Genomic DNA, 144,179 nt, shown 5'->3' with positions numbered 1-144,179 from the left:
AAGGTTTTCACAAAATTACTTGAGATCCCTCAGGAGATTGCTGCCAAAATCCCCCTCATAAATTCTCATCGTTTGCCATTCAAGAGTAACAACGAGGAAGCATCGAGAAACGTTCCAAACCCAGTGAGTGTCCACTTCGCTTGGATGCCGGACTGTGTACGAGTTCTTCGTGCTTTTGAACAGCCACAGCATGGGCAAGACCCTGGTATTGATAGGCCGGTATCTGAGCAAATATCTGTCCGCACCGATCTCTCTCGCAGAGTGAAGAAACAAAGGGGACGTCTTGCAGCAATCACCTACGGTCTTCATAAGAAACATCTCTCAACTAGAATTAAGGTTCATGAGACAAAAGCTTTCCTTCAAACAAGAAAGCATGGCGATCCTCCTGTGAACTGGTCAATCTGGAATAATTGATTGAATGTTTTACAATCAAAATGTAATGAAACTGTACATCAGTTTAAAACTCGAGGAGTGCTCCTTGCATTACATGCACCTCAAGCAGATTATCAAATGTTATACTTTTTCACTATTTTGTTCTTGCAATTGGATCTTTGAAGCCTGGTGTTGGCTTAATGGTTAGGGTGGTGGGCTTTGGATCCTTGGGTCCTGAGTTCAAATCCTGCTCAGCTGTTGAATTAATACCATGTGGTGTTAACTCGGCCTGTCATCCTTCCGAGGTCGGCAAAATAAGTGCCAGCATGCTGGTATAATGTGTCGGAGTGGCGACCCGTCCAGGATTGTGCCCAATAGCCAAGGAGACTGCTTAGGCAGCACCAACGCTCTGCACAGAGTATGGTCCCAATCTCCTCCAATTGTATCTTTACTCCACTAGTTTTGAATGTTCATAAAATTTAGTTTCGGTTGATTAGTGTTAAATCAATAACTAGTATTAAATAGATAATAGCAAATATTTCAGAGCAAATACTTGGACAAGATGTATAATTAGGTTCTGTTTTTTTTCTTTCTTTCTTCAGAATACAATGATTTTGAGTGCAAACTTCTTTTAAGAGCAATGATAAGCTGTGATTCTTGCATTTTTTTTTCTTGCCAACTCCACATGCTTTTCTGCATGATCATCATGTTTCTCTGCATCTTGTATTGTTCGATGTTTTTTTCCCCTTACCGTGTTATTTCTCTTCTTTCATTTTTTTCTTCCCTTCTTACCTTATCTTATCTTTGGGAGCTTCAAATACTGAAAATATTCATCACAATTTAAATATATTTCTTATTTATAAATGATTAGGTCAATTATTGATATCTCCCCTTTCAGTTCCTTGGAATCTGATGAGCTTCAAATTTGATACAAAATACAGCCTTGGATAAAATTAATATCCATTGAAAATCGTAAATTTAATGATGAGATCACTTCATCTTTTAAGAATAAAAATCAGGTTGAATTTGATTATAATTTTGATATCAATGATGCATTATCAAACTGATAATATTTTGACTGTTTATCCACTTCCTGAAGCAGGAATTGTCCTATCAGACATTACGGAACATTTTCCAGTCTTTTCCCAAATACCTGGTTTCAACTCTCGCCATAAGTCCACTATTAGTAAACTAACTCACAAGTTGACTTCCAAAAAAGTTAATAAACATATATATATATATATATATATATATATATATATATATATATATATATATATATATATATATATATATATATTTAAATCGAAGTATAATTGATTGGTTTGAGGTCTTAGTCCTACAAGAAAGTAATAAATCTTTTGATAAGTTTATGCAAATGTCATATTTATGATGAAACAATCCCTTTACAGACATTGAAATCATCAAATTATAGGAAAGTTCCAAGATCTCCTCGATCACAAAATCCTCATTGGAGATCAATAAATAGAAAACAGTTATATTAAAAGTACTAGAAGCACCCGCTCCCGATGGAGCCGTCAAGGGGGTCATGTTTTTATATTTATGCCTATTTTACTCCAAGGCGTCCCAGGATTACACACCCAAAATGGTTGCGATCGGTTCAGCCGTTTTTGCGGTACCTGGGAAGACAGACAGACAGACGGTGAATTATAGTGAGACATTAAACCCCAAACAAACAAACACAGCATAAATACACCAATTATAAAAATGTACTTACAAACTTTTAAGAAACATAAAAAGAGATTGATTATTTCTCTAAGCAGGTACATGAGAATAAAAATGATATTAAGGGCACTTGGAAAATTATAAAGAGATGAATAAAAGTCAGATACTTCAGTTAAACAACTTAAGACAAATAATGTTCAAATTGAGGGCAAAAGTGTTATTGTCGAACATTTTAATGATTATTTTGTAGATATTGGACAAAATTTAGCAAGTATTCCTGTTCCAGCTGGAAATTTTACTGATTTTTTGGATCAGCATCCCAATACAAATTTATTATTTTTTTTATTCCAACCCATGCAGCTGAAATTAAGGATGTTGTAAGTCATTTCAAAAACAAAGAGTACAGGTCGTGACAGAACGAACAAGTAAAAAAGACAAAATGTCATATCCCCCGTTATTTTAGTAATTTTCCTGTTTGGAGTTAAAGGGCCAGCCCATATACACTGATGAGCCAAAACATTATGACCACTGACAGGTGAAGTGAATTATGATTATGACCATTATGACCACTGTCCACCGTCAAAAGCACCTACAATGGGCACGTGAGCGTTGGAACTGGACCTTGGAGCAGCGGATGGTCGCCTGGTCCGATGAGTCCCGTTTTCTTTTAGATCACATGGATGGCCGTGTACGTGTGTGCCATTTACCTGGGGAAGTGATGGCACCAGGATGCACTGTGGGAAGACAACAAACCGGTGGAGGGAGTGTGATGCTCGAGGCAATGTTCTGCTGGGAAACCCTGGGTCCGGCCATTCATGTGGACGTCAATTTGACACGTGTCACCTAAACCTCGTTGCAGACCAGGTACACCCCTTCATGGCAATGGTATTCTCTGATGGCAGTGGCCTCTTTCAGCAGGATAATGCACTCTGCCCACACTGCACACATTGTTCGGGGATGGTTGAGGAACATGATGAAGTGTTCACGGTGTTTCCCTGGCCTCCAAATTCTCCAGATCTCAATCTGATTGAGCATCTGTGGGATGTGCTGGACCGACAAGTCCGATCCATGGTGGCACCCCCTCGCAACTTACAGGACTTGAAGGATCTGCTAATGTTTTCGTGCCAGATACCACAGGACACCTTCAGGGGTCTTGTAGAGTCCATGCCTTGGTGGGTTGGCACTGTTTTGGTGGCACACGGAGGACCAACAGCATATTAGGCAGGTGGTCACAATGTTTTGGCTCATCGGTGTACATGTACAAGTAAAATGAGCACCAGTCAGCCATCTTTGATCAGATCGCAAAATGAAGTGAGGGGCACATGTACGCCATCATGTACTGTGCTTGTGCCAAGTTTGAACAAAATCAGACCATGCATGTCTAAGAAATGGTTGGAGACTCATTTAAGTAACAAAATGGCCACCAGTCGGCCATCTTGGATCTGATCTCGAAAAAGAATGACTTGCTTATGTAAGCCGTCATTCCTTATCTGTGTGCCAAGTTTGAACATTGGTAAATGCTTGTGTGAGAAACGGTTGAGGATGTGTTCAACATCAGATCTTTACAACTAAAATGGCTACCAGTCGGCCATCTTGGATCTGATCTCGAAAAGAAAATGACAGACATATGTAAGCCATCATTTATCATCTGTGTACCAAGTTGAAACAACCTTGGTAGATGCATGTCCGAGAAATGGTTGAGGATGAGTTCGACACTGGGTTTTTTTTAATATAACTAAAATGGCCACTAGTCAGCCATCATGGATCTGATGTCTACAAAAAAAGAGATGCATATATCTACCATCATGTGTTGTCTTTGTGTCAAGTACGGATAAAATCGATCCATACATATCCGAGATATGGTTGCGGACGCACACACCCACACGAAAATTGAGACCAAATCCATAAGCCCCCATTTTGGATTAAGTCCAATGGGGGCTAATAATGTCCTGGTTAAACATATACTTCCTGAAATACATATACTTCCTGAAATTGTAGTTCCTTTCACACATATATTTAATTTGTCTCTCACCTCTGGAGTTGTACCTGACAAAATTAAAATCGCCAAAATTGTTCCATTTTTAAAAAGGGTGATGCTCAAGAGGTTTGCAATTACCGCCCAATTTCATTATTAACAATTTTCTCTAAAATTCTTGAAAAAATTACATATATTTGAGTGATTAATTTTCTGAATGTATCTCATGCTCTGCTTAATTCACAATTTTGTTTCCGTAAGAAACACTGCATACGCTTTACTAGCATTCATTGACAAGGTTGTGAATGCCATTGACAATCATTCTCATACCATCAGTATTTTCCTTGACGTCTCCAAGAATTTTGATGCCATCGATCATAATATTCTTCTGCATAAATTATCATACTATGGAATTGGAAGCCAGGACTTGGAGTGGTTTGGGAACTACCTTACAAAGAGAAAACAGTTTGTTGTGATAAATAACTGTGAATTGAGTCATAAACTAGTCACATGTGGTGTCCCGCAGGGCTCTATATTAGGGCCTCTGTTGTTCATTATTTATATTAATGATTTCTTTAAATCCTCCAATGTGTTGTCATTCATATTGTTTGTTGACAAATCAAATCTCTTTTTTGTTTTCTCATCTCGATCCACACATTCTAGTGAAAACGGCCAATATTCAAGTAAAAGGTGTTTTTGATTGGATAACGGCGAATAAGCTCTCATTGAGTTAAAATAAAACCAACTACATGGTTTTTAGATCCTCGTGGAGGATCTCTCAGTCTTACTCATGTTGTTGTTCTTCATCTTCTTCTTGTGGACTTTTTTGTTTCACAGCCTACAGTTTTCATCGAAACGTCCTGAAACTTGGCATATATATATATATTGTTGAGGTTGAGGAAATTCGCAAACCACCATTCAGGTCCCGTAGGTGAGATATCTCTGTAAGTACACGTGTAGTTAGCCCAAACCCGATGTTTAGAGGGAATAAATGCGATTAATTCGGGCTGCGACCCTTTAAGATAGCCGTTTTTCTGTTCTATCTTTATTTTGAACCAACCACGTCTCAACCGCCATCACACAACAACCACCAACCGCAACGCCGCTTCACACCAACAACGCCAACAGCCACGACCTTTACCTTCGCAACTCGCTCTCGCAACCATCGCATCACCGCCATTCCAAGTGTCACCGTGGCCAGGGACCGCCACTTTAGACCCTCCACCACCTTCACCTCTCCTCCTTCTACCGCCATTCCCGCACCGCTTGTGGGCACCGAGCGTCAGGCTGTCACGCCCACTTCCGATCCGTCCAATCATTAAGCCTACAGTGATGTATCATATGTGCGGTAATTAATCTCTGCTAATGTCCTGTTCGATTCCCGCAAACAGAATTCAAAAAGCTTGCATAGTTTGAGATAATTTTTTAGGCGATTTCCATTGGAGGAGATATTTTGACATCATAACTTTTTTCTCGGAGGAATTTTCAAAATCGGAGATGGTTACTGTCTGCGCAGGGTATTTTTACATATATATGCCAAGTTTCAGGAAGTTTCGATGAAAACTGTAGGCTGTGAAACAAAAAAGTCCACAAGAAGAAGATGAAGAACAACAATGTGAGTAAGACTTCGAGATCTCCACGAGGATCTAAAAATTCTCAAAAGAAATACTTCTTTCATTACATTTTACTCTGATCTTGTCCAGACTGAATTATTGTTCACTTGCTTGGGGAAATTCTTAAAAGTTGCAGAAAGATAATATTTTAATGATTCAAAAAAGTGAGATTTATTTGCAACAAAGGTTATGATTGATCTCATACAAACAGATTTATTTCTTGAAAACATAATTTTAAAGATGAATGAATTGTACTTGTTTCGGTTGGGAAACCTTATGTTCCAGCTAGATAGACAAGAATTACAAAACAACTGTGCAATTGTTTACCAAAAATTATCAAGTACATGGTAACATTACAAGACAAACTCGGATTGGGGAGAGGGCTGCCACAAGACAAACCTGCCACAAGTTAGAACAAATTCTGCAAAGAAAACCCAAATTGTGGAAATTCATTAGACTTGAACCTGAAATCAACTCCTGGCCTTTTTCATTCAAACGTAAATTGAAATTAGTACTAGTGAATAAATATAGAACTGACACAGATAATCTGATTCTGTTCACCAGCATTCCAAGTAGGATAATTTCAAGATAATGGTGAAAATTATGTTCGTATTTACTGGAGCCCTCTCCCCGTTCCTCATCTTTCTCCCTCTTCTGTTTCCTGTATTCCTTGTTCTTCTTTCACTCTAAATCTGTGTTGCTCAAATAAATCCAAGTGTATGTATGAAATGAGGATCTATATAATGCAAGCCTGGCTTTCAACATAGACTCCTCCACATCACTTCGTTTGATTTTGTCTTAATTACTCATTTTGTATTTTAATAATGAATGTGAAAATAAAGTTGAACTTGATAAAGCTCATCTACTCTTTGCGAAAGACAGCCCGTGGAGTCGGCGACGAAACCGTCTCCCCCACCAAGTTTCTTGGTGAGGAGGGTGCATCATAAGGACACCCAGCAGGATGAAGAACAAAACCTGTCACAGGGCGGAGGAACTCCTTGTGGGCCAACGGCCATCCATATCTAGTGCCCACTGTGTCTGTGGACGTCCTCCTGCAGTTGAATTACTTTTTATTAGGAGGTTGGAGGCAGGATTTGCACTCTGGCCACCGAAAAACCCTTCATTCCTCAAAACATGAAAAGCACAAAAAAAAAATCTGAAAACCCACTCCGTGGGAGTACCTCCTGTGTGGCTGCCCTTCGCAGAGCAGCTCACCAGATGACAGGATTGGGGCAAAGCCTTCGGGATCCCGTCTTTGATGATGGGAGGAAAACCACAAGGTAACCTTCCCATGTCAGATTGCGTTCGTGTGTGTCGGGCTGTTGCTGAGGTGTCGTCCACCAGACGCCGGTCGCCTTGGGTTAACCTGAGGTTGTCCATTTGGGTGGGGGCCTGGAATGTCTGATCCCGAAAAGAGGATGATCACCTGTCTCTGATATCATCTGAGCTCAAGCGTTTGGACATCAGTATTGCAGCACTCTTTGAGGTTCGGAGACCGCATTGCAGTGAGATCGTGGCAGGTAGTTACACCTACTATTGGTCTTGTCACTCTGATGGTTACAATGCCCAAGTAGTTGGTGTAGCTGTGTCTAATAAGCTGATTCCAATGATAATTGAAGTAACACCGGTCAACAAGCGTATGAGATGAAGGATTCGTCACTCCTTGGGTGTCATTTCACTAGTCTCTGTATTTGCTCCAAGTGAGAAGAGTTATCTCACTGTGAAGGACGCATCCTATGCCATAATCGAGTCTGTGGTTGACTGGTGCCCCAGGCGAGATACTCTTCTCGTCTTGGGGGATTTCAATGCATCGACTGTAGCTGATAGAGTTCGTTATGAGACGTATTGGTCCCCATGGGTCTTAGTGTAGCAGCATAGCAAACCTGTTGTGCATTTTGTGATACAAGCACCAAATTTGGCACAAATGTACATTAATATGTTGCGAACATTTTCAGATATTGGGCCACTTGAAATTCTCTTTATGTCCGCCATATTGGATTTCAAAATGGCCGCCACATTGGATTTCAAAATGGCCGCCACTTGAAATCTACATTTGCTATTATCTCTGGACGTAATGCAGCTATTGACTTGATTCTGGTATCTAAATGTATGTTTTTTGGGGCAAGGAATCCAATGGTACCATTTTCAACTTAATATTATCTATCACAGTCTGTTATATAATTTTATTTGGAAATTATCTCAGCAAATATTGGATTCAACACAATACTTTGAAAAGAATGTCTTAGTTCTGTAAATGTCTTAGGTATAAAACTGACAAGCTACATGGTCTAGTATTTGAGGCTAGGTGTATTGGTATCTGAGGCTAGGTATATACCGGTCCTGAAGATACGTGTACATAAAGTGTCATGTTAACAAGTTCAGCATTGCCACAAGTACATGTATGTTGTTGACTCATCGTCATGTGCAGTCCCCTTCACACACACAGAGGGCTGTGCACTGAAGGGCAGCCTTTTTGCACTTGCAGCGCCTCACACACCCTTTCTTGCACTTGCAAGAAACCAGCTCAATGCAGCTGTGAGCTGCCTCAATTAGCCTGGTTCAGTAAGGTGTGTACTGTCCTTCTCCAGTCCTTGACCAACCCCAGTTGGTTGGTGGAGGGAGCTCTGGTGCTGGCAGCAGTATCTGACCCCACACATGTCCACCTTGATACACTGCCCTCTTGACATGTTCCTCCAGAGCTGCCTTCGTTGGAGGGATGAGCTGCACATTGTTCTTCCTTGCGAAGAGTTTCCTCCTGGCCTTGTAAATGTCTGTGCATTTGCTGGTTCGATCATACAACAGGATCACGAACCTCTCGATGATGCGCATTGCATCGTCTGGTATGTCACGAGGTGCAGAGGACAGCAGCAGCAGCCCATCAATGAGTTCTGGCAGTACCGTCCAGACTGCCCACGCAGTCTTCTTGCCATGTCTATGAAAACTAGACACAGTGTCGCATCCAGTTAGAGCGTGGAACATTGGCAGTGCACGAGCCTTCTCTCGTCCCAATCCAGCTGCTATTTCGTGTGCTGCTAGGTATCGGAAACTCTGGTCTGTTCCGAATGCCAGCCACAGTTTGTCTTCTGGTTGCAACTCCTGTGCCAGGGACACTGCCAGCACCACAACATCGGTGTCTACAGTCCGGATGAGTATTGCATGGTGTCCATGCTGGACTGTGTGAGATGCATGCAGCAACATCCGACTGTCAGCTTCTTTATGGTTACATGGGGCGAGTGAGGTCAGATCTGGCAGTAGTGGCTTGCTGAGCACTGCCTATCCATCAGTAATGACGAGTTGCTTGTCCTCCTGGTCAAACCATTCCATGAGAGCTGCTGAGAGGAACCTGAACAGCTCGGTCTTGTTGCTCTCCACTCGTAGGAAGTTCTGCCAGTCTCCTGGTATGGCTGCAGCAGCCACCACACGTCTCCGCACACCTTATCCCCGCTTTGCACGTGTACTACCTTTCAGTGAATCAGCAAGGTAAGTATCCCAGACCAGATCCAGGCGTGACACTGTTTGCAGCTTCGTGGACATATATATATATATATATATATATATATATATATATATATATATATATATATATATATATATATATATATATATATATATATATATATATATATATATATATATATAGATAGATGAAGATCTGTTGTGCATACTCTTCAAAGGACATTTGATGCAGCCGGCTTCAGCATCTGGACGATGGCTGCTCCATCAAGCACAATACAGGTAGTGACAGGAGTCTCTGTCTTTGCGTCGGAGACCTCTTCCAAGCATGTGAGGAGATCACTCTTGGTACCAGTGCAGAGGCTTCCACCATCAGACAATGCAGGAGGACATGCCTGGTTTTCATGACAAAAGAACTCCTCAAGGTTTCCATCCCTCGTCTGGCAGTCAATGTGCAGGCGTGCGAAGAGTTCACGGTCATTCTTGATGGAGGCAAGCTGTTGCTGACCTATGCTCTGGCTTCTTGGAGTGGAAGTGCTGAACACCTTCAGCTTGTTACGAGAAATGGGTGCGTCCACTGCCTTTGTTCTGTCCAACAGACACTCTCTAGTGAAAGCCTCAATCTGCTCTTGGCCAATCCTCTTGGCATTCATCACGGTCTCCACAGCAGCAGGATCTGCGATCTCCTTTGTGTCCAGTTTGATTACATCCTGACTCTCCTCCTCGAATGGGTTGCCCATCTCCTCTACGACACCGACGAGAGAGCGAACATCTTTCACAAATGAGGCCTGTACACTTGGCGTCTGATCATGATGACTTGTGTCTGCTGTTTGCAGTCTCCAGTGTTGGTTCCCATCCTGGAATTCTTCGATCATCCTGGCAACTTCTGGTCCCACAACCATCCAGCGACGTAGGGCACTAGGGTTGTCAGTGAGCCCAACTGCTCCACAGTCTCCTTTGATGCAGGCATTATTCTGCTCATGTGCCTGGTCAATCGGGATGGAAGAGAACACCCTCTGTGTTTTCTGAATGGTGAAGTGGCTTTCCCTGAATTTCCTGGCTACATCTGGGTGTTTGATGGTGAGTTCGGCCATGTCCTTCAGGTGCACTGGTATCCACCTAGCATAGTGGGTGTGATCCAGTGCATGGAACCAGGGGACCAGCTCTGTCAGAGCATCGAGGTACATCATTAATGATCCCTGCCTGAGAGAACGCACATACACTAGAACCAACAGTTCTAGTTCCAGCACGGTTGCCCAGTAGTGAAACTGGGGGATGTCTTTTCCTCTATGGCAACACCAGTCTTCAAACTCCAGAAGGTCCTCTGCATCCCTGGTTTCTCCCAGACAGTAGTGGTTGTAGGCATGGTGTTGCAGGATGTACAGTGCTGCTGCAGTCACTTGATGTGCTCTTCTTGTGCGCAAGACATGGGATGCAAATGATATACAAATTATATAACAGAATGTGATAGATAATATCAAGTTGAAAATGGTACCATTGGATTCCTTGCCCCCAAAAACATACATTTAGATACCAGAATCAAGTCAATAGCTGCATTACGTCCAGAGATAATAGCAAATGTAGATTTCAAGTGGCGGCCATTTTGAAATCCAATATGGCAGACATAGAGAGAATTTCAAGTGGCCCAATATCTGAAAATGTTCGCAACATATTAATGTACATTTGTGCCAAATTTGGTGCTTGTATCACAAAATGCACAATTCTTTTGAATATTTGGGCTCAGCCGCCCCACTATCTGGAACTGTGAACCAGAATAACATGAAGTTCCTTGATTTTGCAAGAAGTCATGGACTTAGGGTGGCTGCTTAATGGTTTCAGCACCCACAAGCTCATTGCTGGACTTGGTATTCCAACGCTGGCAGTGTGGCAAGGGAGATTGACCATGTGCTCGTTGATGGTCGCTGGAGGATGATCCAGAACTGCAGGGTCGACCAGAGTGCTCAGTTCCTCAATACTGAGCACAGGCTTGTTGTAGCAACTCTGAAGTTGCAGCTCAAATCCAGGAGAATGGTACCATCCCAGCCGAGGCTGGATGTTGGCAAGTTCAAGGATGAGAGGGTATCTGGGGGGTTTGTGAAAACAGGCTGAGTGGAGATTTGGTGGGTCTGGGTGCTTTGGAGGATCCTGAATATTTGTGGAATGCCTTCAAGACCACCGTCCTTAATGTTGCAGTGGATGTCTTGGAACTCACCGTAGGGCGAAGAAGAATTTTGTCTCTCAAGGGACACTGGATACCATTGACCAGAGTCGCAGGGCCAGGCTGAAGAGCAGAGCCGAGCTGTTCAGGGAGCTGAGGCGTGAAACTGTAAGTGTGCTGAGGGTGGACAAGGAGGCCGATGTACGAGGAATCTGAGGGGGTAGAGCATCACCTGTGGTCAAGTGATTCTCGTCCTGCTTCCAGGGGAATTCGCGCATTGTGTTCCTCCAAGCCCGTCCCTCGGTGTACTGCAGTTAGAGCAGAGGGCAGTGGGCTCTTGACAGAAGAGTCCAAAGTGAAGGCCCACTGGGCTGGTTACTTTGAGCGGCTGTACCAGGCTGATCCACCAGCTGTCAAATCGAATGTCAGGGGTATTACTATCCCTATTGCAAACCCTCCAATCAACTGTGGTCCACCTTTGTTTGTGGAAACACAGACTGTGGTGAATCGGTTGAAATGGGGTAAAGCTCCAGGGATCTGTGGCATCCATGATGAACTTCTCAAGGCTGGTGGAAATGCTGCACTCGTGTCGTTGCATGCAGTTCTGTGCTCTGCCGAGAACACAGGCATCATCCCAACTGACTGGAAGAGGGGCCTTGTTGTCCCTCTCTGGAAAGGGAAGGGTGATCGCAAAGACTGCAACAACTACAACAACTACCGAGGGGTGACGCTGCTCTCAGTGCCGAGCAAGGTCTTTTCTCGGAAAATTATTGATAGGATTTGCCACCATCTGCTTGAGCACCAGCGTCCAGAGCAGTCAGGCTTTACACCAAAGAGGTCAACAATTTACCATATCCTTGCTCTTCAGGTCCTCACCGAATGCAGTCCAGAGTTTTGGCAGGGGCTGCTTGCAGCTTATGTTGATCTCTGTAAATCGTTTTGATTCAGTGAATCAGGATGCCTTCTGGAGGATTCTTGGTCTTCGTAGGGTGCCACCAAAATGATCAATCTGATGTCTGAACTCTACTCTGGTACTGAGAGTGCTTTGAGATGTGGTGATACCATCTCTGACTTATTTCCAGTTGTTACTGGAGTTAGTCAGGGGTGTGTACTGGCCCCCACACTTTTTAATGCCTGCATGGACTGGATTCTGGGGAGGATGTCGGAGGGATCAAGCTGCAGCGCATTGTTTGGGAATGTCAAGATCTCTGACCTTGATTTTGCAGATGATGCAGCCATTTTTGCAGAGAGTTAAGATGTCCTTTTGGGGGCCCTCGAGGTGCTGAATGAGGAGTCGGAGTCGCTGGGATTACTGGTTTCCTGGGTCAAAACTAAGATCCAGGCTTTCATTGACATCTTGAATGCTCCTATCTTTTTCTTGAACTATCAACTTGATCGTTTATTTTCTTGAACGATCATGTTGAACTTTCCATGGCAGCAATATTCATGTCTCTGCTGGGTGTGAGCCAGAGGTCTATAGACATCTGGGTCGGGCCTGGGGAGTCATGGATTCACTGGATCATGGCGTGTGGCGCTGCCGGTATTTGTGCGGGAGGACGAAAGTCCGAATCTTCAGGTCCTTGGTGCTTCCAGTCTTGCTCTACGGATGTGAGACTTGGACTCTGACCAGGGATCTGAGACGGAGACTTAATTCCTTTGGTACCAGGTCTCTTCAGAGAATCCTTGGCTATCGCTGGTCAGACTTTGTGGCCAACGAGCGGTTGCCGAGAAAAACTCAAATGAGATTTGTTACCTGCATAGTCCGTGAGTGTCAGCTGTGGCTGTATGGACGTGGCTCATTTTCCTGATGCTGATCCTACTCAACATATTCTCTCAGCGAGGGAGCCTCGTGAGTGGAGGAGGCCAATGGGCCGACCACGTCCCTCATGGTTGCAGCAGGTTGATCAGTATCTCAAGGAGATGGGGATGGGCCAGGAATATGCCTGGGGGGTGGCCAAACAGAGGCCCCGGGAGTACCAGCAGAAAGTCAACGCAGTGCCACGCTGCTCCGGCCCATGCTCCCATTCCTGACCTGACCTGGGGGGAGTGAGCGGAGATGGTCTCTTTCTGCTGACATTAGTACAGACTTAAATGAAATGGAGAACATTAAAACAGCATGTTGAAACGGGTCATGCTGAACAACGCCCGGACACTGCCCAGAGCCGTCCGTGGGGGTGGACGGGGAGGGGCCTTGGGAAGAGGTTAGCATGAGGGAACGGAAGTAGGGGCGCTTTCCCTCAATTGTCAAAAAATCCGCACCAGTGATTGTGCCTTTAATTTCTACACACTAGTGCGGGCCCGTAGGTGCGTGCCCGTACGTGCAGCTTCGTTCCTTCGCTCTCGTAAACGACTGCATTGGGGCATTGTTTCAATTAGATCGGACCAGCCGTATCATAAATGGCCACAACTTGGGAAACACCTGGAAAACAGCTGAAACTGATGAAGAAGAACGATATCAAAACTTGAAACAGCACATACTCAGGTCCCCAGTGTCAATTGTGACGTCATATCAAACGAAGAAGAATTGTGACGTCAATCGTGCAAAAAAAAGAGGATTTGTGACGTCATTCATGATGTCATAGCACCGTATCCTGTCATTGGTTGGCAAATAAATGACCGTAACTTGGGAACCACTTGTCCGATTAATATCAAACCTTGAAAAGGCACATACTCAGGCCCCCAGCGTCAATTGTGACGTCATATCAAACGAAGAAGAAGAAGAATTGTGACGCCTCTTCTCTCGCCCCTCCTCTCTTGAATTGTGACGTCCCCCTCTCTCCCCCCTTCTCTCTCGCCCCTCTCTCTGTAAATGTATTCACAAATGTCTACCAAGCACAACAATTCAAACGTTGGGAAAAAACAGCTTTCAAACCCTTGGGAAAAAGCTGTTTCCCTTGGGAAAATTCAAACCTTGGGATTAATTAATAATTTGAACAATTAATTCAAACCTTGGGGAAAAAAAATTCAAACCCTTGGGAAACAACTGTTTCCCTTGGGAAAATTCAAACCTTGGGATTAATTAATAATTTGAACAATTAATTCAAACCTTGGGGAAAAAAAATTTCAAACCCTTGGGAAACGGCTGTTTCCCTTGGGAAAATTCAAACCTTGGGATTAATTAATAATTTGAAAAATTAATTCAAACCTTGGGAAAAAACAGCTTTCAAACCTTGGGAAACACTTGGGAAACAGCTGAAACGGATGAAGAAGAACGATATCAAATCTTGAAAAGGCACATACTCAGGTCCCCAGCATTAATTGTGACGTCATATCAAACGAAGAAGAAGAATTGTGACGTCAATCGTGCAAAAAAAAAAAATGTAAAAAAAAATTATTAAGTGTGCCATCATAGCACCGTGTCTTGTCATTGGTTGACAGATAAATGGCCGTAACTTGGGAACCGCTTGTCCGATTAATATCAAACCTTGAAAAGGCACATCCGCTGGTCCCCAGCAATATTCCTGGCAAGTTTCAATCAAATTGGACTGGTGGTTGGTGAGAAACGGCGGTCTCTCTCTCTCTCTCTCACACACACACACACACACACACACACACACACACACACACACACACACACACACACACACACACACACACACACACACACACACACACACACACACACACACACACACACACACACACACACACACACACACACACACACACACACACACACACACACACACACACACACACACACACACACACACACACACACACACACACACACACACACACACACACACACACACACACACACACACACACACACACACACACACACACACACACACACACACACCTGGAATTATAGATAGATGCAATCAGCTCCAGATTCTAGAATCTCTTAACCTGAGCCAAATTGTGGAATTGATTCTCGCAGCAGTTCTGACTGCTAAAATGTGTTCATTTGTCCAATTCACACAATCTTTGACACACCTTCCTCTCCTCAACCTCTGGAGAGTTGTATGGTGGTGGTGGAGAGGGTTTGCGAGGAACATAGAGTGTGGGGAGGGGTTAGGAGGGAAGGCAGAGTACCAGGACGTTACCAGGGCGATAAAACACGCTCAAAGAGCAACGTTTTCTTTTTACCTTTGTTCGATATAATACCAGGTGGAAACATTTAAAACTAGAACCACTGGACTTGTAGCGTATATCGTAAGATTTTTAAAGATGATTTATGAGATTTTCAAAGGAATTAATGTGATTTTTCCCAAAAGTTGACTATCGGCCATTTTGACACACTTCCGGTCAAGTGATTGGCATGACCGCAATTTAACGTCAAAGGCGATGCCACGCTTCGCCACGGTCGCTGTCCCCCAAGGCGATGCCACGCTTCGCCACGGTCGCTCTCCCCCAAGGCGATGCCACGCTTCGCCACGGTCGCTCTCCCCCAAGGCGATGCCACGCTTCGCCACGGTCGCTCTCCCCCAAGGCGATGCCACGCTTCGCCACGGTCGCTCTCCCCCAAGGCGATGCCACGCTTCGCCACGGTCGCTCTCCCCCAAGGCGATGCCACGCTTCGCCACGGTCGCTCTCCCCCAAGGCGATGCCACGCTTCGCCACGGTCGCTCTCCCCCAAGGCGATGCCACGCTTCGCCACGGTCGCTCTCCCCCAAGGCGACGCCACGCTTCGCCCCGGTCGCTCTCCCCCAAGGCGACGCCACGCTTCGCCCCGGTCGCTCTCCCGAAAGGCGACGCCACGCTTCGCCCCGGTCGCTCTCCCGAAAGGCGACGCCACGCTTCGCCCCGGTCGCTCTCCTGCAAGGCCACGCCACGCTTCGCCCCGGTCGCTCTCCCGAAAGGCGACGCCACGCTTCGCCCTGGTCACCCCCTCCCCCCCCCAAGGTGATGCCACGCTTCGCCCTGGTCACCCCCTCCCCCCCAATGTGATGCCACGCTTCGCTCTGGTCACCCCCTCCCCCCCAAGGCGACGCCACGCTTCACCCCGGTCGCTCTCCCTCTCAGTGATGCTAACAGACAGACAAAAAAAAAGACAGAGGGGTGAAAACAACCTCCATCCTATTTGTGGCGATGGAGATAACAGGCACGATGAGATTTGTGTTATCTTAAGTAAATTGCAAGGCCATTTGGTAGATAATGGACAAACACAGCATGAGGATTTGAATCAATAAGATTTCAAACGATCAATTTTGCCACCCGAACTGTACATCTGAACATGCAACCCCACTTCTTTGACACTTATAGCATTAAAAATAATGATTCAAAATCAAAGGTGGGCAATAACCACGAGATGTTGATTCGCTGCCACGCCATAACTTCAATAAAACATTTCTCAAAAACAGTTGCCATGATGCGCAATGGCATTGTTGGTACTTTAAGGTTAAACTTGTATTCAAATGATGCTGTTCAGTGTTCCATTTGAGCACTTGCCTCATGATGCTGTGATCCCAGGTTCGAATCCTACGTACTGAGTCGCTTTCTTAATTGCCTGCTAAAGTCCCTACAATACAATTTCTTTTCTTTTTTGTGAAATCATCCTGTTTTCTGCACATAACCTTTTGGGATAAATAATTCCAGGAATGGTGGATGGTTTGAGCTATAAGATTTGTACAAAATGTCTCTAACAGTACCTTTTGTGTGAAAAAGCAAACGAGGCAATACAGTTGACTTTCACATTTGCACCACATTCATAAGCCTGAGATGTCCACATAAAGGCTCGTTTTATCTGCAATGCCTCTCCTCTGTACTCCTTGTTCTCTCAAAGGTTCAGGACAAGTGAGGTGTTTGATCACAATCTCCCTACAGGGGGATAAAGTGGAATGGAATTGCCATTACCCGGCTTGAAAAATCAGGACATTGTGTTCCTTTCAGGACAGCAAGTCCTCACACCATCCCAACTTTGCCCGTGGAGCAGTCGTTGCATGTGGATTACAAAGCCCAGAAAGTTCTGTGAGTGGTGCTGTATGACCACACAATCACACAAGGTGTGAACAGTCTCGCCTGCAATTTGTCACGGTGATAGCAAGTTTATTTGGTGGCTATTCTGAGGATAAAATAATATTTGGATATGGGGCAAGATATACAGCTCCCTGCCAGAATAATTGATTTTGTTGCAACTTTTGTGTATTACTTGGTAGAGGTCAGCTTTTCCCAGCTCCCGATCCATGCTCCCAGACACTTTTGATGGTGTTCCTGTAAAGACATTGTCGTGTCCACGTAAGAAGCTGTAGCCCACTCCATCTCTTCAAGGTAGAAGTGGTTCAGGACATAGGGTGTCATCCAACAGTAAATGTGTTCCATATGGCAAAACGGCTTTCTGGTAAAAAGGGTTTCTTTGATGGTAGCAGGATAGCCAAGATGTGCGCACACTCGCCTCTGAGCCAACGAGCCTGGGTCCGATTCTCGGCCCAACTACAAACTATCATCCTGGTGTTTCTCAGGCTGGATAATATAGGACTTTCAAAATGATGTATGAATGCTAAGTGAGGGAAAGTACCATGTCCAATGTCTGGTGGTGCTGTACAAGAGACCGAGACAGACCAAGAACATCACAATGCGGATACGGCATGAAAAATACCCACAACACTGCATTTGCTGAACTTATTTCTTATACATAAGCAATGTTAGAGGATGAAGATGTCATCCTTGTTTTTCAATTATCTGAACAGAAGAAACTCTACACTGCTCGAGTTGAACAGCTTGGGGAAGATCCCTCTGGAATTCATTCCACTAAGTTAAAGAACAAAATCCTCAGCTATTTTCTTGAGCTGGAAGCTCACAGTGAGGATAGACGTGTGCCACTCGTGACTCCTGCAAATGTTGGAAAATCTCTGAGAAGAGCACGTCAGCTGGATGATGATGGCAAAGCTGTGGTTCTGTCACTTGCTGTGAACACCATACGCAGATATATGTCAGACTAAACCCTCACGTTTTAATGGCTCTTTCACAGAGGACTGTCAGGAGAAATCTGTGGCTCACTCACTATTTACACTCATTACTACGATCTTGTGCAGAACAAACATCAAAAATCAAGCTACTTACTTGTCTCGGGAAAGCTTATCGCTGTCACAGTTACTGACGTATAACAGTTGGGTGAGGCACCATCAAACATCTTCTGACACCAGACACAAAAAACAGGACGAAACTCCACTGCCACTTTTTCTTGGAGTGTTGGTACACTCAAAGACACGATATAAATATCTAGTGAACACACTCTACAGGCTAGGACTAGTCATATCCTATGATCGTGTGCTAGGCGTGTCTGCGGACCGAGATAACGCTGCTATCAACCACTTTGAGAGTGTTGAAACTGTGTGTCCGCCGACACTCAACATTGACATATTCACGAAATCAGCTGTCGATAGCATTGACCATTATCCCATAGCACCGAGTGCACATTGATCATTTCATGGGACTGGTATATCACCGTTTTGAACAACCTGATGCTGGGAACCTGGGGACTGAACAAACGTGTATGGCTTTCAGTAGATCAAGTAAAAATTGGCAAACTGCCGAACAGTTACACACATGTACCCCCAGCTGCAGCTGTCAAGGACTTCCCGTCCCAGAAGTACTGCTCTGCTTCAGTCATCCTGTAGTCTGATATAATCAATGCAGCTGCAGAAGAAAATAGGTGGTGTGATTAGGATGGACACACGGTTGATGAGGACACAAGCAGACAAGCACGTATCCTGAGCAGCTTATGCCAACAAAAAGTAACCAAAAGAGAACACGCAGCACAGTCCCACTGCTGTCACTGTGCTACTACCTCTATTCCCATGACAAATTTTTCATTGTTTTGATCCCCAAAAGTACCACTGTCGGTCACAGATTGGTTCTCTCTTGCAAGAAACTAGCTTGTGTACATATTCATAATTTATTTCATGGCGTTTGACAGCACCAAATTCTGAGGAATATGTAAACATTTTTTTCTGAATTGAGGTCTTCCGATTATGAGATTTTTTAATGAACGATGGCTGGTACATGAATGTTAGACTTGAAGAGGTTATCAAATTCAGCGCTGAGGTCACTTCTGCAATACTCTGGGTTAATTGGGAGCCAGAGGTCAAATTTGAGTCACAAAAGCTTTTGTTGAAGATCACTTCAAGAAAAGCATTGATTGTGCAATCATAACAGGAAAGCTTGATGGCAGCCATTTTAGAAAAATGGCTGCCAAGGCTGACACGTGAAATTTTGTATGTCTCTAATCTTCAAAATAATCCAAAAGACGTCTCATATAATTGGGCCAAGTTTTGTACTTGTCTCATAAAGTGCATAACAGTTTCACATATCCAGTGGACTAAAACCAATGCCAGAAGTTTAAATAATAAGATGGAAGAGCTTGAGATCAAAGTAGATAGCGAGGAGTACGATATAGTTGCAGTAAGCGAGACATGGTTTAAGGAGGAGAGTAACTGGAGGACAAGATTGGAAGGCTACAAGGTGCATCGGTGTGATAGGAAGGAGAGAATAGGAGGAGGAGTAGCAATCTGGGTAAAGGACAGCATTGCATCAAGAGAAAGGGGTGACATTAAGGAGGGAATTAATGGAGAGGATTCTGTATGGGTAGAGATTAGAGATTGTAAAAACAGCAAGATACTGGTGGGATGCCGGGTGTGAAGGAAGAAGAGAAAGGAGGAGTACATGAACAATTCAAAAGGGCATGTGGTCAGGGAAGAGTATTAATTACACTGGTTTACAAAAAAAAAAAAAAATTCTGAGGCAAGCAAGTGAATCGGTGTTTGACTAATTTTGATATGCTGAATTCAAATTTCTAAACAGTTTTGCTCCATCACCTCTAGTTTTTTTGCTTTCACATATCCCATTTTTTTTTTTATTATAATGCATATATTTATAATATGTGTTTATTTCATATATTCAAATGGCATATTACAGAACGAAACAAAACATACACACAACACTGACAGAACTAAATATTACTATTACTCAGATATAAGCATATATACACATCATAGTACTACAGACAGTCAGAAGTGAATTTTTTTGGAGGATCTGGTGTACTTTGCCTTCAGGATGTCACGCAGGAGCATCCAGCAGAAGTCCCCCATCATGCTGGGGTTCCACTTGCCTTGGTAGTTGCTCTCCATCTTAGTAATATCTTGGTGGAACCTTTCCCCATGTTCGTCACTTACTGCTCCGAGGTTCGGGGGGAAGAAGTTGAGGTGGGAGTGGAGAAAGTGAATCTTGAGACATTCGGCACCCCATATCCTGATAAGCTTGCAACAACTTCTCGACACGCATTTGGTAATCTTGTGCCCGTGTGTTACCAAGGAAGCCATGGCAGACTGACTTAAATGCTTCCCATGCTCTCAGTTCCTTCAAGGTGAGCTTCTCCTCGAATACCTCATCCTTCAGCACCTTCCTGATCTGAGTTCTGACGAGATGCCCTCCTTGAGCTTAGCAGAACTGAGACCTGGGAACAGAGTGCACAGGTGTTGGAAGGCAGTGCCATCCTTGTCCATGGCCTTCACAAAATTCTTCATGAGGCCAAGCTTGATATGAAGAGGGGGAAGAAGCACCTTGTTCATGTCCACCAGAGGATTTTCTTGGACACCGTGTTCCCCAGGCATGAAAGTGCTCCTAGACCCCCAGCCCTTCTGCGTGTAGTGTTTGGACACAACCCGACTGTCCCAGAGACAGAGAAAGCAGCAGTACTTCGTGAATCCCACCTGCATACCCATAAGGAGCCCAATGACCTTGAGGTCCCCACTGGTGCTGCTGGGACTTTACAGCTTCCAGAAGGAGCTTCATATTGTCATGACTCCTTCAAATGAACTGAGTGGCCAATGGGAATAAATACACCAGCATTCCCAGGAAAAGATTCTTCTACAGTATAAAATAAAAATTAAAAACCCAGCTACTTTATATAAAAGTATCATCCTACCAGATAATTGTAGAGCAGCACTAACCACCCTCTCTCACCACCAGTAAGCTACTGGCGTTCCCAGCCGCACAATGCACATGTTTGACCTACAGAGTTTTTTGGATGACGCAAATAGCGTCATCGGCTTGCCAAAGTGTTAATTTGAGTTCAGCATCCATAAATTAGTCTAAAACACCTATTTATGCAGTGTATTACTGAAATATTTAGATATTTTTGGGTCTAGGGCTATATGTATACATGTACGTACATGTATACATGTATATCTCAAAAACTAGAGATGAGTGAAAATGGATTTCGTATCTGAAATCAGCACCCCAAAATTAGGTTAGAACACCTATTTTCATGCGTGCCTAAATTTCTTTGTAAACCAGTGTTATGGGGGATTTTAACCTGCCAGGGATAGATTGGGTCCAGGAACAGAGAAAGGGCAGAGCAGATGAGGATTTCTGAGGTTTAGTCCAGGATTGCTTTTGAACTCATTAGGCCCATTGAGGAATAGCATAGGGAGTGGATAGTGAGAAAAGTGAGATGGCATGCTTATTAAACATGTATTTTGCTTCAACTTCACACTAAAACAGTCAGGGGAATTGCCAATAGCCGAGAGTATCGATCAAGGAGGTGAAGAAGGGCTTTTACAGAAGATCCAGGTTGGAGTGGAGGAAGTGAAGGAATAGGAAAACATAAGGCTCTGGGGCCAGATAATAGGCACCCGAGAGTAGAGGGAGGTAGCTGAGTAGGTAAGCGAGACGTTAATGGATGTTTTCAAAAGCTCACTAGTCAGGACAGGTACCAGAGGATTGGAGAGTTGCAAAGGTAACACCATTATTTAAGGATCCAGAAAATAATTTGGGAACTATAGACCTGTTAGTTTGACTTCAGTTGTGGGGAAGGTGTTGGAGACATCAATTAGGGACCAGATGAGGAACCATCTTATATATTATTTCCGAGTTTGTGGTTTCGTGTCGCGCTATCTTCGACTTTGTTCTGCGCTCGAGTAACGTGATATTCCGCTTACATTATCTCAAAAGACCATATGAGGTGCATGGTACAAAAAAAGTAAATAAAATGGTTCTGAAACAGTGAAATCGTATTCCACTTACTGCATTAAAGTAAAATTACTACTGATACTCTGCATCAGTTCCTTTCTCAAACACACCCACCCCAACATGTCGCGCAAAGCGGGTTATGCTAGTGTAAATAAATACAAAGTAATTGAAGTCAGCCAGCATGGGTTTACCAAAGGTAGGTATTGTCCAACAAATCTTTTAGAATCCTATGAAGTAATTTCTGATTGGTTGGATGAGTGAGTGGCAATGAACATGCAGTAGTTAAGACTTTAATAAGGCATTTGACAAAGTACCACATTGCTGGTGTGGAAGAAAATAATTATAATAATGTACTCCAATTTGTAATCGTTGCTGGTGTTTTATAAATGTAATTTTTATGCTACATGTCGAATTGGCTGTCAGTGATGTTTTTCCTTTAGCCAAGAGTCTTTGACCGAAATGTTGATAAAAGGAATGCCTTGCTATGGAACAAAGTGACCTGGTTGATAACAGTAACTTTTGTTATGATTACATCATTTGCTTTTCACCTAGAAGACACGTATTGCAGTTAGAGTTCTTTGTTTAAGGTTTAACAGCCCCTCCCACTCTCCCATGAAAGCATTATAAATACCAGAAATTGTAATCTTATTTTAGTGCAAGCACGTGTGGATGTATACCACCAGAGTGGGTTGTACTCCTTGGCTTCCAAGTAAAAATAAAAGTCTCTGATATAATGTACTTTCACGTTATGGCAAGCGAATTGATCGGTGTCTGTCATTTGAATAACAGAATTTGCATCGAGTCGGTTAAACGGTAGATTAAAAGTAATAGAACAAATAAAACGTTAAGAAATAAATTCCACAACACTGGACTTGGTACTCCAACACTGGTGGTGTGGCAAAGGAGACTTACCATGTACTAGTCGATAGTTTCTGGAGGATGATTCAGAACTGCAGGGTTCAGAGTGCCCATTTCCTCAATATCGACCACAGGCTTGTAGCATCTCTTCTGTTCTTGAGTGTGGCTGTTTGGCTGCTGGGTCGCTATAATTTATTGGAAGCGTGGCTGTGCTGTCGATGTTGTGGCCTTCTACCAGTACACTGGTACTCATTTTGCTGACCTTGGAAGGATGATAGGCTGAGTCAACCCCACCTTGTGTAATTTCAGCGGCAAACAAGGCTCAAACTCAGGACCCGAGGATTGTTAGCCAGCCAGCCACCCTAACCGCTAAGCCAACACAAGGCTTGTAGCATCTCTGAAGTTTCAGCTTTAGATCTAGGAGAATGGTACCATCCCAGCCAAGGGTGGATGTTAACAAGCTCAGGGATAAGAAGGTAGCTGAGGAGTTTGCGAACAAGCTGAGTGGGGATTTCAGGAGTCTGGGTACTGTGGGGAATCCTGAAGAGTTGTGGAGTGCCTAAAAGACTACCATCCTTGATGTTGCTGGCAGATATTTTGGAACCCACCATCAAGCAAAGAGGAACTTTGTCTCCGAAGAGACACAAAATACCATTGACCAGTCTTAATGGCAGAAGCGAGCCGTTCAGGGAGCTTAGGCATAAAACTGTACGTGCACTTTGGGTGGACAAGGAGGCCTATGTGTGAAGAATCTGTGAAGGGGTAGATCATCACCTATGGACGAGATTATCATCCTGTTTACAGAGGAATTTGTGCGTTCCTCCAAGCCTTCCTCGGTATGTTGTGCGTTCCTCGGTGTGCTCTAGTTAGAGCAGAGGGTGGTGGGCTCTTGACAAAGGAATCAAAATTACTTTGAGCGGTTGTACCAGGCTGACCGACCAGCTTTTGAGTTTGACGTCAGGGGTGTTACTCTCCATATTGCTGACCCTCAAATCAACTGTGATCCACCTTCATTTGTGGAAACACAGGCTGCGTTGAACCACTTGAAATGGGGTAAAGCTCCTGGGATCTGTGGTATCCATACTGAACTTCTCAAGGTTGGTGGAAATGCTGTTCTCGTGTCATTGTATGCAATTCTGTGCTCTGCCTGGAACACAGGCATCATCCCAACTGACTGGAAGAGGGGTCCCTCTCTTGTTATCCCTCTCTGGAAAGGGAAGGGTGATCGCCAGGATTGCAACAACCAAGGGGTGACACACCTCTCAGTGCCAGGCAAGATCTTTGCTTGGATAATTCTTCAAAGGATTCACCGCCGTCTGCCTGAACACCAGACGTCAACGAATGACCATATCCTTGCTCTCCGGATCCTCACCAAATGCAGACAAGAGTTTTGGCAGAGTCTGCTCGCAGCCTGTTGATCTCTGCAAAGCATTTGATTCTGTAAATCGGGATGCCCTCTGGTGTAGTTTTGTGAGGTGTTTCCAGGTTACTGGAGTTCATCAGGGATGTGTATTGGCCCACACACTCAATGCTTGCATGGACTGGATTCTGGGGAAGATATCTGAGAGATCAAGCTGTGGTGCATTGTTTGGTAATGTCACGATCTCTGATCTTGATTTCGCAGATGATGCAGTCATCTTTGGAGACTTTAGATATCCTTTTGGGGGCCCTCGAGGTGCTGAATGAGGAGTCGGAGCCGCTGGGATTACTGGTTTCCTGGGTCAAAACTAAGATCGAGGTTTTCAATGGCATCTTGGATGTTGCCCTCTTGTTTGTACCTGTGTGTGATGAGGATGTTATCGTCACAGAAAAATTCACTTGCCTTAGCAGTGATATTCATGTCTCCGCATGCTGTGAACAAGAGGTCAATAGACATCTGGGGAGTCATGGATTCACGGATCATGGGGTGTGGTGCTGTCGGTACTTATGAAGGAGTACGAAGGTCCAAGTCTTCAAGTTCTTGGTGCTTCCATTCTTGCTCTATGGATATGATACTTGGACTTTGACCAAGGATCTGAAATGAAGACGCAACTCCTTCAGTAACAGGTCTCTTCGTAGAATATTTGGCTATCCCTGGTCAGACTTTGTGTGCAACGAGCAATTGCTGAGAGTCTCAAATGAAATTTACCTGTATAGTCCTTGAGCGCCAGCTGTGGCTGTATCTAATTCTTGAGAGCTGTGGACACGTGGCTCGATTTCCTGACATTGATCCTGCTCACCATATTCTCTCAGTGAGGGAGCCTTGTGACTGGAGAAGGCCAATGGGACGACCACATGTCTTGTGGTTGCCACAAGTTGATGAGCATCTCGAGGAGATGGGGATGGGCCAGGCATCTGCCTGGGGCCAGTGGGAGGCCCCTGCAGTACCAATGGAAAGTGAACGCAGCGACACTGCTCTGACGCATGCTCCCATACCTAACCTAACATAGGAGGTTGTTACCCCAAGGTGAGGGCTTGTGGAATGGCTAGTGACGAAGGTAATTGGATTGCAAACTGGCTTAATGAAAGGAAGCAAAGAGTGGCTGTGAGTGCGAGGATGCAAGTTGTGGGATACTTCAAGAGTCAGTAGGACCATTATTATTCATAATATACATCAACAATTTGGATAGTGGGGTGAAGAGTGGGCTTTCAAAATTTGCAGATAACACAAAGCTTGGAAGTAAGACAGATAGCAGAGGTGGTGATGATCAGATTCAGGAAAGTATTGATACTTGTATTAATTGGGCAAAAGATTGGCAGATGTAATTTAACCTGAGCAAGTGCAAGGTGTTGTGGATGGGGAAGGATGATGAAAATAGAGATTACAGGATGCAAGGGGCAATTTTGGAGCATGTCACACAGGAGAAGGATCTGGGGGTCATAATAGATATGGGAGGTAAGCTAACAGCATAATGCCAGGCAGCTATAGGTCAAGCAAATGGGGTTTTAGGTTGTATTCAGAGGGGATCATTTATAAATCAAGAGGTGGTTTTCACATTGTATAGGAATTTAGTGACGTCACATCTAGAATATTGTGTGCAGTTTTGGTCAGCACAATTTAAGGATATAGCTGCCATAGAGAGGGTTCAGCGCAGGGCTACTCGATCGATTCTGGGCCTAGCTCGACTCAGCTATGAGGAGTGGCTGAAGGAGATGGGGCTTTATACATTTAAAAGGAGGTGGTTACGAGGGGATATGATAATGAAGGATACGGACAAAAGTGCAGAAGAATTATTCAGCAAAGTAGACAGTGATAGGACCAAGGGCCATAGCCTGAGAGGAAAGAGGATAGTAAAGACGGCAGTAAAGGCCCGGTCACACCTTGACGTTTTAGCCAGCGATGGCAACGTATTAAAATTTACGTAAAACGCTGGCTTACGTTGAACTTTTGATGTTTTTTTTTTAAGATTTGGACGTATTCATAGAGACTTGGTCTTATGTATAACGCATTGATAATGGACACGTTTCGTTGTGTTATAGATAACTTATACCAACGAATGCTGAACCTGTTGGCGGCCGACACAACCGATGCCCAACGATAGTCTAACTTAGGCATAGCGCGTTGCACGCATCGCCGACGATGTCGTGACGTAGCCTATTAAAAGGCTGACGCACAACGATTCGAATCATAACTGCCGTAGAAATGGAAGTGTCAACATCGCGGTCACACCTTGGCGATCTTGCTAGCGTATGCCGACCTAAGAAAAATGTGTCTAAAACGTTGGGGCACGTCAAATACGGTATGAGTAAGTTTGGTATACGTGAGTACAACGCTAAAGTACGCTATCATACGTCGTAGTAAGTAGAGTACGTAAAGTAATTTTAAACATGTTCAAAATTTTACGACGTACTCGGCGTATGACACACGTTCCGCATGCGATGGGGATAAGTTTTACACACGATATGTGGACGCTTACACACGTCCACAAAGGCTACTTATAAGCTACTCATAAGTCGAAACACGTCGCGGTAATGTCTTTTTTACGCGAAACTTATTTCTAACTTATGTTTGACGTGCTTTGAACCAATTCTTTACGTAGTCCCAACACACATCGACGTATGTAGACGTATTCCAATGACGTCTTCCGGTCGACAAAAAAAAAAAAATTAACGTGTTTCTAGCTTACAACTGCCATATCAAGAAGTGTTCCCAGCGGTTTTGGGAATTGGTATATAAAAATGCTGCTCATAAAAGGGGAACCCAACAGTGTTTGAGTCCTTTTTGAGTCGATGTCCATGTCAGCAGTAACAGTATCAGTATCAGTATTAGTATTAGTAGTAGTTTGTTCATGTTGGCAGTAGTAGGTGAGTGTGAGGGGGTGGGTGTGGGTTATGATGGATCGTCCTTGCGTTTTACGATTTAAATGATAAACTCAACGATTTAAATGGCTGCAACTCCACTATTGAAAGTAGACGCTTGCGCTCAACAATTGGATTTTTTTTTTTTACACTCAACGACTTTTAAACGGTACCACTCAGCTATTTTCATTGTTTACAATGAACGATTTAAATTGCTGTCACTCGCCTTTGTTTTTTGACGCTGGGGTTTGGAAATTTGAAGCGTTTCTTCTGAACGTGTTAAAACGCTCAAACTCGACTATTTTAAATAGACGCTGCCGATGGACAATTGGAATCATAGCCAAGCTAGACATCGAAGTGTGAACATCCTCGTCATGCCGAAGAAAAGTTTGAAGAATGCTGCAAATAAGTGTCCTGGCCGTGGCCGTGGACACTGACGCAAGGACGATCCATTATACCGACGTCTTTCAGCCTATGAGTAACTTAAAAGTAACGTCTGTCGATGTGTGGCAACGATCGCGTAACGTGCCAACAACACGTTAATCATAGGTTAGAAATAAGTTTCGGGTACGCTAAACATTACCTCGGCGTGTCTCAACTTATGATTAACTTACAAGTAGCATGTGTTGACGTCTGTCAACGATCGCAGACCGTGCATACAACTTGTGGCCAGCGGACCGGAACGTGTGAGTCATACGCCGGCATACGTCGTGAAATTTCAAACATGAAAAAATTTGAGGACAACCAAAAAGTACAACGTTTAAAGCCAACGTACAACGACGTATGGCAGTGTTTTTCAGCGTGCTCTCAATGTTATCAAAACTTACCCATAACGTATTCAACGTGTGCCAGCGTTTTAGAAAAAAAAAATCAAAAATCGGCATATGTTGGCGAAAACGTCAAGTGTGACCGGGCCTTAAGGCAGGGGACTTTTACTCAAAGTGTAGCTAATGTATGGAATGAATGGCCTCCCTGGAAAGGTAGTGGCAGCAGAAACAGTACAGAAGTTTAAATTAGAGTTTGATACATAGGGACCTGGAAGTATTGGAGATAGAGGGGTATAGGAATGTTGGCAGGGCTTTTAGGTAGCTTGAGTATGGATAGGTGATTGTCTGTGGGGGTCTCATCAAGGGGTGCTGTTTTAGGTTGTATTCGTTGGGGGATCAATTATAAATCGACCCGTTCAGGATTGTGGTTGATAGGTGAGAAACACACAAGAAATCGCATTCACTCACTCCCTCTACCCCACCATGTCAAATAAAAGTTAAAATATACCATCAGAGATGGGGAATCCCCCGCCATTGAATGAAAAAGGTCATACATATTCCAGATAATGAGGGAGGTGAATTGGAAACAAGACACCATTTGGTCATCATCTCGAAAAAGATCCCCAGGGGTGAGGAACGTAGTAACCAAAAATAATTGAAATCAGATAAGCGGTTTTCCATTGATTACAAAATACATTTTTTTAAGATGGCCGCCCCAGTCGGCCATCCTGGATACGGCCACGCCATAAATCAATAGGGTTCTTCCTTTTCAGGTGGTACATGTGTGACTCAAATTTCAAATCGATATGGCAAACAGTTTATGAGTTATCACACTCACAGCTATAAATGTTGAAGCCGCCCCAGTCGGCCATCTTGGATCCGGCCACGCCCAAAATCGATAGGGTTCTTCCTTTTCAGGTGGTACATGTGTGAACCAAATTTCAAATCGATATGGCGAACAGTTTATGAGTTATCGCACTCACAGCTATAAATGTTGACGCCCGGATGGTCGGACGGACAGCCGGACGCCCTGGGTGACAACAATATCCCCCTTCCGCCACGCGGCGGGGGATAATAAAAACTACAAACATTTTTTTTTTAAAGAAATATTGGCTGCTATTGATGTGGCGCAGGCAGGATGGGCCGAATGGTCTCCGCCTGCATAAAATTTCCTTGTATATCCTGGTCCAGTTCCAAATTCTTGCTCTGACCTAACAGGGGCACAGCCCTTTCAAGTACTTTTCCACCAAATCTTTCCAAGAATCCTCCAACAAATTATGCTCCTCAGGGAGCTAAGGGTTGCATACAAAAGAAGAAGACGAAAGATTTATTGTACACAAGCAAGCCCGACAGATCTTCTCCTGCCCCTATTTCCCCCCACACACATTGTCCAAGTCTGCCTCTTTCTTGGCCTTCAACTCTGGTGGTGTTTCTTCCCTCTCTCTGATGTTCCTTTTGTCCTGATCAGTTCAGTGTACTAGTACTAGCTCTCCCATGAGCCTAGACTATGTATACCAAAAAAATTACCCCCGGTTGGGGGTGACGGTCATCTCTGATCGGCTTAGAACGGCTTCGATGTCGTCTTGTCTTTTAGTTCAACGTACAGACGAAAGCCCGGGAGTAAAAAGGATAGAAAACCTCAGAAATTAAACTACATTTCTGAGTTATCCGGAGCTAGATTTTGAAAATGGTTGATTTGGAACATTTATGATCACAATGTCTTCAAAAGGATAGAAACTGGACCTCAGAAATCAAACCGCATTTCTGAGTCATAAATGGTGGATGATATTTTGACAATGGATGATTTCACAAGTTTACAGCATCGGTGACCTTGACATTGACCTTCAATCAGGTCTAAGGTCATACCGTCGTGCATCACTCATCAACCACTACCGACATACCAAGCTTCATCAAGATGGGGAAAATTTTTTTTTGACCGTATCACATCGACGATTTTTCCAACTTTGAAGACACGAGACTCGATAACCAGGACGAATTTTAAAAAACCGGCCCGACCAAATTTAGATATTGTTCCATATCAGAATCCGAAGAAATTTCGAAGATCGGATCACAAATGGCAGAGGAGATAGATTTTGAAAAGAACGATTTCGCAACTTTAGAGTGGCCTTGACCTTCAATAGTGTCAAAAGTCATACCGTCGTGCACCACTCATCGACCTCTACCTCCATATCAAGTTTCATCAAGATCGGGCGAATTTTTTATAACCGTATCACATCGCCGATTTTTCCAACTTTGAAGACACGTGACTCGATAACCACAACGAATTTCAAAAAACCGGCCCGACCAAATTTAGATATTCTTCCATATTATCAGAATCCGAAGGAATTTCGAAGATCGGATCATAAACAGCGGAGATAGATTTTGAAAATGGACGATTTCACAACTTTGGAGTGACCTTGACGTTGAATCGGGTCAAAGGTCATACCGTCGTGCATCCCTCATCGACATCTACCCACATACCAAATATCAAGAAAATCGTAAGAAAAAAATGGGGACGTACGTACGGACATCGAGACTGGTTTTATTAGGTCATCTCGTTCGAGATGACCTAAAAAGGCCATTTTGCATGTTTGTCGTATGCCAAAGGACATTACCAGATACCAAAACTGTATGTGCAAGAATGTTTTGCGTATCAGATTCTTAAGCTAAAGTTTGTTTACAATCCCGGGTGTTCATTTATGCCTGGTGTTGACTTAATAGGTTAGGGTGACTGGCTTTGACTCCGAGGGTCCCGAGTTCAAATCCCGCTCAGCTGTTGAATGAATACCAGGTGGGGTTAACTCGGCCTGTCAACAATTTTTATGAACATGTTGGAAGGATTCACCTTCCCACAGATTAAAGACCTGCACCCCGATATCATTTTTTAACAGGACGGCACTCTCCCTCATTGGGTCTGAGTTGTTCGAGCTGTTCTGAATGAAAATTTTAAAGGTCGCTGGATTCCAGGTGCATATATATGTTTTCATAACATCGCCCATAGTTTTCTTATCATGTGAAAAATTACTTCTGATATTAAAATTAATATATAAATGAACAAAAATGCACTCCACTGAGAAATGCCCCTCAGCCGTCTGCGTTCCACATCTTAAAGTCCGGACGGCCCAAGTTCTCCCCATCCCCTCCCACAACCCGGTGTTTGTATGCCTGGTGTTTGCTTAATGGTTAGGGGCCGTGGGCTTTGGATCCTCGGGATCTGAGTTCAAATCCCGCTCAGCTGTTGAATTAATACCAGGTGGGGTTAATTCGGCCCGTCATCCTTCCGTGGTCGGCAAAATGAGTGCCAGCATGGCGACCCATCCAGGATTGTGCCCAATAGCCAAGGAGACTGCTTTGGCAGCACCAACGCTCTGCACAGAGTCTGGTCCCAATCTCCTCCTCCTCCTCATTTCATTCTGGCAGAGAGGGCACTTTAACGTTACATTAAATATCAAAATGGAGAACGTACCAAAACTCGACTGTATGCAAATGTTAACTTTGCGGCAACACAAGTGCTCAATTCTGTCAGTTACTTTAACCTCAATATTATCATTGGCAATGTCATTGAGATAAGTATAAAGCTCTTATTTTAATATTTGCAACACTGACATTGTTCTGATGTGTTTCATTAGAATGACCGCATGCTTATTGGTGGAGGAAACAAATCCACTGTTCAGGTTGGTTCATTGGATAGCCGCAGTCATTGAATGTGATGTTCCCCAAACTTGTTTGCCGTATCGACGATCTTATTTCACTTTAGTTTATCGAACAGATTCGTATCTCTCATTTCCATTGTTGCTGTTAGACTACAATGCATAAATGAAAGTAGAGGAGGCCAGCATGATGTTTCACAGGTGGGGTGATATATCAGTGTGGCGTTCTTTGGATGGACGCTAAACTGGGCATCCCGAATGCTGGGATTAGTTAGTGGAGGTTAAAGATCCCACAGTGTTCTTCACGAAGAGTAGATGAGCTATTGCTGGCACCTTGAACTACGACAGGGGACATTGCATCAGCAACACCACCACTCCCTCAGCTAATGACGCTACCCAGCAGCTTGGTGCTGCATACAAAACAATCACAGCATAGTTATCTGCGCAATGCCCTGCAAACAGGTACCTCTTTTGCCCATGGCACACATACATGATCTTGCTGGGAGATAAATTGGCAAATGCAGATTGGATTTTGAGTGGTTAAACACACTGGACTGGCATCCCAGAGCTTGCAAGTTTGAATCCCAGTGAAGGCAAGCACTAAGGATTTTGATTTCTGGAACATGAGCCAATCTTTGGATACTTACTAAGTCAATATTTGATTACTGATTTTAAAATAACCCAGCTGGTTCAATAACCCACAGGAAGTTAGTTTGGCTGGTCTGGTCTTTCTTGTGCCAGTTGACATTTTGTGGGTGATTCTCAGTCAAGGTGTTGGGTTGCTCACAGGCACCCAGGGCGGTACCACCACCGATCCCTTAGGACCCTTCAGCAGAACATTAGTTTTGTCGCAATCTTATGAGTAAACTGCTGGATGGAGGGTTATAGGTATTTTGTGGGTTCCTTCTGCTTTGCAGGTTGTGTTCCTGGTTCTGCAATGCCTACTTAAGGGTACCGTTACAATTAGTGTTCCCACAAGTTTGCCATGAGAACACCAGAGGCCTGAACCCAAGGTATAGTGTCCTGGGAGGCTGCCTCATCAACTAGCACATAACCTCTGGTCCCCTTCAATGGCAGTTCATGACGAGCTGCAATAAATATGGGATTCTGGGAAGCCCTTGCAATGCCATGAGTTTGCACTGTTGGTGCCATCATGAACACTCCTCGTTTGTCTACAAGGTTCCCTAAAGCCCCTCACCCCTCTTACATTTTACTGTGGACCAATAATCTGCAACACCCCAATCATGATTACATGTTCCCCATCTTTCTTTGCTTTACCACCCAGGGCCACCCTCTTGGTTTTTGGGCTCACTGGTGATGTTAATAATTAAAAAAATAAATAAACTTATGAGCATAAAAATGTTGCCTATTTAAAAAAAATAAAAAAATAAAAAATAAAAAAACCTGACTGTCAAGTCATGACACCAAATGCCACTATTTTGCATACCCTCTTGCTGCATGACTCCAAATTTCCATTGTCAAGGGCAGTTCCCCTCTCCCTAACCCGCAAGATCACCCGAAGAAAGGGCTGAACACAATAACTGTGATGACAAATGGGATGAATCTGGTCCCCAGCAGCAGAGTTTTCACAGTGTCACACTTGAAGGAACAACCAGTTGGCTATCCTGTGGCCAGGAAGAAGAATGCCAGAAACCATGAGCTATCTCACTATTCTCTTTTGCCAGCCACCCAAAGCTTGCCGATTATGTACCTTAGACCATCCATTTAATCTTGGAGAGCGACCTAAAAGGAACTCTCAACATCATTATTCATGTTATATGTTAAAATGCCTATATTTATATGCATTCCTGTGTCATTCCACAATTTGTGCTCGTTAAGTTGTAAAAGCCAACTAAGTTACAATTGTGGAGAGATAACAGGAACTATTAGAGTATACAGTAGTAGTGGCTGTGCTTTTTGTCTGTTAACATGTATGGTGTAAATATGAACTTAAAGTAAATAAAGGATCAGAAATGCAAAGACTACAATCACTTGACAAATCCTTCCAAATGAATCAGTGAGGTCGTTTCGACCATCAGAGCTACGGAAACAGCATTCCTTGGGGAAAGTCAGTTTGACCTCTGGGACCCTGTAGTGACCGCATCTCAACTTTTGGACTATCGTATTGTGTTCATTGAACCTTTGAAATGCCCCACGTTGGGCAATTTAAATCATTAACACAGAGTTGAACAACATGCAAGCAAACTTCACTGTAGCATTTATTCCATATCAGCACTAAATAGTTCTTTTTTGGTTTTGTACTTTATATTGCACAAGGATTAAATTTGAGATGGATTTATAAAAGGAATTGACCTTGAAAATTTTGAATCAATTCACGTTTTAACTTCCACTTTAATACAAATACCATACTTCAGGATTTATGTAACTACTGTCCCCCATCTAAAAAAAAAATTAAAAACAACAATTGCAAAAGCTCCTTGATAAATTGTAAATCCAGTTCACCATATATTTTGTTGAAGATATTGAATTTGAAAAAAAAAATGCTTATAGAATGAATTTCAAAACCCAGAATTTGTTGACAAACTACTGCCAATGAAACAACATCAGAGAGCAATTTATGGTAATACTCAAAGAAAACTACTTACTTCTGATATGTGCAGCCATCAACAAGATGTATAAAATCCAGATTTTTTTTAATTTTTTTTTTTTTACCTCTGCCACCGTAGGTGGGCATGGGATATGTATTCATCCGTTTGGCTTTATGAGCAGGATATCTCAAAAAGTTGACGGATTCAGATGAAACTTGGTGGAGGTTGGGTGTGTGCCTTTTGGCACAATTAATTTTGTCCATCGTTACGTTTGGGCACCATTATTAATGGTTATTATTGTCATGTGTCCACGAGAATGTGTAGATCTAGTACAACAGGATCTCGGTACGTCATCTCCTTTTCAATGACGATTCATTATTTAAATTAAAAGCTTTGTTCCCATATGCTGGTCTGATTACTGCAATTAATGGTGCGTGAGAAACAAGGCTTAAAATGGATGGGAGGTAATCGTACATGCGGACACAAACAATGACTGAGCTCAGCTCAAAAACCGCAATTGAAATACTGTGATAAATAAATCTGTACACAATAGGTTGCCCATGGTTGGTTGAAACCCATGATATTAAAGGGTTTACTGTATAGCACTATGTCTCAAAAAGTTGTGGATCAGTTCGGTGACAAGAAGCCACCGATTCGATTTTGGTTCAGGTCTGGATGCAGATCCGGCCCATCAGTGGGATAAAAAAAAAACGTAAACTGGTCAGCCTGGTGGATATATGAGCTCTATCAAGTGCCGCTCTAGTTCCTGCTTGGACCTGAGAAAAGAAATAAATGCTTAAAATCATACTCTTACTCTATGCAATTCAAGAAGTGTGCTTGTTTGTTTGAATTCTATGCATTCCTCAACCACTGGATGGATGGAACGAGTTGAAAACCAATAGTTGTTCTCAGGGTGTGCATGGCTAGGTTTTCGGTGTGTAAAAAAAAAAAACAAAACAAAGAAGATTAATAATAATTTCAGGGTGAGGGGAGGACCACAATACTCTGTACGGCATAGCATTGCTCCTGGTTGGTGGTGGTATTACAAGTCAAAATAAATGTCCTAATTATCTGCATGAAAGCCAGACATCAAAGAAGTGGGGGCATTATCATACCGTGTGTTTGTTTTAATTATATGTACCCCTGAACTGCTGGAGGAAATGAATTGAAAACTCGTATTTATATTTTATGGGGTTGGGGGAAGAAAAAGTCCCAGTGGTTCAGGCCCCCAACTCTCTATATACAGCAAATGATTCGTACAGCACCGCCTGGTGGAAGCTGTTATAAGAAGTCATAATAGACGTAAAAGTGGGGGGAATCAACCATTCCATAAGGACAGGTTCTTTGCTAGTTAAAAAAAATAAATTCACTAACTTGTCATAAGAGATATCTTGATGGTGAAAAATATCAGATAGTCTTTGGAAAAAAAAAAAGTATCTCAATGAACTATGGAAAATAAGAAGCAAAGTTTGCATCAAAGTTAATGAAAATAAGGTGTGTGCTGTGTTTAAAACACATATGATTAAAGATTCATAAACCTTCCTCTAACCAAGCAGGTCTGTTAGAGATGAAAGCAGTCACACAAAATAAAATGGGGAGGGGGGGTGGAAAGCTATTACATGTATTCTTTTTAGTGGTAGATACTCGATACACATAAAATATGTGAAAGCAATGGTTCAAAATTTATAACCTCAAAAAAACAAAAACATAAAAACAATACGACATCCCTGTAGCAATAGGTCATCACTTCATTAAAATGGTTTGGGTGCACCGAGCAACACGAAGCATCTTTGGAATACCACAGCAAGCCATAGTTGATGGCAAATCCAAAAGATAGCGATGGTGATTTTTTTTTCAACAGGCAATGCGAGCAAAAGAAAAAAAAAAAAGTGTCCGGCATTCGAACGATCTGCAAGATTTTGTTGCGATCGCCCAAAGATTGTACGATACACTGCGACAGTTGGCAGCATTTCCAACCGATCACGCTCAAAATGGATTGGTAACCTTTTGAATGAGAGTTTGACATTGGATAAGTTATGCAAGCAACGAGGCTAATAAGCAATAGTGCAAGCGATTGTGCATGTAAATTGGCTGGCAAGCCGAAGCGGAAGCACGACGCGAGTGGAGAGATCGCTCCGTGCTTCAGCGCATTGTCCCACGTATTCAATGGTGCTTTCAATTGAGATTTCTTCGAGCGCGAGCATCAGGCTCATCTAACGGATTATCTTTCGCACCCTCATGTCCCCCTATTTGGCAAAGATAATATGAACAGAAATAAAAATAGCATTTTACATTTTTTTGCAAGAACAATAAAATTACTGAAAAATTTCCACATGTCAATGTAGGGTGGAAGTGGGGAAAAAAATGTCAGAATAACAAAGCAAACATCGTGCAGATATTCTTACGCTCCGGAGGTGGATGCAAATGCCGGCAGGCATTTTACAAGGACATGTAACAAAAAGATAAAACATGATTCGGGATCGAACTTTGCAAGTTTTTGGGGGGTATGTTAACAGAAGTGAGATTTTTGGTTTTGAAAGTTGAGGTCCACCTGGAAACAAAACATGTAAACAAGACAAATTGTGAAAATGATTTTAGCAAACCTGAAGAATGATGCTGTTCTGCCCTTGGTAGGGTCATTTCAACCTGCATCGTAGTTTGCACTGCCACAAGAACATTCTTAATGCGATCACATATATAACACTTCCCTGTTTAAAGTCAAAGCTATTCTTGTACCCATGGCTAGATGTGCAGGAAGTAGATGAAACAAGCCATGACTGCGGCACTGAACAGCCCTGCAATTGGGATTGTCACAAACCACGCCATAAAGATGTTCCTGAAAAGCCTCCAGTCCACAGCCTTGTGTGAGCGTAGCCAGCCGACAGAGACCACAGAACCCACCTGAAGGGCACACAGGAGATATTCTCAGGAGAGCCCCATCGCCGAATGTGATCAGGTAAAATACCAATAGGCCAGGGAAAGGGGTGGGGGGGGGCGAACGTTGGGTGTTGAGTTTGTCCTGAAATCCTTTAGTATCACAGTATATATATGAAGAAAACAATTATCACCACTCCCACTCTCTTCTTACCACCCCATACAATCAATCACCCTTCCCTCGCCTATAAACCTTTTTTCTTCTTCTTCTTGCATATGTCGACAGCCTATTTTGGGATTTCCATACCAATAGCTCAAGATAATTATAAAAATAGTAAATCTGTCAAACGCCTGTGGGAACCAAGAATAATAATAAAAAAAAAAGGGAGGCGAATGACATTGACAGACAAAGTAAGGAAAATGAACTTTACAATAATTGAGTACAAGCAGAGATGATCAGATTATTTTTGGCCCATCCAACATTGTCGACATGTTCACTGTTGTACAAGAACAGGAAGGGGGGAGGGGGTTTGCTATGCATGTATGACTACATGCTTTTTGAAAAATGATGATTTTTAAACCTGCAATTGACTTTAAAAAATATTTTAAAAATGGAAAAAAGGAGAAAAGAAAAACACACAGCTCAATAAAATGAAGAAAAACAAAAGATTTTGCATTCAACATGTACAAAATATATAATTAAAATAAAATAAAATAAAACCAAAAAAAATTAAAATAAATTCAGGCATTAAAAAAATCCCACAGCTTGATCAAAAGCACCACACGTATTACACCGACATGGCAAGCCTCGCTTCGTATGACAGGCACGCTGCAATAATTTACATGTGTGTACGCATATAGTGTTCAATGAGTGCATGCACTCTTGACAAAACTACTAATTTGGGGGGAAGCGAGAAGGGGGGCCTTGAAAAGAGCTACTCTTCGTAGTACAGTACTGCGAACATGTTGATAATTTTGGACAGCCCCTAAATAGATACAGAAAGATGAGGTTTGCAAAAATTGGAACCAATCACATATAATGGGCTCCTCATTTTGAAGGACAAAGGTTGATCGGTTCAGTTAGATGCTGGTGTGACAACAACCCCCATCAAATCACTCACCTTGCAGTGTGTGGTGCTAACTGGGATGCCAAAGTTTGAAGCAAGCAAAACAGTCAGAGCAGATGCCAATTCGATGCTGAATCCACTGCAGTTGAATAGAATGGAAAAGAAATAAAAATAAAAATGTCAAAACATGAAAGCCATCAAAACACTCAAAACTCACCTTCAATATCCTTCACGGGGATATTTTGAGTACTGGAAAGCATTTTGAGCCATTCACACTGGCATAACATTTGGATTATCGCACATTGGAATGATGTATAAAACCAGCGCAGCTGAGCACTGTGGTTGACAACGGCTGGGAAACCATGAATGATCGAAGATGAGGTTAATAAAAAAATAGCCACTTGACCGGAGGTGGGGGACCCGAACCATTCAAACCTATACTTGAGCATCAATCAGCAAGTCGAATGTTGATCGAGGTATTATATTGTTGCGAATTCACGCCCGCCGGCGTGTGGAGGGCCACGTAACTCGGATCGCGGCACGTCGCCCACCGGACGGACAATTCAGTCGTGACCCTCCGGGAACTATCGCCCAGAGCCAGTCACGGGTGGGCCTTTCGACCTCACCACAATCGTACCAATCAGCCACCAGCGTAGGATAGGGTTGTTCACCAAACTCGACCTACCTAACTAAGTACCCACGCGGATGGTAAACCGGGCGATCGTACCTCGCCGCAAGTCGACTCCGGACACGAGCCGCTTGGGTGGCCCATTCCGTACTATCAGGATAACCGAGCGGTGTCATCGTCGACCTCGACGGTTCAGATTATTTACCGGGCGTTTTGCACCCGCTACGAACCCTTTACGTGAAGCAGGATGGAGGGTCAATAAAGAAAAGTCGAAGCGAAACGGGAAAAACAGTTCACACAATGCACATTTATTTCCCGGCACACGGAAAACACGTATATACAGCCATACAGTCAAAATGCACATAAAGCAATTAAAAATAAAAATAAAAAAACAACAACGACGCAGAGTTACTACCAACTACGCGCACACACGGCAACACTTATACAGTTCTACTTTACAGACTGCGCCAACACACATTTACACAAAAGCAAAGAAAAGATGCCACCCTCATAGACAAGGAGGCAGACAGGCCTGTAGGCCAAATGTGCGCGTGACCTGGAGGAGCGGCCAGGTCCACGAGACCGGGGGGGGGGGTCCTACCCGCGTCCTCGTGACTCGTTGGCGGGCGAGCCGCAAATGTGGCCGCGCGGCTGTGCCCCGACTCCGTGCTGCTCTTGGCGTGTTTCGTTGGCACGACGTTTGGGATGGGGTGGGAACGGGGCCCCCTTTTGCACGATCTCAGAGTGTGGGAAAGGGGGAATTGTTGATGCCCTGGGGGAGGGAGATGGCTGGCTGGCTGGCTTGGGTCCTGCGATGAGACGAGCGATTCCCCACTCCGTAACCTCGTCGCCGACCGCCGTCCTTCTCGCCTCGGACCCGAGCTCCCTTGCTTGCAGTTCCACCGCGACTCTTCTCCGTTCCGCACTCTCCTCACCCGACCGACCCGACTCTCTTTTCCAAAACTCTCTCGGCGACTCCAGAACCCAACTCTCCTCATTTGCCTTGTGCTCGCCTGCTTATAGGCTGGCAGGAGCAGCTAATATGCAAATATTCGGATCAGAATGACCTCGGGGCGGAGCCACGCTCACCCATTGGTCGGAGGAAACGGGGGCGTGAATCTCCCCTGATCCTAGAATTTGCAGATATCAACTTCTCACACACGCGCCTGGAGGCGGGGCCAAGCCGCCTCACGCTCGCTAATTGGACGGAGGAAAAGTGGGCGTGTAGCGTTTTTGATCCGAATTTTCCCTCAGAAAGGCCGCTATTCACGCTCGCGGCTCGGTGCGCTCGGCACCAAACGCCGAACGGGCCCGAGACAGCCCAACGTTCAGTGTTCACAGGTGGTGCGGGAATGGCCGAAGAAGGAGAGAGGTGAAGGTGGTGGAGGGTTTTCGGTGGTGGTTTGATGGTTATGGTGCCGTTTGGGAATGGCGGTGATGTGATGATGTGGGAGCGAGTTGTGAAGGTAAAGGTCGTGGCTGTTGGCGTTGTTGTTGTTGTTGTCCGAGGGTTGGAGCGTGGTTGCAGTTGGTGACGATGGCTGGCGTGGTGGTTGTTGTGTGATGGCGGTTGAGACGTGGTTGGTTCAAAATAAAGATAGAACAGAAAAACTGCTATCTCAAAGCGTCGCAGCCCGAATGAATCACATAAATTCCCTCTATACAACGGGTTTGGGGCCAACTACACATGTACTTAGAGATATCTTACCTCCGGGCCCTGAATGGTGGTTTGCGAATTTCCACAGCCATAACAATATTTTATATCCAAAAAAAAAGAAAAGCTCATTCGCACCCACTTTTAACATAAAATAAAAATACACCATCAGAGATGGGGTATCCCCCGCCATTGAATGAAAAAGGTCATACATATTCCAGATAATGAGGTGAATTGGAAACAAGACACCATTTGGTCATCATCTGGAAAAAGTTCCCCAGGGGTGAGGAACGTAGTAACCAAAAATAATTGAAATCAGATAAGCGGTTTTCCATTTATTACAAAATACATTTTTTTTCAACATGGCCGCCCCAGTCGGCCATCTTGGATCCGGCCACATCCAAAATCAATAGGTTTCTTCCTTTTCAGGTGGTACATGTGCGACCTAAATTTCAAATTGATATGGCGAAAAAGCATTTTTTTCAAGATGGCCGTCCCAGTCGGCCATCTTGGATCCGGCCACGCCCAAAATCAATAAGGTTCTTCCTTTTCAGGTGGTGCATGTGTGACCCAAATTTCTAATCGATACGGCGAACAGTTTATGAGTTATCGCACTCACAGCTACAAATGCTGACGCCTGGACAGACGGACGACCTGGGTGACAACAATATCCCCTTCCGCCATGCGGCGGGGGATAATAAAAACAAACAAGAATAACTCTGACAATTTGTGTGTCAATCTGACTAACCATTTAGAACCTGAGACCAAACGAGAGGGGGAGCACTCTGTCGAGTGCAAAACCTCCGCCGCAAATACTGCTGGGTCACTTAAGTGAACCTGATATCCTATTCATTGCAGGTCAAAATGGATCAGACTCTACTGAACCACGATTGAATAAACTAAACTATATCAACGCCATGTCTTCTTCTTCTTTCGGCTGCTCCGGTTAGGGGTCGCCACAGCGGATCATCCGTATGATCCGCATAGTGATTTGGCACATGTTTTACGCCGGCTGCCCTTCCTGACACAACCCTGGTCGCCTCTTACGACACAGGGATATGGTACACCTATTTTAACCGGGGTATACACCGGCCCAGTACACTGGTACTCATTTCGCCGACCTCGGAAAGATGACAGGCTGAGTCAACCCCCTGGTGTATTAATTCAGTGGCCCAACGGGGCTTGAACTCAGGACCTTTTGGATCCCAAGCCGCTGCCCTAACCACTGCGCCAACACCAGGCTCTATATCGACGCGATGTAGAAATGCCAAAAAAATAAAATCTAAATTTTTTTGAAAAAAAGTTGCAAAATTTCTAAGTTTTTTTTTTTCTCACAAATTTTTTTGGGGGGGTTGGAAATCACTTAAAACATGTAGAAATGCAAAAAAATTCAAATATTTTTCAAATAAAATCGAAATGTATTTTTTGGACCAAGTCCAAAATCTAATGGCATGATCCTTGGACCATACCCAATCCCCCCACCAAGTTTCGTCGAAATCCGTCCAGGAGTTTTTCTGTAATACTGTTCGCAAACAAACAGACAGGGGTGAAAACAGTAACCTCCATCCATCTTCGATGGCGGAGGTTAACAAATCTGTTATCTCCAAAGTTGATTACATGAGCTACGAAGTTTGAGATTTGCGAGTTTCATGCAATGATAGGCAGAATCATATGAATCGAGCCTTTTGAAAAACAAACAATTTAGACATGCAATATGGATTGTAACCGCAATGCGTTGAGAACCAAGTGGGTTATCCATGCAGATTACATTCTCCCCCACCCAACCCTAAACAACTTGCCCTGGACACACGAAGAGGGAACTGCTTAAGCACGATGATACGGCAGACCTGCAATAAGACTCCCAACCCATTCGTACCGCATGAACAATTGAGCCATCTGTCATAGTGGGTGGGGTGGGAAACGGTGGGGGAGGGAGAATGTCAAGACGAAGGTGGAGGGTTCTTTTACAAGCTGGCAGTGGCCAACAGCCCGACACGTGACTGCCGTATCAGTTCATGTATAAACTTAATTTGTACAACTAAGTCACCTGTGCTGCTCACGGGTGAAAACGGCATCTCAAATGATGTTCATTGGGTTACAGGAATGTTGCCTTTAATTATCCTGCACCTGAAGGAAAACTCGACAGTTGTTTCTCTGCGAGGTTTCAGGCATCTGGGGCTCACAGGTAGACTCGAAGAATTTGCTCAAATGTGTTTTTTTTACATATCGTGGTCCAATACTAAAAGCCACTTCTGTACTGGGTTTCACCAACCAGTCTGAAACTGACATCTAAACTCGTCTGAGCCATCCAGTCTGGGTTTGAATCTCATCTCAGCATTAATTATATATAAAATGTAAGAACATTACATGGGCTAACAGGATGGATAGAGGTATGCACACTCACGTCAAAGTCATCAAGCATGGTTTGAATCCAAAACCTGCTATAAACCGTAATCCCAATGTTTCATAGGCTGGGTGATTCATCAATGTGTGCCATCCCTCAAGAGGACGTTGAACTCGGCGCCCAGTCTGCCAGTATTAGTTGGTGGACAGCCTGATGTTGGTTTAGCGCTGAGGGTGGCCGGCTTGGGATCTTAGGGTCCCGAATTCGAACCCCGTTTTCCGCTGAATTAACACCAGGTGGGATTGACTCAGCCAGTCATCCTTCTGAGGTCGGCGAAATGAGTACCAGTGTACTGGTCTCGGGGCACAGTATCAGCGGCACAGGCATGCCCAACAAAATGATAGCTACACAGCAGCCAAGCTGCCATATGCAAGAAGAAGCTGGTGGACATTAAAGATCCCACAGTCTCCTTTGCGAAGAGAAGGTGAACAATCACTGGCACCCGAGCAACATTTCAAATTCCTGCCATAACCAATGCTGGTTAAGGGATGGCAAACTGCCCAGCGTGACCCTTGGCCAAGAAATTGCGATGGCAGAACCAACCCTCTGTAACACAGAGTATGGTTCTTCGGATCAGAACATTACGCATCAGTAAAAATTTTTTTATTTTTTCACTATTTCTCTGAAGCACAAAGCTGGAAGGTCTAAAGTGATGGCACTGCAAACTCTATCCTCCCAGACTTGCCTGGAAGGGGTGATGGTTGTCAGGTTCTTGCCCAGAGTCTGGATGACTCTTCTGCCCCACACCCAAAGGCCTATGCAGATCCCTGCACTGCCGTAGAAGAGCAGCCACACTGGCGTAGTGGTTTCCTGCAGCACACCTTTTTCACTGTAGATCAACCAAAGTGCCACCAATGGCCCGATGGCATTACTGCACACGATGAGGGGGCAAAGTTCATTGAAACGAGTCAGCCAGGTTCAAGCAAGCAAACTCACAATCAAAGATTTTGAACTTCTATCATTCATTATAGGAGATTGGTGCATAAAGTGATCTCGCTGTGGTCAAGTCGTGTCGTGGTAATGCTAAACCTCCGACAGGGCTGGTTGTAACCAAAAAGCAGATGCGATCGCACCTCTTTGGATGATGTGCATCTCATTTGAAGTATACCATCACCTTTCTCCTTTTATATTCTAACAGCTGCTGTGGAACCCCCCCCCCCCCCTCCCCTCCTAAACATTCAAAATTACATCAAAAGCTGGAAGATCTGCCATGAAGTTTATAAATCTTGATTAAACTGCTGAGGACAAATAAGTATACGAGGATGATTTATGGCATTTGTTTTTTTATGAGGCAGACAAAGCAGCGCGTGGCATTTTAAGAGCAAATAAACAAACCAGAAGTACCATGAAGATAGATAAAGCTCACAATTGTCAACAATAGTCGGATAGCCGTACAGACGAGTGAAAATTACCGCAAATAAAACAAGAAAGCATCTGAAAATGCAAAAATCGGTGCACGTCCGCTTTGTATTCGGACTTCTTCTTCCACATGCTGAACATGCCGAAAACAGCTAAAAAAAAAAATTAAAAAAATACAAAAACATTTCAGGTCAACCAGTTCAAAATTGACAATTTTATGCAACTTTGACCTTTTGATCTCAAAAAAAAATAAAACAATTAGCTTCTACCTTTTGATTGAACCAATCGAGTGATCCAACATTCAAATTTTTTTTTAATTTCAGGTCAATTGGATGAAATTGACGATTTTGTGACGTTGGATCTTTTGACCAAATTATTAATTGTCTTCTCCATATTTTTCTAATAAAGCTTTGTTGAAAATTTGATGACAAAAGCTCAAATGGTTCAAACTAATTTTTTTTTTAAAAAGTCACGGCCAGGATACACAGACTGCTTGCTGCGCAGGGGACAAGCTAACAAGCAAACAAACAAGCTGCAGATTGAGATTCTGAAATAGCTTTTTAGATTTAAACCAATAAGGGACACGGAGTACTTAATGCCCCGAATGAACGTGCTGTACATTAATCTCGGACAGTGGCTTTGCCACTGCAACCCCACTACAAAAGTTCCCCAATTCTTGGACTTGGCACGAGCAAGGTTGTTTCCTCTATAATTAGGACAATAGACATTGAACCAATCGGGATGGTACGTGCGATTTGATCCTGCGATCCCAGCATCATGAGGCAAATGTTAAAAAGGGAATGCCAAACATGTGTTGTGGGTTTAAGACAGATTGATAATTCTACGATTTGTACAATGTCCAAGAACAGCTTCCAGGATACATTTGTAAAGAGGACAGATTGCTGGGAGGGGGCAGGGAAGTATGGGGTGGGGGGGAGGGGAGAGGGGAGAGGGGCTGGAAAGGGAAGGGGTGAAATTCCAAGCCAACACAGCTCCTGCATTCTGCTTTGTTGACTCATTCTACGATTTGGACTTTAAAGTAGTGAACGTTTGTGTTTACAATAGGTTGTTGTGTAGGCTCAGCAAAACGATTGCACAATGGTCACTTGTTAGAATTCCCATCTCGCCAACCATTTCTTTCCACTGACCACCAAATGCCACAGAGGCCTTGCAGCATCGAATGCAGTTTATCTCATGTCAACATATTCGTAAGATTCTACAATGCTCTCATGTCTGCATGTAGGACCAGAAAGAGAAGGGTGGTGGTAGGGGAGTTCAGCAAAGCACAGACTAGCCTATGGCTCTTCATGAAGGGGGGGGGGGGTGCTGGGTGAAGGGGAACTGACAGATCCAAATCAACCACCTATTCAATCCTCACTCGTAGTTGCAGAAGCCATATTGTACAATGCCATCTTTATCCTGTCATCACATAGTCTTTTCATTCCTTCAAAAAAGAATTGAGCCACTGAAACTCAACGATTAGCAATTTTCTTCCGTAGATCAAAACCCCACGATAGGCTGATTTGGAAAGCCAAATGGATGCTGACTTTTGAATTCACAGAAGCAGACAAAAATCACATCAAAGAAATTCTCATAAAAGGTGGTTACAGAAATGATGATGTTTATGTCTATTTTAACCTTCGTTTCTCAATACCCCTCATGGGTGGTTGGCCATGAAAGGTAAACAGTAAGTAGAGTCAAGTTGTGCCCTCATCATTCACTACCCTGCGATTGGGTTACAGGCCATTTCATGGTGTGCTTTGGTATCTGTTTCCAGTACATTCCTTGTCGTTTCATCGATGAACATCCCTCATTATTTAAGCAACTCGATTATTACCCCACACGCATAGGGCAAAGCAGGGATAGAGCAATTAGTTCACTCTTTCTGTCAGTCCATTTCTATTGTTGAGGAATTGCTGAATTTAAATTGAATTTAACATTTTGAACAATGCAGAAAACGAATCGGAACACGAACTGGCAGTTCAGTAGTACTTTGGCTCTGAATTTGGCAAATTGCACGGAACTTCGTCCCAAGCATGGGAAAGCGATTGCTTGCTTGTCTGTCTATGAAAATGGAAAATCATTCCAAACAGGAAATTTGTGGGGTTTTTTTGGGACATCATAAAGAACACAAACTAGAAGCACAAATAACTAATTTAACACGGTGCATCAACTTTTTAAAATTTAACTTTTAAAACCTTCATTTTATTTCAATGGAATTATATATTTGACCACTACAGAGCACAAATAGCCTTGTTTGCATTTCCAAAAACCTGTTTAGTAGTTCTTATTCAAAATACGTCGGCATGATCAATAAAATTTGCAGCGCGCTCCGAGGTTGTAAAACCAGCAACATTCAGACAAATTGGTGGCGTCTAACGATGCAACTACGTGTTTACTTAAGTGCATCTTTTTTTCAAAGTTCGTTCCAAAATCGTCAGTTTCTCCAAGAAGAGTTGGCAGAAGGTTCAGCTCTGGACTGTTCTGTTTGATCGATCAGCTTTGGATGGTTGCCATCGCACCTGTTATTCAAAGTTCACAAACAAAGCTAATATAGATCATGCTCGGAAACGCAAAGCAAGAGTTCATAACATCCTTCCCATGTCCTCTTTCTCAACACTGCATGGGGTAAGGTGTTCCATGAATTTTATAATTTTCACAGCATTGCTCTTCAAGCTTCATTAAAGTCAGTTTATGGTAATGTAGCTTGCATATCCTGTTGGATGGTCTGCTTCCTGCCATCGCTTATGCAGTGTATCGAGTTGTTTTCTGTGAGTGTTGAAGGAACATTTGCACTGCCTAAATGTTTTTTTTTTTTTCAAAAACGAAAAAAAAAATGGGACAAGAGTTGACAAATTACAAAACTTAATGCGGGCAATCTTGCTAAATAACAATTCACCCAGGAACTCCATTATCAGTACCAATGCTGGTAAGAGTATGCTACGTTCGACTGATTAATGCAAAAGAACGAAAGAAAGAAAGAAATAATTGGACAAATCTAAAAAAAGAAATTCTGCTCAATTTTCAGCTCAAATCATGCAAGCAAATGTCATGTCAAAAATGGCTTTCCAAAAGCCAGGAAAGCATCAACACCGACTGAACACCACTACAACTTTAGTAACCGTTTCCAATTGAGTCAACGTCAGTCATTGGGAGGGGTGGGAGGAGGGAAGAGCAAAAGAGGAAAACGCAGATGAAGGTTTCAACATACACTTTGCAGTGATATCCAATAACTCCAGCCACTCATCGTAAAAATAATTTTTCATGTAATCCTCTTGGATTTCAATAAAACGTGGTGAACTGGAAGGTAGCAGTACCAAATGAAACAATGCAAACCTTTAGCTTTGAAGGTCATCTGGTTTTTGAGATTATAGAGGTCAAACTCTTTACCTTGATCTATGCCAATGGGGAATTTCACCAAATTCACCACAACGTCCTTGGTTTGCAATGTGGAGTTGATCTATGTATCGGTTTTAAAGCTCTTTTGTAGCACTGCAAAGGGACGATTATTGATGTGATAAAGCAAAAACAGAAAATTTGCTTTTCATTTCAACAAAATAAAAATAAAACCCCAAAACAAAAACAACAACTTCAGCCTAACATGCGACCTGAGACTAGCCTCAGAACAAAACCTCACGTATACAGTCTGATGGAGAATACCATAAACATAATGCATCCATAAAAATCGAGGCATACATGATTTTGTACAAATAAGTAGAAGATTCTTCTGTATTTTCTGCATCCAGTGACCTTAAGGTCAGAGAAGGTGATGATTGTAAATTATATGAACATATGAAGGTTGAGGTGGTGCATGACAAATGGGTCAAATTCCACCTACTTCTGCAACATCACACACACAGAAATGTGGCAGATGCCTAAAACCGGTTGATGAATAATTGTTTGGATATTTGCACGAGTCGCAGCTGTTGACGGAACATGTTCACGTGGAAGGTCATCAACCGATTCTCAACCAGCTTTGACCTCTCTAACCCATTCAAACATGCTTCTTCTTGAGAAAAGATAATCACAAAACGGTTTCTCTTCCTGTCACTGTCCTTTTGGATCTCAATTAGTTCCAGTTGGAACATGTCAAGAGCTTTAGTGGAAAATGGATCTGCAAACAGCTTCAGTTAATCACAGTGATCTTTAAAATCTACAAATCATTCTTGGAAACCATCTCTCAGACTGCAGGGTCAGTGCAGAATACTTTTCATGGTTCACTGTCTCAGCATGCCTTATTGATTTTGTGGTGAAATGGACAACTTTCTTCATAATCGTCTGTTTCTGAATGAACATACTCACACAGTTTGCTTCCAAACTTATCCTTTCCATTCAAGTCTGCAAGATACTTTGTGATGTCAAGTCAATCAACCACTCATCAATGTCCATGAAGCCTACATCTTTTCCTTTCTTTGTGACTGACCAGTGACCAGAATCTGACTTGTGTGGCCGCCCTGCTGAGCCAACGAACATTGCTGAAGCAAACAACATAATCATGGTCTGATCCTACCTTTGTAAAAAAAAAAGACTGTGAACTGCGATTGAGCACCTCTGGACCTTATAATCAAGTGGTCCATCTCCAGGGTCTCCACACACAACTGTTCTTGGTGAATGATGCAGTGAAGACTTCATGAGACACTGGTTTGAGCATTACACCAACTAATCCATTGTGCTTGCCTGTCATCACAGGAGCTCCATCAATTGTTAGACCAAAAAGTTTGTTGTCTGGAAGATTGAATTTCACCAAGGCACGTTATAGCACTGTACATCAAAAATAGCTTGTCCCATTGGTGTATCTTTCAATGGACATCGGTCGAGCAGTTCCTCAATGACCTTGAAAGTTTTGGCGACTCCTCGTACAAAGATTGCCAGTTCAGCCTTATCACTCACAAACATGCTTCCATTGAGGGCTAAACTATAAAACAAAACCATCAGCTCTTTTGACCAGAAAATTTTGAATGTTGAATGCTCGGTCATCTGCGCTTCTAGTAACGGTCTGATGTGAAAAGATAATTTTCTCTACCATCAACTTTTTGTCAGGCCATACCACAGATGAAACTAGAATGGCACTAGATAGATCACATACCGAAGCCAGGCTGAATAGTTATGTTTTATAACCCATTGATGGGCAGGATCTGGATCTGGACCTGAAAAAAAAAAAAGTGCTGGTCCAGCTACACCAAATGTGTTGGTAGTACCCAGAGTCAGGTCATGGGCACAACCCCCCCCACCCCCTGCAAGGGCAGGGGGGGGAGATGACTTCGCAATGCTCTTGAAGGGAGCAGGTGTTGAGGGAACAAAAAGTACATCAAGCTGGCACAATCACTTTCTAATTCTGTGATAAAATAAAAACAAGGGCAGCATGGAAGTGCCAAAGAAAAATATCATTATCAGCTCGCTTCACACGAAAAAATATATATGTATATGTCCGTCTGATTTCACTTTCAACCTGGCTTCAATATTTTTTTTAACCTGCAAGTTTATATTATTATACAATTTGATTTTGATTCCAATGTCAAGCCTACAATTGCAGGATAAAATTCACCTAATTGTAGCCATGAGTAAAGTAGAATGCAAAAATATTTTAATGTACCAGGTTCCATCGACCTCACCACCATTTACCTCACATCATTGCCACCATGAGCAAAGGAGCCAAAGCAGGCAGTGAGGATCTGGAGGAAGTGAAAGAGAAGATAAACCTCTGGCTTGTCCTCATCCTTGCTGTTTTTATTTGCTGGTTTTGCTTCCATCTGGGCACCCTTGCCATCACAGTCGCAACACTCCTCAGACTCTGAAAGTCCAGTCGCCACAACGATGCCCTCCGGATCTGTTGCTACAGCATTGCAGTAGCTGGAATAGCTGTCATAGCGGAACCGCGACTTGACATCAGGCTGCATCTCCATCTCATCGGCGTGTCGCAGGTGGCTGAACTCGGGGCTCGAATTGCGTGTAGGGAGGCCGTAGATTGCTGCCGTGTATGTAGAGTAGCTGTTATGCCGCTGCAAGGGCCTGTGTAAAGGTGGTAACAGAGAGTGAAGAAAACAGGTGTTGGGCGGGGGGGGGGGAGTATTTTACGTCACTGGAAACAGTGAGTTCCATTTATTCTGAGTCAACATATTAATTGGATAGTCTTGTAACCAGAAAAAGTTAAGGGGTGAATATTTAGCAAAGATCATAGCATACAGGTTGCAGTCCACAATCATCAAATATTTCCATTCATTCTAAAGTTGAAGGAATAGGAGGGGTTAAGAATGAGGCAGATGATGAAGAATGACAGCATTCCCAACTCTAATCAGAGGGACAAAAAAAATGAAGAAATAAAAGTTGGCCATCTCAACATCCATCACACACGCACGCATGCACACACACCTTTGAAAAATTAATTTATAATATCCTAGACCGGCACTCTTCGACGTCGCATCATCGGCAGACATACCTCCACACACATTATTACATCATACCAAGTTTGATTTAAATCCCTTCTGCTGTTATCAAGTATCACATTTTTACCTGACATGACCTCTAATCTCATCAGTTCATCTTAACATCATTATACATACTTGGATCAAGTTTGGTCAAAATCCAATCAATGGTTCACAAGTTAGCACGTTAACAGAATTTTAACCAAACAAGGCCTCTGACCTTTGACTGAAAAAAAAAAAAATCCAAAGTTCATATTTGCATCATTATTACATACTTGCATCAAGTTTGCCTTCATTCCTTTTAACCGTTATAACTTTAATAACTTAAAGTTATTGCGGAAACAAAAACCTATCACAGATGGACAACCAGAAAACACAACGCCTCTGGTGATTGTCGGCGTTGGCACAAAGAAGGCAATTTTTTTGTCTAGCGAAAGTAAAATTAAATCTATCACCACCTTCCCCCCTCCCACTTCAACCTACCAACACTACCACTCCTCCTCCTCACTCAACTGGAATCTCTTGCACATCCGCCACCGGTTTGTATATTTTTCATCTCGACTCTGTACCCCCCTCCCTCTCCCCCTTTAGAGGGGGCTCGCATAGTCACAAAACATACTTGTTGGGCTGGGGATCATTGCCACAGCCATCCAGGATGCGGTCCAAGTGAATTTTCTGCAGGAGTTCCTTGCAAAGGCCAGAATCTTTGTGGATGGTGTTGTAGTGGCCATTTGCCAAGCGGCTTACAGACGCCGTCACTGCCACATCTGTATTTACCACGACTTTGCAGTAGCCATTTGTATGTACTTTGTCTGGTAGAAAAGAAATACAAACCGCTACTCTCTGGGTGTTTTAAAAAAAACAAACAGCTCTTGCAAAAGTTCACAAAAGGGGGATGGAAGAGCCAAAGAACAAAAACAAGCAAAAGTTAAAGTATAAATCCCCACCACCTTCCACCAAATGCCATTTCATGACCTTTGCAACAGATAATGCAGGAAGCATGGTCTCTCACAAACTATTAGTATTCCTCAAAAGCAAAATCGAGTTTGCACCAAATTTAAGAGATGCACAAAACATAAAAAAATTTATATATATATATATATGCATAAACCTAAAGCTGACCATTCAAACAGTTGTCAATGACGACAGTGGTCGAATTGCTCCTCAGGTGTTTTCCTCCATTGGATATATGGTCGCACAAGGAGCTTTTTCCAAAATCTGTTCCTTGTGCATTTCCATCGATCCCACCATCCTTTACAACTATCTTGTCATTTTCATCTCGACATTGGGATCCTGGTTCAGACTCCAAACCTTCACAAGAGACTACATCTTTGGAGAGGGCTGTTGGAGAAAAATTACAACATCTGAACAAACGATTACATACCAGCATAAAAATACAGGATTTTACCTGCAAAATTGCAACCCCTCCTCAATCACAGTTAGTCAAATTTAATCCTCAGTTAATTCCACGATTACTTAATTATGAGAATCAAAGATCACAACAGCACATTATTTATATTACGGCAATGATAAAATGTCATTTTTGAACTTCAGAAACAAGTCGAAAAGACAGACAAAGTAAGAAGTAAATACAGATGGAGGCATTCATGATTGCAGCATAAGAAACTGGAATGGGACTCAGAAAAGCACGAAGCTCCGCCAGGGTGAACAGAATACGTTTTGTATCCCACCGATAGGCCGGATCAGCTGACCAAAACCAAAAATCAATTGGCTTGTTCTTGTATTCTAACCAACTCGTCCACCAAGTTGTCACAATCCCTCCACAACTTTTTGAGATATCATGCTATGTACCGTTTTGGCTCAATTTCTCGATGGTGAAGAACCACTTTTAAAATTCTAGTATCTGGATCCGGATTCAGATCTTTACCAAAATCGAATCAATTTGTCCTTGTGACACACCAAACCGCTCCACCAAATTTCATCTGAATCTGCCCACGTTTTGAGATATCCTGTTCACAGACAGGTAGACAAAGACCGACAGACAGGGGTGAAAACATAGCCTCTGTTCACCTTTGGTGGTGGAGGAAAAGGATAAACTGGTTATAAGTGCATTAACAGGGGGTAAAGATCAGTCGTCATGCAAACTTCGATAATCATAATTATTTAAAATATTGGACTAATGGTCCTGTAGCTCACCTGGCTGGTTGCCAAAAATTGGAGTGATGGATGGATCAGGGTAAAAATAAGAGCTGGATTTAGAATACACATTCTAGGTTTGGTAGTATTGACATGATGTTCACACAGTTGTGCAACTGCCTGCTGTCTATGAGGAGCCTTAGTTTGAGATATTGCCCACTTCAATTTGTGTCAATATCAGCCCCATTTGATAAGGTGCAAATCCAAGGTATATACAATTCAAAATTGAAGATATTGACTACTTTCTGTATTATGACATCACTGGTGGCCATATTGTATTTCGGATCGGCTTCTTAAATTAATCAAATGTTCCCAAAAGTAGTCAATCATATAATTTAAGTTTTGCATTGACCGGTGAAGCGGTTTCAGAAAAGATGAATTTTAAAGCTTTTCCTTTGATCAAATATGGCTGCCATACCAGGTGACTGATAAGGTCATTGTGAACAAACTATTTCTTCCCTTGGATAGTTGATCACAAATTTAAAGTTTCGCATTGATCGGTCAGCCGGTTTGAGAGAAGATCGTTAAAGGTTTTCCTGAATTCCAAAATGGCGGCCAAACTAGATCAAAATTCAAGTGCTTTTGGTCCCTTTAAACCTTGGGATGACCTACATTTAGGTGGAGATGGAGGATACTATGAACAAACTTGAGTTCAACCACACCAAATATCATTTTAGCCAAATTTTGTCACAATCCCATCAGCAGTTTCGGAGAAGTTGCAAGTGTTTATGGACGGATAGCACACCATCCCAGAAGCTCACCTCAACTATGTTCCAGGAAAGCTGGGATTTTTTTTTTAGAGCGCACACATGCACATGGCATTGCAAGGGGAAAAATGAGAAAGGGGGGGGGGTAGGAGAGTTTGCAAGCTGGTGGTGGGGGTGAGTAAGAGAATTGCAGGGCCAGGAGATGAGATTTAAGGGCTAGGGAAGGGGGTGAGTAGGAGAATTGGAGGGCTAAGGCAGGGTATATTTGGAGGACCCATGGGGGAGGCAGGAGAACCACCAGGGTGGGGGTGTCAGCAGCGGCTGGGCTTGGGAAGCAGGGAGGGAGGCCCGGTTGGACCAGATCAACAAGGTTGGACCAACCATAGAGCATTTCCACTCAAACATACACCCGGGGGATAATGCACCCTGGGGATTACTCCACCAGGATCTCGACAAAGTCAGATGACCCAAACAAACACATTTGCTGTCAAAGCACATTTCAAGACTCAGAAAAAATAAAATAACAATGAAGTCATTCACAGACTACAGAAAATGTCCGAATAAAGTCCCCTCAAAGGAATGCCAAGGGATTATTCTCCCCCCCCCCCCACAACCATCAATGCTGTGCTCCGGTGTCAGGTTGGCCAGAGGGAAGTTCCCAGCCCAAGCCCTTCACAAACCAGCTATGACAAGTCCCCCATGAAAACACATCAACAATGCAGCAAAACCATCGTCTGTGCACAGGGGGCCTCAACAAACAAATTAAAAAAAATCTAGACTAGGAGAACATGAAATAGCAGCACAAAATAAAAACAAACTTAAAAAAAAAAAAAAAAAAAAAAAAAAAAAATACTTCATGGTTTGACTCCGACAAGAACAAATTGAAGCAAGAAACACCACACAAAGGAATAAATAAATAAGCGGGTTCTATTGGCCTGAGGAAGCCGGCTGTGAAGCTGGTGAAACGTCGCGGAGACCAGGTCTGCTCTTCCTTATTGCTCAAATTGGCAGAGTAGATCTAGTTTCAATTGGTTGGAAGCACCTTCTTTAAAAACGTATAATCCCAACCTCCCCAAACTTGTACAATAAATCTCCATCGGTCTGTCTGTCCATTTGGGGAGGAGCTTCCCATTTCAGGGTGGGGCTTCAAAATCACATTGCCACCATTTTGTGAAAGTCAAATCGGTCAAAAGGCAGTCGGATGAATTACTGACCAGCCAAGAATTGTTGCCAAACGAGATCTGTCCAAGCTCATTTATTTTGAAGGGCTCACTTTCTTACACTCTCACAGCTTTATATTAACTCTAATTCGATATCCAATTTCATTTGTCATGGTCGCTAACATAGTTTAAGACTTGGTTGCAAAAAAAAAAAAAAAAAAAAAAAAATAGAGGAAGAAAATTAGCATTTTTAGATAAAAATGCATTTTAAGTGTAATTTAAAGTCCATTCAGACTCCCTTATGGCTATATCTTATCTCTAATTCACCTTCTGATTTCTATTTTTTGGTAGTAGTGAAGATGGTTCAAGTTTCAGTTTCAGCAAAAAGTAAGAAAAATAGGACAACACAGAGTTGACAGGATGCAGCAAGAAAAATAATGAAGTGGGAGAATGAGACGGCTGATCAACTTCAACACAGACGTGGACAGGATTCTGAGCAACAAAGATTTTGGAGGGTAATGCAGGCTCAGCAAACGTGAACGACAGCCGTAATGAATCGGACAAAGTATCTGATAATATTGTCCAACAGCATAATTGCAGTCAGACGACGTCATCATGCTGTTCTGCAAAACATTTTACAAACTAATCAACAGGGAAAGGGGATGGCGTTCCAAACACAGCCATTTCAGATATATGGGATTTATAAAACAAACTATTTTACATGTGCATGGACATGTATTCACATATGATGCAAATTCTCTTTATCGCCACGCCAATACAATTAGGGTCACATTTAAAAAAAATTTTGATGAATCTTTAACCTCCACCATCGACGGTGGAAGGAGGTTATGTTTTCACCCGTCTGTCCGTCTTCGTTATGAAAATCTAAGATCTTCCAAGTATATTGGTTGGTCTTGTGCACTATTCTGTCCGTTTGTGTATTTGTATGCCAATCACCTACAGGTCACAATTTTAAACCGATGTTCACAAAAAATAACAATCACAGGCAAACCTATTGTTTTTGAGGTCAAAAGGTCAAAATCGGCCAAAGGTCAACCACTGTCAGATTTTTTTAAATCTTCAATTTTCATCCGATCGACTTGAAATTTGAACAGGATTTGCACATCAAGCTAATTAATTCCACCACCAGATATTTTTGAGGTTAACATAGGCCAAAAGGTCAACATAGGCCAAAAGGTCAACATAGGCCATATTGCTAAAATTTTCAATTTTCATCCGATTGACTTGAAATTTAAACAGGATTTGCACATCAGGTCAATGAATTCAGCCACCAATTATGAGCTCCACATAGGCCAAAGGTAAACAACTTAAGAGGTATTTCTAAATTCCTCAATTTTCACCCCATCGACTTCAAATTTGAAGAGGATTTGCATATTTGATCATTGAATTCAACCACGAATAATTTTTAAGGTCAAATCTTTTATGAATTTTGCAAGTATAGTCCAATGCACAACATCCTTACCGCTGCCACCGAAGGTGGATGGAGGTTATGCTTTCACGCCCGTCTGTTTGTTTGTGAACAAAATATCTCAAAGTTGTGGACGGATTTGGACAAAATTTAGTCGAGAGCTTGGGTGTGTGACAAGGAAGAATTTATTCAATTTTGGTGAAGACCCGAATCCGGATCCTAGAATTTTTTAATTCGAGAGATCCGAGAAGTTATTTTTTCACCATTGAGTGATCGGGCTAAAACAATATCTATCTATAATTCCAGCAATGTTTGTGTGTCTGTGACCGCTGTTTCTCGCCAACCACTGGTCCGGTCTAATTGAAACCTGCCAGGTATATTGCTGGGGACCTGAGTATGTGCCTTTTCAAGGTTTGATATTAATCGGACAAGTGTTTCCCAAGTTATGGCCATTTATTTACCAAACCAATGACAGGACACGTTGCTGCATAGGCGTGGCCGGTGGGGAAAGGGCACCTCAGTTACCAATGACAGCACACGTTACTGTGGCCATTTATTTACCAAACCAATGACAAGACACGTTGCTGCGTAGGCATGGCCGATGGGGAAAGGGCGCCTCAGTTACCGTGGCGTAGGAGTGGTAATGGTCAATGGCAGCGAATGTCATGGCGAGCAAAGACAGGGAGGTAAACTTGATTTTAATTAACTCTGTGTGTAAGTATTACAGCAGTTATTACTTCAATGAAAGTGATAATTCGTGGAATGCATGTGAACATTCCGTATGGGCACGCACTACTTCCGGATAGTGATGACACTGTATTCTAATAATTTCTCGATTTCTAAGGTGCATAAATAGATAAACACAATGCCCCAATCCAGTCATCATTTACGAGAGCTAATGAACGGCCTGTGTGGTTGTTGTTTCTGGCACGCGATTTGAAAGTTTTTTTTTTTTTTTCCACGTACAGCCACACACTAGTTTCGGATTTCGGTCACCTGAACTCATCGAATGAGATTCTGTGCAATTACCCAGAACGACAGCCGTAGAGGTTACGGCAGAAAAACAAGATATTACAATATCTCAAAAAGTTATGGACACATTCGGACAAAATTTGGTGGAAGAGTTGGTTAAGTAACAAGAACAAGCTGATTATATTTAATTCAGGTCCGAATCCAGATCCAGCCCATCAGTGGGATACAAAATGTCAAGTAATCAGCCTGGCATAGGTATGCGCTCCACTGAGTGCCCTTCTAATTCTTATTTGTTTGTTAGTGTGTGCAGGATATCTCAAAAAGTTGACAGATTCGAACGAAACTTGGACAGGTTGGGTGTGTGAACAAGGACAAATTGATTTGATTTTGGTGATGATCCGAATCCAGATCTGGATGAGAATTTTTTTTATCTTTGAGGCAATTCTTCACCATTGAGAGATGGGGCCAAAAAGGATATATAGCATGATATTTCAAAATTTAGTGGGTCCAATATGTTCTACTGGATCAGGCATTGTGTGGCAGAGATATGTGCTCTATGGAGTGTTTCAAGTTGGATCGGTAATCAACATTGAGGGACGCATGAAATATGTAACGATTTTTTCGATTTTACTCCAGCCCCGGTTCATGCCCCAAGGGTGGAGACGTAGGGTCACAGGGGTCAAAACAGAAGATTGTTTTAAACTCAAAATTTGATATTGGCTCATTATTGGTGGAACTTTTTGCCATCTTTCAACTTTGCTTCAGGTGGGAAGCATTGGTATTTGCGATGGCACACCATCGACTTCACTTTAGTTGTTGCTTTTCTTTGGCCCACCCATCATAAGGAACAATTTTGAGCCAAAAACAATAGAAAGAAGAAGACAAAACAATTTAGGTTATTTAAAATAAAAAATATTAAAAAGAGGAAGGATATGATAGTCAAGCATTCAAACAGTATTAAAAACCTCCAAGAATCTGTCAAAAGGCAGTTGGATGAATTACTGACCAGCCAGGAATTGTTGCCAAACGACATCTGTCCATGCTCAATATGTGCTACCTTAGGCATTGCTGCAAAACGTATTTATTACCTTGTCCTGAAATATATTTCACAAGCGAACGTGTACCAGAAAAGAAGCCACCATGATAATAATAAATTGCCAACTAATGTAGGTATAGTCAAAACAATTAGAGACTTGTTGATTCTGATGTGCCATACTCTTTACAGAGAGTTGGCGCTGCCAAATCAGTTTCTTGGAAAGGGTTATACTCGGTTTGCCATTGCCTTCCCAGCGTTGTCCATGTTCTATCCTTTTAAATGCTGAACGTCAAGAAAGGAAGCAGCACATACCAATGTTTAAGTCTTTCGTATGATTCGACGATGGTTCCAACCACCGATCTCTTCCCAGACTCAGAGTGGCCGCGATAACTATTACACTACAGAGTGACTAGCGCTTCAAAATGATGATGATAAAAATAAAAATAAATTAAAAAAATATTTAAAAAGAAAACAAACAGTAGATATCTCTTATAAAGGTTTGTCTGTGCAAAGTAAACTCAATCGTTTGATGTTGAGTCGGTCAGAATTGATAACTCAGACAGGAATAGTACATTGGCTCCAACAAAACAAATTGGCAATATTACGTCCAGTTTGGCGAACATCCTAGCCACACTAATCATCCTACACAAAACCAAACCATGTCAAGCTCTATTTTGCAACTTTAACCCATCCAAAAGTGGTTTATTCAAGGTCAAAAAGAATACGTTTATGTGGCAGAGCAGAATGTGACCCCCCATAGTTCGTGGTGACCAACTAAACAAGATGCTTACCATCGATTTTCTTCTGCATCCAAGGGCAGACAACGCACCAGACGAATGTGGCACAAAGGAGTCCGCAAAGCAAAGAAATCACCACCAGCAAGACGATAGGTAGAGAAAAACCCAGCACTGTTGGTGTAGCAGAAAGAGGGAACAGCAGTGAAACTTTCCATGAGTAATAAGAGGACAAATAAAGTTAACAATAAACATAAGTAAGTTGAGCAAAGGAGTAACATGACTGCACAAAAAAAAACAAAAAAAAAACTGTAGTACACAGGGAAAGCCATGGGTTGGGGTGGTGATGGTGGTTTGGCATGCGCTAGTGTACTACCCACCAGGAAACCCAGTGTGCATGGTGGAGAAGAGGTTTATACAGAGGGTCAGGCCATAGAACACCGGCAGCGCTCTGAGCCCATTGGGAACAGGATCGGGCTACCGATGACAACGTTAGTTTTAGGAAGAAATCCAGCAAAGAAATGCATTTCAAGCGAAGCATGCAGCCCTCCAAATCACACAAGTACGAACCTTGTTGAGGATAAAATATCGCACGATGGAGAAAACACAAATGGACATTACTCCTGAAATCAGTGGGGCGATGAACCAAGAGGACACTGTAAAACAGGCACACACAGTTTCATAGTTGTTCTTTTAACTAAAACTATTTTTTCAATGCAAGTGAAGAGTTAAAATGTTATCTGCGCGACCATCGAGGAACGATATGATGCCAGCGATATTCAGCACAGATGGCAGTCCCTTTCGATGATTCCCATCCTGATATAGTTAGTAACCTATGATTCTCAAACCAAGTCATGTGTGAAGAGGAAATCAATCATATTCCATGGCAATTGAATCGTTTAACTAATCTCAAGTGCACACATGTGAAGTCGGGGAGTGATTCCCACTACTCAGTAAACAAGTGACAACAGACTTGCCAGTAGGGAAAACAATGTGTGTTTTTGTATTTGTTTGTGTGATGTCTGTCCTTCTTCAAAAGGATGATTTAAGAAGGGTTTTAAAGGCCAATCTTTTAGCACGACTGTGTATTCACTAAGCTCTATTTTTTCAGGATTGAAAAAAAAAAAAAAATCTCGAAAAACATTTTCCATTCAAGAGTAATTATGTCTCTTATTTTGGAAATGTAGACGGTGACTTGCAACTGGGCCTCAATGGCGGTGTACAGAAGCATTTAAAAACCAACAATAAATATAAGGCGCATGGACGTGAAATTCGCTGCATGTGATGTGCAACGCGCATAGAGTAAAACAAGTGTTCATTTACACATGTGCGATGTCCAATAAATAAATAAGATATCAGCACACCTGACACTAGGCCGAGGCTTCAGGCTTTGGCACACTCATGAGGCTGCACCCTCGAAATGAAAGGTACCAGAAGATAAAGAAAATAGGGTAACATTTGTACATGTAGTGTTTTAAAATAATGCTGTTTCTTGCTACAAGACATCATATCTTCCAGTCTGAATATTTCGAATAAAATAATTACAACCCGTCATTTTTAACAGGCTTTATACTAGTTATGCAATACGTTGCATCAGGAAGGGCATCCGGCATAAAAACTAAGCCAAATCACGATGCGGATCATACGGATGATCCGCCGTGGCGACCCATAACGGGAGCAGCCGAAAGAAGAAGATACTAGTTATGCAATAAAACTCAAGTCAGGAGAGCTTGGCTGTCTGCTCAAGTAGTCATCTACCTTGCACTACTTCCCTCCCAGCCAAGCTCCATTGATAATTCCCATGCACAAACCTTGCACGCAGCCCACACCAATTAGGCGGCAAGCTATGTTTTGCAACGGTAATCAGTCCCCAGTACAGCACCTTATTTGAATCTATGGTGATGGAGAAATAAGCAAGATATTAAGGAACATGCAAAATGAAGAACTAGTCTTGCTCAAGAAGGCGAGTGTCGCTCTGTCAGCGGAGAGAGAACAATGGATGAAATTGACAGGACGTTAATTGAGGTATGTTAATCGCTCTGTGGAGCAGGGAGAAGCTGATGTTTTGTGCGTTTACCCTAAACTTTCTTTAGAGAAAAATAAATTAACGCCCAAAACGTCAGCTTTTCTTTGCTCCCCACGGTAGGTAGCATACCTCAAACGTTCTGTTTTCATCCATTATATCATTAAATATGCAACACACCACAGCAGGAGAGAACCTTAAAAACTTACTCAACAGAGCAGAACCATTCCAGGAAAGCATTCATAACTACAGATACTAAATTACATTTTACAATCTTTCTCTCTTTTTCTGTCCATCTCCATATCTCCCTATCCCTATCTCATCATCATAGTGACAGACTAAGACATTTTGTAAAGAAGAAAAATAATCACTCCTTTTGCATCTTCAGATGCATAGAGCTGCCAAGGCAGTTTTCCTTGTGTAGAAGGCACAATGCTGGACAGATCGCCACTCCGACACAGGATACTCAAATGGCTCATCCTTCCCAGTAAGCAGGTACTCGTTTTGTTGACCTCAGAAGGATGGCAGGCTGAGTCAACCCACATGATGTTAATTTAATGACTGACAGGGGCTTGAACTCAAGACTCGAAGATCTTAAGCTATATGTATGTAAATACAGTGGGGAGAACAAGTATTTGATACACTGCCGACTTTGCAGGTTTTCCCACTTACAAAGCACGTAGAGGTCTGTAATTTTTATCATAGGTACACTTCAACTGTGAAAGATGGAATCTAAAACAAAAATCCTGAAAATCGCATTGTATGATTTTTTAAATGATTAATTTGCATTTTATTGCATGTAATAAGTATTTGATACATCAGAAAAACAGAACTTAATATTTGGTACAGAAACCTTTGTTTGCAATTACAGAGATCAGACATTTCCTACAGTTCTTAACCAGGTTTGCACAGACTGCAGCAGGGATTTTGGCCCACTCCTCCATACAGATCTTCTCCAGATCATTCAGGTTTCAGGGCTGTTGCTGGGCAACACAGACTTTCAGCTCCAACCAAAGATTTTTATTGGGTTCAGGTCTGGAGACTGGCTAGGCCACTCCAGGACCTTGAGATGCTTCTTACGGAGCCACTCCTTAGTTGCCCTGGCTGTGTGTTTCAGGTCGTTGTCATGCTGGAAGACCCAGCCACGCACCATCTTCAATGCTCTTGTTGAGGGAAGAAGGTTGTTGGCCAAGATCTCATGATACATGGCCCCATCCATCCTCCCCTCAATACGGTGCAGTCGTCCTGTCCCCTTTGCAGAAAAGCATCCCCAAAGAATGATGTTTCCACCTCCATGCTTCACAGTTGGGATGGTGTTCTTGGGGTTGTACTCATCCTTCTTCTTCCTCCAAACACGGCGAGTGGAGTTTAAACCAAAAAGCTCTATTTTGGTCTCATCAGACCACATGACCTTCTCCAATTCCTCCTCTGGATCATCCAGATGGTCATTGGCAAACTTCAGATGGGCCTGGACATGCGCTGGCTTGAGTAGAGGAACCTTGCGTGCGCTGCAGGATTTTAATCCATGACGGCGTAGTGTGTTACTTATGGTTTTCTTTGATACTGTGGTCCCAGCTCTCTTCAGGTCATTGACCAGGTCCCGCCGTGAAATTCTGGGCTGATCCCTCACCTTTCTCATGATCACTGAGGCTCCACGGGGTGAGATCTTGCATGGAGCCCCAGACCGAGGGAGATTGACTGTCATCTTGAACTTCTTCCATTTTCTAATAATTGCGCCAACAGTTGTTGCCTTCTCACCAAGCTGCTTGCCTATTGTCCTGTAGCCCATCCCAGCCTTGTGCAAGTCTACAATTTTGTCCCTGATGTCTTGAGACAGCTCTCTGGTCTTGCCCATTGTGGAGAGGTTGGAGTCTGATTGATTGAGTGTGGACAGCTGTCTTTTATGCAGATAACGAGTTCAAACAGGTGCAGTTAATACAGTTAATGAGTGGAGAATGGGAGGGCTTCTTAAAGACAAAACTAACAGGTCTGTGAGAGCCGGAATTCTTACTGGTTGGTAGGTGATCAAATACTTATTTCATGCAATAAAATGCAAATTAATTATTTAAAAATCATACAATGTGATTTTCAGGATTTTTGTTTTAGATTCCGTCTTTCACCGTTGAAGTGTACCGATGATAAAAATTACAGACCTCTACGTGCTTTGTAAGTGGGAAAACCTGCAAAATCGGCAGTGTATCAAATACTTGTTCTCCCCACTGTATGTATGTATCTATCATCGACTCCTCCGAGAGGATTTCACAAAGGACGCCAAAACTTTCAGGGTCCCCCCCAACCATCCTCCACTGGGGAAGGACATCGACACCTCACAGAAATGGCGATGGGACATGGCACAGGCACCGACACAAATGGTGTCCGAGAAAAGTATGAAATGGGACGATCCCATAACATACAAGACACCTGGTCAGCCTGCAATGGTGGGAGACAAAGCATTAGTCACCCCGTTTTCCCACGGTGTCTGAGTTTTCCTGGGCAGTGCCAGTGCTGTTGAGCGATAACGGGTATTTCTGCTTGAATAATAGTTGCGGTATTCGCGCCCGCCGGCGTGCGAACGGCCACGTAACTCGAATCGCGGCACGTCGCCCACCGGACGGACAATCCAGTCGTGACCCTCTCGGACTAACGCCGGGAACCAGTCACGGGTGGACCTTTCGGTCTCACCGCGATCGAGCCAATCAGCCCCCGCGTGGGATAGGGTTGCTCGCCAAATTCGACCTACCTAAGTACCCACGCGGAGGGTAGACCGGGCGATCGCACCTCGCCGCAGGTCGACTTCGGACACGGGCCACTTAAGCGACCCGTTCCGTACTATCAGAATAACCGAGCGGTGTTATCGTCGACCTCGACGGTTCGATTAATTATCGGGCGTACTCAGCCCACTACCAACCCTTTACGTGAAGCAAGATGGGGATTCAATGGGGGAAAAGACGAAGCAAAGCGGGAGAACAGTTCAACAATAAAGCACATTTATTCGCGGCACACGGGAAGCACACAAATACAATTCCACCAAATGCACACAAAAAAAAGAAAACACAATTCCATTTACACAAAAAGCAAACATAAAAGTGAAAACACAGTGCAGAGCTAATACCGACTACCGAGCACACGGCAACACTTATACAATTCTACTTCACAGACGGCGCCGACAACACATACCCAAAACCAAGGAAAAGAAATACCTCAAGAATGAGGCAGGCCTGAGGCCGAGACCGGGTCGGGCCTACCCGTCTGGTGATGAGACGCGGAGCGGCGATGGCCCCGCAACCCGCGGGCCTCGTGGACAGTGCCTGGCAGGGGGTGGGAACGGGGCCCCCTTGGTCGCACTATCTCAGCGCGGGGGAAACAGGAGGGGGTTGCTGATGCTCGGGGTATAGAGGATCTTTATTATCCCTGGTGTGCGTCTCCACCTCGGCCAGGTCGCGCTGCCGGCCTCCCTCGGGCGTGCAGCTCCTGGCACCGACGCGAGCACCCCCTCGTCCGACTCTCTTCAGCTTCTCCAGCCACTGCAGGCTTCGGGCTCCAGTCTTCCACACTCGTCCCCTCCGTTCCGACTCCTTCTCGTTCTCGACTCCTTCTCGTTCTCGTTTGCGACTCTCTTTGACTGACGAACACCGTCCTTTTATCCCCCCGTAACTTCGCCTTTGACCCCCTCCCTTTGACCTTTCACCTCGCTCCCCATTGGCCCGAGAAAAAGTGGGCGTGAAGGCTTTTTGATCCACAAATTTGCATATATCGATCGCCCTGGGGGCGGGGCCAATTCGCCCCTCGCTCACCGATTGGACGGCAAAAAGTGGGCGTGTGTCGTTTTTGAAGCACAAAATCCGTGATTTTGTACACGCTGTTCGACGCGCGTTCTGCATGAGTCCAACACCGGTACCCACAGCGGGGCAAGAACGGTGGCGATGCTACGGTTGTGAGGTGTGCGTGAAGGTCGTGGCGGTTGTGGTGAAGCGGTGGTTGTGGTCGGTGGTTGATGTTGTGGTTGTGATCATGGCGGTTGGTCCAAAATAAAGATAGTAAAAGAAAAACGGCTATCCTGAAGAGTCGCAGCACGTATAAATGACATGTATTCCCACTAGACAACGGGTTTGGGCCTAACTACACATGCACTTACCGAGATACCTCACCTAAGGGACCTGAATGGTGGTTTGCGAATCTGGTAACCACAACAATATATAAACCGATTTATCAATTAATACAAATTCCTTCGCTTATAAACCATCGATTGAATGGATAATGAAAATCCACCGAGCTGAAGTGATCATGTGACCAGCGTTTTCATATTCACCAACACTTCTGCCTTCTTCCTCCGAATTGCTTGCACATGGCTCAAAACAACTTGGCTCCACAATTCCTCCGAAAGCGTTTCCATCACCAATTTTGTCTCCTATTGTTTCTTCAAAATCCCACTGATCAGTTTCAACATTCTGAGAACCTTCAGAGTTGCTAATGACGATGGAATCGGTACAGTATCTGAATCCGAGCTTGACATGCACAGTTTCTCGACGTAAAGCCACCTTCAGATCAATACGGCTTCAGGGTGTAACTTCACTGGCTAAATCGAAAATCAACACTCCAGGGGCTTTTTTCGACAATAATTGGCAAAAAATTTGAAATTTTCTTTCCCTTCAAATTAGATCATGATTAATGATTCTCAACGGTTTTCAGAAAGAATGAAAAAAAATTTTGTTTGGGTTCCTTTAAGCGAGCCACCTTAACCATTAAGCCACCACCAACCTTGCTTTTGCATAACCAGCGGTGATATACATGGAATCAAATTAGTTTGAGTTACATTCCAATTTATAGAAGGCATCTTACTCAATGCTCAACATAGACGTCCACTCAACAGTGGATCCGAGTCAACCTGTTTGACACTCCCATCTGAGCCCACAAGACCCTGATGCTACGGCCGCAGTTCTCGTGTTCTTGCAATCAAGAAAAAAGTCGAGTGCTGTCTCAATGTCTGACCTACATGCAATGCATGTATAAGGTCCTCATTTTAGGAGAGCTTTGGAATACTGCAACAACCACTCAATCATCTGATACAGCTGTATATCCCATTTCTGGGTTTTCATTCGTGTTTAGTCGACAGTTCTACACCTTTGAATCTAACCAGCCGAGGAAAGTGAAGAAACTGGTCTTAGCCATTCAAAAAAAAATGGCAATTCAGAACATTGGATAGATAGGTAGATAGAAAGATACTATATTACTCCCAAGTCCTTCATGCTCATGCCAATCAAACAGTAGAAAATTTGTACTATTTTGAGCAACTGAGAGAATTACCTCGTATTACAAGGGAGGGAGGAGGGGGGGGGTTCATTGAGCTGCTGACAAGTAAACGAGCGATCAAACATGGTAAGTCAAAAGAAAAAAAATAGCACCGCAAAGCGGGCGTAACCCCTCAGCCCCTTGACGCAAACCAATTTCAAGATGGTGGCCATATTGAAAATCGCAGCACACCCATTTCGAAAGGAACCTTCCTCCACTCAACCCCAACACACCCAGCAAAAATGGATTTAATCGGACAAGGCGTTCTCCTCGAAAATGACGGAAACCAATTTCAAGATGGCTGCCGTGGCGGCCACAGTGAAAATCGCAACATGCCCATTTTGGAAAGGAACCTTCCTGTACTGAACCCCATTATACCTTGCCAGAATAAAATCAATGTGTGAAGCCGTTCAAGTTATTGTCCGGAAACCAAATTCAAGATGGCTGCTCTAGCCGCCATATTGGATATCGGATTGCGCTGAATATCGAAAGGAACCTTCCTCGAAACACCCCCATTATATCACACAAAAATGAAATCAACAAGTCAAGCCGTTCTCAAGTTATTGTCTGGAAACCAAATTCAAGATGGCTGCCCTAGCCGCCATATTGGATATCGCATCGCGCCGATTATCGAAAGGAACCTTCCTCTACCCAGCCCCAACACACTGCAAAAATGGATTTAATCGGACAAGGCGTTCTCCTCGAAATTGATGGAAACCAAAAGTTGACAGACGCTCGGACAACACCTATGACAATACCCATTAGCCAATTCGGGTTGAGGGGTAAAAAAAGGTTCAAAGTACAAGTTCCCATTCACAATCCCATCAAGCAAAGATCAGTAAAAGCCTCAAAAAATTGTTGGAAAAAAAAAAAAAACACCAAAGGAATACTCAGGTTATTTGACTGCACTGAACTCAGTTTGGTTCCCTATCCATTACCCCCACCCCCCTCCCTACATCCCTTCCACTTTGTTATGGGTCAGCAGTTACCAGACTGGTACTACCCATAGCTTGCCAAGATCAAATTTTGAGAATCCATGTTATCCCTTCTTAGTTGGAATGCCACAAAAATCACAGTGGAATGAGCCTGCGTTTAAAATGCAGCAATATACAAGTGGATCCCAGCACAACGTTGATGAACCATGCTCACTGAACTCACCAATCTTTATAAGAGTCCTCCACTGCACGCCTTGTGCTCCCATCGCCACAAGAGAAAACCCAATCGTGGCTCCAACGATGCAGTGTGTGCCCGAAATGGGAAGCTTGAGGAACGAAGCAATCAGCTGCCACATTGCTGAGCCTGCACAAAAGGTAGCCATACACCAAGCTAAAGGACATGCAAGTGAGGATGGGGAAGGGGGCTGATATCCAGAGGGGGTTAAAAAAAATTTCAGTGCTATGGGAAAGGGAAATAAAAGTCAATAAGGTTGGAGAAAAGTAAAATATAACTCAATATTTACATACCTGCATATAAAAATAATTTACACCTACATATAAAAAGAAAATATGGAGGGAGGTCATGGAAAGGGATTTGAGGAGTGCGGGATTGAGGGAGGAAAATGCTGAGAACAGAGGGGAATGGAAAAGGCGGATCCAAGATAAGTGGCCGACCCCTAACTGTTGCGATTAAGGCGTGGAGGAGGAGGAGGAGGAGGAGGAGGAGGAGGAGGAAGAAGACAGAAAATAAAGTAAATAAATGGTGACAAGAACAGCAAGAAGAAAAAAAAAAAAATCATTGCCCATTTTTGAGGCAAAAATGCGCAAATCTGCGAAAGTCCAGCACTTCTTGGAGAAAATGGAAAGTAGGGGAATATTTGAGAGGGCAAAGGATGAGGTTGGTGTACTGAAAATGAGGGGAGGGAAATTCAAAATACTCGTCTTTTTTTTTTTCATCAAAATTAAATAATGGGAAGAACAATGGCAAATCATGCAATAAAGGACTGTTCCCGCAGTGGCAGCGCTCTCAAAAGAGCATGGCCATGAATGAAAAAAAAAGTGGATGGCTTCTTTACAAGGCACCATCATGGCTGGAATGTAATCGTACCTCTATCTCCATCTTACCAGTGCACTTTGAAGTCACCGCACCAAAGTAAGCCATATGATGACATTGCAACTTCAATGTTCATAAACGTCCAACAGCTCATCAACGTCTCATGCACAACAATGGGAAAATACAAACAAACAAAAAACACAATTTCTACTCAAATACTTACCAACCATGGCGCTGACCTGTCCAGCCATTAGTGCTGGCTCAGACCCGTTGTAAAGGTTCACATCAACAATGCCCTTACGAATCGTCTTCCCAACTTTAGCTCCGAGCAGCACCGAGCCGAGAGTTTCGAAGATGGATGCGAGTATGCAGGCTTGACGGAGTGTCACCACACCAGAGCCCACGGCCGTGCCAAAGGAGTTGGCAACGTCATTGGCCCCGACTGAAAATGCCAGCACGAATGCTATGACGAAACCAATGCCAAGTAGAAGCTCCTCCAGTGGCACCTCCATTCCTCACGGCCTCAATTTTTTTCGTGACCTCTATTGTTGCAAAGCCTGCTTATGCTAAATAACTTTGTTGAATGCTCCTAATCCTAATCCCTTTCAAGATCTCGTTGAATGTGTACAGAACCCTTGCGATTAAAAAAAGAACAAACAAAAAAAATAAAATAAAAAAATAAACGGATCAATAGAGGACACTAAACTTTTTTGATCAGGTCAAACTATCAAAGAAAACGAGATGTTCTTAAATAATGGGACTTCAAAAATAAGTTACGCTCTTTCTCTCTACTGACATAAATTAAGTACCTTCAAAAAAATATATAGATTTGAGAAACCAATATGGCTCAAGCTACCTTAATTAGCTATTTCTACCTGGGACTGAGAGCCAGGTTGTTCCAAATTGCTATCTAACAGCTAAATGGGTAAGTGATGCCGCTTTTGTTGAAGAAAAATAAATCTTCCACTCCATCTTGAACGTTCAAAACGGAAAGGTTTCAATTTGTATATTCAAAAAGACCAATCTAGAAAGAAAAGGAAAGATGAACATGAGACACCGTGTTAAAATGGAAGACATGCACCAGCATATATGCAAGGAACTTTGACACAGAAGACCATTTGACCCAACATGCCTGCTCACTATCAACACCACATTCATTTCAGTAGTTTATCGACCTTTTACTTTTTGGGGGGGGTGGGGAAGGGGGGAGAGGGAGAGCAATGGAGAAGGCACTCCAAGGACTTCACTGGAGTTTCAATATGAGAAAAGGAGCTCGGTCTCGGCGTGCCTGCGTCCGTCTGGCAACAATTGTCAAATAGGGGATACAACTCAAGTCCGATCTGTAAACAGCACGGTATACAGGAGTCGAGTAAGGCCGCTAGCAGTACGACATCGTTGAGTAAGGTGAGGATAGATGGGCCGGTATCAATTTACATCACAAAAAAAAAAAAAAAAAACCTCTTCATTCATCATCTTCTTCTTCTTCACTTATAATAATAATAATCTCATTTCTCATATCGATTCGATTCAAAAAACACTTGCGAATATTCAATACTTAAGTCATATTCAGTTCACACGTCCATCACCCATCCATACCTGAGCTACCTAATAGTCCTGCCAATGTCCCTGCATCCCTCCATCCCCAATGCTTCTAAGGTGGCTTTCCAATTGCAGTTTAAACACATTGACTGTTTGTTTCTGCTGCCACTACCTCGACTGGGAGACCATTTCACGCATCAACTACTCTCTTGAGTGAAAGCCAACGATTACCTGCTAATGAGGTGGCTCAAGGAGGAAAATGAGAAAGATGCTGCACAGTGGACAAAAGCACCATAATGGGCTTAAGCATTGAAAAAAGGTCATGCTTCCAAAAAAAAAAAAAAAAGGTGCATCGGCCTTAGTTATTTTATAACTTGGTTTACAGATCCGCCGACGGTATATTTGCCAAAATGAAATATAAATATAAAACACATTTTTAGCTTTCTATATTTATAAATTTTCCACCGAAGGTGCAAAAGTTTCAAAACCCGAAATGTAAATGTCGGCATTTATTTTCAAAATATAATTTCGCACGCGCACACCAAAATGCCGAGTCTCCTTTAACCAAACTATGCAGTAGTCTTCAGTCATGGCGTCTGAGCAGTGGCCAGCATGGTTCAGATTGACTGTGGTTTCTGGGGCGAAAGTGATTGTTAAGAAGTATGTCAGCGGTATAAATTTGCGCGACTGTATTGGTGATTTAATCACGCAACATCTTGATGACGAATATTCTGGCCGAATGATTGCATCAATTCAGTGCAGCAGCAGGGATGATTCGCAGGCTACTCTCGATCGTGCCGATTTTGTTTCCATCGAAAGTTGTACACCGCTGTTCGTATTGAAAGATTTCGGTGCCAAGTACATCAAAGTTTCCCTGCGAGATGCTGATATTCAGCCTTCAACAGACCAGAAATCAGCCTTTGATGTGCTCATGGGGATGGGGAGACGGTACGATCAGATGCCCGCTGAAAAGTAAGAGCTGGTTATGGCTCTGATTGACTGTTTTGAGCGTGTTGACTCCGAGTAGACACCTTTTTTTTAAATCATATCCAGCACTATGCACTGGTGTGCATGCACACATCTACAACTTGGACAGTAATTTTCTCAGCATAGTTTCCATTTGTTTGATGATCCAACAGGTTTATACAAGAAAAACATGCCGGACTATATTGTAAAAACAAGTTTTAATCCTTCTTTATTGTTTTTCCCTTCAGATGATAGAGTGAACATGGGCATCCTGCATTTGAATTGTCTTCCATCTTCAATGTTTTCTTGGATCCTCCTGGTCCAAGATTTATATTTCTTTTCCCCAGACCTACCATTGTCTTTTCCATGGAACATCCAAAAAAAAAAAATCATAAAAATATGTAGTTTCTAAAAATCGAAATTATATTTATATTTCGACCTACCGACCCTACATTTTAGCTGAAGAACTGTGTAAACCAAGTTATAAAATAACTAAGGCCATACCATTAACTGGAAGGGTCCCGTGTGACGTCATAAGGGAGAAATTTTAAGGCACTAAGCTTATGTTTTTGAGGTATAGGAATTCAAAGGTAAATCCAATGTCATTCATTTCCATCGAAGTGATCAATAAGGAGTTGCTAGCTTCAGCACTATCGCAAAGAGAGCGTCCGTCTCAGCCAACCTTCGGTAGGCAATTGAAAGTGGTGATGTTTACGCCACGCGTGCGAAGCAAAAGCGGGATTAAGCAATTGGTTCATGTCCGTCAGTCTGTATGTCTGTGTTTGTCCTATCAGTTTATGATCGAGGAACAACTTATTTAAATTGAACGTTATATTTAGAACACAAATCGGAACATGAATAGCAAGACAAGTTTGCCGTTTTACTGTACTTTGGCCCAGAATTCATCCCAATCAAACATGTGCAGAGATGAGAGATATTTTTACTCTGCCTGACAGTCAAAATTGAAAAGCATTCCAAACAGGAAACACTGTTTTTAAAGATGTTATAAAGGACATAAATAACAGGCACGGATAACTGATGTAATGTGTTCGATAGGGGGATGTAATAAACATTGGGTAAAGTGGCGGTAAAACCTGGAATTTATTTATTTATTTATACAGCTTTAAACCTCTATTTAAATTGAACTACGTATATACTTGAAGACTGGAGAACACAAATCACCTCAATCATACTTCCAAAACCATGCAACACATAAATATCCTGTTCAAGTCGACAAAATGCCCTCTGTAAATGTGAATCGTGTGGCACAATCGGTGGTGGTGGCAGAGGGTATCACAAGTCAGTTGTGGAGATAACTTGCATTTTTGCACTGCACACGTCCCCAAAGAGTGGGAAGCCCGAAATCCACCTCCACTAATCAGGGCAAGAAGGGAAAGGGGAGGTGGGGGTCCATAGAGAGGGGAAGAGGTGCAGTAAGAGTCCAGACGGAGGAGGGTGGGGTGGGAGGAGGCAGGAGTGGTGGGATGAGGGCGAGGAAGAGATGGGAGCAGAATGGCTGCATAGATGTCAGTAGTTACGTCAATGCAAGTTTAATTGTCCGCACCTTGGAAACAAACACCAAATACAATTTCAGTCCTCGAGCACGTTTCCGTTTAAACTCGCAACAAATTTGTTTTCCATGTCCGGGTAAAAAGCCCATTTTCCGCTCCCCATATTATTCTGAACAATTTTTTGGTCATTCTTCAGCATTCGCATCAAAGTATCTTGTGTCAAGCCTGAATTTCTTCCACGAGTTGTAAAACGCAATAATTTCAATCTTCTTTTCACGGGTGCAATATCGACCTTTCACCGGCGTGTTCATTTTGATCGTGATGAAAAACGTCGATTTACGCCCTTTATAAAAACAAAAGTAGAAAAAAACCCCTCTTCTTTTCAATGTACAACTATTTCAAGTACCAGTACCAGATGTGTAAGAAAGTTGGACATCAAGTTAATGGGCAAATAAAACACGAAATACTGTCGTGTTTGAGTTGATGATCATTTCAGTTTTGAAAGCCTTACGATGACGTTTTTATATGTGCTTATAATGGAGAAATCAAATAGGAAGGCCCATGCACACTTATTATTCACATTCAACTGTGTGTGTGTGTGTGTGTGTGTGTGTGTGTGTGTGTGTGTGTGTGTGTGTGTGTGTGTGTGTGTGTGTGTGTGTGTGTGTGTGTGTGTGTGTGTGTGTGTGTGTGTGTGTGTGTGTGTGTGTGTGTGTGTGTGTGTGTGTGTGTGTGTGTGTGTGTGTGTGTGTGTGTGTGTGTGTGTGTGTGTGTGTGTGTGTGTGTGTGTGTGTGTGTGTGTGTGTGTGTGTGTGTGTGTGTGGTCTGAATTTATTGGCATTGCAAGTATATATATATATATATATATATATTGTTGCGGTTGTGGAAATTCGCAATACACCATAAAGGGTCCTTAGATCAGTTATGACGCTAAGTTTATGTGCAGATAGTTCCCCACGGTTGTTTAAAGGGTTTTCTTTGTGTTCACCGGGCTGCGACTCTTTGAGATAGCCATTTTCCTTTTTCTATTGTTATTTTGAACAAACCTCCACACAAGCAACAAGCCGCGTTGAAAACCATCGAACGAAAAAGGAAACCAAAAGAGTTCCGATGGGCATGCAGATTTTTCCTGCCTGTTTCTCCGAGGAGTGTGACGGAGGCAGGGGGAGGACAGCTCACCGCCGATTGGTGGATGAACAGCGTGAGGCGGTCGGGGTGAGGGAACGCCCCTTTTCGGGAACCTTCTCGAAGGGAGGTGGAGCCAGAAGCAGGGTGGGGCGAAGGGCGGAGCCTCGGATTATAAAGGGTGGACGTGCACGAGGCTCGCTCCCTCTCTGGTCCATGAGCTCTCGCCCTGTGGTCCATCATCCGTTCTCTCTGGTCCATGAGCTCTCGCCCTGTGGGCCATCATCCGTTCTATCTGGTCCATGAGCTCTCGCCATGTGGGCCATCATCCGCTCTCTCTGGTCCACGAGTTCTCGCCCTGTGGTCCATCATCCGTTCTCTCTCTGGTCCACGAGTTCTCGCCCTGTGGTCCATCATCCGTTCTCTCTCTGGTCCACGAGTTCTCGCCCTGTGGTCCATCATCCGTTCTCTCTCTGGTCCACGAGTTCTCGCCCTGTGGTCCATCATCCGTTCTCTCTCTGGTCCATGAGCTCTCACCCTGTGGTCCATCATCCGTTTTCTCTCTGGTCCTGAAGCCCCCTCTGCCCTTCAGTCCTTTCTTGTTCGGTCGTGGGTCGTGAAAGCACCAGCAGCAACGCCGGAGAGAGCTCGCTGACCACGCCAGGGGCCCGAGGTCAGGCGCGGCTACGCAAGGCCGTGGGGAGTCGACGTCGCAACCTGCCCACCGTCGCGCCACGGGGGCGCGGGTAAGACCCTTCGGTCTCATGGGCCTGGCCAATCGACCAGGTTCCACGCCATTCGGTCCACGGACCCTGTCTGCCACCCTTGTCTATGAGGGTGGCCATTTCTTGCTTTTGGATGACTGCTGTGGCGCCATGTCTCTGTGAGGTAAACCTGTGTAAGTGACTGTGCTTGTAAATAATAATTATAGCCGGTCGTATTGCTTTTGCTTCTATGTTCCTGTACATTGCATGACTGCCTTACTTGTGTTGTGAGTGTAATAATAAATGTCCTTGTGTGCAACGTATCCCGTTCATCGCATCCTCCTTTCACCGCATTGAAAGTGCCATCTTGCATCGTGGAATGAGTAGTGGGTTTTGAACACCAGAGTAAAGAAGAATCGGAACCGTCGAGGTATAACGCCGCTCAGTTATCCCTGTAGCACGGAACGAACCACTTCAGCGGTTTGTGTCCTAAGCCGACCTGCGGCGTGGTGCAACCCCTCGGTATGTTACCCGCGCGGGTATTTAGGTATATCGACATTTGGCGATTCACCCTATTTCGCGCGGGTGGAATGCGGACTGGGTTGTGGTGAGGTTAAACCCCCACCCATGACTGGCTCCTGGCGGTAGTTCCAGGAGGGTCACGACTGAATTGTCCGTCCGGTGGGCGACGCGGCTGCCATTCGAGGTACGCGGCCGATCGCACGCCAGGCGGGCCAGAATTCGTAACAATATATTATATATATATATATATATATATATATATATATATATATATATATATATATATATATATATATATATATATATATATATATATATATATATATATATATATATATATATATATATATATTGTTGTGGTTGACCAAATTCGCAAACCACCATTCAGGTCCCTTAGGTGAGATATCTCTAAGTATATGTGCAGTTAGGCCCAAACCCGTTGTTTCGAGGGAATAAATGTCATTTGTTCGGGCTGCGACCCCTCTAGATAGCCGTTTTTCTTTTACTATCTTTATTTTGGACCAGCCGCCATTACTACCACCACCAACCACGTCTCAACAGCCATCACACAACAACCACCAACCACAACAATAGCCACGACCTTTACCGTCACAACTCGCCACCATCGCATCACCACCATTCTTGCGCCACTTGTGGGCACCGATACTGGACTCGTGCAGGGCGCGCACCGAGCAGCGTGTTCAGAAACATCACAGACTTTCCGAAGAAAACGGATCAAAAACGACTCACGCCCACTTCTGTTCCGTCCTATCGGTGAGCGTGGGGCGATTTGGCCCCGCCTCCAGGGCGTTGGAGTGTGGTCGCTATATGCAAATTCATGGATCAAAAAGCATTCACGCCCACTTTTCCTCGGTCCAATGGGGAGCCAGTTAGAGGTGAAGGGTCGGAGGTAAAGGGTCGAAGGTGGGGGAGCGAGGCCACGGGGGATAAAAACGGCTGCGTTCGTCAGTCAAAGCAGTTCGCAGTTCGCAGTTGGGAGTTCGCGGAGCCAGTGAAGAGTTGGCACGAGTCAAGACAGGAGACGGAGAGGGCGATCGGACGAAGCTGTGGAGAGGCGGCGGCGGCGAAGGCGGTGAGGGGGTGCTCGCGTCGGATTCGGGGAACTGCAGAGGGAGAGGCTGGCGGCGCGACCGAGGTCGTGGTGGAGACGCTCGTCACATGACCCGAGACAGGGAGATATCCTCCTTTCCCCCCGAGCATCAACAACCCCCTCCTGTTTCCCCCCGCGCTGAGATAGTGCGACAAGGGGGCCCCTTTCCCACCCCCTACCAGACACTGTGCGCGAGGCCCGCGGAGTTGGGGCGCCACCGCCACTTTGCGTCTCATCATCAGACGGGTAGGCCCGACGCGGTCTCGGCCCCAGGCCCGCCTCATCCTTGAGGGTGGTCCTTTTCTTTTGCTTTGGGTATATGTGTTGTCGGCGCCGTCTGTGAAGTAAAATTGTATAAGTGTTGCCGTGTGCTCGGTAGTCGGATAGCTCTGCATCGTCTTCTTCTTTTATATTTGCTTTTTGTGTAATATTGTGTGTTTCTTCTCCTTTTACATTTGCTTTTGGTGTAATTGTATATGTGTGCTTTCCGTGTGCCATCGCGAAATAAATGTGAATTATGTTGAACTGTTTTCCCGTTTCGCTTCGTCTTTTCTTTCATTGAATCTCCATCTTACTTCACGTAAAGGGTTGGTAGTGGGCTGAATACGCCCGATAATTAATCGAACCATCGAGGCCGACGATAACACCACTCGGTTATCCCGATAGTACGGAACGGGTCGCTTAAAGTGGCCCGTGTCCGAAGTCGACCTGCGGCGAGGTGCGATCGCCCGGTCTACCCTCCGTGTGGGTACTTAGGTAGGTCGAATTTGGCGAGCAACCCTATCCCACGCGGGGGGCCGATTGGCACGACCGTGGTGAGGCCGAAAGGTCCACCCGTGACTGGTTCCCGGCGTTAGTCCGAGAGGGTCACGACTGGATTGTCCGTCCGGTGGGCGACGTGCCGCGATTCGAGTTACGTGGCCGTTCGCACGCCGGCGGGCGCGAATCCGCAACACTGGTGTCAGGTCATGCGATATAAACTCATCGCCCTCCTCGCGGCACTGGTATCGGAGAACGGGAAAACGGGCTCTCCTGTCTCCAGCTAAATTCACGGGAATCGGTCCAGGGGTGAGAGGAGCGACCCCCGATTCCCTCCAAATTACGAGCGAGCCAAATTAACGCTTTACGAGAAGCAAGATGGCGTCTCAAGGCGAGCGGGTGCCGGGTGGATTAGGTATGTGTAATAGTAATGTAGAATCCATGGCTCAGGATGAAATCCCCGTGCAGGAAATGTTGGTTGTGCAGGAACACGGACTCGCCCGACTGAACGCAGAGCCCGAAATAGGTGCGGCGGCGGCCGCGGTGTATGACACCTCCCCTCCCCCTCTCCACCAAAACCCCCCGATCCCTGCCGAAACGGCTCACCCAAGCGCACCCGACATGGCCCAGCTATTCACCATGCTGGCAAAAATGAATGCGGAACTGATCGAAAAGATGGATACAAACGCAAATGAATTTATAAACGAAATAAAAAGCATGAACAAGCAAATGAACGGAATGAACAAGCAAATGAACGGAATGGAAACAAACATGAAGGAAGAAACTAAAAAGCTGCGGGGTGAGACGCAGAACATGGGCCGAAGCCTGCAGGCGGGCATGAAGGCAGTGACCAGGGAGCTAAAAATGGCGACTCCACGTGTGGGAGCGAACGAGCTGGGAGGGGGTGCAACGGCTGTCGGGCCCGCAGTGGAGGCGGGTGAAAAAATAATTCGGGGGGCCTGTTGGGCGAGGGTCGTGACAGAAAAAGTGACGGTAACCGAGAGGGACAAACTAATTGAGGTGACTGAGTTGGCAGAGACACGGGAGATGGGAACGATAGAGGGAATACTACACGATGAAGACGGGGTAAGTGACGCACACACACACGGAGGTAGTGGAGGATAATGGGGGTGAGCTCGCGGACTGGGTGGAGGCCCGGTGCGAGCAGCTGGATAGCCTCCTCCAGGAACGAGGGGAGGGAGTATTCCCCCTTGAGGCGAGTCACGACCAGGTGGGTTCGGTCGTGCTTTGCGAGGTTGAGGGGAGGAGTGCTGTGGACAGGTGCACGGAGAGCTTGGGGGGTATAGAGGCCCCGGAGACCCTTGTGGGGACACGAATCCCCAGTGTAGTTGTCCCTGTGTGTGTGGTGCAAGGTGTGAGTGCGTCCCCGTGTGTGGAAGCGACCCCGTGTGTGAGTGGTGTGGTGGCGATTGTGCCGGAGTACGTGCTTCCCAGCATGCCATGTGTAAAAGGGGCACCGCAAGTGGATGAAACGGCCAGTGTGGATGAGGCCCCGTGTTTGAGTGTCGCCGTGTGTGTGTGTGAGTGAGGCCGTGTGTGTGGATGAAACGGCCAGTATGGATGAAACACCGCGGTTGAGTGCCCCCGCTTGTGAGTGAGGCACGGTGTATGAGTGACGCACGGTGTGTGGATGAGGCACCGCGGGTGAGTGCCCCGGCGTGTGTGAGTGGTGTGGTTTGTGTGAGGGAAATGGCACGAGTGAGTGGAAGGCCGCGAGTGCGTGGAGCCACGTGTGCGAGGGAGGTAGCATGCGTGAGTGAACGGCCGAGTGCAAGGGAGACAGTGTGTGTGAGAGAGCGGTATGTAAGGGAGATGTCGGTGGGCATGTGTGAACATGCAGCCGCGTCTCCCGGTGTGAGTTTAATGGTGAGGTGTGTTAGCGTCGTAACACGCAGGTGTGCGTGGGTCGAATGGCGACGACGGCGACATGTGAGGAAAGGAAGCCGAGTAGCGGCTGTAGTTGTTTCGGGGACCGTGCCGGGTTCACCCAGCAGTGAGCACGAGGTCCGTGCTGTGCAACGCACGAGGCCCCCACGTGCTCGCTTGCGAGAGTGAAGTCCCGGTCCGGAAACGCCAGCGGTGGATTTGCCGATCCCGCGGACGGACAAAGTGTAGGCAGGATTATGGATTTGGACCGGACGGGTTCTCCACGCGATCGTGTGTGTTAAGCTCCAACGGGCAAAGCACATGTGTTCGTGTGGGGAACCCCTCGAGACGTGGGGCTTGTGTTTTTTTTATGCGCACGGTGACGCCATGGCTGCACGTGGGGTTGGAATCCGGCAGGAGGGGTATCCCTGCCGGATGGTACCGTCCAAGGAGGGACGAGGTACACGTGCAGCTGCATGACGTCACGGGCAGGTGCAAAGTGCGCGAGCTGTGAGTTGCCGCGCTGGTGATGCGCATGTAAAGGGAAAAAAAAAAAAAAAGCAAGCCTCACTTTCAGGCGCACAGGATTCCTGGGCAAGGGGTGGAAGACCCCCTTACCAGGGCACAGGATGGAAACTAGTTAGGGGGAAGGGTTAGCTTAGGTAGACTGACTTCATGGGGCAGGGGTAAGTCCTCATGGACTTTACCTTTAGCCACGACCTTTACCGTCACAACTCGCCACCATCGCATCACCACCATTCTTGCGCCACTTGTGGGCACCGATACTGGACTCGTGCAGCGTGTTCAGAAACATCACAGACTTTCCGAAGAAAACGGATCAAAAACGACTCACGCCCACTTCTGTTCCGTCCTATCGGTGAGCGTGGGGCGATTTGGCCCCGCCTCCAGGGCGTTGGAGTGTGGTCGCTATATGCAAATTCATGGATCAAAAAGCATTCACGCCCACTTTTCCTCGGTCCAATGGGGAGCCAGTTAGAGGTGAAGGGTCGGAGGTAAAGGGTCGAAGGTGGGGGAGCGAGGCCACGGGGGATAAAAACGGCTGCGTTCGTCAGTCAAAGCAGTTCGCAGTTCGCAGTTGGGAGTTCGCGGAGCCAGTGAAGAGTTGGGACGAGTCAAGAGAGGAGACGGAGAGGGCGATCGGACGAAGCTGTGGAGAGGCGGCGGCGGCGAAGGCGGTTCTCGCGTCGGATTCGGGGAACTGCAGAGGGAGAGGCCGGCGGCGCGACCGAGGTCGTGGTGGAGACGCTCGTCACGTGACCCGAGACAGGGAGATATCCTCCTTTCCCCCGAGCATCAACAACCCCCTCCTGTTTCCCCCCGCGCTGAGATAGTGCGACAAGGGGGCCCCTTTCCCACCCCCTACCAGACACTGTCCGCGAGGCCCGCGGAGTTGGGGCGCCACCGCCACTTTGCGTCTCATCATCAGACGGGTAGGCCCGACGCGGTCTCGGCCCCAGGCCCGCCTCATCCTTGAGGGTGGTCCTTTTCTTTTGCTTTGGGTATATGTGTTGTCGGCGCCGTCTGTGAAGTAAAATTGTATAAGTGTTGCCGTGTGCTCGGTAGTCGGATAGCTCTGCATCGTCTTCTTCTTTTATATTTGCTTTTTGTGTGATATTGTGTGTTTCTTCTCCTTTTACATTTGCTTTTGGTGTAATTGTATATGTGTGCTTTCCGTGTGCCATCGCGAAATAAATGTGAATTATGTTGAACTGTTTTCCCGTTTCGCTTCGTCTTTTCTTTCATTGAATCTCCATCTTACTTCACGTAAAGGGTTGGTAGTGGGCTGAATACGCCCGATAATTAATCGAACCGTCGAGGCCGACGATAACACCGCTCGGTTATCCCGATAGTACGGAACGGGTCGCTTAAAGTGGCCCGTGTCCGAAGTCGACCTGCGGCGAGGTGCGATCGCCCGGTCTACCCTCCGTGTGGGTACTTAGGTAGGTCGAATTTGGCGAGCAACCCTATCCCACGCGGGGGCCGATTGGCACGATCGTGGTGAGGCCGAAAGGTCCACCCGTGACTGGTTCCCGGCGTTAGTCCGAGAGGGTCACGACTGGATTGTCCGTCCGGTGGGCGACGTGCCACGATTAGAGTTACGTGGCCGTTCGCACGCGAATCCGCAACAATATATATATATATATACATATATATATATATATATATATATATATATACACATACACATACACATACACATACACATACACATACATATACATATACATATACATATACATATACATATACATATACATATACATATACATATACATATACATATACATATACATATACATATACATATACATATACATATACATATACATATACATGGTGTTGGCGCAGTGGTTAGGGCAGCGGCTTGGGATCCAAAAGGTCCTGAGTTCAAGCCCCGTTCGGCCACTGAATTAATACACCAGGGGGTTGACTCAGCCTGTCATCCTTCCGAGGTCGGCGAAATGAGTACCAGCATACTGGGCCGGTGTATACCCCGGTTAAAATAGGTGTACCATATCCCTGTGTCGTAAGAGGCGACCAGGGTTGCGTCAGGAAGGGCATCCGGCGTAAAACATGTGCCAAATCACTATGCGGATCATACTCATACGGATGATCCGCTGTGGCGACCCCTAACGGGAGCAGCCAAAAGAAGAAGAAGAAGAGTTTTATTAATCGATATTTCAAATAAATAAGGGGTCGAAGGGTCCGTCGGTCGGTCTGTCATTCATCCCCATGCACGGAATGCAAACTCCGGCAAACACAAGAGTACTTACAGCACAAGTCTCATCAGACAACGTTAAATATCCACAAACGTGATAAATATTTAATAAATTGGACACAAGGAAGAAAAATAAATTAATTAAATAAATAAAAAATCAGAGATAAAACGTTTCGCAACAATGTCTGTTGTGAAAGAGCGACCACACAAGCGGCTCATCCATTGTGCCAGCACGAGCGGAGGACAAAGGGTCGAACCCCAGATGTAAATACAACGTTATACTTACAACGGTCAACGGGTTTTGTAATTATCGATTTCGGTGCTCGCTGAAGGCACGACGTCACTGGGTTGGAAGGAGGCACGTTGATACCGCACTGTACCGACAGTGCTGCCGCACGCGTGTCGTGCAGCGGAAGGAACCCCGCACGAGCTTCTCGGTCAACGAGGCACCGACTCGACCATCATGGACGCGACAAACCGGCACGAAGCACGTCAAGCGGAGACGCAGCACGTGCGGCTCGAGGGACGCGCAGCACGAGCTGAGCACGTGGCGTCACCAGAAATAGCAATCGCGAACGCAGCTCTCGCCAGAAAAAGATTATATTACAGGACGAACAAACACAATCAACGATTCCATCGGTCCGCACAGATTAGAAAGGACCAATTAGGCACGCACAGACGTCGTCGGACGTCGCGCGAGCATTTTGAAAGGGGGTGGGGGGGGGGATTAAAATTTAAATAAATATATTTTTTAAAAATATTTCACGGACAGTCGAGAATCTTGATGACGAGAGGAATAAAAGTGAAGAGGCGGTTTGCTCGATCACATCGCCCGCCATTTCTTGATGAATCGACTCCAGACGTGGCGGGAACGAGTCGCTAACAAAAGAAAACGTCCCCGTGTGACCAAAAAAAAAAAAAAAAAAACGGGAATTAAAATTTTATCATTAGGGAAAAAAAAAATTAAAAAAAAAAAAACTTACCCTCAAAGATACTCGGCACAGTTTCTCAGTACGAAATCCTCGTCCAAAAGTGCCTCACAAGCGAGAAAACGGAGGGAAACAAATTCGCGCGTTACCGTTTGCCCGCCAAATTAACTGCCCACCGCACACCCCTCACTCACGACACCTTCCTCTCCGATTCACAAAAGCGGCCCTCGTTTCATGAGTTCCTTCCTGTCATCATTTGGCATTAATCATTCCATGCAAAGCCATCCCTAAAAAAAAACCACCTCACACTGATAACCTATACGTCACTTCCTCCCTCATTCTTATTCTTGTTTGTTGGCGCAGTCAGAATCGCGAGGCTCTGTAAACGTCACGCACCCGAACTGAAGGTTACAAGCAAAAACGGAAAATATATTGATAAAAATGGAAGTAAAGAATAGAAAGTAAGAAAAAAATAATAATAATAAAAATAATAAAAATAATTTTATACGGTCCGCCCCATTTCCGTTTTCATTCTTCTTCTTCTTCTCCGTTTTCATTCTTCTTCTTCTCCTTCTTCTTCTTCTCCGTTTTCATTCTTCTTTTTCTTTTTCTTTTTCTTTTTCTTTTTCTTTTTCTTTTTCTTTTTCTTTTTCTTTTTCTTTTTTTTCTTTTTCTTTTTCTTCTTCTTCTTTTTTTCTTTTTCTTTTTCTTTTTCTTTTTCTTTTTTTTTTTCTTTTTGTTTTTCTTTTTCTTTTTCTTTTTCTTCTTCTTCTTCTTCTTCTTCTTCTTTTTCTTCTTCTTCTTCTTCTTCCCGGATCTCCTTAAATACTAAACACCTGTACACATCCTCGCATTGAGAGTGTCAATCAACAAAAATTTAAATATATTCGGACATTTGCTTTAAAGTTTCGAAAAGTTCACGTTACTATTTAAAGATTATTCCATTTAATGTGTTGTAATTTCGTAAATACACTATTTTCTCGTCATGAACGTGGAGCCTCCATGACGGGTCTCGCTATTGGCTCCATCAAGGCACGTGACGAAATATCGGAAGTTGTTGTTATTGCCTTGAGGACGCGGCTCTTGGACACATTTGTCCTTGTTTTAAATAACGAATGGATGATATCCAGTGTGGATGTAAGATCGCTGGTTAATTTAGTAAACTCTGACGCATGAGTGTTACACTTCGTGTTTCATCGTTGAAAGATTTACATGAATCAGCAGGGGAATCCCTGGGACTACCTGGAGACCGTCCTCTGGGTTTATGGGTCCATTGGTTGAATATTTTGTTGATCGTTTTGAAAGTAAACTCCTCCCAGCCCAGGTGTTTGAAGGTTACAGAGGAAATTATATTGATTGTTTTCGGATGTGCTCCCAACTTCAGTGGTGAAGTCAGTGAATCCCTCTTTAGTCTTTAGTAGAGTTCGTGACCACGTCGGTGGTTGCTCTCTCTCGGTTTGGCATTCTGAGTCTTCCATCTCGGTCTGGACTCCCACCGATCTGGTGAGGATGTTAATGGGACACTCGGTTTTGGACGTGCTCTCGACAGCTTTTCCCAATGTTGGGATCATCCCGACAGCCTCAGGGTACGACAGTTCCTCCTGCGTCTTCACCTGTTGGATCTGGACATCTCTCCGGAATTCAGGACATCCTCTGGAGGCTACACTGTGGTCACCACCACAATTGGCACAAAACATTTCTTCACGAGTGCAGCTTCCGTAATCGTGCTCTCCATTACATCTGCTTCAGCGTTGTTTGCTTCTCCAAGCTGGACCAGTATGACCAAACTTTTGGCATTTGTAGCATCTTCGGGGGAGGGGGGGGTGGAATGTATTTCTGTACAGTGAAGTCTTGATAGCCCAGGAAAACTTTTGGGGGAAAGGAGAAAAACCACCGAGGTGATATTGACTTTGACCCCGTCCCTGACCGTGGTGAGACGGTGGGCGTCAACAATTCCTACCTCCTCGGAATGACTCGTGATATCATCAATTTCAACAGAGGGATCAATCTTATAAATGACTCCTCGACTCTCCCTTAGACTCTGAGGAATATGACACAAAACACGGACCCCGCCAAAATACTGGACTTTCATAACCTTCTCCCATTGGCCAACTGATTTACACTAAATTAAGAGGTCTCCAGATCTGAGATTTTTGACACAAGACATATCCCTGAATTATTTGTTAATCAGTGTCGCCATTTTTATAGGGTTGTCAAGGCTTAGGGGTGTAACGCCGTCAAAAACCGAAACTGGAGCCATAAGTTTGCGATAGTACTCTTCAAGGCTAGAGGGGCCCTTAACCACTTTGGGGGGTTCCGACCCCTCGGAACTCTCCCACCGTGGTCTGCCTCTCTTCCTATTTTAATTAACCCTCCATAATGGACCCTCGTCATCATCACTAGAAATGTTGATCATCACCCTTCGACCGTCTCATCACTTCCACACCCACAGTGGACGTTGCTCAACATCACGTCTCTTCAAACCAACCCGATTACGACAATCTTGAAAAGCTCATAATCCTGTACTTTGGACATATTTCGCTTCTTTAATGGTATTTTATATTATCCAAACATTCGTTTTGCAATGACAACACTTGTAAGATTTGCCGAACATAACTTGGTGGGGAAAAGGTGAGAACTAGCGGTACTGGATGTAACAAGATGGCTCGAAACGTTTGTATACGTAACTGGAACGGCACTCGAGCGAGAGCAAATCCCCGCCAGGATGAACAATCTACGTTTCGTATCTCACTGATGGGCCACATCTGGATCCTATCCAGACCTTCAAAATTGAATTGGCATATCATTGTCACCTGACCAGCTCATCCACCTCGTTTTGTCAGAACCCATCCACGAATTATCGTTTTTTTGGACCCTATCTCTAAATGGTGAAGAATTACTTTAAAATTCAAGTATCTGAATCCAGAACTTCATCAAAATCCAATAATTTCCTCCTTGTCACACACCTAACCTGTCCACCCAATTTCGTTCAAATCCGTCCACAACTTTTTTTATGATATCTTGTTCACAGACAGATATACGGGAGTGAAAACATGACATCCACCCACCTTCGGTGATGGAGGTAATAAACATTTGCCCTCGATACACAAGTCTACCTCTACTACTGCCTCTATACACAATGACCCCAGCTGTGCCCACCTTCTTACGGGGTCGCCTTGGGAATGTTTTGGGCCCAAGTCTTTCACGACCCGCTTGGCGAGGCCTGACGTTCGGCCAACTGTGATCTTTAACGTCCACCTACACGGATGGGTCACATCAGCTTATAACGTCCATTCAAGGAATGTCACACTCACATTTTGTCTCCACCACGCGCAGCAACGCCCCATCTGCGAAGCCCCAATTCGACAGTTTATAGTCGGGTCAGGAATCGAACTTCAGGAGACAGCTCAAAGGTAAGTGCGCTTCCTCTGCATCATCCTGTCGGAGTTGATACACAACACAAGTAAATTGTTGAATAGAACAAAGACACCATTGTGCTCCAGCTGGCAATTGTTTTCCCTCTTTCTTGGTGATAGCAACAATCAACTCGAATGGCCACTTGGAAGAGCGCATACGTCCGCCAGGCTGATTAGTTTACGTTTTGTATCCCACTGATAGGCCAGATCTGGACTCGGACCTGAACTAAAATTTAATCAACTTGTTCTCGTCACTGAACCAACTCATTCACCAAGTTTCATCTGAATCCATCCAGAACATTTTCAGAAATCCTGTTACATGTCGTTTTTGGCCCCATCTCTCAATGGAACTTCGCCTTTTCAGGAGATATTGTGAAACCTTCCGGAAGGGAAAAAAATGACTCCAAGCTGTTGAAACGGATTTGGTAAGTTGTGGAGAAACCACTGCATTGTTAATGTGATTGTTGTAAAAACGAAATTCCACATCTGTGAGACTGTCTAAGTACGTCATGATTATACCTGGGTGGTCACCTGAATAAACTGGTTGGCTGTCATTGTCTCACACCTGCCTTTTATTATACACTAGCTGGGGTACTCAGTGTTGTCTGGTGCTGTTCTAAGCATTTTAAATAAATCCAATTTTGCTTTTTCTTTCTATTTTTTTTTGAGGGGGGGGGGCTCAAATACTTCCCAACACCCACTAAGGAATCATTAAATCGGGGATCATTAAATATTACCTTTCATACAGATACAAAGGCTGAGGCATGATCAAGCGTTCAAAAAGAAATCCAACTTTATTTTTCAAAATTTTCATTTTTTTTTTGCCGAAAACAATTCGGCACTCACTGATGAACATCTGAAAGTTTGACGAAGACCCGTTCGGCCATCTGAGAAAAATGGTGACACACACACACACACACACACACACACACACACACACACACACACACACACACACACACACACACACACACACACACACACACACACACACACACCGCTCTTCTTGGAAGGAATACAATGTTTATTAATAGTGTTTGGTATTAAACAATTTTAAATGTTGAAAGCGAAATATATTCGATGCTTTCAAGTTTAAAAATTAATGACAAAAGTCACGGCAGGTTCGGTGTAATTCCGAGGTGTTATCAGTTACCAAGTCTAATGCAGAGCACTCGCCAAGCGGCTTAAGCACTCAAGCAAGCACTCCATTCAAAACAGATGATAAGGAACGGCCGGCTTGGCATGCGCTACCTCGCTGCATGGTAACTGAACACACACCAGCAGTTCTGCATTCTTCTTCTGGTGTACATTGAACCAAACTTGCACATATGAATAGCTTTCTTTAAATAGAAAAATTGCTTGATTGCGTTACCTCCACAAAGCTTGGTTGCTTTCATGAAATGGTCTGAATACTGTAATACTGTGCTGTAATTTAATCATATGTTTGGTGAGGGGGTGAGAACTTTTGAGAATTTGGGTTTGACTGGGGGCATGGGGATGGTCGTTGACTTTTGAGGACTTGGCATTGGCGAAGTTGATTCTAATCAAGCAACATCTTTTGCACACACATAGCTAGATAATATTAAATTCACATGACATTTAACTGTTCTTTGTTTAACTGTTCCCTCTCCCCTCTATCCCCTCCCCTCTCTTCTCTTCTCTTCCTTCCGCTGCCTCTCTCCTCTCACCCTCTCTCTCTCTCTCTCTTCTCACCCCCCTACTCCCCCTCTCTTTCTTCTCCCCCCTCTCTCCTAGCCCCCACTCTCTCATCCCCCTTCCCAGAGAGGAGGGGAAGACAGAGAGTTAGGGTTCTGGGGGTGGGGGGAGTAAAGATAGAATAGAGTTGGGAGGGGAAGGTTGAGACTTTGGGGGGAGGGAAGTGTTGGGGAATATTAGTGGTTGGGGGGAGGGGACAGAGGGAGATTGAGCAGTTGTTGTGGTTGGGGGTTAATGGTGAGGGGACTGTGGAGGGGGGTTTGAAGGCTTGGAGTGAGGAGGTGATTGAAGCCTTAGGGTTGGGGGTAGAGGGGGAGGTTGAAACTTGTGGATCATGTCTGTGAAGTTTCACCTCGATCTTGCAAGCCGTTTTGGAGAAGATACAATTTAAAGGTTTATTCTTCAAAAACATGTGGCTGCCAGACCATGTGACCTATGAGGTTTAAATTTACGCCCTATATTCCTGAAGGCTCGTGGATTATGTGCTTGAAGATTCACATTGATCAAGTAAGCCATTCTGGAGAAGATTTTAAAAGGTTATTTTTTATTTTCAATCCAATCTGGCTGGCCAAACCACATGACCGATGTCATCATCAATTTAATTCTCTCAACCACTTTATCCGTAGATCACTCTCAATAATTTTCATATTGATCGGATAAGGAATTTGACGCATTTAATTATGGCTGGCATACCAATTCACTGATGACCTCATCGTTATCAAGACATATTCCCCATAGGGGGTACGTGACATGGACCACATTTCAATATTTTTCCATGTAGCAGTCTCAGAGAAAAGAGGTCCAAATTTTTTCTTTTTTTCCAACATGGCTGCCACACCACATAACCGATGACCACATAATTTTTTTTTTTTTACATTACACGAGTTGTCGCTCCTATGTTGAAAAGCTTGTGTCAATCGGACAAATGCTGGCAGAGAAAATGAATTTGAAAGCAAATATACTTCCAAAATGGCGGAAGTATAATCTTTACTATAAAAAAGTCTAATCCTTGGGCGAGTCGGTGGGTCTCCTTTCAGGGATTTCTGCTGAAAGTTAAGTTTCCGGTTGTTATATATCCCGTTTTAATTGTTTATTTTACTCACCTACATGTTACTGTGTGTTCCTAGTTCGGTTTTGTTTCAAAAATCGTGCTATTTTGTGAGTTTTTGTCGACCTTGTCTTACCGAGTGCTTGAGGCCTTCACTTTGTTCCCCTCGGTGTACGATCGTGTTTATTTATTTTTTTCTCCCCATTACCTTCAATTTCCTTCTTCCCCACTTTCCTAACATCCCCCATCCCTCCCAACTAAACAAGCACTCTATTTCTTGTCTTAAACCAAAAAAAAACAAAACAAAACATTACCTTTCTCCTTGCATACTCACGAGTCTCGATTCTTTTTCTTCTTCCTCCTCTTCTTCTTCCTCCTTGCGAAACACCATCTTTGTTCAACTGAGCTGACCTTTTCTTGCCATTACCTTTACGATTTCTTCCGATCTACAACCTTCCATTCCCGAATCTTACCTGTTCTTCAAAAATACATCAAAAAATAATAATCTTGTGTCTTACCTGTAATCATAACCACGTGATCCGTTTACACCCCCTGCATTTATCGATCCAATTTCACCATTCACTTCACGATTTTTTTCTACAACACTTCCATGACCGAATCTGTTGAAAACTCTCTCAAACAATAATAATAATAATAATAAAAACGATCTCTTGTAATGCTTCATCTTCCTCTTTCACACGTGTGGTACTCTTTACTGTATCATAATGCATTACTCTTCTTCTATTTCAACAGACTGCTCTCAATTCGACCTTTCATTTATACCTTGCCTAAAAATCCAACTGTTACAGCATTTCTTCTCTCAATTCTCTTAATTTGCCTTTATTGCATCCCTCAAGGAATGTGTTAAATCGCATCTCCGACCTAAAACTTAAAAAAAACCCAGTTTGCTATGAATGTTCACTTTCCATGAACCATTCTTTTTTTCCAACTTCACTGCCAACTCACCCCTCTCACCCCTCACTCTCAAAGTAACCATCCCACTCTTCTCCCTCCAAGCCTCTCTCTCACCTCTCTCAAAAACTCCCCCCTCACCTTTCTCCCAACATTCATCCCCTCACTCATCCTTCTCAAAGTTGCCCCCCCCCCTCTCATCCACAAAGCTGCCTCCTTCCACTGCCCTCTCACCTCCATCTCTTCACTCCACCTCCTCAAAATCCTCAACTGCCTTCTTCCCCCTCTCTTGTTCCCCCTCAACCCAGCACCACAGAGTCTATTCTCCTCCTCATACAGCCCCCTCCCCAAGCTATTCTGCAATAGCCCACACTCTTTCAACAACCCTCCTTACCTCCCCCCCCCTCGTCCCCTGTCCTACCCTCCACCTCCCCTCCCCCCCCCTGCCCCCACGGCCTCCTCCCCCCTCGTCCCTTGTCCTATCCTCCCCTCCCCCACCCCTGCCCCCAAAGCCTCCTCCCCTCCCTCTTCATTAACAGTGTGGACCTCAAATATCCGGGGCCTTCGCTCAAACCTTTCAGATCTCTTCATGCAGGTTGTCACTGACAAACCAGACATAATCTGCCTTACAGAAACCTTCCTCCCCCAAGACGTGTCTGACTCCCAAGTATCTCTCCCTGGTTACTCCCTCCTCCGGTATGATAGACCTGAGCCTCGTCCTGGTGGAGGAGTTTCTCTCTTCATCAAAGACTCTATTCCTCACTTCCATGCACTGCCCTCACTCCTCCACACCCCGAAGAATACCTCTGGCTATGGCTTCCCTCCACTCCCACCTCATGTTTATATGTGGACTGTACCATCCATCTAACAGTGATGACTCCATCTACACATCACTATCCGAAAACATGGACCAACTTCTATCTTCTCATCCAAACTCTCTCTTCCTCATATGTGGCGACTTCAATTGCCATCATGCCAGTTGGCTTGGTGTGGGTACCTCTCTCACCTGTCGTGGCACTTCAGCAAAAGCTTTCTGTGACTCATTGGGACTGACTCAATCGGTCAACTTCCCGACCCGGATCTCAACCAATGGTACTCCATCTCTTCTGGATCTGATTTTGACAAATTTCCCTGACAATATCTGCTGCTCTTTCTCCGCTCCAATCGGTTCTTCTGACCACGTCCTTGTCAAAGTGGACATCTCTCTGGCAATTATCAGAGAACCACCTCACCGCCTTCGAGTCTGGCATTTCACTCAAGCCGACTGGCAGGGTCTCCAAGCAGCCATCAAACTTATAGACTGGTCTCCGATCGCTACTTTCTCCAACATCAACTCATCCTGGGAATTCTTTCAAAGAAACTTGCTCTCCCTCATGCACAGATTTATCCCCTCTCATCTTCAGTTGTCCTACCCTTCCTCCCGCCTTTGGTTCACTGAAGGTTGTGGCGAGGCAGTTGTCCTGAAACAACTTGCCTTTACCTCCTTGAGAGCAAACCCAACTGAGGGAAATCTCAGTTCCTTCCACAAAGCTTGGAACAAGTGTGTGTCTACCCTCAGGAGAGACAGAAAACAACATCTTTCTTATCTCAAGTCTGAACTCTCAAACCTCTCTCCCTCCTCAAAATCCTGGTGTCGTCTAATCAAATCTGTTTCTGGTGTATGTTCCTGCGCCATCCCCTCCCGTACCTCAAATGGTCGCACTGCTGATACCGCACGTGAAAAGGCTGAATGCCTAAACTCAGTGCTTGCAGCTAAATATTGTGTCCAAAACCCATCACTTTCTCTACCCACCTTACCCAGTCACACCGAACTGTCCCTGGACTCTGTGTCCTTTTCTCCTGACAAGGTGGAGAGCTTGCTGTGAAACCTCGACTCAGATTTTGTAACTGGTCTAGACAGCATCAGCCCACGTGTCCTAAAAACCTGTTCTTCTGCTTTTGCTCACCCGCTCTCTGTTCTATTCACCCTCTCATTTGCTCAAGGTCATCTGCCATCTGCTTGGAAATCAGCAAACATTACTGCCCTGCATAAAAACGGCGCAAAAACAGATCCCTGCAACTACAGACCAATCGGCCTTCTCCCAATCATCAGCAAGGTTATGGAATCCATCATCGCTTCAGACATTAAATCCTTCCTCTTCTCCAATGGCTTGATTTCCGATCATCAATTTGGTTTCAGACCAGGTCACTCTACCCTGGATATGATGCTTCTGCTCTCCCAAGAATGGATGGAGGTCCTCAATGCCAGACAGGAAATCCGAGCCGTATCCCTGGACATATCACGTGCTTTTGACACAGTCTGGCACCCTGCCCTACTCACCAAACTCTCTTCCCATGGTATTCAAGGCCATCTCCACTCATGGCTCGCAGACTTCCTCTCCTGTCGCCAAGGCCGGATTTAGGGCAGGACCCACAGGGCCATGGCCCGCGGCCCGCGCCTCCCAGGGGCCCCGCGCAAACGCAAAGGTTACAAGAAATTCTGCTATTTTCCCCCTTTTGTTTGTTTGTGAAAAAATCTAGTTCATTTGTGTAAATGGTCAGTGAATCACGATACAAATACTCAATATCCCTGTTAATTTGGCATCTGCTTGGTTATGTTTATCATTTATTTTACATCTTTGAACTTACTTTTTTTCCTTTCCACTGATCATAAGAGCGCAATCTTAAGGTCTACCACAGAAATAGGTCACACGAAAAAAGTGAGGGTTTTCCCAATCCCAGCAAGCTATGGCCGTCTCGATTTCATTTTTGCAAAATTACACGCCCGCCCTTAATCTATGTTTGTTATGTACTGCGCAGGCGTACTGCTGGGGTGGTTATACTATAATTGTGTAATTCAAGTTTACACACCGGATAATATTTTGTTATATTTATAAGGTGTGTCTCGGTGGCAGAGTGGGAAGGTTGCTGGCTGGTCACCTCTATGTGGATTCGGCGGAGTGGGTTCGAATCCTACCGGTGGCAGATGTAAATCATGTGTCATGGCCGAGACACGCTGGTTTCCTCCGGGTTCTCCGGTTTTCTTAACCAGAGAGACACACCTCACAATAATAATCTGAGCCGTGGAGAGATACTCGACAAGCCCAAGGCTTCTTATCAATCCACGTTAATATATCTCGATTATTATTATTATTATTATTATTATTATTATTATTATTATTATTATTATTAAGGTGTGTTAGGTGTCATCTGCTGAAATATTGCTTTCTATTGTAGGAACTGCCTTTGTGTGGACCTGGTTGAGCCATGGCGGAACGTGAACGTGATCGAGGAAGAAAATACCAGTCTGGTGCGGCCAAGCGGAAGGAAAGCATAGCAGCCGAAAGCAAACGGAACAAGCTACCCAAAATTACAAGTTGGCTTTAGAGTACAACAGCCACAGTCGGGTTATACAATGAACAGGATAACAACGTGAAGGGAAACGTAGCTACGACTACGCCATTATCTGCTGTTGGCCCTGCTCCTTGTTTCAGTGCTGCTGATGCTAGCGGTGATAAAAACTCAAACGATTCTGCTTCAGAATGTGGTTCAGAAGTAGACAGCGAAACGGCTGAAGATTATGAAAAAGACATTGGCCTTTGGCCAGACCAGCTACCAGAGAAGTTCCGAAACTACTGGATCGAGAAGGGTAGTGCACAATGTCGTAATGTAGACAGTGACTACAAGAATTCCGCTGTCCTTGATGGAAATAAAACTCGTCATTGTACAAAAAATTTGTTCAGTAGAAAACACAATTTATCTGGAGAAGAAATCGATCTCAGTTGGTTGTGCTCTTCTGAAGAGACCGTCCATCTGTTCTGTTTTATTTGCCGTCTGATGTCACCCATGTCAGACGCGAAAAGTCGGTTTACATCCGGGTTCCAAGATTGGAAACAAGCTAGGGAGTCGATAGGAGGACACAGTAATTCAGATCAGCATAAACAGGCAATGTCGAGCCTGGCCAGCAGAAAATCATTGAAAGGCTGCGTTAACGCTGGACTAGTTCGTCAGTACGAGTCAGAACAGCATTACTGGCACGAAGTGCTACGACGGTGCGTGGATGTCCTCATGTTTCTATGTGAACGTGGTCTGCCCATCCGAGGTGACGACGAGGTGATCGGTTCGGTACATAACAGAAATTACCTGGGAGTGATGGAGCTTCTGAGCAAGTACGACACTTTCCTTGCAGCACATCTCCAGAAACATGCCAACAAAGGGAGCGGTGACGTAAACTACCTCTCATCGACAGTATGTAACGAACTAATCAATGTGCTGGGTAGAAAAATTCTGAGTGCCATTGTAGCGGAAGTTCGGAGGGCCAAATATTACTCCATGTCGGTGGACTCCACTCCGGACGTGTCGCACACTGACCAGCTATGTCGAACCATCTGCTACGTGTTGCCAGAGGGGCCAGTAGAGCGTTTCTTGACATTCGTGCCCTTACTGAATCATACCGGAAAGGAGATCGCAGACGTAGTTCTTGATTTTCTCCAAACGAACAAAATTCCGATCTCTGACTGTCACAGTCAATCGTACGACAACGCCAGCAACATGTCTGGAAAATACCGCGGCATCCAGGCGCACCTAAAAAGTCGTTGCTAATTCGCCGAGTTTGTTCCTTGCATGGCTCATTCTCTCAACCTCATCGGGACGTGTGCTGCTGAGTGCTGCATGGCTGCTGTGACTCTGCTTGGTATCGTTCAACGGCTGTATGTTTATCTCGTGAAGTCATCCTATGGTTGGCGCAAACATCGCGATGCACTGAAACACATGCCAGTCGGCAAGTGCTCGTCAGATACACGGTGGTCGGCCCGTGCAGAAGCTGGAGAAGCACTGGCCAATGCATTCCAGCAAAATATCATGGTACTTGACGATCTTGCAATGAATGAACATCTAAACGCAGAGGCCAAAAATGAGGCATCTGCTATTCTGAAGAAATTGGAAAAAACTTGAGACGGTGATTCTGCTAGTAACATGGCAGGAAATTCTAAAGAGGTTCAACGTGACAAGTCAGCAGTTACAGAAGCCGGGGCTCGATTTTAACACGGCAGTGAAACTAGTCGAATCACTGACAGAGTTCGTACAGGACCTACGGGAACGGTTTGACCACTTTGAACATATTGCTATTGATAAATGTGGTCATTGCGAGTACGAAGACGATCGACGACGTGTTCGAAGGTGGAAGCAACATCATGATGAAGTAGACAGCGCCGATGACATCCAGTTACCGCCCAGAGAGAGATTCAGGACCACATCCTACATACCCATCATTGATCAGCTAACAATGTCACTGGGAGATCGCCTCAAGGCCTATGGAACACTCCGTCAACGTTTCTCATTCTTTTTAGAAATAACGACCATGCAGACGGATAAGCTCCGTGACTCCGCTGCAGACCTGGTCAAGAGTTATCTGAACGATCTGGAACCTTCTCTGGTTTCGGAAATTGTACATTCCCAGGCATTTCTCAAGACGATGCAGACAGAAGACTCGGGAAAATTGTCTGAAACTACTATGTTTTCCACAATCCACAACTACGATATGGTGGCAGCGTTCGCCAACGTGGAGATAGCTTTGCGGGTATACCTGTCAATGTTTGTCACGAACTGTAAGGGAGAACGATCATTCTCAAAATTGAAAAGGATCAAGAACTATCTGCGTAGTACGATCGGCCAAGATCGTTTGGCATCGCTGGCCATACTGAGTGCTGAACACGAACTATTCAGGAGAGTAAGCACACGCGAAACAATCGAGGACTTTGCGCGAATCAAAGCCAGGAACAAGCTTAAAGATTCGGGAGGTTTTTTAAATCTTGCAAATATATTGTAGCAATTACCCCAAAGTGTACAATAATGCAATCATATCTGCAAAAACGACAAAAAAAAAAACTTTCTCCATTGAGATTTGAGATGATACCATCACGTTTTGGTTTTGCGATTATTTTCTCTGTTCCGTTGTTTTCATCCATAGTGGTGTTTCTTGTATATAAACTTTTGTCACTAGTAGTTTCTGAAATACATGTGTTTACACATAAACCGTGGTTTTTAGGTCATCTCTATCATCTCAGTAGAGATGACCGAATAATAACAGTCTCAAAGTACGTCCTTCCGTACGTACGTACGTACGTCCACAATCAAACCGAGTGGAGACAAATAACCAATAGTGGAATGGATAGAGGTCGATGAGACATGCACAACGATATAACTTTCAAGGTCGTCCAAGGTCGAGGTCAACGTCACGAGGCTGTCAAATTTGCGAAAATCGTCAATTTCAAATCGTATCTCCTCCCTCATTGATCAAGAGAGATCAAATGTTATTAGTGATTCAGATACTATATTATCTCGAACAACATGAGCCATTTTTTTTGAAATTTGCTCTTGTTTCGATTTCAAGCCCTCCTAAAGGCCCAGTCACATCTTGACGTTTTAGCCAGCAATGGCAACGTATCAAAATGTATGTAAAACGCTGGCTTACGTTGAACTTTTGATGTTTTTTTTTTTTAAGATTCGGACGTATTCATAACGGGTTGGCCGTATGCATAACATATGAGTAACGGACACAGAACGTTTTGTTGTCTTATAGATAACTTACACCAACGAATGCTTAGCCTGTTGTCAGCGTTCACAACCTATGCCCAACGATAGTCTAACTTATGCATAGCGCGCTGCACGTATCGCCGACGATGACGTGGCGTAGCCTATTAAAAGGCTGCCGCACAACGATTCAAATCATAACCGCCGCAGAAATGGAAGTGTCAACATCGCAGTCACACCTTGGCGATCTTGCCAGCGTACGCCGACCTCTGAAAAATGCGTCTAAAATGCTGGCGCACGTTGAATACGGTGTGGGTAAGTTTGGTATGCGTGAATAGAACGCTAAAGTACGCTATCATACGTCGTATTAAGTGGAGTACGTCTTGTAATTATAAACGTGTTAAACATTTTACGACGTACTTGCCGTATGAAACACGTTCCGCATGCGATGGGAATAAGTTGTACGCACGATATGCCAACGTTGTCACACGTCGACACACACGTAAACTATTGAACTGGGTGATTATGAGATAGGCATTTGAACTGGGCAAAGATGAGATAAACTATTGAAATGGGTGATGATGAGATAAGCTATTGAACTGGGCGATGATGAGATAAGCTATTGAACTGGGTGATGATGAGATAAGCTATTGAACTGGGCGATGATGAGATAAACTATTGAACTAGGTGATGATGAGATAAACTATTGAACTAGGTGATGATGAGATAAACTATTGAACTGGGCGAGGATGAGATCAACTATTGAACTGGGGGAAGATGAGATAAACTATTGAACTGGGTGATGATGAGATCAACTATTGAACTGGGTGATGATGAGATAAGTATTTGAACTGGGTGATGATGAGATAAACTATTGAACTGGGCGATGATGAGATATACTATTGAACTGGGTGATGATGAGATAAGTATTTGAACTGGGTGATGATGAGATCAACTATTGAACTGAGTGATGATGAGATATACTATTGAACTGGGCGATGATGAGATAAACTATTGAACTGGGGGATGATGAGATAAACTATTGAACTGGGCGATGATGAGATAAACTATTGAACTGGGGGATGATGAGATAAACTAATGAACTGGGAGATGATGAGATATACTATTGAACTGGGTGATGATGAGATATACTATTGAACTGGGTGATGATGAGATAAACTATTGAACTGGGGGATGATGAGATAAACTATTGAACTGGGTGATGATGAGATAAGTATTTGAACTGGGTGATGATGAGATAAACTATTGAACTGAGTGATGATGAGATAAACTATTGAACTGGGTGATGATGAGATAAGTATTTGAACTGGGTGATGATGAGATAAACTATTGAACTGAGTGATGATGAGATATACTATTGAACTGGGTGATGATGAGATAAACTATTGAACTGGGGGATGATGAGATAAACTATTGAACTGGGTGATGATGAGATAAACTATTGAACTGGGTGATGATGAGATAAACTATTGAACTGAGTGATGATGAGATATACTATTGAACTGGGTGATGATGAGATAAACTATTGAACTGGGGGATGATGAGATAAACTATTGAACTGGGTGATGATGAGATAAGTATTTGAACTGGGTGATGATGAGATAAACTATTGAACTGGGGGATGATGAGATAAACTATTGAACTGGGTGATGATGAGATAAGTATTTGAACTGGGTGATGATGAGATAAACTATTGAACTGGGCGATGATGAGATAAACTATTGAACTGGGTGATGATGAGATAAACTATTGAACTGGGCGATGATGAGATAAACTATTGAACTGGGGGATGATGAGATAAACTAATGAACTGGGCGATGATGAGATATACTATTGAACTGGGTGATGATGAGATAAGTATTTGAACTGGGTGATGATGAGATAAACTATTGAACTGGGCGATGATGAGATAAACTATTGAACTGGGCGATGATGAGATAAACTATTGAACTGGGTGATGATGAGATAAACTATTGAACTGGGTGATGATGAGATAAACTATTGAACTGAGTGATGATGAGATATACTATTGAACTGGGGGATGATGAGATAAACTATTGAACTGGGCGATGATGAGATAAACTATTGAACTGGGTGATGATGAGATAAACTATTGAACTGGGTGATGATGAGATAAACTATTGAACTGAGTGATGATGAGATATACTATTGAACTGGGGGATGATGAGATAAACTATTGAACTGGGTGATGATGAGATAAACTATTGAACTGAGTGATGATGAGATATACTATTGAACTGGGTGATGATGAGATAAACTATTGAACTGGGTGATGATGAGATAAACTATTGAACTGGGTGATGATGAGATAAACTATTGAACTGGGGGATGATGAGATAAACTATTGAACTGGGGGATGATGAGATAAACTAATGAACTGGGCGATGATGAGATATACTATTGAACTGGGTGATGATGAGATAAGTATTTGAACTGGGTGATGATGAGATAAACTATTGAACTGAGTGATGATGAGATAAACTATTGAACTGGGCGATGATGAGATAAACTATTGAACTGGGCGATGATTAGATAAACTATTGAACTGGGGGATGATGAGATAAACTAATGAACTGGGCGATGATGAGATAAACTATTGAACTGAGTGATGATGAGATAAACTATTGAACTGGGCGATGATGAGATAAACTATTGAACTGGGTGATGATGAGATAAACTATTGAACTGAGTGATGATGAGATATACTATTGAACTGGGCGATGATGAGATAAACTATTGAACTGGGTGATGATGAGATAAGTATTTGAACTGGGTGATGATGAGATAAACTATTGAACTGAGTGATGATGAGATAAACTATTGAACTGGGCGATGATGAGATAAACTATTGAACTGAGCGATGATGAGATAAACTATTGAACTGGGCGATGATGAGATAAACTATTGAACTGGGTGATGATGAGATAAACTATTGAACTGTTTGATGATGAGATAAACTATCGAACTGTGTGATAATGAGATAAACTATTGAACTGGGCGATGATGAGATAAACTATTGAACTGGGTGATGATGAGATAAGTATTTGAACTGGGTGATGATGAGATAAACTATTGAACTGGGCGATGATGAGATAAACTATTGATCTGGGCGATGATGAGATAAACTATTGATCTGGGCGATGTTGAGATAAACTATTGATCTGGGCGATGATGAGATGAACGATTGAACTGGGTGATGATGAGATAAACTATTGAACTGGGCGAAGATGAGATAAACTATTGATCTGGGCGATGATGAGATAAACTATTGATCTGGGTGATGATGAGATAAACTAACAGCTAATTTCTAAGCAGATGGCAGATGACCTTGAGCAAATGAGAGGGTGAATAGAACTGAGAGAGGGTGAGCAAGAGTGGATGAGCAGGTTTTTAGGACATGTGGGCTGATGCCGTCTGGACCAGTTGCACAATCTGAGTCGAGGTTTGACAGCAAGCTCGCCACTTTGTCAGAAGAAAAGGACACGGAGTCCAGGGACAGTTGTGTGCGACTGGGTAAGGTGGGTACAGAAAGCGATGGGTTTCGGACACAAGATTATGATGCAAACACCGAGTTTAGGCATTCAGGCTTTTCATGTGCGGTATCAGCAGTGCGGCCGAGCTTTCTAGAAGGAACTGAGATTGCCCTCAGTTGGGTTTGCTTTCCATGAAGCAAAGGCAAGTTGGTTCAGGACAATTGCCTCGCCACAAGCTTCACTGAACCATGCGCTAAGAAGGGCAGGACAACTGAAGACGAGAGTGGATAAATCTGTGCATGAGGTCGTGCAAGCTTCTTTGCAAGAATTCCCAGGATGAGTTAATGTTGGAGAAAGTAGCGATGGGAGACCAGTCTAGAAGTTTGCTGGCTGCCTAGAGACCCTGCCAGTCGGCTTGAGTGAAATGCCAGACTCGACGGCGGTGAGGTGGTTCTCTGATAACAGCCAGAGAGATGTCCACTTTGACAAGGACGTGATCAGAAGAACCGATTGGAGCGGAGGAAGAGCAGCAGATATTGTCAGGAAAATTTGTGAAAATCAGATCCAGAAGAGATCGCGTACCATTGGTTGAGATCCGGGTCGGGAAATTGACCGATTGAGTCAGTCCCAAAGGAAACCTTCCTGTCCAAGCAGGTAAGATCTGCTCCGAGTCAAGGCGGCTAAGAATTGTCTTACCCTGAAATGTGGCAAAGCAGCAAGTGACTTTTTTGTGCTCACGATGATCAAACAGTCATCACAAGTTCGACATCCATATTTTTCTAAACTCCACCCTCCCACCCTCCAACAGCAACATCATCCTTATCCTAAGGTAAGTCTTGTGTTCTATATTTACAGAAGAGTACAGTATAGTATGTAATATGTTTTCTATCACCCACCTCTCTGTTTTGTAAAAATCACATCGCTGTTTTGTCATAAATTTAAAGGTAAAAGTCTTTTTTGTGTTTATTTTATAGTTTTTATTTTATTTAAATGTTTATTTCAATGATTCCATGCTTTGTATTTATTTTACATGTTTATTACCTCCACCACCGAAAGTGGGGGTTATGTTTTCACTCCTCTCTGCCTGTCTGTCTGTCTGTTTGGCTGTCTTTGTGCAGGATATCACAAAAAGTTGTGGACGGATTCGGGCAAAACTTGGTGGACACGTTGGGTGTTGACCACAACAAATTGATTCGATTTTGGTGAAGATCCAAATGTGGATCTGGAAATGAGAATTATTTAATTAGTTCAGTGATTCTTCAGCATTGAGAGTTCGGCTCAAAAACGATTACATGGCATGATATCTCTAAGTTATTGGGCCTGATATGTTCTCGTGGATTAGGCATTACGTGGTGGAGGTATACTCTCCACCGAGTGCCCTTCCAGTTTCAATTGTGATGTGTTTATTTCTTGCTGCCACCCACCTTTTTTTTCTCGAAGCCCAGGAGCAAGACGTGTCTTTCTTCCCCCAAGACGTGTTTGACTCCCAAGTACCTCTCCCTGGTTACTCCCTCCTCCGGTATGACAGTCCTGAGCCATGTCCTGGTGGAGGAGTTGCTCTCTTCATCAAAGACTCTATTCATCACTCTCCATGCACTGCCCTCACTCCCCCACACCCCAGGAATACATCTGGCTATGGCTTCCCCTCCACTCCTACCTCATGTTTATATGTATACTGTACCCTCCACCTAACAGTGATGACTCCATCTACACCGCACTATCCGAAAACATGGACCAACTTCTATCTTCTCATCCAAACTCTCTCTTCCTCATATGTGGCGACTTCAATTGTCATCATGTCAGTTGTCTCGATGACCTCTCTCACCTGTCATGGCACCTCAGCAAAAGCTTTCTGCGACTCATTGGGACTGACTCAATCGGTCAACTTCCCGACCCGGATCTCAACCAATGGTGCTCCATCTCTTCTGGATCTGATTTTGACAAATTTCCCTGACAATATCTGCTGCTCTTCCTCCACTCCAATCGGTTCTTCTGACCAGGTCCTTGTCAAAGTGGACATCTCTCTGGCTATTATCAGAGAACCACCTCACCGCCGTTGAGTCTGGCATTTCACTTGAGCCGACTGGCATGGTCTCTAAGCAGCCCTCAAACTTATAGACTGGTCTCCTATCGCTGCTTTCTCCAACATCAACTCATCCTGGGAATTCTTTCAAAGAAAATTGCTCTCCCTCATGCACAGATTTATCCCCTCTCGTCTTCAGTTGTCCTCCCCTTCCTCCCGTCCTTGGTTCACTGAAGCTTGTGGTGAGGCAGTTGTCCTGAAACAACTTGCCTTTGCCTCATGGAAAGCAAACCCAACTGAGGGCAATCTCAGTTCCTTCCATAAAGCTCGGAACAAGTGTGTATCTACCCTCAGGAGAGTCAGAAAACAACATCTTTCTCATCTCAAGTCTGAACTCTCAAACCTCTCTCTCCCTCCTCCAAATCCTGGTGGCATCTAATTAAATCTGTTTCTGGTGTATGTTCCCCCTCGATCCCCTCTCTTACCTCAAATGGCCGCACTGCTGACACCGCATGTAAAAAGCTGAATGCCTAAACTCGGTGTTTGCAGCTAAATCTTGTGTCCCAAACCCATCACTTTCTCTCCCCACCTTTCCCAGTCACACCCAACTGTCCCTGGACTCCTGACAAGGTGGAGAGCTTGCTGATAAACCTCGACTCAGATTATGAAACCGGTCCAGACGGCATCAGCCCACGTGTCTTCAAAGCCTGCTCTTCTGCTCTTGCTCACCCCCTCTCTGTTCTAGTCACCCTCTCATTTGCCCAAGGTCATCTGCCTGGTGTTGGCTCAGTGGTTACGGTGGCGGCTTGGGATCCTAGGGTCATGAGTGGTCTTGAAGGCCCAGTCACACCTTGACGTTTTCACCAACGTATGCCGATTTTTGAAAATTTTTTCTAAAACGCTGGCACACGTTGAATACGTTATGGGTAAGTTTTGATAACATTGAGAGCACGCTGAAAAACACTGCCATACGTCGTTGTAGGCTGGCTTTAAACGTTGTACTTTTCGGTTGTCCTCAAATTTTTTCATGCTTGAAATTTCACGACGTATGCCGGCGTATGACTCACACGTTCCGGTACGCTGGCCACAAGTTGTATGCACGGTCTGCGATCGTTGACAGACGTCAACACATGCTACTTGTAAGTTAATCATAAGTTGAGACACGCCGAGGTAATGTTTAGCGTACCCGAAACTTATTTCTAACGTATGATTAACGTGTTGTTGGCACGTTACGCGATCGTTACCACACGTCGACAGACGTTACTTTTAAGTTACTCATAGGCTGAAAGACGTCGGTATAATGGATCGTCCTTGCGTCAGCGTCCACGGCCACGGCCAGGACACTTATTTGCAGCATTCTTCAAACTTTTCTTCGGCATGACGAGGATGTTCACACTTCGATGTCTAGCTTGGCTATGATTCCAATTGTCCATCGGCAGCGTCTATTTAAAATAGTCGAGTTTGAGCGTTTTAACACGTTCAGAAGAAACGCTTCAAATTTCCAAATGTCAGCGTCAAAAAACAAAGGCGAGTGACAGCAATTTAAATCGTTCATTGGAAACAATGAAAATAGCTGAGTGGTACCGTTTAAAAGTCGTTGAGTGTAAAAAAAATCCAATTGTTGAGCGCAAGCGTCTTCTTTCAATAGTGGAGATGCAGCCATTTAAATCGTTGAGTGGCAGCCTATGAATAGCAAACCCTACGTCACCGGCAAAGAGAAAATGCCGCACAATATGGATAAGTTAGGCTATCGTTGGGCATAGTTTGTGAACGCCGGCTACACGATAATGATTCGTTAGTATACCGTATCTATAAGTTATCGAAGCGCTCTATGCACATTATTAGTTCATTGTGCATTTGTCCAACCCGTTATGAATAGACCTAAATCGTAAAAACAAGTAATAGCTCATTGTTGAAAAAGCCCCATAAAAAATTCGCCGCGAAGAACTTCGAACAATGGTGCAAAGATGTCTCCTACCCGTGGACACGCGGACGCAAGGAGGATCCATCATAACCCACACCCTCCCCCTCACACTCACCTACTACTGCCAACATGAACAAACTACTACTAATACTAATACTAATACTGATACTGATACTGTGCCTGTTGACATGGACATCGACTCAAAAAGGACTCGAAAACACTGTTGGGTTCCCCTTTTATGAGCAGCATTTTTATATACCAATTCCCAAAATCACTGAGAACACGTCTTTATATGGCAGTTGTAAGCGAGAAACACGTTCATTTATTTTTTTTTGTCGACTGGAAGACGTCATTGGAATACGTCTACGTACGTCGATGTGTGTTGGGACTACGTAAAGAATTGGTTCAAAGCACGTCAAACATCAGTTAGAAATAAGTTTCGCGTAAAAAAGACATTACCGCGACGTGTTTCGACTTATGAGTAGTTTATAAGTAGCCTTTGTGGACGTGTGTAAGCGTCCACATATCGTGTGTAAAACTTATTCCCATCGCATGCGGAACGTGTGTCATACGCCGAGTACGTCGTAAATTTTTGAACATGTTTAAAATTTCTTGACGTACTCTACTTACTACGATGTATGATAGCGTACTTTAGCGTTCTACTCACGTATACCAAACTTACTCATACCGTAATTGACGTGCCCCAACGTTTTAGACACATTTTTCTTGGGTCGGCATACGCTGGCAAGATCGCCAAGGTGTGACTGTGATGTTGACACTTCCATTTCTACGGCAGTTATGATTCGAATCATTGTGCGTCAGCCTTTTAATAGGCTACGTCACGACATCGTCGGCGATGCGTGCAACGCGCTATGCCTAAGTTAGACTATCGTTGGGCATAGGTTGTGTAGGCCGACAACAGGTTCAGCATTCGTTGGTATAAGTTATCTATAACACAACGAAACGTTCTGTGTCCGTTACTAATACGTTATGCATAAGACCAAGTCGTTATGAATACGTCCGAATCTTTAAAAAAACACATCAAAAGTTCAATGTAAGCCAGCGTTTTACATACATTTTGATACGTTGCCATCGCTGGCTAAAACGTCAAGGTGTGACTCGGCCTTAAAGGCCCGGTCACACCTTGGCGTTTTAGCCAGCGATGGCAACGTATTAAAATGTATGTAAAACGCTGGCTTACGTTGAACTTTTGATGTTTTTTTTTAAAGATTCGGACGTATTCATAGCGACTTGGTCTTATGTATAACGCATTGGTAACGGACACAGAACGTTTCGTTGTGTTATAGATAACTTATACCAACGAATGCTGAACTTGTTGTCGGCCTACACAACCGATGCCCAACGATAGTCTAACTTAGGCATAGCGCGTTGCACGCATCGCCGACGATGTTGTGACGTAGCCTATTAAAAGGCTGACGCACAATGATTCGAATCATAACTGCCATAGAAATGGAAGTGACAACATCGCGGTCACACCTTGGCGATCTTGCCAGCGTATGCCGACCTAAGAAAAATGTGTCTAAAACGTTGGGGCACGTCAAATACGGTATGAGTAAGTTTGGTATACGTGAGTAGAACGCTAAAGCACGCTATCATACGTCGCAGTAAGTAGAGTACGTCAAGAAATTTTAAACATGTTCAAAATTTTACGACGTACTCGGCGTATGACACACGTTCCGCATGCGATGGGGATAAGTTTTACACACTATATGTGGACGCTTACACACGTCCACAAAGGCTACTTATAAGCTACTCATTAGTCGAAACACGTCGCGGTAATGTCTTTTTTACGCGAAACTTATTTCTAACTTATGTTTGACGTGCTTTGAACCAATTCTTTACGTAGTCCCAACACACATTGACGTATGTAGACGTATTCCAATGACGTCTTCCGGTCGACAAAAAAAAATAAATGAACGTGTTTCTAGCTTACAACTGCCATATAAAGACGTGTTCCCAGCGGTTTTGGGAATTGGTATATAAAAATGCTGCTCATAAAAGGGGAACCCAACAGTGTTTTCGAGTCCTTTTTGAGTCGATGTCCATGTCAGCAGTAACAGTATCAGTATCAGTATCAGTATCTGTATTAGTATTAGTCGTAGTTTGTTCATGTTGGCAGTAGTAGGTGAGTGTGAGGAGGAGGGTGTGGGTTATGATGGATCCTCCTTGCGTCCGCGTGTCCACGGGTAGGAGACATCTTTGCACCATTGTTCGAAGTTCTTCGCGGCTAATTTTTTATGGGGCTTTTTCAACAATGAGCTATAGCTTGTTTTTACGATTTAGGTCTATTCCTAACGGGTTGGACAAATGCACAATGAACTAATAATGTGCATAGAGCGCTTTGATTACTATTAGATACGGTATACCAACGAATAATTATTGTGAAGCCGGCGTTCACAAACTATGCCCAACGATAGCCTCACTTATCCATATCGTGCGGCAGTTTATCTTTGCCGGTGACGTGGGGTTTGCTATTCATAGGCTGCCACTCAACGATTTAAATGGCTGCATCTCCACTATTGAAAGTAGACGCTTGCGATCAACAATTGAATTTTTTTTTACACTCAACGACTTTTAAACGGTACCACTCAGCTATTTTCATCGTTTACAATGAACGATTTAAATTGCTGTCACTCGCCTTTGTTTTTTGACGCTGGCGCTCGGAAATTTTAATCGTTTCTATTGAACGTGCGAAATCGCTCAAACTCGACTATTTTAAATAGACGCTGCCGATGGACAATTGGAATCATAGCCAAGCTAGACATCAAAGTGTGAACATCCTCGTCATGCCGAAGAAAAGTTTGAAGAATGCTGCAAATAAGTGTCCTGGCCGTGGCCGTGGACGCGGACACAAGGACGATCCATTATACCGACGTCTTTCAGCCTATGAGTAACTTAAAAATAACGTCTGTCGATGTGTGGCAACGATCGCGTAACGTGCCAACAACACGTTAATCATAGGTTATAAATAAGTTTCGGGTACGCTAAACATTACCTCGGCATGTCCCAACTTATGATTAACTTACAAGTAGCATGTGTTGACGTCTGTCAACAATCGCAGACCGTGCATACAATTTGTGGCTAGCGTAGCGGAACGTGTGAGTCATACGCCGGCATACGTCGTGAAATTTCAAGCATGAAAAAATTTGAGGACAACCAAAAAGTACAACGTTTAAAGCCAGCGTACAACGACGTATGGCAGTGTTTTTCAGCGTGCTCTCAATGTTATCAAAACTTACCCATAACGTATTCAACGTGTGCCAGCGTTTTAGAAAAAAAATTCAAAAATCGTCATACGTTGGCTAAAACGTCAAAGTGTGACCGGGCCTTAAGGGAGACTATTGATTCCATTCTCTAAAATATATCTTTTATCAACAAAAGCTCCTAATGCTTTCTTATTTATCTCTTCTGTATGTAATTGATGTTTGTAACTTCTTATTGTTTTCATTTTTCTGAACTCTTCCTTCTTTAAGGTTAAACAGTTGTAATAATGTTTGAAGTTTATTGTTTCCTTAATTATATTTTTCTTTATTCCCTTTGACTTATTATCACACCTTTCATTGTTATTATGATCAATATACGTAAAAGCATAAGACTTTGATCTCAATCCTATAAATTCACCCAGGACCTTCCCACCCAATTCATCTTTAAACTTATCAATAACCTTTTTATTCTTTGATAAAAGCAATACATCACCTGACTTATCATTACTTGTATCATATATATATATATATATATATATATATATATATATATATATATATATATATATATATATATATATATATATATATATATATATATATATTATCAATCATATCCTCATATACATCACTTGTCTTAATTTCAAATATAAAACTATCTGTATCCATATATAACAATGACACGTTATTCTTATACTTTGATTTGAAATTATTATCGTAGTAGTCATACATTAACGACTGACAAGTCCAGAATTGATGTTCCCATATAAATTGGTTTATCCATTTCAATACTCTCTTTTTGCAAATGAATAGCACAAAAGTTTTCTGAAAACACCTCTGCTCGTTCAAAACTTGGTCTATTAATTAACTTTGAAGCCTGTTTCCAAGATGTAGAAAGTCTTATGTTTTGTCAATTCCTAACATTTTCCATAGTCTTTCCAAATACAGCATTATTCATTAATTTATAAAAGTCCTTCTCAAAATCTGTTTTTGCTTCTGTTCTCCTTTTTATATTAAAATCAATATACTTCTTTAACCAATGACTGTTTAAATTTCAAAACCCTATGATTTTACTTCATTCTCAACCCAGCAGATAAATATTGTCTCAGGTTCCTTTGATGCAAAACATGACTTTCTTTATCATTTAATGTAGTAAGTAGTTTTTCTGTAGATTTATCTTTTATATTAAATGACTGTTGGTAATCACTTAACCATTCTTTTCTTGGACTGTCTTTATCAGGGGCATAGGGTCGGTCTTTATGTTTGTTATGAAGTTCTTCTGGATATTTTAAATCAACCTCAAAATAATATCCAACTTCAGCTTCATCCAATTCTTTTTGAGAGAAGATAACAATGTCAAGTAAAACTTTTTCGTAATGTTTTTCTTTCACCCATTTAAGTTTTCCATAAGTAGTACAGGCATTTTAGCAGAAATATTTGGTCAACCTCCCACAAATTGCAACAAAAGCAAACTCAACAGATTTTAATTCCTGGATATGTCCTCAGTGACAGAAAAAAGTCCTAAGGGATCCTCCAGGGGGAAAGTCCTGAAATCATGGAAATCCAATATGGCCACCACGCGGCTTCGGGGAAAATGAGAAAATTGGAAAGATTGATATATTAATATGTAAATATATGTATTTCTGCATTCTAATTATTTATAATTATGGACAGTATATTGATATACAAGAATAATTATAAAAAAGTGAAATGTATTGAGGGTAAAATAAAAAATTATCGCTTTTTTGCCAAAAATGTCAATTTTTTCCCCGAAAAAAAAAATTTACCTGATTCTGATTTTGGCTCCTGTACAAAAAAATAAGAAACATTGAAGACACAAGATGAAATCAAGTCTATGGCAATACAATACAATTATGCAAATCATTGAAACATGACAAAATTCACAATTCCACTCAGGGAAATCACATCTGCCTGATGAAGGTTTTGAAATGAAAATGAAAATTCGTTTTCTGAATTTCTGAAAATGAAAAATTTTGAAATGAAAATGAAAATTCAGAAACTACATCCATTATAAACTTACTATACATGTTGAGAAAAATCAAGCGTATTAAAGTTAGAACTCGTCAATGTCGTCATCATCCTCATCATTATCACATGGAGTGTTTGTGCAGCCAGAGCCCCTGCGGTTTCCACAAGCTGGAGTGCACTCAATGTTGTGCTTCTTGCATGTGCATCTCATGGTGCTACATTCAGCCTGGCAGTTGCACCTAATGACACGTAACATCTTTTTAGGAGCTGGAGCTATTGATGTCTGAAGTGGCACAAAACCCTCGTCACATTTCTGCCAACGCCAGTCTGTCGGAAGAAGTTCATCTGTACATCCCTTCCATTCTTGGACTTGCAGATACACGCGCAGGCTGTGATACTTTGCTGCTTCTGATGTTGGTGGTAACGTCTGTGGTTGCACGTGAGAGGAGCTCCAAGCCACCTTGTCCCAGTACCGCTGATACTGGAGGGTGTCCAGGGTGTCAGTTGACTTTCCGTTGTAGATTATCACCAATGTTTTTTTTCATGCATCTGCCACATCACATACGGAAGCTGGATATGTATCAAAAACCTTGGCCTGCTCACGGAATGTGTTGTTTGCTTTGAACTTTTTGAGGGAAGCTCCCTTTCCAATCCCATGAAGAGGAGATGTTGTGTCGCACCCAAGAACTGCATGTTGAAACAGTATGTGCTTGCATATGTCTGTCCCAATCATTTTCTTTGTCGCCTTGATGTTCCATATGCGAGGCTTCTTCGTGTTCTTCTTTGGCTCGGGACAAAAGTAGAGGTCATGGGATTCTAAGCTTGCATGGTAGCATAGGAGGACGAGGAGGTCTGTGTCATCACCAATTAACACAGTGTTGGTGACAGTAGTAGACTGCACGGCCTTCAGTACAATCAGGAGATCAGCATCCCCTGAGGCATGGTGTGTCTCACAGTTCTTCTTCTGAAGCTCTTCACTCAACATAAAAATGAATCTCTGTTTATTCTGCCTATTGGCAAGAAACTGTTCCTTCTTCATTGTGAGACACATGTCAGCTGTAAATGTCACAGTAGTGCCAGCATTCCCTTTAAACCGTCTCTGGTGTGTCATGTCCTTCGTGTTGGTACTCCCATAACCCTGAAACACGACTATGGCATCTCCGTACTTCGTTACATAATCAGTGTACTGGTGGCATATGTCTCTGTATGTAGATCCACGAGACCATGGAATGCGTTGAACAAGTGCCCCACCATCCAAAACATACTGCTGCTCATCATTGGGGATATCAGCTGGGACATCGGATCCAAGAAGATCCCAGATGGCATCAGAAAAGACTGGCTTGTGTGCTTCTCGGAGCTGAAGACAGGAATCAAAGAGGGCTGGTGGATAGCTGCACAGTTCATATTTGAAGGCCGACTCCAGTTATTCTGCTGTCTGTGCAACAGTGATCAATCTCTGGAAGAGGAGTTGTGGGTCAACCTGGACTTGCTCTCCATAAATCTTGACAGATGACTTCATGCCGAGGGTGACAACTTGGTCTTTCCTCTTAAATGTGTACTTGGCAGGTGTTTTCCAATCCATAGATTTCAATATTTTGGCTCCTACAACATGTGCTGTATCTACGTTGACGGTGGGGTGTGCATGAACTCCAGTGGCAATGTTCCTCAGAATGGACAATGTTGATGGACATTGAGATGTTGAGTTTTGAGGTTGGACATCTGCTGCAGATACACCCTCACAGATTTGGCATACAGGTTGTGGCCCGAGGCTGCCAGGTAAGGCAGCATTTCCTGGATGGCCTGTAGATGTAGTGCCCAGTTCCCAGTGCACTCTGCCCGGATGTATTTGTGTAGAATGTCTGACATGTCTATATGCTGAACCCAGAGCGCTGAAGTTCTAGAATATATCTTTGCAGACTCGGCATGCTTCTGAAGGTGGTTTTTGATTTGTTTCAAGATGTGAGACTTGCATACTTCTTCCACAGACTGGGGTTGGCAGAAATGTGATGAGGGTTTTGTGCCACTTCAGACATCAATAGCTCCAGCTCCTGAAAAGATGTTACGTGTCATTAAGTGCAACTGCCAGGCTGAATGTAGCACCATGAGATGCACATGCAAGAAGCACAACATTGAGTGCACTCCAGCTTGTGGAAACTGCAGGGGCTCTGGCTGCACAAACACTCCATGTGACAATGATGAGGATGATGACGACATTGTCGAGTTCTAACTTTAATACACTTGATTTTTCTCAACATGTATAGTAAGTTTATAATGGATGTAATTTCTGAGTTTAATGCGAATTTTCATTTTCATTTCAAAACCTTCGTCAGGCAGATGTGATTGCCCTGAGTGGAATTGTGAATTTTGTCATGTTTCAATGATTTACATTATTGTATTGTATTGCCATGGACTTGATTTCATCTTGTGTCTTCAACGTTTCTTATTTTTTTTTGTGCAGGAGCCTAAATCAGAATCAGGTAAATTTTTTTTTTCGGGAAAAAAAATTGACATTTTTGGACAAAAAAGCGATAATGTTTTATTTTACCCTCAATACATTTCCCTTTTTGATAATTATTCTTGTATATCAATATACTGACCATAATTATAAACAATTAGAATGCAGAAATACATATATTTACATATTAAAATATCAATCTTTACAATTTTCTCATTTTCCCGGAAGCCGGGTGGCGGCCATATTGGATTTCCATGATTTCAGGACTTTCCCCCTGGAGGATCCCTTAGGACCTTTTTCTGTCACTGAGGATATATCCAGGAATCAAAATCTGTTGAGTTTGCTTTTGTTGCAATTTGTGGGAGGTCATCCAACATTTTGACTGTACTGAAGGTAAAGATTGAGACAGCCCACCCATACAAATTGTTAGCATCATAATACATCAGGTAAGGGTTGTCCTCATTCTTATTATACTCAGGAGGATATTTGTTGTTTGCTTTAGCATATCTCTTGGAACATACTTGAGATATTCCTCATCTTTTAGCCTTCTCCATCATTAAAAGCATGTCTATATTTCTGATTAATTCCAAATTTTGTTTTGTCATTTTTAACATAGCACTCCAAGCCAAACCCTGGGCTGTGTAATAGTGAACGGGGTCTCATCCATAAGAATTTTTATTATGACAGACTGTTCTAAAAGTTTCAAACACATCAGCCAATAACAATACATCAGTTTTAAGATACAAATCATGATATTCTCCAAGATTCTTGATATTAAACTTCTCCCAAACCCTTTTAGCTTGTGTATAATCTCTATCGGAAACATGAGTTTTATTTAACTTTCCATGGACACTTTCCCTTGAAGGAAGTTGTGTTTCTTTAAACTTCTCAAATGAATCCATATCATCATACGGATATATTCCCTTTTGAGATAAGAGATCAATCGCTTCTTGATTTGAGAAATGTGATTTAAGATTCGGGAAGTTTTTAATATTTGATGCTAAGTTGGATAATGGACTTGCCATAAACTTGTATGTGTCAAGAAATCTGATATGGGTTATGGGGGATGTATGAATTGTTTTTGTGAATGAGATGTATTTTTGATCTGTGTTAGGAATGGCAGAAATATCTCCAGATGTCTTTGAAAGTTCATTTATAAATAGTTGTGTGTCATAGTGAGCGTTGTTGTGAAGAAAGACAGGAATAAAGTTTGGAGGCTTGCAATTAAGATTACAACGGGAATGAGCTGGACCTCTATATTTACCAGTAAGATGACAGTGATCCCGAACCTTGAACTCTCCCTCAATTTTCTCCTCACAAATACGACATATACTGTTCTTTCTAAATTCCTTTTTCTCTCCCTTTGTTAATGACATTGGTTTATAGGTTTTAACCATTATTTATCTTCGTCTTAGACAGTCTTTTTCCAATCATCTTACAAACTCCTCTGAGGCATCTTCTCCTCTATAAAGTTTGAACTCGTTGTATTCATCACCAACAGATGATTTGATATAATAACAGAAACCACAAGGAGTATGTTTTTTGATATTTATTTGTGTATGATTTATTTGGATTTGGAGAAACAGTATCTATCTTTTCAAGGATACCTCCAAAATCAGCATATATCACAAACGGATGTTTTATAGATTTGTTAAAATCTTTGAATGATATGTTTGAACCTGCTTTTGGTAAATTGATTACGGTTGATTTATGATTACTACAATATTTTGAATTTTGATTTAATCGTTCTTTTGTGTGAAAGGAGTTGAGCATCTCTTACAAGGATACATTTTGCATTTTCTCTTGTATAGTTGTGATTTGGTTAATCTTGATAAATTTTTGATGAAAGCATAATGTGATTTCTTCCTTTGAAGTAAAGTAGAGAAGGTCAATGTGTGTTTCATCATTTTTATAGTTGTTTGAAATTTTTAATTTCTGAACTTTGTCTGTATCCGTTAATCCATATACTTTCACAGATAGATTATTCGTTTTTTCAAATTTAGGAATATCTCTCAATGACATTGGAAACTTTAAATCTTTAACATTTAATGTATTCTCTTATTTCTTTTAATGTTCAACCCTTTCAGGATTCCATTGTGGAGGATGTAAGTGAGCAAGAACAGACCATAGAAAACATTTATTATCTTTGTTTTTAATATTAACAACCACTTTCTTAAGTTTTATCTCTTTTGGTAAATCAATATAAGAAGAAGCTTGAAGAGGATCTGATTTTAAGATGTGTATATCTGAAAAGATTATTTTTGTAATGGTAAATCTACTACATACTACAGTTTTATCAACATCTTGTTCTTGTCTCTGGAGTTCATCATAAACATCACATCTTACAAAATCTTGAAATGATGAGATAAAGTGAGGGTTTGTCCTCATAGAGGGAGTAGTTTCATCACCTTGTCTTACCATATTCAATTTTACTCCCATATAAAACTTAAAAGTTTTCATTTCACTTAATGTGTTTTTAATTATGGTTTCAATACTTTGTTTAACCATATCAACAGCTTCCATGATTGAAGATGGTCCAGGGTCTTGAAAGCGAAACAATCTTATTTTTATATGTCCTTTAAATGCCCCATTTTCAATGGAGAATTTAGTGGCACCTTCCCTCTCTTCATTGTTCTTGTGTTTGCGTGATTGAAGTTGCTTATTATAAAAAAATTTTTTTAACAATATCATTATCACATCTATCACAATGTTTCGTTTCTTGGTCAAGTGGAGATATTTGTCTGAAAAGATTGAATGTGTGTTTGTTGGTTTGAAGGTGTTTTTTATAACATTTATATTCATGATTACAAATATTGCAGTACGTTGTGTTCACCATATTTACTATACAACAAAACTTTGCTTAAAATAAAATTCTCTTGATGAAAATTTCGTTAAATTTATAGGTGAATCTGTGCTTAAAACCATTTTATCCTCCAACTTTTTTCACTTAATAAATACAATGTATCAAGACACAAAAGACAAGTTTCAATCAATCTCCTCGTTTGTAAAAGATACTGAGAAATATGTCAAGCATGTAAAATTGAATAAAGATAAATATAACAACTATTGGATAAAAACAATGATGGTGAATAATATGAGTTCTTCAATTTCCTTCAGTGGAAGGGCTTTTAGTATATCTGGAAGAACATCAATTAAAGTATCTCGAACAAAAGTTTCTCCTCTCCTTCTGGTAATATATTCAAAACTAAAAAAAGCAATTAAACAAGTAAAAGTATCAAAAAAGAAAAACCTTATGGATGAAGCTGGAGAAAGAAAAGATAAGACCATCTGTAATATGCAAGGAGAAATTTGTATTTTTTTCAACAACCCAAAAGATGTAAATCCTGATGAAATAAAGGATGTTAATAATATATCAGTTGAAATGACATTTCGTTCAATAGTAGTTAAGGATCATTTTAAAATTACCTTTAATAAAAAAATGTCGTAGTTGAATCTGTTAATGAAAAAAAGTATATAGTTATAGATGGTAATGTTTTTTTCTACAAACTAAATACGAGTCATTATTCAACTGAAGATTTTGAAGAATATGAGAGTGATGATATTATCTCTGTTGGAAAAGAAGACAGTTATGATACAGAGAGTTTGTGTTCAAATGATAGTTATGAAAGTAGTTTTATAGATGATTGTGAAAGCACCAATGAAAGTACCGAAGATGATACCGAAGATGAATTTCATTTGGAGTAAAGTTTTACTTTATAAATATGAATAGTTTACTAGATTTTGATCCTCTTGAATTTCCTGATTCTCCATATCACAAATTTGAGAATTGTCCTGCATGTGATAGAGTGGGATTAAACACAGAGTCAAAAGCCAATAAACAATGTATATTCTGTGATTATCTTCTAATTAATGATAATAAAAAATATAAAAAGGAATATAATTCTTTTAGATTCACAGCAAAAATGAATTACATTACAAGATTGATTAGAAAAATGAATGTAAAGTACGAGGGTGATAACACACCTTTCCTTACAATGGAAGAAACTGAACGTATTCGAGAAATGTTCAAAGGATTGTTCTTGTATGTCATTCACGATTGCCATTTTCAAGGAAATATCAACACAAGATATTGTATTAATAAAATAATGGATTATCTTTAAATTAAACCTGAACTTAGGATAAGATATAGAGTTTCTAAAAAAGCCAATAATAAAATAACCTGTTTTCCAAATATATAAATGAATGATTTTTTATCCATTTGGGAAAATAAGATAAAATTTAACAACCATAAAAATCTTCCAAATTCATAAAGATGTCTCTTAGTTGGTTCAAGCGGATGTGGAAAACCTGCTTACTTTTAAAGATGCTCCTTACTCCCAACTTTTTAGATTATGATAATTTAATAATTTTTACAAAGTCAAGTTTTCAACTTGAGTATCAACTACTCTCACAAGGTTTTAATGCTGGTCTTCAAAAAGAATATATAATCGGTTTATTTAAACTTCAAAACAAACAAATTATTACAACATTGAAGATGTAATACAACTATTTTGTGATGCACAGAGATATAAAAATAAATCAAAGCCGATAACTTGTATTCTTAGTTATAATATGGATGATATACCTTCTCACCAAGATTTGGATAAATCAAAAAAGAACCTCGTTATCTTTGATGATTGTGTTAATGAGAGAAACCAAACGGTAATGGATAGCTACTACACAAGAGGGAGACATTCTTCTTGTAATTGTATTATATTAGTCAATCATACTTTCAACTTCCTCGTCGCTCAATAAGAAACAATGCTCATACTTTTATTTTATTCAAGTTAAATTCAATAGATATAAACAATTTTTGGAGAGACAATTGTTCTACATTATGTCGTAAAAAGGAATTTGGGGATTATATGAAGCACACGACTGAAAAATATAAATATATTGTTATGAAACAAGATGAGATATTAAGGGATATATTATTTTTTGTTTTATAAACAATTATATATATATATATATATATATATATATATATATATATATATATATATATATATATATATATATGTATGTATATATGACAATTATTATTATAAATCTTGTGGGTAAATCTACTTCTGGAAAAAAAACTTTCATAAATGAAGGTTCTTGTATAGTACAAATGAGAATATTGTAAATTTGCTTAAAAAGCACCATGTAGTTCGTATTGTATCTACAACAACGAGAGCAATAAGACCTGGAGAAGTATAAGGTGAAGATTATTACTATATTTCAGTCGAGGAACATATTCGATTGAGGAATGACGGTAAATATTTGAGGAGGTTTCTCTTGGTACAACAAAATATTCACATTGTAAGAGTGGGTTAAAGAAACTAAAATCTGGTGGTCTTGGGATATTAGAAACTAATCCAGAAGGAATGAGACAAATTATTAAACATCTGAGTGGTAATGGGGTTAAGATTTTATCATTCGGTTTTGATGTTGTTGAAGAAACTGAACGCAAACATATGAAAAGCAGAGATACAAGTATTAGTGAAGAAGAAATTACAACTCGTATTAATGTTAATCAAGAATTTGATGAAATATTTAAAGAAAAGGATTTATTTGAACACATCTACTTTAATGATGAAGAAAAGGAAAATTCCCCTGTTTGTCTTTGCAATTCATGAAATGATATTTTCCAATAAATAAATGGATGCAAAAGAAAGAGCAAGAAGATTTAAGGAGCATCAAGAGTTGGTTTGATAAAGTTGTAAAACAACAGGAAGAGATAAAGAAGAAACGCAGACAGAAACTAATGGGCGATGAAGCATTTGAAAGAAAACGAGAAATTTTTTAAACCACCTTTAAAAACTTCCCAAGAAAAAATTATAGATGTTTCTACAGTTCCCACAATAGAATATACTCCCAAAAAACTTCAAACATTAAAAGATTTCAGTCATATGACGGAGGAAGAAAAAGAGCATATTGGAGAATTAGAATATGATGATGAAGGATTATTTCAACAACTGGAAGAGACTAATAAACCGCCTGATTATATTGTGATGGCTCTTCAAAACAATGAATATTCAGCAGATTCAAAAACCATAGCAGGTCTCATTCCAACAGAACAACCAGCAATATTTCATCTTGCTAAAGAAAAGGTATTGATATTTAATGATGAATTAAGGTTCTTGAATTCTACTCAACCCCCTGTTAAACGAACTCCGAGATTAATGTTTCTTCGAACAAAAGATGGAAGACAAGGTTCAACTGTGAGGGATGAATCAAAGTATTTTGAAAAACCCTTGGATATGAAAAATAATTATGATAGAGTATATATTGATCCCGCTGGACTCTCTTAATTATAGGGTTAGTCTAACTGGTAAAAGTAGGAAGAATGAGAAGGAGAAACACATTATTCAGGCTTTAAGTATCCTTGGTTCAGGTGTTAGTTTTCTTCCAAATGACCCATCACAATTAGTTAAAGGCCCGGTCACACCTTGACGTTTTAGCCAACGTATGCCGATTTTTGAATTTTTTTTCTAAAACGCTGGCACACGTTGAATACGTTGTGGGTAAGTTTTGATAACATTGAGAGCACGCTGAAAAACACTGCCATACGTCGTTGTACGTTGGCTTTAAACGTTGTACTTTTTGGTTGTCCTCAAATTTTTTCATGCTTGAAATTTCATGACGTATGCCGGCGTATGACTCACACGTTCCGCTACGCTGGCCACAAGTTGTATGCACGGTCTGCGATCGTTGACAGACGTCAACACATGCTACTTGTAAGTTAATCATAAGTTGAGGCTCGCCGTGGTAATGTTTAGCGGACCCGAAACTTATTTCTAACCTATGATTAACGTGTTGTTGGCACGTTACACGATCGTTGCCACACATCGACAGACGTTACTTTTAAGTTACTCATAGGCTGAAAGACGTCGGTATAATGGATCGTCCTTGCGTCAGCGTCTACGGCCACGGCCAGGACACTTATTTGCAGCATTCTTCAAACTTTTCTTCGGCATGACGAGGATGTTCACACTTCGATGTCTAGCTTGGCTATGATTCCAATTGTCCATCGGCAGCGTCTATTTAAAATAGTCGAGTTTGAGAGTTTTCACACGTTCAGAAGAAACGCTTCAAATTTCCAAACCCCAGCGTCAAAAAACAAAGGCGAGTGACAGCAATTTAAATCGTTCATTGTAAACAATGAAAATAGTTGAGTGGTACCGTTTAAAAGTCGTTGAGTGTAAAAAAAATCCAATTGTTGAGCGCAAGCGTCTACTTTCAATAGTGGGGTTTGAGCGATTTAACACGTTCAATAGAAACGATTAAAATTTCCGAGCGCCAGCGTCAAAAAACAAAGGCGAGTGACAGCAATTTAAATCGTTCATTGTAAACAATGAAAATCGCTGAGTGGTACCGTTTAAAAGTCGTTGAGTGTAAAAAAAATCCAATTGTTGAGCGCAAGCGTCTACTTTCAATAGTGGAGTTGCAGCCATTTAAATTGTTGAGTTTATCATTTAAATCGTTAAATCATTAAACGCAAGGACGATCCATCATAACCCACACCCTCCCCCTCACACTCACCTACTACTGCCAACATGAACAAACTACTACTAATACTGATACTGATACTGATACTGATACTGTTAATGCTGACATGGACATCGACTCAAAAAGAACTCGAAAACACTGTTGGGTTCCCCTTTTATGAGCAGCATTTTTAGATACCAATTCCCAAAACCGCTGGGAACACGTCTTTATATGGCAGTTGTAAGCTAGAAACACGTTCATTTATTTTTTTTTTGTCGACTGGAAGACGTCATTGGAATATGTCTACATACGTCGATGTGTGTTGGGACTACGTAAAGAATTGGTTCAAAGCACGTCAAACATAAGTTAGAAATAAGTTTCGCGTAAAAAAGACATTACCGCGACGTGTTTCGACTTATGAGTAGCTTATAAGTAGCCTTTGTGGACGTGTGTAAGCGTCCACATATCGGGTGTAAAACTTATCCCCATCGCATGCGGAACGTGTGTCATACGCCGAGTACGTCGTAAAATTTTGAACATGTTTAAAATTTATTGACGTACTCTACTTACTACGACGTATGATAGCGTACTTTAGCGTTCTACTCACGTATACCAAACTTACTCATACCGTATTTGACGTGCCCCCAACGTTTTAGACACATTTTTCTTAGGTCGGCATACGCTGGCAAGATCGCCAAGGTGTGACCGCGATGTTGTCACTTCCATTTCTACGGCAGTTATGATTCGAATCGTTGTGCGTCAGCCTTTTAATAGGCTACGTCACGACATCGTCGGCGATGCGTGCAACGCGCTATGCCGAAGTTAGACTATCGCTGGGCATCGGTTGTGTAGGCCGACAACAGGTTCAGCATTCGTTGGTATAAGTTATCTATAACACAACGAAACGTTCTGTGTCCATTACTAATATGTTATGCATACGACCATCTCGTTATGAATACGTCCGAATCTTAAAAAAAAAAAACATCAAAAGTTCAACGTCAGCCAGCGTTTTACATACATTTTAATACGTTGCCATCGCTGGCTAAAACGTCAAGGTGTGACCGGGCCTTAATAGACTGTTATTGCTGTTAGGTGGTAAGAAGACTGGAAATAACAAGTTTTAATGAAGCAACAGCCATTTTAGACCAGTTGATGAACATGAAAATAATTAATAAATGCCAATACAAAGACCAACTTTCAGAAATGATTACCAACAATGCCAGGATCATATCATGCTCCATTTATAGGCGATTTCTGTACTTTGTTTTAATCACCACCATGGTGGAGAACGACTGCTCACAAAAGTATGATGAAGGATATGGCATGAGAACCTTAATGGCGCGCCGTGACAGGGTCGGGTACGACGGCAGCATTTTGCACCAGAATGCACCTGAATCCTGCTGGAGCTGTACAAGCTCTTCCTGTACTGTATCATCTTCATCAGCAATCGAGTCCAATGGAGCTGTGAAAGGGTCCCAAACTACAGAAAAGGACTGCACATCCAGCTCAGGGAAATAGTGCTCGAACTGTTCAATGAGCGACCGAAGGTGACGTGCTATCTCCCCAGAAAGACTGTCGCGCTCAGTATCATCGTACTGGCAGGTCGTTAGATGCTCCACCAGACGGGGGAAAAGGCTGAAACGCTTAACAGCTGCTTTGTCTGCTAGTAATTTTAGAGTCGCCAGAAATCCGCTCATTTTGTCATGAAAAATCATGAGGTTGCGTCTTTGCCTTGGAGGGAGCGGTTGAGGACATTGAGACGTTCAAAGATGTCAACGAGATAGCACAGTTCTGACAGCCAAGAATCCGACTCAAGCAACGCTACCCATGCCGTTTTCCCTTGTGTGCGTAGGAACTCCTTCAGTTCATCTCTGAGCTCGTAACCACGCAGAAGAAGGTTTCCTCGAGATAACCATCTGACATGAGTGTAGAATAGTAAATTCTTATGGTCGGCGTCCATCTCCTGGCAGAATAGCCTGAATAATCTGGCGTTGAGGGCACTCGATTTGATGTGATTCACCATTTTAGCTCGCCTGTTCGAAGAACAAAGAGCTATAGCGATACCCCCGGCGTGAGCGTGAGCGTGAAAATGTTAAAATTTTTGGTGCAAGTTATTTTTTCCTTTCTAATGTTTTTTCTGCCACACTATTTGTTATACGCCCGATATATGTATGTATGTATATATATATATATATATATATATATATATATATATATATATATATATATATATATATATATATATATATATATCTTCTTCTTCTTCTTTCGGCTGCTCCCGTTAGGGGTCGCCACAGCGGATCATCCATTATGATCCGCATAGTGATTTGGCACATGTTTTACGCCGGATGCCCTTCCTGACGCAACCCTGGTCGCCTCTTACGACACAGGGATATGGTACACCTATTTTAACCGGGGGTATACACCGGCCCAGTATACTGGTACTCAGTATACTGGATATATATATATATATATATATATATATATATATATATATATATATATATATATATATATATATATCGGGGTGTATTATGTGTCATCCGTCTGTCTGTCTGTCTGTCTGTCTGTCCGTTCCTGTCCGCACTCTTACTCCCAAAGTTTTAAACTTTCACGTTTCATATTTGGTACATAGGTACAGACTGTGGAGACGGTGTGTCATGATAGACGTTTGTCATCTAAAGTGGTTGCCATGGCAACCAGGAAACTGTTTTTCATCCGTTCCTGTCTGCTCTCTAACTCCCAAAGTTTTAAACTTTCACGTTTCATATTTGGTACATAGGTACAGACTGTAGAGACGGTGTGTCGCGACATACGTTCGTCATCTAAAGTGGTTGCCATGGCAACCAGGATGCTGTTTTCCACGTGGTAGCACAATTCTGTATATACCTTCTTGTTCGGGCGTATATTGTGCTCACTTGCGCTCTTGTTACCGATTACAATATACAAATACATATATTGCTTTAAAATTATTTCGATCAGACTTCACTGCAATGCTTTATGAAAAATATTAATTATTAGAAGAGTCTTTTAAAAACGATAAATGTATAAACAGGCGAGCATTGGGTGGCTTTGACACCAACTCTGGTTACGACTTCTGAGAGCACGCTCTGCAAGGTTTCTGGCAAAGTACGAGAGGCGAGCGCTTCTCGGTGAATCATGCAGTGTACCATGGAGGTCTGAGGAGCCACCTCAAACAATTTAGCCTTGATTCCAGAACGCACTCCTAAGATTGCTGGCGCGCCGTCTGTTGTAGAATCGAGCAACTTTCCAAAGTCCAGATCATGGTCACGATAAAACTGCTCTACTTTCACAAAATATCCTTGCCTTTGGTGGTGGCCTCCAGTGGTTTGATGAGCAGAGGCTCATCGACAAAGTTATCAGCCTTGATGAAGCGGACCCAGAAGATGAGTTGCGCGTACGATGCGATATCTGTGGACTCGTCCAACTGCATGGCGTGCCACGGCGATTCCTTGATCTTCTGTACGACCGGAGCCGTTACGTCCAGACTCATATCATCAATTCTGCATTGGATGGTGTTGTCAGAGAGGGGTATAACTGCCAGTTTCTTCGCCGCTTCCTCCCCAACCATCAGAGATACCATGTCCTTTGCTTATGGCAGCACGAGTTCTTCCATAATGGAGTGAGGCTTGTTAGTCTTGGCAACATGGAGCGACACTCGATACGAGGCCTCTAATGCCCGAGAATTGGCCTGATGGCATGTACCCTCTCTGTCAAGACATGTATTCTTGAGTGCTAGAAGTTTCCTCTCAAAGAACGCTCTCTCCTTATCCTGATAAGGCACATGTTTTGTAGTCCAATGCTTCTGCAACTTATTTTGTTTGATAGACTCCGTAGAAAGCACTTCAACACAAATCACACACTGAGGCCTCTGTGCCCCACTTTTATCCACCACGTCGTGAAATCCAAGGTCCAGAAATTTATCCTGGTAAGAACGTTCTCGGGATTTGCTGGTGGCCGGTGCTGCCATTACAAATAATGTCTTGAGTCGTACTGGGAGACGTGAATAGACGTTGATGATAGAGTCAGAGTCTGAGTCTGATAGGCCGTGGATCAAACCACTAATTTCCCGCCAAAATGAACCGCCCTTCAGCGAGCCCGCGCATCGGCTGGATCCCATTCCAAGCGTCATGTTGCGCCTGTTCCCATACTTTGAACGAACCGTTTATATTGCATCCCGTAAAAGCGAACACCGATCGAAAATAGACAATTTTTTTTGCTGCAAGCGGACACCCGTGGCCCAACGAAATTTGCTCGGCGACCCCACTTGGGGTCGCGCCCCCGGGTTCGAAAAACCAAGATCTAGAACAACACGAGCCATTTTTTTGAAATTTGCTCTCGTTCCGATTTTATAGCCCTTCAAACTCCGTTCTGATTCCCCTTATGGGCTGTTCATAAAGTACGTACATACAAAAAAGTATTAAAAAATTTAATAACCAGAACTCTCTGAGACAAATATTACATTTGAAGCTTTTGTCAGATTTAACTAAAACAATGGAATACAAGTTTATATGCACACTTACTTTCATTTATGACATTAACATTGTTTTGAATGTCAATTTGTTTTTTTTTATTTTCATAAATGACGTGCTGTGATATTAAAAGAAAAACGTAAATTACACCGCTAGGGACTGCATCGTCATGGCTTACAAACATCGGTTCATAAGGAACTGCTGGCTTTGCAAGCGATTAGCGATGTATGAGGGGGTGGGTGGGTGGTCACTAGCCTGCATACAGAAGGGGGTGGGCGGTTTTGAAACCCGGAAGTAGAGCGTACCTACTTTATGAACTGCCCCTATTCCAGTCTGGCACAGTTACTTTCGACCTCTGGCAGAGATGCCCAGCACTCCCTCTTGGGGGTATTTTTTTTTTTCTGTTTTTCATCAATGATCTCTCTGACTCTGGAAAATCCTCATGATCTCTTTGCTGATGACTCCACCCTCTGCCGTACCATCTGTCATCCCTCAGACCGGCAAGCAGCAGCTTCTTTGCTCACTGCAGATCTGGGAAAAATCACAAACTGGTCCAACACGTGGAACATGTCTTTCAATCCAGACAAATCTCACACTCTCACGATGTCTCTCCGAAATGACCGTTTGGAACCCCCCCCACCCCCAATTACTTTCTCAACAATCCTCTGGAAGAAGTCTTTTCTTTCAAGCTTCTGGGTCTCACTATCTGCCATGATCTTTCCTGGGAAAGCCACATTTCCAAAGTGGCCAACAAAGCCATTCGCCGACTGGGAATCCTCCATCATGCGAAGTCCTTCCTCTGCCCACCGAGCTTCTGACCACATACAAAGCTTTTGTCTGCAGCCTGATGGTGTACTGCTCTCCTCTCTGGGCTGGTTCTCCTGGCTCTCACCTTTCTCGGCTTCACGCTGTGGAAACGAAGGCATTTTGGATTATTGATATCTCCCGTGATGAGGCTGAGTCTTTGGGCCTCTCACTCTCTCACCACAGGCAGGTCGGTGGTCTTTCTGTCTTCTACCGTCTCCTCTCCAGTCTTGCGCCTCCTGCTCTGTCTGCGATTTGTCCCTACCATATTTACGCAGGGCGCTCAAGGTCCTCCACCAACCCCTTTGAGCTACAACTACCAAAATCACAAATCACTGCTCCCCTTCACTCTTTCATTCCTCTTTTTTTCCTGCCTTTGGAATAAACTCCCTCACTCTGATCAATCCCATTCTTCCCTCCAGGCCTTCAAAACAGATGTTTACCACCACCTCTTATCGTCCCCCCATCCAAATCCTCAATCTTTTCTACCCCCGTTAATCCACCCCAAACCCACCTCCTTTAAATTCCCTGCTTTTATTCCTGAAAGTCGCTGAAATATCCGTCTTGCATACCACATGTTCCCCGCCCCATCCCTCTCCCTTCCACAGATCTCCTAATGTCTCTGTTCCCTACTGTTTTGTCCTTCCCACTCCCGCCCCACTTGTCTTATACTCCCCTTGCTGTGCGTCGTCAGCTCTCATACGAGCCTCGACAAGGTATACAAAAAAAATGTTACGAGGTGGCGTCCACTTCCAAAATAATCCCATCTCTTCAGCGTTAAAAACCTGCTCTGACATAAATGTTTTTGCCTTGATTAGTTCCATGAGCTGTGGTGGATAGTTTTTCACAGCATCATGTTCTGCCGATGGTTGAATTGGAGCCTTTGGCCCTGGGTGCCACATGAAAACGTGAGTAAATCCACAATGATTTCTCCCATTTTACTACATTGGACTCGCGTTCACCGCATTGTTGATTCAATGATTCAGTAATGGTGGCCCACAGATTTCACCTCTTGTCAACGTATCTAACAACTCGATTTTTCCGCAATGTCATAACCTTTCTCTGCCTTTTGGCACAATTGAGTCCATAGTTTTACGTTTGAGCACCATTATTAACTGTTGTGTGGCTACCAGGTCTTGGAGATCTTGTATTCCAAGATTTCCGTACGTCATTTCCTGTTCGATGACGATTCGTTATTAAACTGGGGTTCATTCCATATGCTGGTCTGATTTTTACAATAAATGGTGTGCAAGAATCAAAAGGCTCGGAATGAGAGGTAATCGTATATGTGGACGAAAACAATGACTCATCAAAGCTCAAAAGCCACGATTGGCTGAAATGAAATGGTGAAAACTAAAACTGAACGTAATAAGTTTTCTGCTGTGGAAGCAGATTCCTGCTACCTCAAGACAGTAAAAAGTAAGTTAACATACAAGCCGTTTATTCAGTAAAATAAGACACTCCTGTATAGAGGAGGAAGGCCTATCCTGCTGCATCGTTGCAGGCTGAAGACTCGACTCGACATTGAATATTGTACGTATATATTGTTACGGTTGTGGAAATTCACAGAGCAACATATAGGTCCTTAGATCAGTTATGCCGATAAGTTTGTGTTCAGATAGATTTCCCCACCGTTGTCTAATGGGAATTATTCGTGTAACAGGGCTGTGAATCTTCAGTTAGCCGTTTTTCTTTTGCTATCGATATTTTGGACCAACCACCACGCCAACCACCAACCACCTTCTCCATCATGCCAACCACCAACCACCTTCACCACAACGCCACCCACCAACCACCTTCTCCACCACGCCAACCACGGACCACCTTCTCCACCACGCCAACCACCAACCACCCTCTCCACAACCGCCTTCACAACAACGACATCTCACCATCTCCCAAACCGCATCTCCCCCGATACCCAACAACACGAACAACATCGCCTCACCTTCATCTCCGAAACGACACCATCTTGGCACCAGCCACGGCGAGTCCGCATCGAACGGCATTGCTGCAAACAAACGCGGTGTTTCCTTCTCCCTTCAGCATTGGTGATTTCTACCACGTCCGCTTGCTCCAAGCTTTGCCTCAGAATTCGAATAAAAAAGGTCGAAAGGGGCGGAGCCAGTGGAGGTTGAAGGTCGGAGAGTGGAGGTCAGAATCTCGCCTCACGGACCCGATATAAGGGCGAGCGGAACGCCAAGCACAGTCAGTCTGGAGAGGTCGAGGATCCGCGTGGAAGTCTGGAGCCTGACGCCTGCATTCGGTGGAGAAACTGAGGAGAGCGGAGGAGACGCGAGCGCGACTAAGCCTGCTGTGCCGCGCGGAGCTGCGTGTTCGTGTGCGAGCCGGAGAGAGCTCGCCAACCAGCTCCGAACGGTCTGAGGTGATTGGGCTTCGGAACGGTCCGAGCATCTCTGAGGGATGAACGGGTTCTTAAAGAGAGCATCAACTCAAAAAGAGCGAAGACCCGTTCGTTCCTCTCAGGCGTTGCCGGCCGGGGCCTGAATCGCCAGGCCGCGGCCGAGCCGCGGTTATGCTAGCTGCCGTGGGGAAGGAACGTCGCGGGTCGCCCCAGCGAGGAAGGTAACCTGTGCTGCCTCGCGGAGCCTCTGCGGTCTACACGGCTCCGTGCAATAAAGACCCAAAGAGGTCCGGTCTGCCCCTCGTCTGTCCTGGGGCTTTCCTTTGCTTTTGAATGAATGTTGTGGCGCCATGTCCGCAAGTAGAACTGTATAAGTGACTGTACATAATAAATAGATGGTACTAGCTCTTTCCTTTGCATTGTGTTTGGCTGTATAATTGCATGTGTGTGTTGATTCCATACCTGCATGACTATACGTGTAGGAAATAATAAATGTGCTTGTTTGAATGTGAAACTGTCGTGTCATTTTCCCCATTGAAACGCCGTATTGCATTTCGGAATGGTAGCGGGCTTTTTGATGGCCGATAAAATAATCGGGTCCAGCGAGGTCTCGCGATAATACCCCGCTCGGTTATTCTAGAACGGAACGAACCGCTTAAGCGGTTTGTGTCCAAGCAGACCTTGCTGAGGTATGGTCTCTCGGTTGGCTGCGCGCGCGAAAAATTAGGTATATTGACAATTTGGCGATTGACCCTGTCGTGCGCGGTTAGAATATTGAATAGGCCGTGGTGTCCGCTTGGAGCACACCCGTGACTGGTTTTCGGCATTGTTCCTGAAAGTCGCGACTGAATTGTCTGTCCGGTGGGCGTACGGCCGCAATTCGGCTAAAAGTGGCTGTCCGCACGCCGGTGGGCGTGAATTTGTAACAATATGCAGTTTCATCAGGGTGTGTCTTGAGAACAGATGGAACTTTGTGAACTTTAAAGTTGCAACATAGAAGGATAATTGGTCTGTTTTGGAGCTTGCTTATAGCCCCAGGAAAGGGTGTAGCGGGGGGGGGGGGGAGATATTGTGGATTCAGATGGTCATCAGATCGATAAGGTTTTGCCAGGTTCTTTACAACTTCAGTTGAATGTGTATTCTGCCCTCTCCTAGTTTTTCCAGCATATGTTTATAAAATTATTTTCAAAGCACTAAACTCAGTTAATTTTGCCTTTTCTACATTATTATAAATGCAATTAATAATCCCGTTTCAACAGTTCCCCCTTTTGTTCAAACAGAACAACTTTATGATTTGTTCTGTAAGAACAAACCTGCGAAAAATCTAAATTTGTCGTGTCTTGCGGCAGGCTCGTTTCCACCGGGTCACCCAAACTTGCGCTCTGTGGTGGGTTAACACCCTTGCGAGTGGATGCAACCCCAAATGGGGGCCACAACCTCCCCATCCCACAGAGTTTGGGCGCCCAGGCGATTTTGGAAGGAAAGGAACCCTGTGCACACCGAACATATACATCCAATAGGTAATCGCCTTTTTCAATTTTACTGATCAAATTTAATTTGAGCAAGCAACTCAAATTCTTTTTCCCTTTAGTTTTAAAGATATCTCTATTATTCCACATCTCTTCATTGCAATCATCCTTCTGCTTTTAGTTCTTCAGCAACAATTGTTGAATTCTTTCAAAATGGGTTTTTGTCATTCCCAAAGGTACAAATGTCTTTACTTTCATATTTTCCAAAAAATCCCACCACATGATGTCTGAACTAAATTTTAAACTGGGTTCTTCATTTTCTGGGTTTTCTGGGTCTTCAGGATCTTCAGAGATGGTTGATCCAGGGAAACTTCATGCACCACCATCGTTGTAACTGTGGTAATTCTTTCTCTCTCTCTCTCTCTCTCTCTCTCTCTCTCTCTCTCTCTCTCTCTCTCTCTCTCACTCTCTCTCTCACTCTCACTCTCACTCTCACTCTCTCTCTCTCTCTCACTCTCACTCTCACTCTCACTCTCACTCTCACTCTCACTCTCACTCTCTCTCTCTCTCTCTCTCTCTCTCTCTCTCTCTCTCTCTCTCTCTCTCTCTCTCTCTCTCTCTCTCTCTCTCTCACACTCTCCCACTCTCTCACTCTCACTCTCACTCTCACTCTCACTCTCACTCTCACTCTCACTCTCACTCTCACTCTCACTCTCACTCTCACTCTCTCTCTCTCTCTCTCTCTCTCTCTCTCTCTCTCTCCCTCTCTCACTCTCTCACTCTCACTCTCACTCTCTCTCTCTCTCTCTCTCTCTCTCTCTCTCTCTCTCTCTCTCTCTCACTCTTTCTCTCTCTCTCTCTCTCTCTCCCTCTCTCTCTCTCTCTCTCTCTCTCTCTCACCCTCTCTCTCACTCTCTCTCTCACTCTCTCTCTCACTCTCTCTCTCACTCTGTCTCTCACTCTGCCTCTCTCTCTGCCTCTCTCTCTCTCTCTCTCTCTGTCTCTCTCTCTCTCTCTCTCTCTCTCTCACTCTCTCTCTCTCTCTCTCTCTCTCTCCCTCTCTCTCGCACTCACACACACACACACACACACACACACACACACACACACACACACACACACACACACCGATCATTACTTTTATGGAGGCTATGATGACAAAAATTGCACAGAATATCATAAGCCCAACTAACAATCTGTATATATGCCTTTCTCATGTAATTGGTCCTGATGTTTACCTTATTCTTCTATGCATACTCTGTTGTGACTCATTCCTTGTTTCGCCTGCTCTCGGCCTACCAAACTTTCTGCTCTCCATGACATTCTCATAATGCCCTCACTGCCTGTTATCATCCATATTATCACAATTATGCACGTGCTCATCAATAGCACTGCTATATATTTCATAAACCTCCGGTAACATTCTTCCTACTTGCGGATTTCCTTTTTTCCCTTTACAACTCCCTGTATGCTTTTTGCAATGAGATGCGTGAATCTTACCTTTGCACTTGACAACTGTGTTGGTGACCAATAATACAGGATGTGGTCCAGTCGAACGTGCCTTCAGTGCGTTCCTCCACTGGAACACTTTGATGTACACCCAGTTACTGGATGGGTAACTGGGCTGGATGGGCTGGATGCTGTGGTGTTCCTCTGCAGCTGGTCTGGTTGCTCTTGTCTGACCTGCAAGTCAAACTCTTTGACAACCTTTGTTGAGGCAGCACAAAAGTTAATCGTTGTCTTGTCCATCATGTATTTGTCCATATGTTTTATAGACGCTTTACCAATATTATAATCGAGTGTTGGCTTAGCGGTTAGAGTGGTGGCTTGGGATCCTTGAGTCCTGAGCCCAAGTCCCGCAAACCACCGAACCAACACCAGGAGGTTGACTCAGTCTGTTACTCCTCCAAGGCTGGCAAAAATGAACATCAGTGTACTGGCAATAGGGAAACTGCATCAGCGGCACAGCCATGCCCCAACCAATGATGCAACCAACATCCAAAAAGGCAGCACACACGACGCACAGCTTCTGCAAAATAATTCTGCCACAACTACAAATCCTGGAGCGTGCCATGTTCGTAGCACCTCCTTCTACATCCCTCTTCTGCTCGTATGGCCACTTTTGTGTGCCAAACGAGCAAACAATAGTAAAAGCACCTTTTGGGCAACCACTTTGCCCTCATGTGAGACCCAAAGTTTTGTTTCTGTGTTATAACAGTCATCTATTTTTCTCCCACTTCACTTTTTCAATTTCCTCAGCTGCTTCCTGTAGTGCTGCAATGACGTCAGTAGTCAGCGCCCTTTCCTCATTTTCTCTTTGACTTGCAATTTGCTATTTGTTGTGATTTTGCTTCTTGTTTTGCTGCTAAATCAGTATTTCCTTTTGAGACCATATCTTTTGCTTCAACATTTCATGATGGCTAATGGCTTCTAACAGTTCCACTATCAATTTACCATTTTTGAATAGCATACCTTGCAATGTTATATACCCTCTTATTTCCAAAGTTCCCGTCCATTGTGTGCCATCCTGTAAACATATCAGGAATCTGTGTATATTGTTATGCTTCCATCCTCGGCAAGATTGCATACTGCAATCAGCACAAAGCCTGCACCCTGTCATTTGAAAATCTTCTCGAGGTTCCACTCAATACATACCCTAGGCATGCCACAGCTGTAATTTGGTCTGTGGTACTCCATTGCCTTTGACAGCCAGTGCCCCCAAAAGGGTTAAGATGTTCCCCCTGCAATCATCCCCCTGATGTCAAGCAAATCAGCAAATTATCCACATACTGTACCAATAATGCCTATGGCAAGCACTGAAATTGCACCTCTGTCCAAACATCTGACACCCATCTTTTAAATAACTTTACCATAATATCAGCTCAAAAATACAACCAAGATCGTTAATCTATAAATTAACAAATCATGGCACGACATGAAAATTACAACTGCACTTTCCTAACTTTCACTGATGCAAATTGGCCTATGATGTGCTCAGTCAGTTTTTTTCCGTTTCTTCTCTTTCTACACTCAGCAGAGCAAGATCACAGAGTCTGCCTTGAACCATGGAGACTCTCAAATATGAAAATATGTTTTAACTTGCTGAATGATCTCTCGCAGCTGGCGATGGAAATCGCTATGGTTAGCATTATCTGAATAGCAATACGAAGATTGAGAAAGACGCTTTCATCTCCAAACTGAACAATAAATTTGAGAAGCTCTTCAGGTCTTAATATTTTCATGTTGGCCTGACTTGATAGTGTTACAGCTGTGGAAATTCACAATACACCATAAAGGGTCCTTAGATCAGTTATGACGCTAAGTTTATGTGCAGATAGTTCCCCACCATTGTTTAAAGGGAATTTGAATGATTCATCGGGCTGCGACTCTTTGAGATAGCCGTTTTTCTTTTTCTATTGTTATTTTGAACAAACCTCCACACAAGCAACAAGCCGCGCTGAAAACCGTTGAACGAAAAAGGGACACCAAAAAGGTTCTGATGGGCGCGCGGAATTTTCCCGCCTGTTTCTCCGCGGAGTGTGACTGAGGCAGGGAGAGGGCAGCTCGCCGCCGATTGGTGGATGAACAGCATGAGGCGGTCGGGGTGAGGGAACGCCCCTTTTCGGGAACCTTCTCGAAGGGAGGTGGAGCCGAAAACGGGTAGGAGCGAAGGGCGGAGTCCCGCGCTATACAAGGCGGACCGCGCGCGAGGTCCAGGAGCTCTCTGTCTGGGTCGTCGACGTCGTTCTCTCTCTGGTCCATGAGCTCTCTGTCTGGGTCGTCGACGTCGTTTTCTCTCTGGTCCATGAGCTCTCTCTGCCTGGGTCGTCGACGTCATTCGCTCTCTGGTCCTGAAGCCCCTTCTGCCCTTCAGTCTTTTCTTGTTCGGTCGTGGGTCGTGAAAGCACCAACAGCAACACCGCAGAGAGCTCGCTGACCACGCCAGGGGCTCGAGGTCAGGCGCGGCTACGCAAGGCCATGGGGAGTCGACGTCGCGACCTGCCCATCATCGCGCAACCAGGGCACGGGAAAGACCCTTCGGTCCCGCAGGCCTTTTCGGTCATCCACGGCCCACGACCATAAAGGTTTATGAACCCCGTCTACCTCCTTGCCTATGAGGGGGTAATTTTCTTTGCTTTTGTATGACTGCTGTGGCGCCGTGTCCCTATAAGTAGAACTGTGGAAGTGACTGTGCTTGTAAATAATAATCGTAGTCGGAAGTAGTACTTTCTATTTGTTGCTTGTAAATTGCATGACTGCCTTACTTGTGTCATGTGTGTTATAATAAATGTCCTTGTGTGAAATGTATCCCCTTCGTCGTCTTTTTTTCCCTTTTGAAAGTGCCATCTTGAATCGCGGAATAAATTAGTAGTGGGTTTTGAACACCCGGGTAAAGAAGAGAATCTGATCCGTCGAGGTCGGCGATAACACCGCTCGGTTATCACTGGAGCACGGAACGGACCGCTTATGCGGTTCGTGTCCTAGGCCGACCTGCGGCGAGGTACGATTGCCCGGTCGATTACTCGCGCAGGTACTTAGGTAGGTCGAATTTGGCGAGCAACCCTATCCTGCGCGGGTGGGCAATTGGCACGATCGTGGTGAGGTTAAACCCCCACCTGTGACTGGCTCCTGGCGGTAGTTCCAGGAGGGTCACGACTGAATTGTCCGTCCGGTGGGCGACGCGGTTGCGTTTGGAGTTACGCAATCGCTCGCACGCCAGGCGGGCCAGAATTCGTAACACTGGTGTACAGGAGTGTGGGATTTCAATCCACCTCGGTCTCCAACTAAATTCACGGGAATTGGTTCAGGGGTGAGCGGAGCACCCCCCCCCCGTTCCCCCCAAATTCCGAGCGATTCAAATTAAATTCTTCCACGGGTTAAGATGGCATTTCAAGGCGAACGGGAGCTGGGGGTATTTGAAATGGACGTGGAATTGGTCGTTATATATATATATATATATATATATATATATATATATATATATATATATATATATATATATATATATATATATATATATATATATATATATATATATACACACACGACATATACGATAAAATGGAGGTCGTTTTGTTGTTGGTGGGAGTGTCGACTCGATACCCGTTTGGAGGGGTGCAGGAGCCCTGTTGACAGGCTGGGAGTGTGGCTACGAACGGAGAGTATCGCTGAGTGGGTACCGCGGGCACCGGGCGAGTCGGCCATGGTAGGCCAAGGGTCCAGTGGGGGCCGGGATAGCGTAGTGGGCACGGGTGCGCCCGCATGATGCGGGGGCCCGGGGCGCCATATGCCACGTGGGCAGTGTACTGGGCACGGGCGACCCTCGGAAAGGGACCCGGGGCGCCAACACGCCACGTGGGCATCGGAGGGGGAGTCGCCAGAGAGGGCACTCCCCGGTGTTTCGGGAGCTGGTAGGCTCGAAGGCAGTGTAGTGCCCGGGGTGCCATCATCGGAGAATCGGCAGAGGGTAGTTCCTGCTAAGGGAGCCACGCGTCCCAGCCATGAGACCGTGTGAGGGCACGAAAGGAAAATTGGGGGGCGAGGCCTGAAATTGTGAGGACACTAACACAGGCGACGGGAATCTGGGTTGATAGAACCGACAGTTTAAGCGAGAGGCGCTTGTTGAAAGCCCCGGGCTAGTTAACAGGGAAATGGTTAGGGTAGATTAGGAAGTGTACCCTCCGCACCATCCATCCCTTCGCTCTCGTTGTGGGCCGCTGGACCCACTTTGGGTTAAGATCGCTGAAATCTGAGGATGCCATCCTGGGGCTTGAGTGGGGCCTCGACACAGGACGCTAGCTCTCCCTTATTCCCCTCCAGGAAGGAAACGTAGGGGTTGTGAGTATGCTCGGAGACAGGATAGGTTTGCCGAACAAAGACGATAAGGGGGGGTTAGGGGACGATTTATAGGAAGTGAAGTAAAAATAAAAACAAAAAAATAAGTTGGGGCTAAATTTGTTTTTACAAATTAAGTGAGTGGGCATGGATCGAAACAGGCAAAGGTGATAGGTTGGGAGGGAGACAGTAGGGTAGGTCCGAGCCCGCCTTTCGAGTGGCCAGCACCACCGCACTCCCTCCACCAACCTCCATTTCAAGGCAAAAGGCTGGCCAACGTCATCTGCTGGCTGTTGCTGCAAGGCCTGTGCTGGTTAATCGTCTGCCGGCTGTTTTTGCTTCAAGGCCTGTGCCGGTCACTTCATCTGCCAGCTGTTTTTGCTACAACGGCCTTGTCATGCCGTGCCTTGCCTGCCTGCATTTGCCTTGTCCCATGCCTGCTGCCCTCGTCCATTTTACCCTGTTCTGTTTTGCTTCCCCCCCCCCCCTTGTTCATTGCCATGTGCGCCAGGATCATCACGCAAGCTGCAAGGATTGCCCTGTTGGCAGCTGCAACACCGGACTGCACTGGCAGCCCGTGCAGCGTTTGCCAGTTCACTGCGTTCATTTCAAAAGGGGGAGGCCTTGGACTGCGTTTAAGCAGCCTGGCCCCCTGCTTGTGACTGTTGTTTTTTTCCGCAGAGTCCATCGATCCTGGGCCATGGGGCAGTGTAAAATTATAATGTGAAGTTGTACTTGTAAATGTGTTTTGCACCCCTGGCATGTGAGTCTTAGCGCCGGCAATTTATTTCAATCGTCTGTATGAGTGGGTTTGTTTAGTTAGTTACTCAGCCCATAGGTTATTTATTTTGGGGACACGAATACACTGAATGTCGCACTCAGGGATCCGAAGGTAAAACGTATTAGGGGAGAACTACACATGATGGCACACGAAAATTCGACGTCTCGGGACGAGTCTGTAAAAAAGGGAGGGGGTAGTGTTACGGCTGTGGAAATTCGTAATACAGTCAACCCCCGCTTCATCGCGGTTCACCTATCGCGCCCCCGGTTCATCGCGGGTTTTCCCTTGGAACGTAACTAATTTTTCTGCGGATTCCCCCGGTACATCGCGGTCATAATGTATAAAATATAAATGATTTAAGCAATAAATTATAACGCGTGGTGCTCGACCAGTCACAAAATGCATGAGACAAAGTTTCGCTTGTGAACTTTTTTCAGCTTGTTTTTTTTTTTTCAGAACTTTGAGCTTTTTTCAGAACTTTTTTCAGAACTTTGAGCTTGTGAATATTTTCTACGTTTTTTTCTCCAAGTCCCACGATGCCGCCCAAACGCCCTGCACCTTCTAAGGCTTCTGGCAAGGAACCGAAGCACCAGAGGAAGGTCCTGGGACACTCCAGGAGAAGGTTAAGGTAAAGGTGCTCGATAAATGCTTCGGGAAGGAAATAGGTTTGCCGCCGTTGGACGAGCACTGCACATACCCAGCACCTCAAAACCGACCAGACCAGACTAGTCGATCTCCGGCACTTCAAACCCAATCACTGCCAAACCGACCAGACCAGACGAGTCGATCTCCGGCACCTCAAACCCAATCACTGCCAAACCGACCAGACCAGACTAGTCGATCTCAGGCACCTCAAACCCAATCACTCCCAAACCGACCAGACCAGACGAATCGATTTTTTGGGCAGGCGTCCATTCATCGCGGATTTTCACTTAGCGCGGGGAGGTTTGGAACGTAACCCCCGCGAGAAACGGGGGATTACTGTACACCATAAAGGGTCCTTAGATCAGTTATGACGCTAAGTTTATGTGCAGATAGTTCCCCACCATTGTTTTAAGGGAATTCGTGATTCATCGGGATGCGACTCTTTGAGATAGCCGTTTTTCTTTTTCTATTGTTATTTTGAACAAACCTCCACGCAAGTAACAAGCCGCGTTGAAAACTGTCGAACGACAAAGGGAACCAAAAGAGTTCCGATGGGCGTGCGGAATTTTGTGACGGAGGCAGGGGGAGGGCAGCTTGCCGCCGATTGGTGGATGAACAGCGTGAGATGGTCGTGCTGAGGGAACGCCCCTTTTCGGGAACCTTCTCGAAGGGAGGTGGAGCCGAAAACAGGGAGGAGCGAAGGGTGGAGTCCCGCATTATATAAGGCGGACCGCACGTGAGGTCCAGGAGCTCTCTGTCTGGGCTGTCGACGTCGTTCTCTCTCTGGTCCATGAGCTCTCTGTCTGGGTCGTCAACGTCGTTCTCTCTCTGGTCCATGAGCTCTCTCTGTCTGGGTCGTCGACGTCATTCTCTCTCTGCTCCTGAAGCCCCTTCTGCCCTTCAGTATTTTCTTGTTCGGTCGTGGGTCGTGAAAGCACCAGCAGCAACGCCGGAGAGAGCTCGCTGACCACGCCAGGGGCCCGAGGTCAGGCGCGGCTACGCAAGGCCGTGGGGAGTCGAGGTCGTGACCTGCCCACCGTCGCACCACGAGGGCGCGGCTACGCAAGACCGTGGGGAGTCGACGTTGCGACCTGCCCACCATCGCGCCACAAGGGCACGGGTAAGACCCTTCAGTCTTGCGGGCCTTTTCGGTCATCCACGGCCCACGACCATTAAGGTTTCCGAACCCCTCTACCCCCTTGCCTATGAGGGCGTTATTTTCTTTGCTTTTGTATGACTGCTGTGGCGCCGTGTCCCTATAAGTAGAACTGTGTAAGTGACTGTGCTTGTAAATAATAATCGTAGTCGGAAGTAGTACTTTCTATTTGTTGCTTGTAAATTGCATGACTGCCTTACTTGTGTCGTGTGTGTTATAATAAATGTCCTTGTGTGAAATGTATCCCGTTCATCGTCTTTTTCCCTTTTGAACGTGCCATCTTGAATCGCGGAATAAAGTAGTAGTGGGTTTTGAACACCCAGGTAAAGAAGAGATTCTGATCCGTCGAGGTCGGCGATAACACTGCTCAGTTATCACTGTAGCATGGAATGGACAGCTTAAGCGGTTCGTGTCCTAGGCCGACCTGCGGCGAGGTACGATCGCCCGGTCGACTACTCGCGCAGGTGCTTAGGTTGCTCGAATTTGGCGAGCAACCCTATCCTGCGTGGGTGGGCAATTGGCACGATTGTGGTGAGGTTAAACACCCACCCGTGGCTGGCTCCTGGCGGTAGTTCCAGGAGGGTCACGACTGAATTGTCCGTCCGGTGGGCGACGCGGTTGCGATTGGAGTTACGCAATCGCTCGCACGCCAGGCGGGCCAGAATTTGTAACAATAGCAACATTCTGCAATACAACAATTCTGCATATAGCTGCTGTCCATCAACATCAGAGCTTGGACAATTCACCCAAATTTTCACACTCTGATGATGCATACAAATTTGTCGGGCAATGATGAGCAACTTTACAAACTACGTGACAGTCTCGGCATAACTGCTCGAATGCCAATTCTGCTCTTCAAAATTGCCCCTCAACACCATGCAACCCTCGAACAAATTCGTGCAGCCTCTGTGCCCGGCTGAGTTGCGTATGTATTATGTTCACAGCCACAGTTGCGAATTAACTCATTCTTCATTCAAACATGTCATTGTGACCAGATACCTTGTCTCGTGGTTCCTAAAGTTGTTATGCACACGACTGGAATGACACCTTTCCTGACCACCACACATGATTCTAATTCCTTATAATCGCCTCACATGGAAGACACAACCTTTCTCCACTGAAATGCCAACTATCAGTGCTCAACAAACCAAACATGGGAGAAAGAGTTAGAAGTTATCCATTTTAACTCACCCTGTATCACAAGCACAATGTAATCAAATCATTGAATTTATATTCCACAGACTGAGATGAAACAATCTGTTCCTCGGATTAATTAAACTGACTGACCCTTTTTGAGTCGTCCATATACCCCTCTAATACAACTCCAAATTTTGAAAGTAGTCAGCACGAACCGACACATTCCATTTTATCCTTTCCTGATCACCATCAGGAATGCAATAGCAAACCACCTTGTTTAATCCTTGCACTGAGGTATAAACTCCAGTATTGTCACCAGTTGCCATGGTTTTGGCATGGCATCCTCAACCTGCCGTCATCTACCGACACGCACACACTTACCGTCATATATCTGCCTGCACAAGCACATAATGAGTGACCTGTACCTGCATGCTCCAACATGTGGCGCTCTCTGCCACATCTGCACAGCTTTTACAATTTGAAATCTTTCCACTCCTTTTGTGCTCACCAGCACACGAGGTACCACAATATCAATTTCCAATCAATTTTGGACATCATCCAATGACAAACTGCCACAACCAAACCAGCCAGTGATGCAACCACCCATCCACATCAATATCATAATTGCCCCATTATGCTCAAATAATTGTCGTTTTTAACATGTACATCACAGTGCACTTTGCGATCAACAGATAAAATTCGAACAATTATTTTCAGCTTCACCCCTTTTTCCCCAACAAACGTTAATTTCCTTATTTCATTCAGTTTTACAAAAAATATATTTCTTCCAAACCAGTTTCCCCAGTATTTCAAAGACAAGCTGCTCCCAGGTTTTTTCCCCCTCATCAGGCAAATCTCACACACACCTTGACAAGCAGGAAAATTCACAGCAGGTGTTTCTTGCCTCCCACCTCACTTTATTGTTTTGCTCTCGTGTACGTGAACAGCTGTTGCCAACATTTCTTTTTAAGACGTAGATTCATTCTTTTTCCTTTTCTCGAAACCAAACTAAAACTACATATTCTTTTTAAATAGGATCTTATTATTCAACAATCTCTCGACTGCATCCAGCTTGATGACCTCACACGTTCATGCTTGATCTGAAGGTCAATTGTCCTTGCAAACTACTTTGCATATTCACAAACAGACCTTCCCTGCTTGCTTCACACTTGAGCTTCGTGCAGATTTCATTTTAATTCTCTCTCGCTTGAATACAACTGCGTATGTGTTCAACACACACGTACTCACATGCATTAAAATGTTGTATGCAAATTATTTCAGAACATTGACTCAATATAAACACCTTACATAAAATCACATTTGTTCCATATGCAATGAATCCCTTTGTTCATTCATTGGACACGCTCTCTCAGCTTCCATCTGAGCTGGTTTATTATTAGCAATTATTTTTCATATCTCCATCTCGACTGTATGGATCCCTGCAGCCTTAAGTATCGCATTCATTGAAGTACCTCCACTCTCTCTCTCTCTTGCTCTCAATTTTTCTCTTCCTGGATTTTCAATTCTATCTTGATGAAATCTTCGTTTTCTGTTCTCTGTCCACAACTTCACATCTTTTGCATTTGTTGACCCAAAGGTCTCATTTATACACTCGGCATTCGTCTGCTCCCTTTTAATGTTTGTTCTCCCTTCGAACACTCGTCAGCGCTCCCCCTTGTTTGTTTGTTTTTTAAATTGCTGCGAGCACTTATCAGCGCTCCTTTTTCTAATTTGCTCCGAACATTCATCTGCGCTCCCTTCTAAATTGCTCCGAACACTCGTCAGCGCTCCTTTTTCGTTTTCTACAGCGATGAAACCTTTTGGCCCCCGACTTTCGTAAACTTTGGCAATAAAGTGCCCTCGTTACTAGCCCTTTTCGCCCTCCTCGCCTCACCGCCCTTCTCGACTTGGCGATAATTTTTGCACCTTTCCACCCTCTTGACTCGGTGATACTGTTGTGAATTTGGAAGCTTACTGCAGACAACAGCCAGGTCCTATAGATCAGCTATGTCGGTATGTATGTGTTTCTAGTTAGGGTCCCATCCTATCTTTAATGGGTGATTAATTGTACGTGTGCTGAGTTATTTTGATAGTTAGGATTTAAATTACCAACAACAACAACAACAACACCTGCCCTCGCTTCCTTCCACCATTATCCACCAGCACCATTGCACGCGTGCATGTCAGCACGTACGTGGGCAGAGTTCAGTGTGCTAGGCGGGGTTTCTCTGGACGTTGGTGTGCTGGCTTCACCCCAAATATGGGCACAAGCGTTATGCTCTGGCTTCGCCCCAAATATGGGCACAAGCGTTACGCTCTGGCTTCGCCCCAAATATGGGCACAAGCGTTACGCTCTGGCTTCGCCCCAAATATGAGCACAAGCGTTGCGCTCTGGCTTCGCCCCAAATATGGGCACAAGCGTTGCGCTCTGGCTTCACCCCAAATATGGGCACAGAGTGTTCCTTCTCTGCCCAATGAGGGGGTGCGAGCGTGGGATAAGAGAAACGCACATGGGCCAAAGGTAGAGTGGTTGTCTTCTGATCTACGAAGAGTGTTTGTCTTCTGGTCTTCAGAAAGGAGTTGTCTTCTGGTCTTTGGAGGAATTGTCTTCTGGTCTTCAGTCTTCGGACGTCTGGTGGTCTTCTGAAGCCAGTCGTTGCCTTCCTGGGGTCCCGCCAACAAAGCGTCTTCTCTTGTGGCCTGTGTGCCTGCGAGCCTGTCCCACGAGGATCGCCTGCCTGGGCTTGGAGCGGCATTGTGTGGTGGGTTCGAGTCCTGCCACACCGGATCGTCGAAGACCGCACGAGCCGGAAAGGTCCAAGAATAGGCTCTGACCTCCAGCTTGCCTTTCCTCAGGCGGAAGGCCTCCAATAAAGACCTGACGGGTCCGTTTCTTTTTGGGTGTGTGTGTGTGTGTGTGTGTGTGTGTGTGTGTGTGTGTGTGTGTGTGTGTGTGTGTGTGTGTGTGTGTGTGTGTGTGTGTTGGTGGCGCCAGTCGATTAAGTAAAACTACATAAGTGCTTGTACATAAATTGCTATTCCTTCATTATTTGGTTCGCTCTGCCTTCTTGCGTGCTCCCCTGCCCCATTATAAATAAATGTCCCTTTTGTTAAATGTTCCAGCTCGTTTCTGTGTTTATTTCATTGGCTTGGCACGGTGTGTATTGAGAAATAGCGAAGCCGTTCAGGCCGGTAAATTGTTCATTTGGTCCGACGGGCCTTGGTAATCTCCGCTCGGGTTACACACAGTTTGGGGTTTGGTTACGGCTCGTTCCGCTCGATGTCCGTCGAGGGTGTGAATTCCTCGGTAGCTTTAGCCACTTGGGCAATTAGGTACATTGAAGTTTGGCAATTGACCCCACCCCACGCGGTCGAATTATTGGTGATTCATGGTCCAGTAAGGGCCCCGTGCCTTTTGGACTTATCCAAAAGGCATGACCTCAATTCCGGTGTGTTCGCTGGAGCCGACTCTACTGCTCCCTCTAGCAGTCATGCACGCCACCGATACCCGGCCCACTAACAATACTAACCCTCTTGCCTCTCCGCCCTGCCAGACTCGGCAACTCTAGTTCTATGTGCAGTGCTTTTACGTTGTTTTTAATACAAGTTTAGCAAACTCGTCCGCGCATTGCTTATGCCTCCCAACTTGTGACATGCTTATCAAAATGTTATCCTGTCTCCAACATGTAATGCATCTACGCTGTTTTACACAACTTGACAAACTCGTCTATGCAACACCTATGATCCTCCACCTTGTTATCAAAATATCGGCGCTCTTATCAAAACATACCAGATGTTATCCTGTCTTAAAGGAATAAAACCCCTTATTTCCATTTAATGTCTCCTTAATGGTTGATGCTGGTCCCTTGCCCCGACAAATAACTCCAAAAGTCTTTTATTTTACTCAACACACTGCTCTGTACATATCCTTACGTTTTTTAATCTCTGGTTCGGGACTGTACAATCCTGCGTAGAGAGCTCATCTGCCTGGGAGAAACACGTATTCCAGCAGAGATCTCTCACTTTTGGCGTCATCGGCATTCAATCACAACCAGGCAGAACTCTTCTCCTTGGATGGAGGCTGTCATCCCATCTTCGTCGCCAATGTTGCGTGTGTGACAAGGATGAATTGATGAGAATAGAAGTACCCGCTCACTCTGGGAGCCACCAGAAGGGACATTTTATTTTCATTGGGATTATTAATACTATTGCAGAGTACCCACCGAACGTGAGATCTTGTTCCAACTGTGCAATATGTTCTTCTGACGCATCCATTTGTTTTGGCGGTGTAGAAGCAACAGACAGTGTTGCCTCGATAGCTCCTGAAAATAAAATAACCATGGTTAGGTATATGAAGCGAAACCAAGCTGTTAGGGTGCTTATGTGCACCCTAACACGGGTTTCCTTATTTCTTGGAGTAGGAGGCTAGCTACCATTAAAAAAAGTAGCAGGTTACCATCACCGCCAGCAAAGCGAGCGCAGCTGTATGGCCGGGGTCCAGGGCCCGCGTAGGGCCCTGGAAGCCGGAAGATCCAAGATGGCTGGAGATGCATTCTAGCACGATTTCTGACATGAAATAGTTCTCATATTATCATGCTGTTGGGGTGGAAAACTCTACCAAAACAAGTGGTTAGGCCTGTACTGGATGTAGTTGCATTAACATAATGACTGACTTCAGTCAGTTGACTTAAATTCAGCTATACTGTATAGTAAGTTCAAGCAGCTTTTAAACAAGGTTCTTTAATTTATGGCCATGGTTTAGATCACACCAAGGTGTCTGGAAGATGGAGTAGCTAAGCACTTTAAAAGAGAGGCATTTTAGCAACATTTGAGCCATACCTTAGTTCTTAATAGGGAGATGATACTGCACATGGTGGAATACAGTGAGCAATCTGAAGTAAGTGTGTGACATAATAATAGTGTAGATGAACGAGCATTCATTCAGGAAACCATATTCCATTTCTCAGATTTCAAAACAGGGGGATGTAGAGATTTCGTGGTGACAAAAATAAATAAAATAAATCGAAAAATTGGCGCTGAAGTCAGTTGGCGGCGACCTTTGACATTTTTTCTCTGAATAGACGGCTGCGGGTCGCCGGTAACCGGCTTCGAAGGAAACTCCTGCTAACAGCACCCTAAACGCTTGTATGCCAACATAATATATCTTGGTTATTTCGGTCGGATAATTCCAATTGCACCCAGCCTCCTCCAAAAGGAAGAAAATACAAAGAGGGGTTGAAAAAAACCAAAAACAACCTTGGATGGAATCAAACGAAACTTGAACATGCACAACTTCAGGGTGCCCTCATTAATCCCTGATGGTTTCAGTTCCCTCGGTGAAATCTTCTCGAAGTAGATGGTAATACTGAAACAACATTAACGAGATTGTGCAACTGATGAAACAGTATCAGTTTTGTGAGGAAAGATTCACATTGCCCTTATGGTGATTCGTTAAATTGAACCATAAATGAGACCACGCTGTTCATAACACTGTCCAGCCAGTGAATGAAGCAAGCCATTAACGCCTGTTGATAGATTCGCTGCATTCATTCCTTTCGCAAAGTCCAATGACATCAACTGGCTGTCATCTTCCTGCACATCAGTGATTGTTTTATGCAAAAGTTACCCTGACCTTGTAAAGTTCATCAGAAAAGACTCAACAGATAGTTCACGTTCTTCAAAGGACAAAGCAAAATGTGCTTGACCACCGGTAAAGATGACAAACTGGCTGTCTGCCATGGAAGTAGCCACAAACAAAGATACAACTGAGACACTAAAAGGCCTGTCGATGTTTCTTCAGAACAGCTTTTGTCCGCAGCCTGATGGAGTACTGCTCTCTCCTTTGGGCTGGTGCTCCTGTCTCCCACCTTTCTCGGCTTCACGCTGTAGAAACCAAGGCATTTCGGATGATTGGCATCTCCCGCAATGAGGCTGTCTTTGGGCCTCTCACTCAATCACCACAGGTTGGTCGGTGGTCTTTCTGTCTTCTACCGTCTCCTCTCCAGCCTCGCCCCCCCCCGCTCTCTCTGCAATTTGTCCCCACCACATTTCCGCAGGGCGCTCAAGGTCTGCCAACAACCTCCTTCTGGTAAAACTACCAAAATCACGAATCACTGCTCACTTTCACTCTTTCATTCCTCTTTTTTCCCGCCTTTGGAATAAACTCCCTCACTCTATTCATTCCCATTCTTCCCTCCAGGCCTTCAAAACAGCTGTTCACCACCACCTCTTATCATCCCCCATCCAAATCCTCGATCTTTTCTACCCCCGATAATCCACCCAAGCCCACCTCCTTCAAATTCCCTGCTTTCCTTCCTGAAAGTCCCTGTAATGTCCATCTTCTGTTCCCCGTCCCATCCCTCTCCCTTCCACAGATCTCCAAATGTCTCTGTTCCCCACTATTTTGTCCTTCCCACTCCCACCCCTCCTGTCTCATGCCCCCCCCCACCCCCATTGATGTGCGTTGTGTGTTAGCTTTCATACGAGCCTCGACAAGGTATACAAAAACAAGCAAACAAAAAAAAACAGGAACTCCACTGCCATCACTGCCAAGTTTGAGATTAACGTTGATCGAAAAGCCCAAGGTGCTATGAAGAACAGGGATAGAATAAATATCAGCACCATGAAAGATGAGTTCTTCAGAACCAGTGCATTTAAAAGGGTTCCGATTGCAGAGCCATCTGAAGCCAAAATAAAGAAATACACAAGCTTCTGCTTTCAGTTCTTTCAATATTTAGTGGACAACATGGGAAGAAGATTTGATGATAAATGGGTCCAAGAAGAGGCAACCGTAGTAAACCCTTCGTTGTGTCCAGCAGAAGAGGATGTAAAGATATTATGTGGGGATGATACACTGCTGAATCTGTGCAAAACTGTGAAAATAAACGCTTAAAAAGTTCTAACCATGAAGGAATTTGTCGGACACAAAGTTACACAGCAGATGTTGGATACCCTCAAGAAAATGCTCACCACAATTGGGGTAATTTCTTTATCCAATGCTGAATGTGAACGTGGCTTTCACACAATTAATCTGATTCTGAATGATTATAGAGAAGCCGAATGCATGTCAGCACACTCAACAACATGCTGTCTATTTCAGTTACCGGGCCTTGACACTTCCCAAGCTGAGAAATATGCAGAAATGTGATTTAAAGAGGGACAGCACACCGCCGAGGACAACACCCTCAGAAAGAAGAGGAAGGAGGAAACTGCCTTCCACCACAACAAGCTGATCTGTTAGAATATTCCAGCTTTTCGGTGAAATCGGTAAGTTTATCAATCTAAATTATATTTATCTGGCTTTTGTCAATAAAATGTCT

At 43.7% G+C, this 144,179-nt stretch overlaps 1 protein-coding gene across 4 annotated transcripts; it reads right to left on the bottom strand.

Moving 5' to 3' along the window:
- Window positions 1-33,928: 33,928 nt before the first annotated feature.
- LOC147034168 (sodium-dependent phosphate transporter 2-like) lies at window positions 33,929-82,352 on the bottom strand. 4 transcript variants are annotated; one of them, XM_085877776.1, is made up of 13 exons: window positions 82,028-82,352; window positions 68,404-69,204; window positions 67,350-67,490; window positions 59,450-59,535; window positions 59,260-59,356; window positions 58,937-59,053; window positions 51,807-52,025; window positions 51,304-51,496; window positions 49,885-50,271; window positions 43,589-43,774; window positions 38,272-38,356; window positions 37,013-37,177; window positions 33,929-36,827 (listed from the first exon to the last, which is right to left on the bottom strand). In XM_085877776.1, exons 2-12 carry the CDS (start codon window positions 68,690-68,692, stop codon window positions 37,019-37,021), a joined length of 1,959 nt encoding a protein of 652 aa, XP_085733902.1. In that variant the 5' UTR covers window positions 68,693-69,204; window positions 82,028-82,352; the 3' UTR covers window positions 33,929-36,827; window positions 37,013-37,018. The 4 variants fall into 4 exon arrangements, with proteins under 4 accessions (XP_085733902.1, XP_085733886.1, XP_085733895.1 ...); XM_085877760.1 differs by having other exon boundaries at window positions 33,929-37,177; window positions 82,028-82,351; XM_085877769.1 differs by lacking the exon at window positions 82,028-82,352 and adding an exon at window positions 81,331-81,737 and having other exon boundaries at window positions 33,929-37,177.
- Between the last annotated feature and the right edge of the window lie 61,827 nt (window positions 82,353-144,179).

Source organism: Eptatretus burgeri, chromosome 1, assembly GCF_056783735.1.
Source record: "Eptatretus burgeri isolate ZD-2024b chromosome 1, Ebu_testis_v1, whole genome shotgun sequence".
In the NCBI taxonomy this organism is placed as follows: Eukaryota; Metazoa; Chordata; class Myxini; order Myxiniformes; family Myxinidae; genus Eptatretus; species Eptatretus burgeri.
The sequence above is the reverse complement of the archived record's forward strand: the minus strand, read 5'-3'. Positions and strand labels throughout refer to the sequence as shown.

What these genes read in the sequence shown, in the direction of transcription:
- LOC147034168 (XM_085877776.1), bottom strand. Translation starts at nt 68,692, where the DNA reads ATGGAGGTGCCACTGGAGGAGCTTCTACTTGGCATTGGTTTCGTCATA. An exon ending in CATTGACAACTGTTTGAATG is followed by an intron (nt 51,497 to 51,806) that starts GTCAGCTTTAGG and finishes CTTTTCTACCAG; the next exon opens with ACAAAGTACATACAAATGGC. An exon ending in AATGATCCCCAGCCCAACAA is followed by an intron (nt 50,272 to 51,303) that starts GTATGTTTTGTG and finishes ACCTTTACACAG; the next exon opens with GCCCTTGCAGCGGCATAACA.